Below are 117,365 nucleotides of genomic sequence, written 5' to 3'. Positions count from 1 at the left end.
GATGGGGGTGCTGTTTATTTCCTTGTAGCTACAAGAAAACTCCATAAAATCCATGTGGGCTGCCACCACTGCTGCCCGACGTGGACCCCCAGCCACAGAGAAAGTGAGCTCGCCACGAGCAGGGGTGCGTCCCCCGTGGTGTCCCTGGCCTTGCAGAGCCCCCGAGGTGGCAGCCTGGAGCCCCGCAGTCTTGGGAGGGAGACCCCGCCGGAACTTTCTCTGAGGCACGTGTCACGTCAGGAACAGCACTTGTTTCCTTAGGGAACGGCTTTTAGAATCGTACTGACACGGGAATCAAAGCCAGTTCTCAGGATGCAGGGCTGGTTTCTGAAATCTGTTTGCTGACGTTCCTGTGGTCCTTGGCGAGGATGTTGGACTCTCAGCTGAGAAACGCTCCCAGCACTGCCGTCCCGGAGGGAGCACGGCCGCAGTCCAAGGACGTGCTGCTGGGCCGCAGGAGAGGCACTGCCAGACAGGCCCACGGAGGCTTCTTGGCCATCCCTGCGAATGGACCTCGGCCCAGGCCTGTGGAACCGGCCGCTCAGGGGAAACCAGCTTGCGGACCGGAGCTCGAGAGGAATCGGGCCCACCCCGCCCTTCCCAGGAGTGTTGAGCACTCGTGTAGAAAACCCACGTTGTCCGCGTCCATCTGTCTCGCAGTGGCCTCTTGTGTGGTCGTCACCAACAATAAAAGAAACCCATGGGAAAACGGCCGTGGCTGAGTAGCCGTGCTCCTGCTCGAGGTCGTTCTGTGCAGCAGACTGCGTCGGGCCGCCACCTCCCCCTCCCTTGAGAACCTGCCTTCACTCACCTCCCCCTGGCCAAGAGCAAGCGCAGCCCCTGGGCCTCCCAGGTCCAGTGGGCTTAACCCAGACCCACCCCAGGGCCCCCACTGGCTGTGCGCCATCCCCTCCTGCCCCTCGTCCCCTCCTGCCCCCATCTGTCCCACCTCTCTCTCAAGCCCTCACCTGCCTGGTCAGCTCCCCTGCAGTCTCCCAGGTGTCCAGACTCCAGCCATGTGGTCTGACCACTGCTACTGCCCAGCCCAAGAGCCTCTTCTGGGGAGACAACGCCAGAGTCCTGAGTGGCTCCCTGCCTTTTGTCCCTAAGGATCTCTTGTCCACTCTGGCCAAAGGGGTCCTTCTAGACACCAGTCAGCTCTGGCCACAGCCCAGAGGAGAGCTCTGTGGTTTATCACTATGCTTGGACGCCACCTCTGGAAGTCTTCTCTGACCCCCGCTTCTGGGCTCTGCCCCTGCTCAGTGCTCCTTGAACCCCCAGTCTCCCCAGGCCTCCCCGGCAGGTGTCCCATGGAATGGAGAGTGCTGTCTCCCCAGTTTGCGCAGGAGCTCCCCTGGGAGCAGGGGCTGAGCTGGTCTCATTCGCTTCTGCCATTGTCTTAAATAGACCTGGTACACACTAGACAGTGGCACTCAATTTATATTTACAGATGAATGAGTTAATGGATGGGTATTTAGGTGGATGGGTAGGTGGATGGATAGATGGGTGGTTGGTGGATGGGTGGATTGATGGATGGATAGAAAGAGGAAATGGAGAAAGGAGGGAGGGAAGAGGGGTAGAAAATGGATGGATGGGTGTGTAGACAATGAATGGACAGATGATGGAGGGATGGATGAATGGATGGATGGAGGGCTGATGGACAAGTGGTTAGATTGATAGATAGATGATGAATGTATAAGTGGAGGAATGGTGGATGGATGGATGGGTGAGTGGATGGATGAGGGGATGGATGGGTAGATGGATGGGTGGGTGGATGGGTAGATGGAAGGATGGATGGGTGTATGGATGGGTAGATGGATTGATGGGTGGATGGATGGATGGGTGGATAGATGGGTGGGTGGATGGGTAGATGGAAGGATGGATGGGTGTATGGATGGGTAGATGGATTGATGGGTGGATGGATGGATGGGTGGATAGATGGGTGGGTGGGTAGGTGGATGGGTGGATGGATGGATGGATGGTTGGATGGATGGGTGGGTGGGTGGGTGGATGGATAGATGGATGGATGGATGGATAGATGGATGGATAATAGGTGGATGGATGGATGGATTAGATGGATGGTTGGAAGGATAGGTGGATGATGGATGGATGGATGGATGGATGGATGGATGGATGGATGGATGAATGGATGGATAGATGGATGGATGGGTAGATGGTGTGTACTTGGGTGGATGGACAGGTAGGTGGATGGGTGGAAACACAGATGGTAGAAGGTCCTGTATTACATCTAAAAGTCTATCATTCTGGTCCAGTCTCACACACTCCAGTGGAGCTAGCCATCTGAATGCTGTGTTTGGCGTCTGTTCTCTAAGGGGAGGTCAGGCTCTTTAATACAAGTGAAACGTGTCAATTTTGAAACACCTGAAGAAGTGTTTTCTTTCCACACTAACCTGGTGCAGAAACCAGCTCCCTGGGCAGGAAGAGGCTGCCTGTGCCCTAATTCTGTTGATGGGAGGCCTCGGTCCCTCTGTCCACACCGCACTTTGCCATCAGATTGACAGTCTTCACCCAGTGACCTTTAGACACAAAATCTGGGTGTTAAAGCCCAGAAAAGCCATGTGATTCTTCCTTTGAGAGAAGCATTTTAATAAAGGTTTGGCAACAGTGAAATAGGTGATTTAAAGGGTAAATGGATTCCTCCGCAGTTGGCTCTCTCTGGTTTTGCTCCACAACTTCTCCCTTAATCTCTGTAGATGCACCTGACCAGCATCTTTACCTGCCTCCTGGTCACTGACGGCAGGAAAAGGTCACTTTTTTTGAGACACTTACTTAGCAAGTCCTGTGTTCCATGGTCCCCTGTGGAAGATGCTGCCACGCCCTGACCTCGGGGGACCTTCCAGCTCCCCTCGTCCCCCGCAAGGACCCCCAGGGCCCCAACACCACTGACAGATCCTCCTAGCAGATCGGGGGCCTGCAAACCAACCCCCCACTGAGCACAGAAGCCCCACCCAGAGCTAGGAAAACAAAACCAAAGACGACAGTCCACCTCCCCAGCCGCTGGCCTTAGGTAATGGTGCCCCAGGTGATCCCGGCCGCCCCTGCACTGGGCCACGGCAGACAATTTTTGGTGCCATTATGCAGAATGGGAAACGTTGGACTATGCCAATTTAGTGGGTCTGGCTTGAGTTTTTTTCAATTTAACAAAATAGAAAATATCAGAGTCAGTGCACCTAAGAAGGGCAAGGTCTGCGTTGTGAAACACGTGTTTCAGGTATGCATCTTACCTGCGTGAGGGAGCGACAGAGAGAGAGACAGAGTCAGAAAGTCAGAGACAGAGAGACAACAGGGTGTGGGGAGACAGGCCCTTGCGGGTCAGGGTCAAAGGCCTGGGGGCCCCGCCCTGGGTAGGGCAGCGACCACCCCAGTCTGCCCGGTACCTCCAGAATGGCCTAGTCCCCAGCCCCCTGGGGCCCCACTGCGTCCCTCTGTGCAGGCTGGCGGGGTGGCTTCCATTTACCTAACAAAACTTAAAAATCAAGTCAGGATTGACTCGGTGCTGAAGATATTTACTTAGAATTTGAATAATTCTACTTATTCCAGGAACTAAGTTCTTCTTTGCTTCAAGTCATTTGTTGTGTAGACGAAGGATTCTGTGGGGCAGGACGTTTCTCTGGGTTAAAACCCGCCTGGTGTCTGTATTTACGCAGCAGTCGGCCAGCTCCTTCCCACCGGGATCAAAGGCTAATATTTGGAGCGGTTTTTCAATAAATGTATTCAAAGATGGTGTTACGACCCATCAGCTATTAAATGCTCTGATATCTTTAAAGCCTTGTTCACACAGAGAAACTAAATGTAAATTCTAAAATGTTCTATTACACCAGAAATGATCACCTTGAAAGCTTAGAGATCCAGCCCCGAAGGCAGTGGATGAGAAGCCGCCCGGAGGGTGACCCTGGGCTCCACCTCTGGGGATGATGCCGGGCCAGGCTCACCCTTTATCTCCCAGGTGGGGACTTCAGCTGTCTGGGGAGGAAGCGGGAGAAGGAGGCAAGGGCAGGGCTGGCCCGACTGCCCAGATGAGCAACTGGCCCTGCCGCTGCCTGGGTCCTCACTGCCCACCTGTTTGCCCACCTGTTACAGGTGCCTCCCCCTGCCCACCTGGGCGGCTATTGAAAGGATTAAAGTGTTACAATGTGGAAAGTGCCGAGAAGCCCTGGATGAGTTTGGCTGGTGGTATTTCCGTCTGCTCTTAGCGGTGTCTCAGACAGAGAGCTGACGTTTTCTAATATGCTTCCTGGCTACGCCTGGCATGTAGAAAAGTTGTTCTTAATCCAGTTAATGGTTTGTTTTTATGGCTCTATCTGACTTTGGAAATGCAAATTTATTTGAACCCCTAAGTTGTCCGTTCCTTCCCTCTCTGACCCACAGCACCATTACCTTGTGGGCGTGTTGGGACGCCTGTCACTCTGACGCGCCCCCTGTTGGCGTGGCCTGGGTACGCCTCCCTGCAGGCATCCACGGTGCCCACGTGGATACGGGGGCCAGGGCTTTGGGGATGTGGGCGCAGCCTCGGCCGGGAGACGCTCTGCCCGTGCAGTGAAGTGTCCGTAGCAGCCGACGAGGACCGGGAAGGAAGGGCAGGAAGGAGGGCGTGGATAACGCCAGTGCGGATGGGCACTCCCGGGTCCGAGGCACACCCCCCCCGCCCCCCCGCTCCCGTGGGCCCCGCTCTGAGAGCCTCGTAGATGCAGACTGAGCGCAGCGCCCACAGCCCCTCCTCCAAGCCCCCATCCCCTGGCGCCACGCCTGACTGATGGGCGTGACCCTGGGTGAGATGGGAGGGCCTGGCCGCGGCCTCCAGCCCTGCGCTGCCCTGCGGGGTCTCTGGGTCCAGGTCTGGAAGTCGGGTTTTACATACCTGCCCCCTGTGCTGAGGCTCTTCGGCTGGGAGAAAGTCTGAGACCTCCTCGTGCTCTGATGGAAAAACACATCCCTGCGTTTGGGCTCATATCAGGAAACGCTTCCCTGTTTTAGCAAAACAACAGACTTTTACCAAAAAAACAAAAAATGCTTTGAAATTAAAACGGCGCAAAATGAGATTCCACATGACAGGCAGGGCTGGGAGACTCCAGGGACACGAGGGCAGAAACCGACTCTTACGCCAGCGCCTCGGACGAGTCCCAAGGCCCCCCACACAGGCCTGTCGCCCGGGACCAGGAGCAAACGGGGCAGGTGGGGAAGGAGCAGTGGGAACGGCCCCCCCAGCCCCTGCCTGCAAATGCCCTGTGAGTCTCCGAGGGTCCCACCGACCACCGTCCGGCCCCCTGGGTCCCTGAGCGGCTTCTCCGTCCTACTCACGTCGACCAGACCCCGATGCACGTGTGCACTGGCCTGGCTGGGGCATCTTCTCTGCCATCCCCGCCCCGGGAGGGTGTGGCTCACGCACCCAGGCTGCCCCACCAAAGCCCCCACCTCCACCCCACAGAGGTGTTCGTCCTCCGGGGACACCTCCCGTCTCAGCCCCAGGTGCCCCAGGCCCCGCCGTCGACCCCGTCTCCAGTCGCCATTGGAGGAAACGAGCCGGAATGGGGACGCGTGACCCTGGCCCCGTGGCCTCTCCCCTGCCCCCTGCCGCAGGCCTCCTCTGCGCCGAGGGGTCTGGCTGCCCCGCCTCCCAGAGCTCACGCCCTCTGGTGCCCTGCCCCCGCCGCCCAGCCTGCAGCTCCCATCTAACTGACAGGACGTAGCAGAAATGAAGGGACAAACCGCGGAGGCTGCACCCGTTTCACCGGAGTCTCCTCCGTGATGAGGACGCAGATGGCCCAGGTCACAGGGGCAGCGGGAGTAGCCTCCGGCCAGCAGCCACCAAAGCCGAGTCCGGGCCCGCGGCCACGAGGGCAACCTGGGGGCTTAGACACAGTCCTTCCCCGTCGGGCCTCGGACAGGCCGCGGCCCGAGACCCTCTCCTGCCCGGCCCCCAGCCTCCCGTCACGGCAGCAGTGGACACACTGGCAGACCAGTGGCTGAGCAGGCCAGGGCGTGAGGCCCCCATAGCTCGGGGGAGGCTGGCAGGGCTCCGAGTCCCGCAGGGCTGGGGCAGGAGGGCGGAGCGTTCGAGGGGCCCCTCGATAGCCCACCGCCCTTCCTGCATTCGGGTTTGGGAGCCAGCTGGGTCCTGCGTGCGTGTGAGCCCCTGGCCAGCAGGACTCAGCACTCAGTGTGGACGCGTTGAGTTGGGGCTGAAGAACGATGGAGGCCCCGAGGGAGAGCTGGGGCCCGCAGCCTGGACGCCGGCCCCCGGGATTTCCAGGACTCTCCCCACTTCTTGTCCATTACCTGGGAGTGTGACCTTGTTAGAAATGGGGTCTTTGTGAGTAGATTTGGTTAAGATGAGGTCGCACTGCAGGAGGCCAGGCCCTGATCCAGTAGGACTGGTGTCCTTGAAGAAACAGGACATTCGGAGATAGACACATTCACGGGAGACGCCATGTGAAGATGGGGCAGAGATGGGGTGATGCTTCTACAGGTCCAGGGCGCCAAGGACGCCAGCAGAGCAGAGAAGCTGGAGGGGGCCTGGACCAGATTCTCCCTCGGCCTTAGAAGGAACCAGCCCCACTGACACCTTGACCTCAGACTTCCGGCCGCTGAACAGGGGTTATGGCAGCCCCGGGCCACTCACACCGCCCCTCCCTCATCTTTCTGTCCAGTGAACACACATGACATCCTACTGGTGCCAGGCACCCGGGAGGTGCTGCAGAGACAACGGGGCCCCAGACGGGCCTGGCCATGTCCTGGGGTCCACAGCTCACCGGGGAGACTCTCAGCCTAATAAACACAGCAAATGCACTTACGCTGTTGCGCAAAGAGGCCCCAGAGCACCAGGGTCCCAGCACAGCAGGCGGGATGCAGAAGAGATGCTTCAGTGGCAGCTGCAATGATTCGATGAGCTCACGGGGACGCGGGAGAGGAGAGCGCCGAGGCCCTGCGCGGGGGCTGCCGTGGGGCGCGTGTGGCCGGCACAGCCTCTCCCTGCCGCGCTGTGAGCCCCACCAGAAACACACAGACAGGGGCGGGAGGGCCGAGGGCCGTGCTTCCCGGCCTGCAGGTCGTAACCGTCAGCGTCTGGAGGACCCAACACAAGGGTAGCAACTCTTTCTTTGAATAAATTAGAAACGCCACGTGTGCTGTACGTTACAAGGGTAAGAATTATTTCCGGAGACTTTTTGTTCAGCTACTTATAGGCGGGTTGCCCATGCGCTGGGCTGAGGAGTAGACTGCTTCCTGTCTGACGCCGCGAGTGCCCACCAGGAGCCGGATGGACACGATTCATCCACACCTCGATGTCTCTCCTAGGACGGAGGAGGCGCCCGGCTGCCAAGACGGCCCCAGTGCCTTTCACGGCGGGCAGGGCCAGGGTTCTGGAGCCACACCGCCATCCTCTTCCTGAGCGACGGCCGCAGGACAGACCCTGGGTGCAGGATCCCAAAACCTCACGTGCCGACGGATGCCAGCTGTGCGTGCCCTGTGCTGGCGGTCCCCATCTGACACTGCACGGGACCCCAAGTCCCACCCGCTGCCCATCCTGGAAAGCGCAGGATGGCCCAGGGAAAAGAGGACTCCCACCAACGTCACTGGTGTCGTGGTCGAGAAAGCACGTCACGTGGTCAAGGGCGTGATGTAGGTGTGCTCATGCCACTGCACGCGTGAGTGTGCACATGTGTGTAGATGTGTGCTCATGTGAGCATGTGCACGCGTGTGGGGTGTGTGTGTGCACTCACCCACACACACCATCGTGGTGCCGGGCTAGGGCTGCAAGGTGCCTGGATCTCTTCCCCAAGTGACTCAACAGTCACTGGACGGTGAAATCCGGGGGAAGCAGAGGTGGCTGAAGGCGATGGAGGCGTGGCCAGCCCTCCAGGTATCACAGCAATCCGGGCCAGGCCGGGGGCGGCCGAGAAGCGGGTGCTGGGAGCACCAAAGGCACTGACCTTGCACCCAGTCCAGCCAGGGCTCACCTGAGGCCGCATCTGGACCGTGCTCTGCACCTCCCTTTCTGTCACCCTGCAAGGGGCTCCCCTCCGCGCCCCGTGCCCCCCTGGAAGCTGGAGGACCAGTCGCATGTCCACGTGCTCCACGAAGTAGCTGCGTCCCGAAATGTGAGTCTGCACAGGATGCGCTAACAAGGACGGGGGACCACGAAGCTTCTACAGACCCCACCCACGGCGGCAGCCAGGTTCAGCAGCCACAGCGGACCACGAGTGCCTCTGCAGAGCTGCCCACCAGGGCTGGCCGTCCAGATGGCCACTTCTGACTGCTGGCCAGGCTGCTGACCGCTCATCCCGCACAGGAGGGGCTGCTCTGCCGTTGGGCACTACCCCCGCCATCCTCCCTCTGGTCCTCATGGGAGTGACGCTAAGCCGTTGCCTCACTCGTGAGGTTAGTTTAATTAAAACTGAATGACCTGGGTGACCAGGTGCAGATAAAGCACAAACACATGCCAGGCCCGGCCACCGGCCTGGTGCCCAGCTCCTGCTCCCGTCCAGCCAGGCGGGGGCCAGCACTCCCCTGGCCCAGGCCTGAGTGTCCCCACGCCCCTCCCTCTCCAGCCCTGCATGCCCCTCCTCCCTCAGCCCCTCCCCACTGGGCTGGCCAACCCTCCACTGGACCTAGGGTGTGTCAGCCCAGCCTGTGTGGGTGGACAGACGGACACCTGACCCCAGCCCAGCCCGGGTCACTGGAAGACGGTGTTTTGACTGAGAAGTGTAAGACGTAGAACTGTGCCCTAGTTAGGGCGTTTGTTTTGCACAGAGATGAGTGAGCCATCCTGAAATTGCTCTGTATTTATTCTAGAATTGGGCAAGCAGGCAAACGCGTAGGTAATCAGAACGGCTGCACAATTGGCAAGTTCTGTTCAAAATGAGAACGCGGGGCCCTCGTTCAAAACTCGTTCAGAATTTCAGGACGGCAACAGCAGAGCTGTGAACCAAGCCCCTCCAAGCGCGAGGCCCTGGATAACGCGAGTCTGGGCTGGAGGAAGGAGCCGCGGGTCAGCAGGGGAAGCGGGGAGAGGGGCTGCCGCCCCACGTGGGAGTCCGCACGCGCTCAGGACTGTAACACAGACGCGGGTGTGGACACGCATGGCCAGGCAGGCGGGCGGAGACCTGGGCACAGGTGTGTGTGGAAGCATGTTCTGAGCTCTGGTCTCAGAGGCCGCAGCACCCAGGTGGGCATGGAGTCCGCTCTGAGCGCAGACCGCGGTTCTGAAGATCCTTCTCCCGCCAGAGGCATCAGGGCGCCCTGGAGAAACCGCTGATTCCAGAGCTCAGGCCCAGAAGGCACCAGCGAGCCTGGAGTGTCCTTTGGGGCCACAAAGGGGGGCCCATGGGAAGGACAGAGCCACCCCAAAGGCCAAACCTGGGACAAGCTGACCAAAGAATAACAATAATGACAGTGACGGGTTACAGACTCCTGCCTCAGCCCAGGCTGCCCCGACAAACAGCACAGACGGGTGTTTAAACAACAGGCAGATTTCTCACGGCCCCGGAGGCTGGAGGCCCCAGGCCACCGGGCTGGCAGGGTCCTCACGCAGTGGACCCAGTCACCAGTCCCACCATGGGCCCCACCTGCATGCGCTCGTCCAAACCTAAGCACCTCCAAGGCCCACCTCCCCGTACTTCCCACTGGGGGTCAGGGTTTCAACATACGGATTTGGGGCGCACAGATGTGCAGTCCATCACACCAGCTAGGAAAACAAATGCCCAGGTAAGGAGGAGAAGCCGAATTATGGTTCATAAACGCAGAAGGGCCAGTGGACTCAGAACGGCCCCCCAGCAAAAACCACAGTGATCGCTGTTTTAGGCCAGAAGCATCAAGGGATGTAAAAATTCGTGGGAAAATTATGATGAGAAGTGAGATAGTCTCCCCATGAGACAGTGAACGGAGAAGCAGCAAGCTCACGGTGGAGCAGACCACCTGCCGTGCACACGCGGACAAGAGGCCCCCAGAAGGGCCCAGTGCCGCCCCCGTGGGTTCCTGCCCAGGGGCGCGTCCTCAGCGTGGCCGCGAGGCAGCAGCAGACGAGCCCCAGCTGAGAGGCCTAGCCGGGGCCAGTGTCCCCCAAAGGTGCCAAGAATGAGGCGCTGTGCGCTTGGAGGAGACCCAGGAGACATGGCGACTAAATGCCGTGCGTGTCCTGCAGTGGGTCCTGCTCAGGAAAACACGTTCAGATGAGGCCACGCTGCACCGGTGTCAACAGTGCTCACGGAGCTGGGTCAGTGTTCCCTTCCCCGCCGTGAGCAGGGCGTGGTGGCGATGGGGTCGTTGGCTCCGGGGGTGCAGCTGCAGGACACGCCAGAACACCCTGTGCGGTTTTGGTCCCTTTTTTATGAGTCCAAAGTCATTTCCAAACAAACAGTTAGGACGTGACCCTAAAGTAAACGATGTTCCTTTGTCCTTGGCGTATACCTCACTGACATACAGTGTGAGTGCTGTGCTCGAAGGCGGTTTGGAAAAATCCTTCGATTTGCGTGGTTACGTCACCGCCGCTTTGACCTACGGCTGTGCCCGCGTGGAATGGCGCCTCCCCAAGTTCACGTCCACCCAGACCCAGAACAGGCCCTTATTTGACGTAGGGTCTCCGCAGACGTGGGTGGTCAGGACGAGGCTGTACCGGGTGACGCGGGCCCAGTCCAGCACGGGCGTCCCGTAAGAAGAGGGCGGGCACGCAGAGGGGAGCCGCGGGAACAGGAGGGTGGCCCCCGCCCAGGGACCCGGCCCCGAGCTGCCAGAGCGGGGCAGGTTCTCCCCAGGCCTCGGCGGGAACCGCCGTCTGGCACCTGCTCCCAGACAAGAGACAATAAATCCCTGTCGTTTTAGACCCTGCAGTTTGCGAGCTCGCTGGGCAGCCCCAGGCGCTTGTTCCCGTCACCTGTTTCTTTTCCTTTTTTTGGGGGGGGGGGCCACAGCGCGCGGCATGCGGGATCTTAGCTCCCTGGCCAGGGATCGAACCCGTGTCCCCTGCAGTCCTGCAGTGGAAGCGCGAGTCCTAACCACTGGACCGCCAGGGAATTCCCAGCGGTTGCCCATTTCTTTCTTTCTAACGTCATGATATTATTCCGTGTGTGGGAACTCCACGCCCTCAAGTGAGAAGACGAAGCCGATTCACCCGAGGTTGGCCATCCTCACCCCCGACGGCTACATCAGTGCTTCCATCATTATAGTGTCATACAGAGTATCCACCGGCCTAGAAGTCCTCTGTGCTCTGTCTGTTCATCCCTCCCCACAATCCCTGGTGACCACTGATTCTTTTACTGTATCTATAGTTTTATCTTTTCCAGGATATCATACATTTGGAATCACACAGTCTGTAACCTTTTCAGATTGGCTTCCTTCACTTGATAATATGTATTTAAGGTTCCCCAGCATCTCTTCACAGCTTGATAGCTCACTTCTTTTCAGTGTCTGATGTACCACAGTTTATTTATCCCATAACCTACTAAAGGACACCTTGGTGGTTTCCAAGTTTTGGCAGTTATGAATAAAGCTGCTATAAACATCCATATGCACGTTTTTGTGTGGACATAAGTTTTCACCTCCTTTGGGTAAATAGCACAAAGTATGATTGCTGGACCGTATGGTAAGAGTAGGTTTAAATTTGTAAAAAGCTGCCCAACTGTCTTCCAAAGTGTCCGTACCATGTTGCGTTCCCACCAGCAGTGAATGAGAGTTCCTATTGCTCCACATCCTTGTCAGCCTTTGGTGCTGGCAGTGTTCTGGATGTCTGCCATCCTAATAGGTACATGATGGTGTCTCATTGTTGCTTTAACTTGCACATAGGATGTGAAGCATCTTTTCATATGTGAATCTGCCATCTGTGTATCCTCCTTGGCAAGGTGTATATTCAGATCTTTTCCAATTTTTAAAATGGGGCTGCTGGTTTCGTTATTACTGAGTGTAAAGGGTTCTTTGTATATGTTGGATAATAGTCCTTTATCAGATGCGTGTTTTGCAAATATTTCCTCCCCATCTGTGACTTTTTTCATTCTCTTAGCTTTCACAGACACTTCATTAATTTTAAGGAACCCCAACTTATCAATTCTTTCTTTCATAGATCATACTTTTGGTGTTGGGTCTAAAAACTCATCTCCAAACCTGAGGTCATCTAGGTTTCTCCCATCTTACCCTCTGGGACTTTCATAGTTTTGCAGTTTCATTTTAGGTCCCTGATCCATTTTGAGTTGGTTTTTGTGAAGGGTGTGAGGTCTCGATTCATCTTCTGTGTGGAGGTCAGTTGTTCCAGCACCATTTGTCAAAGAGACTGTCTCCGCTCCGTTGCGTTGTCTTTGCTCCTTTGTCAAAGATCAGTGACCGCATTTATAGGGTCTGTTTCTGGGCTCTGTTCTGTCTGTTGATCTATGTGTCTATTCTGTCCCCGACACCGCACTGTCTCGGTTTCTGTAGCTTCACAGTAAGTCCTGGAGTCGGGTGGTGTCCGTCCTCCAACTCGGTCCTTCTCCTTCAATGTTGCCTTGGCTGTTCTGGTTCTTTTACCTCCTCTCCATGTAAATTTGAGAATCAGTTTCTTGATATTCACTTACAATAACTTGCTGGGATTTTGATTAGGTACATTTCATTTTAAATGGTTGAACTTACTGATCTTTTATTTGTTCTTCTGAATTGTAAACTGTAACTAGAAAGGCTTTTCTCCCCCATGTTTTCCTCTAGAACTTAACGTTTCATTTTTTTATATTTATATCTCTGGTCCTTTGGGGGTTACTCTGGTGTAGAGTATGAGCTAAGGATTCAGTTTTATCCATTTCTAATGGCTGCCCAGTTGTCCCAAAAATATTATTTTCAAAAGTCCATCTTCTCCCACATTTACCATAGGCCAAGTGTCTATGTGCATCTGATTCTATCCCTTCTATTCCACTGGTCTGCTGTCCAAAAACTGAAATTTCAAATATTCAGACCAATAGAAGAATTTTCAAGAATTAATGATGAAAACCCTCACCTCCATCCACCTGGGCACGAGAAGGAGCCGAGAGTTGCCTCCAGGGCATTCTCGGGCTGCTGTCACCCCTCGGGTGGCACACGTTCCGTGGTCACCCTTCCCTCGGCTGTCGTAGAGGATGTTCACTGGCTGTCCATGGGTCCCAATCTTGCCGACCTCGGTGCCTGCCTTTTATAACAAACATTTTCCCGTCCCCCCTTGCTCTGAGGAAATGAAAGTCAGGGTCACTGTTACCTACTTGTACGTATCATTTTGGAAAAAATCAATGTAACGGCCTGTCATAAAGGAGCAGAGGGTGACTAAGTTTGCACATGCAAACAGGTACTTTGGTACCTAGACGCACAGATGCCTCCCCTGGAAGGCAAGGTATTGAAACCAGCGTCCCCATCGTGGCGCTGTGGGGCTGCAGCCGCGGGAAGGGCAGTGACACGAGTGCCCTGTTGTCCAGAGTGACGGCCACTACCTGCTTGTTCTCCACAGAGCCGAGCACCATCCACCCCGACCACCTTATTGCAAATTCCTAGAAAGATCAGACTTGTTAAAATCATGCAAAAATTATGTGTTTATATGTAAATAATCAGAATCTGGGCTCAAGCTTTCCACCGGGCGTCCGGCAAGACCTTGCAAACCTCTCACACAGGGCCAGGGCATCCTAACGCCCAGGCACGGGGCGACCAGCCAAAGGCCCACAGTGTCCAGAGCAGCCCTTGGGCCTGGTCCCTCCCGGCACGGGGCACCGGGTCACAGGTGAAGACAGAGGGAGGAAAATGACAAAGGCAGTGGGGGAATCTACGTAACTGGCTGCCTGGACTCATGGCCACGCGGCACCACCGTCCAGAAGCTGCCTGTGCGCGAGGCCCAGCTGCCTCCTTCAGCCCTCGGCCCCCGTCAGAGGCCGTGGTCCTCACCAACTTGCCCCTCCAACACCGGCTTTGACGCTGGACAGAGGCGGAAAGAGCTGGCTGGGCGTGTTAATTCTTGCCCAGGGTCTGTCTTCCTCAGGCCTCTCCTCACCGAGGTGACGACCAGGACGGCTGAGCAAGTCGGACTTCCACCCTGAAGGGCGATGAACGCACCTTGCCTTCCCCTGGGTAGATAATCCCAGCCCCTACCCTGCCAGCCTCCGCCCCCCAGGTGCCTCCCGCCCCTCCCTCCCTGACTCCCCCCCAATCCCCTGTGGGGTGACTGGGGGTCCTGGCCGCGTTGCACCCCAGGGTGGTGGTCTCCTCGCGGCGCTGAGCGGGCCGGCCTTCTCCGCCGACCCCCCATGTCCTTCTCTTCCCTCTGCTCTCCTCCCTCGGCCTCAGGACCCTCCACGTCCTGACTGCTTGCTCTCGACTCCTGTCCCCGGAGCCGTCACCTTCCACCCACCTCGCCCCACGTGGCCTCCTCTCTCTGGCTGTCCTTCCAGTCCTCTGGGGTCATTCGTCCCATCACTGCCACCCCAGCCATTGGTCAGGCTGGTGTCACGCCCCCCTTCCCCCAATGCAGACCCCGCGTTCTGGGCCTGAGCCCCTCCTTCCACGCAGCCGGCCCTACCTCACCTGACAGCCCAGCCACACTGCACTCAAGGCTCCAAACGTGCCCAAGCCTGGCGGCATTTGTGCCCCCGACGTCACCCACCTCCCGAACCCGTAAGGAGCTCCCATCCGCCCGCTCCTATTACCACCTCAGACCGCGGGCCCCCGAGCCCCCATGCCTGGTGAGAATGGGGTCCTGGGGGGCGCCCTGCCCTCTCCCTCTGCTGCAGATGCGCGGTCCTGCTCTGCAGAGGCCTCAGCGCCCTGTGCTCTGCAGCCCTGCTCGGCGGATCCCCGACGCTTTGGCCTCTGCGTCTCCCTCCATGCGGGCACCCCGCCAGATCCGAAGTGGCACCTGCAGTTGCCCCGCTGACCGCCCGCCCCTCCTGCTCCGCTCCCCCAGCCCTGGGACTCGCCAGCGCTGGTCTCCTCCTCCTTCGGGTGTGCACGTCGGGGACCGCGTGGCAGTCTGGGGTGACAGCACACCCACTGTCGCCAGGGGCCCCGGGAGGATGCAGCCATGGCCAGGGCTGTGCCCCCCTCCGAGGGACGGTGAGGGCCTCCCCAGGGACCCCTGAGGCCATCCCCCTGTCCTTCGCAGCACCTCTCTCCGCAGGTGAACCCTGAGCTGCGGGGCATTCAACGTCCACGGCACCACACCTGCCACAGTCTTGGCCCCCCGCAGCCCACCCTGCCCCCAGGTCATGTGACATCATCCCTGTGGGGGGGAGGGGGAGGGGGGGAGGCAGGAGGCACCATCTTGCTGCAAGTCCCCCCCCACCGGCCCCGCCCCAGGTCTGCTCCGTGTCCAGGCACCGGCGGTTCCGGGTGATGTTCTGCAGCTGTTGGCTGTGCAGTGCGAGGATCCCAAGACCGCCCTGAGGTTCAGTGACGCACTAGGACTCAGCTCAGCAAAACCGACTCATGACTTATGACAGCCAAAGCATCCAGATTACAACCAGCCGGGGGGGAGGGGGAGGGGTGTGCAGGGGGAAGACACAGAGGCAGGGCCCAGGGGAGCCCAGGCACCCTCCCTCCGAGGAGTCCCAGACGGTGGCAACACGCCTGGGGTGCCGACGGCCAGGGAGCCCGGCCTGAGCCCTTGAGTTCGGGGTTCTACTTGGTGTGACCACATGGCAGGGCTGACCTGAGTCACGTGGCCAGGGAAGCAAGGATGCTCTCATCAGGCCAGACATCCCAGGGCCTCGGAGTCGGGGGCAAAGGGCCAGACCCCACCTGGGCAGGGCAAACCCTCCGCTGCACAGGCCGGCCGTGGACGGCGGCTGACAGCCTCAGTGCCCACACCATGTGGGTCCCGCAGAAGCTGCACCATGGAGATGGTGGTGTGTACGGTCCCAGTCAGACTTTTAGTTAATTCAAGTGGGGACAAGGGACTGGCCAATGGAGCTTCTGCTCTTCTGGAGAAAAGACAGCAAATTCTGAGACACTTAGCTTCACACGAGAAGGAGGAGCCTTGAGTCAGCTTAAAGGGAAGCAAAACTCGAGATCAAATTAACAGAGACGTGAAAACTGGAGGCCACCAGTGAAGAACTGGAAAACCTCAGATCTTAACTCAGGCTGGAAAGAGAGACGTTGAGAAAAGATGTGAAGGAAGAGAAAGCTAACCGTTTGGAACAAGACGACCTGGTGGCCAGAGGAGCATGACCTGGAGCTCCCTGGGGACGTGTCCAGCTGTGAGCAGCTGAAGAGAGTGGCCTCGGAAGCCCATCAGGAGATGTATGGCTGCAGACAGCAAGGAAGGCTCCCTGAGTCGCGGGATCCCTCCTCACCCACACGCCCCAGACAGAACGGGCGATTCTGGAGGCCCAGGGCCCACCTGAGGTCACATGGCTGTGCACCAGTTCGGGGGGAGGTGTGACGGGGGTGCCTCTCCCGGGGACAGCATCACACAGACGCACTCTGTTCGGAGAGAAATGTGGTTATTTCACGAGCAGATTGTCTCCTGTTCTCCGAGTTCTGGACGCCGTAAGGAGGGCTCGCAGTTAACGTTTCTGCCCAACCCCCCACCGCGGTGAACCGCACGGAGTTTGCCTGAGCAGCTGATGTCACTGGAGACATTTGGGACCCAAAGGCCACTGAGCGAGGGCTGCGCTCCCCCTGCAATGAGATGTGAACGCTGACCTGACCAGTCCGGCCTGGAAGAAAGCCCTGCTCACAGCTCTAACGAGCTCAGTGTAAGCAAGGCCCGGCCCAAGACGGGTCAGCGGGAGAGGCCGGGCGGGGACACCGTGCGGACGCCACCCGCCCCCGGGAGCCCAGCCCCAGCCGTCCAGGTCTTGAGCACGGGGCCCGGCCTCTCTGTGCCCACCCCGCTCCCCCTGCTGAAAGGCTCCCTCGCTCCCGCCTGGCCCTCGCCCTGCGTTGGGGCAGCCTCTCTGGACTCAGCCCTGGCTCCCCATGTGCACCTGGTGGTGGGTGTCACCTGCACCTGTGGCAGGTGTGCAGAGCCTCTGTGCCCTCTCCTGGGAGGGATCCACACCCTCGCAGTGGGGTCTCCACGTGGAATATCCAGGGCTGTCAATTTTGCTCTCGGTCCAGGGGGTAGTTATAGCAACAATCAGGGCCCAGGGCTGGAGCTCAGACAGAAGCATCAGAGCACAAGGGAAGCAGGACAGAGCTCCAGACATGGCCATGTCAAACTGGTCTCTTCCTGCCATGAAGCGCTATTTCCTGAAGGTTTTTGGCCTTTGGAAGCCATTTGGCTCCCCGCATGTTCCAGAGAAGAGAATCTATTATTTGTTCAAAAACATGTTTCCAATACTGACACGGAGTCATATTAGAGGCGCTGCAGGAAGGCTAGCCTGGCTTTTTGTGACATAGTAACAGGGCTGAGTGCTCTAAGGCTGAAACCTGTCATCACATTGATTTTCCTCCTGGAAAGCTGGTCCGTCGATGAGGGTACAGCACCTCGCTGGGGGCAGAGGGATCTACGGGTCTACCTCCCGAGCCCCTCAGGACACGACCCACACCAGCCCCCAGCTCGGGCAAGGACGGCGCATGCTGCCCCCGGGGTGGGGACTGTCCCCTGGAGCCAGGGCCAATCCAGCTGTCAGAGAAGCAGAGGGCGTCCAATTCCTGTGGGGGTGAGAGCTGCTGCACCCGCTTGTCTGCACCCCTCCCCTCCCGTGACCTCACGCGCCTCCCCGCCATCCCCTCTAAGCCTCAGAACAGCAGATTTTGGTGACATTCCGGGAGGATTCGCAATGGAATTGGAGGAGGGGCTGCATGGGATGAACTGTTTCCCTCCAAACTTACATGTTGACGCCCTAACCCCCAGGACCCCAGAATGTCACTGAATTCAGACATAAGGTCTTTAAAGAGGTAATCAAGCTGAAAGGGGTCACCAGGGAGGGCGCTAATCCAATCCGAGTGCTGTCATTGTAAGAAGAAGAGATTAGGACACAGACAGCGACAGATATGAAGGCACAGTGAGGAGATGGTCCTCAAAGAGACCGTGATCTTGGGCCCCCAACCTCCAGTACTCAGACAAGGGATGTCAGATGCTGAAGCCGCCACGGCAAACCCACACGGGTCCAGAGCCAGACCCTTCGGACCCTCCCTCCAGGCCGGCCAATGCCTCACAGGGCAGCCGTCCAACAAACGATGGTCCGGTGGCCAGGACAACCTAGTTGGACCCGGCTGCTCCTTCGTGCTGGGCTCTGGGCCGCGGGTTTCCAACATCCGCTCTCCTCAACTCTCCGCCAGTAGGCGATTATCCCGATTTCACCAAAGGTAACTCTAGGAGGAGTTACACGTCTCACCTGAAAGCTGGGTCCAGTGTCCAGGACTGACTGGTCACGGCCAACTTCACTCCACTAGCTGTGACCACACCTAGGAATACAAGCCAACCCGCCCCAGGGGAGAAGGGCCCAGAGGCCGGCGCGCACCCCATGCGGCGCCTCCGAACTGTTCCTGCTGTTTCCACGTAGCAGCACCTCCACTGCACTTCTCACAGTTTCTCTTCACAGGGTTTTATTTTTACTGATAAAGAAACCCTGCCGAGTCACCTCCAACGCGCCAAGATGAGTGGGCTCAGGAAACACCCCAAGTTCAGCACAGAAGGGGGCTCAGGACGGCCACAGCTCTGCTCCAGCACGGCCAGGCGTCTCTCGTCTTCAGAGGGATGCCCACGAAGACGCCCACCACGTAACAGCAGCTCACCTGTCGGACTGTTTGACGCTGGACCCTGAAGGCAGAGCACCAGAAAGGCAGGCACGCTCACACTGGCGGTGAGAATCTGAGCAGTGTGCCAGCCGGGGAAGGAATGTGGCTGCACCTGGTGAGAACACCTGCACTTACCATCTGAATCTACACCTCCGCCTCTTAGAACCTATCTCAGACACACCGTCAAACACTATGAGAAATTGTTTATTCAAGGGTATGCATTACAGCCCTAGTTTTAATAACTAAAGGCTGGAAACAACCCAGTTGTCTATCAACATGGAGACCATTGAATAAACTGTGGTACATCCACAAAACAGAGACATATGTGGCTGTAAAGAGATACAAGGAATACCACTATTTACTATAGGGCGTTTACTCCAGATGCAGGGAAAAAAAAGAATAAAAAACTCAGGGGAGGGGCTTCCCTGGTGGCGCAGTGGTTGAGAGTCTGCCTGCCAATGCAGGGGACATGGGTTCGATCCCTGGTCCAGGAAGATCCCACATGCCACGGAGCAACTAAGCCCGTGCACCACAACTACTGAGCCTCAGCTCTAGAGCTCGTGAGCCACAACTACTGAAGCCTGTGTGCCACAACTACTGAAGCCCGCACTCCTAGAGCCCATGCTCCACAGCAAGAGAAGCCACCGCAATGAGAAGCCCACTCACTGCAACTAGAGAAAACCCGCACACAGCAACAAAGACCCAACGCAGCCAAAAATAAATAAATAAAATAAATAAATTTTTTTTAAAACTCAGTGGAACTTCTACAGATGAAAAATATAACATCTAAAATGAAAAATTCACAGGATAAGCTTAATAGCAGTTTGGAAACTGCAAAAATATACCAGGGAGCTTGAATACATAGCTTTAGAAAGTACTCAAACCTAAGCAAGGAGAGGAGATAAAAGCTGAAAAAGTAAACAGCCTCACTGACATTGGGAGAGCAAGCTGTCTAATATACACGTCAACATACATACCCCAAAGAAGAGGCAGACAAAAAGTATTTGAAGAAATCCTGGCTGCAACATTTTAAAGTTTGATGAAACTCACAAACTGAATAAGTTCAACAGGCCTCACACAGGACAAACAAGGGAAACCACTACAGCAAACTGCCGAAAACCAGTGACTTTTTATAAAAATTCTAAAAGCACCCAGAGAAAACAGACAGCCTACATAAAGTGAAACAAAGATAATATAGCTATAACCGCTAACTTCTCATCAGAAACAATGCAAACTGGAAGATAATAAAACAATATTCTTTAACATGCTGGAAGAAAAAATGCCCATCAACCTAGAATTATACACTTAGTGAAAATCTTTCAAAAAAGTGAAGGCAAATTAAAAAGAGTCTCATACAAGCAATAGTTGAGAGAATTTACCACCAGCAGATTGGCAGAACAAGAAATGCTAACGGAAGTTACTGAGGCTAAAGGAATAAACACCAGCTAGAAGCCAGGATACGTACACAAGAGCCAAGAGCGCAGGTGTATGTACAGAAACAAAATGTATCTTTGCTCATTTTAAATTTACTTAAAATATAGTTGACTGTTTAAAGCAAAAATAACAATGGACTTGATGGCGTACCTGGAAGTGAGGGGTTACGGAGGAGGTTTCTCCCCCTGATGGCAGCCCCCTCCCTTATCCCGGGAACCTGGGTCTGTGGCCTCCATCCAGGGCTTTCCACAGTTATTCATCCTCGGGGACGTGGTGAGTAGTTCTTGGGGCCAAAAAATAAGATAAAAACTTGGGATCATACCAGGAGTCTGCTCGACTTGGGAATTACCATGAATGAAGTAAAGAAAGGCCCTTGGGCGGGGTGGGGGGGGGCTCCCAGCGGCCCTGGGCACAGCAGCAGCTTCCCCTCTTTCTCCAGGTGACCCCACCCCGTGAGGAAACAGTGCAGAGCACCGCTGTGACGGCCTGTGTGGTGTGTGTGTGAGCACTGGAGTTCTGATCTCACACAGCGCCCGGGGGCTGACATTTGAGGGGCCCTGAGAACAAGCCTCACTCTGGAGGAAAGTGATTAGCATTCGAGGGACCCCAACCAAATACCCACCCTCAACAGTAAGTTCTCCAGATATCACCTACAAACCAGCACCAGGAGTGCCGCTCAGAAACAGGAGAGCTGTTATGAGCAACTTTCCAACACTGAGTATTTTTCGTGGGTGGAAAAGAGAACCCCGTGGGAGCCACATCCTCACCAGGAGGGCTGGGCATCCGACACAGGGCGTGACCTGGAGTCTGGAAGCTGTGTGGGCCCCAAGCTCCCACACACCAAGGCCTTTTCATAGTTCCTGGACGCACAAACAGCGGGACACCCAGCTCTGCGGGACGGCTCTCCTCCCTGCAGAACAATAACTAGCTGCAACTGGAACAGAGTTCAAACTGGATCAAAACTCAGTCTGCGAGACTGGGAGAGGGATCTGAAGCTGCACCCCAGAGCCCCCCCCCGAAGCCCGGCTGTATCCTGGCCTCTGGATGCCGTGAGATGCCCTGCCCTGGGTACCCCACCCATCCCCTCGTAGGCTCACACAACTGGAGCTGGCCTTTGTTCCCTGCAGACTGACAGGTCTATAGCATGCCTTCCTCCGCTGCACAGAGTAGAGAGCCGAGGGCAAAGCTGCAGGGTGTGGAGCCGCCCAGCCCCGTAGGTGTTCCCCAAGTGTGGCAGGAGCACAGCGCATGACAGCTGAGGGCAAAGGGCTGGTAAGCCTGCTAAGGAGGATGGATTTTATACTCAGGGTAACAGGAGTCAGCAAAGGGTTTCCAACAGGAGGGCAGGTGTGCTGAACAGGGAGCAGGCTGGAGGGGAAGGTGGAGACAGGGGTCCAGCTACACGCTATTCCAATGGCTGAAGCCAACATGGCCACAAGAAGATGCTACAGGGGAGGGTGAGTACATGAGGGTGTAAGAGGCAGGGAAAAGTCTCCGATGCCCCTAAGTCTCTGACCCATATCCCAGGGGGGTGACCCAGAGCCACCGCTGCACTCTGCCCCTGATGCCTTGCTCCTGGGAGGCCTCCATCCCTCCACCGTCTCTGCAGCAGCAAATCACTCTCCCATCTACTCAGTGAGCCTCCACCCCCTTCTCTGAAGCCCTGAGCAATTTATTGTGTCTTTAACAGCATCTACTGTTTCTATAAATGCTTAGCAATGTTTTTGATTGTGAGACAGAAGGAAATGAGGAGAGAAGTGGATGCGAACGCGAATGAGGATGGCGCATTCTCCATCACAGAGAGCCGGCCACTGGGCATGGGAGGCTCCAATGAAGCAAAGGTCCTGATTCCACGGACTCTTTAATGCAAACAGAAAGAGCACGTGCCCTTCCAGGGGCCAACTGGGCAGCTTTCAACAGGAAAACATGAGCACCATCAAGCCTGGACAAGGGGAATGAGTTCCCTCACTCCCTGGAGCCCCAGCTGAGCTCTCCCTCTAGCGGGCGGGCAGCTGGCCCTAACGGGAGCTACTGAGGATCCGGTCCAGCCCTCAGCAGCCTCCGCTCCTAGGAGGCACTGGAGGGTGATTTAAAAAAAAAAAAAAACAACTGTTCACATATTGAGATATAGGGAAGTCGTTCTGGCTTATACATGAATTAACTTGAATTTGACGCTAACTAAAAGAGCCTGTTTGTGGCCTATCAAACATACATTGTACATCTGCTCTAATTATTAGAAAAAAAGGACACATTGACCAGAAGTCAAGAATGTCCACGTTAAAAAAAAAAAAGATTAAATGGCGCTCTTCCTGGGACGCCAATGCTGGTCCTCCTTTGATGATAAGAAGCCCTTCCTAGGCGCCAAGGCCATACTGATTCGCTGTGTACGTGCTGATTTGTTCTTTTTATTAAAACCTTGAAGAAATGTTATCTCTGACTTGTTTAATGTTCTTTGTTCTGACAAGATATAAAACTGTACTGAAAATCATGCTTATCCGGAGCAGTTTCTCAGGGAAACCTGGTAAGCGGGCTTCTGGGCTAGTCCTCAGTTTGGCTCAAATAAAACTCTTTTCTATTTTTATTATAGATTGTTTATCGATTACTTTCGTTGACAAGGGCCTCGGCCTTTCATTTAGAAATGCTGTTTTTTTTTTCAAAGGCGCCCCTCTGGGGGTTCATATTTAAAGATGACGGAAATCAACACGAAAGGGTCGCTGACTTTTGTGAGCCTATTTCTTTTCTCTTCCATTTTTCACGTTGACATAACGCCAGACTCAGAAAGGCTGAGAACAGCGCACACCCCCTCCGCGTCTCCAGCCCGGCTCCTCCGCGTTCACACGCCGCCTCGCCGTTTGACCCGGGGGTGAGGGTCCCTCCAGCTTCTCCGGTGGGGGCGGCGCTGGGGAGCCCTGCGCCCCCGCCCTCCCGACGCCCCCGCCCCATAGGTGCCCTCGGACCCGCCGAATTCCCTGCGCCCGGACCCCGCGGGGTACGCCGGGAGGACGGCGCAGGCGGGTGACGTCAGCGCCGCGCCACTCACGCAGGCGTGCGCGCGTGCGCGGCGGCGGGGGGCTACGCTTCCCAGGGGGCCGCGCGGCGCACCCACTTCCGGCGGGCGGCGCGGGCCCGGAAGCAGCGCACCGGCGAATCCCGGAGCGACAGGTCGGCGGCGGCGGCGGCGGCGGCGGCGGCGGCGGCGGGAGCATGCGGGGAGGCTGGCGGCCCGCGGCGCGCGGCGCGTTTTTTTCCCGGCGGTGGCGGCGGCGCGCGGCGGCTCTCGCGTGAGGGGCGGCGGCCGGAGCGTCCGGCAGGGCGCCGGACGGGCGGGCGGCGGGGCCCGCGGCTGTGAGGCGGGCCGGACCGGGCGGCGGCGGCGGCGGCGCCATGTGGAGCGGCCGCAGCTCCTTCACCAGCCTGGTCGTGGGCGTGTTCGTGGTGTACGTGGTGCACACCTGCTGGGTCATGTATGGCATCGTCTACACCCGCCCGTGCGCCGGCGACGGCAACTGCATCCAGCCGTACCTGGCGCGGAGGCCCAAGCTGCAGGTGAGCGCGGGGCTTCGCACCTGATCTCTGACCTCGGGCTGGGCGGGGCCGGGCCCTTCGCACCTGAACCTGACCGGGGCTGGGCTGAGTCTTCTCCTCCCCGCCCTCGAATCCTAAAGCTCCTGACCCCGCACGCTGGCCCCCGTGCCCCTCTTCACCCCATCACAAGGCGTCCAGAGTCCCTGTACCCCTGCCCCATTCATCAGCCAGCCACACACTTTAGCAGGTTGTTCCTTTGCAGCAGGCGCGTCCCAGAGCCTCGTGTCACCGAGCGGAGTTGTGTCCCTTGGGGAGTTAAGATGCACCTTTCCCTGTGTGGCTGGTCAGGTCTCTGTGTGCTTTCTGCCAGGGGCCTTGCCCAGCTGACTTTCTTGACGTCTTTTCCAGCTCAGCGTGTACACCACCACACGGTCCAACCTGGGTGCCGAGAACAACGTGGACCTGGTCTTGAACGTGGAGGATTTTGACGTGGAGTCCAAGTTTGAAAGGTATGGTTGTGGACAGGGTGACAGGCAAGCGTCGTTGACGTTGAGATTGTTGACAGGTCAGCGTTCTGCGCGTGAGGAGGGTACCACGGAGAAGCATCACCAGCCGTCTCGTGCACGGTAGAGCGTTTCATTGCAGGCGCGTGTGACACGCACACAAGCAAACTTTGTTTTACTTGAAAGTAGCAGATGCCGAGTTTGTCCTTTAGGTAGTAGCTTACCCAGCATCTGACAGCCGTGGGATACGGTGCGGCCCTGGGGAGCTTCCAGAGGAGTAGGGATTATGGTGGGGACTACGTGGGGAACAGAGCTTACACACGCAGTTCCCCACAGAAAACAACTTGTGTTTTCCTGGCAGAAGTGGTTCAGTTATGTCATCTAGAAGGGAAAAGGGAGGGGGACGGAGAGAAGAATTTAGCAGAAAATCATAATTAAGTGAAATGTAACTTTACAACAGAGCAAGCAGTATAAACGTTGACGTCTGTAGAGTGACTTTTTGAAGATGTATTTAAGCTATGGTTTTAGTTTCTTAAATTCTAGCAAGTTTAATTTTAAAGGTGATGTGTTTGTCACAAGTTCTTGGTTGTCTGGGAGGCGTCAGAGTGAGCACCGGGGTGCGTGGTGTCTTGCAGGATACACATCCTCTAGCCGCCCGCCCATGTCCCCTCGGAGAGCTGCTACGGGGGTGGGGCAGGGGGCGGGGCACACACGTTTGGTGTTGGCCCCCTTAGCCTGTGACCTCAGCGCCCGGAATGCAGGCCTTTCAGCATTTGGGCAGCTGCCGTGCTTTCAGGGTGTGTTCCATAAATGTGCGCACTCAGGACTTCACTAACGTCCAGGTAGCTGGGTTTCGTTTTTAGTATTTCTTAGCTAAAACTAGTTGGCTTTGGTTTGAAACAACATTTTTTATAGAAATATTTGCATAGTCTCTACTCTGTGTGCGCACACAACATAACGTGTACATGGTTGAAATCATCATTTGTTTTGTTGCAGGACAGTCAATGTTTCTGTTCCAAAGAAAACCAGGAACAACGGGACGCTGTATGCCTACATCTTTGTCCATCACGCCAGCGTCCTGCCCTGGCACGACGGGAAGCAGGTGCACCTGGTGAGCCCGCTGACCACCTACATGGTCCCCAAACCGGAAGAGGTCAACCTGCTCACTGGGGAATCTGCCACACAGGTGAGTGGTGCCGGCTGAAGGAAACCTGCTGACCCCCTTGTAGTTCACACACACACGTGTGCACGTACAGTTTGCATCTGGCGCTAGACTGACTGCTGGGAAGTGAAGCGATCAGATGTTATTGGCACATACGTTTTCAGCTCAGTAACTTCTCATGGGTTTGCAAATAAATTTATGTCAAATTAGTGACATGCAGTTTAAGTAGTTCAGTGATTTTTGTTTTTTATTTTTTCTGACTGTGCCGTGCAGCATGCAGGATCTTAGTTCCCCAACCAGGGGTCGAACCCGTGCCCCTTGTAGTGGAAGCGTGGAGTCTTAACCACTGGATTGCCAGGGAAGCCTGTTCAGTGACTTTCTTTACCCAGATTCCTTCTCAGGCCACAGGACCTCTCAGCCCCCAGGGAGCGTGTGGGCACCCCAGTGGGTCCAGGGCAGCCCCTTCCGCAGAGCTCAGCTGCAGTCAGAACTTAGAGTTGGGAGACACTGCACTGTGTGTAGGACAGGACAACGCTTGAATATTTATTCTAAGGATATAACTCAAAATTATGAAAAAGGTGTGTGTGCAAATCGTATCTTGTACACCCATAGAAAGCTGTACGTACAGCGGAAGGCTGGAGATGGCATACGCGGTCATTACCGCAGTGGAGGGTGGGACGGAGGGGTCCTGGTATTCGGGTCCGCGTTGAACGCAAGGGAAGTCATCCACGCCGGGGGCGGCAGCTTTCCGGGATGTGTCTGCAGCTGTCTCGTGTGTGTCCTTGGAAAGACCCCTCAGTTCTGTTTCCCTGGGGACCGCACGACACTGCCTCATGGGCCTTTCTGGGGTGCCAGGCGGTGGTGTGAAGGGTGGAAGGAGTCTCTGGAACTTACAGGTGCTGAATAAACGTTAGCTATCGCTACTCCTTGGAAGACTGTCTTTAGTGTAAATATTAGGGCTAAATTGTAGCTTTAGGGAGGACATAAATATTAATAGAATGACGCGGTTCACAGAGCTTCTCAGTTAGATCTGAAATCAAGATTTCCCAGCCGGGCAGAGTTTGTTTCTGAGTTCTGTAGCTTTAGGCTTGTTCCCTAGACGTGGACATGCCCCTTTCCAGACAGCTGGGTGGCGCTGGTTTAGAAGCACCTCCCTTCAGCCTCCTTGCAGAGGGCGGGGCTCTCAGCTCCAGCACCTCCTGCAGATGTGCCGGAGGCTTGTCCTTCTCGGGATCCCTGCTCCGGACGAGGGCCTGAAACAGGAGGCAGTGAGATCCAGGACCCCATGGTGCGAAACAGCACCGCTTTGGCGTCTGTTGCGAGAAGGAAGTGCGGGTGTGTGAGTCGGGGAGCTGGCAGCGTGGGTCCTCCCGTGCCCCGCTGGCCCTGCTTCCGGCTGTGCTCTCGGCTCGTGGGCTGTTCCCAGATGAAGGTGCCAGCGCCCTGCCGCCTCAGACCCCCCCGGCCCCTCCCGCCCCAGCCTTGGTCTTTTCCCGCTAAGTCAGCCCTTACGTGTAGCAGCAGATCGAGGCTGAGAAGAGGCCAACAAGTGCCCTGGACGAACCCGTGTCTCACTGGAGACCAAGGCTGACCCTGAACGTGATGGTGGATGACTTCGTCTTTGACGGGGCCTCCCTGCCCGCAGACGTGCATCGGTACATGAAGATGTAAGTGCCGCTGGTCTGGCCGCTGAGCTGAGGCCCAGACGGTGGGAAGGCCACCATAGTTCACGTTCACTTGCCCGGCTTTGCGCATCGCTCGTTCACTCCGTGAGCGGACAGCAGAGGGGTGACCTGGTGGGTGGGGGGTGGAGGGATCGTGGCCGGCCAGAATCCTAAAGCAGATGGGCCGCACCCGCGTTCCTGAGCCCTCTCTGTGACGAGGGGCCTGCGGTGCTTCCTGGAGCACCCCAGCCTGTCCCTCCTCCCTGGGGGCCTTGCTGATCACGGCTGCCGCCAGGACATGGAAGGGAAACGATGACACGGCAGGCAGTCATCTTGCCCTTTGCTCTTGGCGAAAGCTGGAAGGGAAAATGGAGAGCCTTGACGAGACCCTGTCACTCTCCACCCTGCACAGGAGGTTCTGTCCTGTCTGCGTCCTGTTAGCTCTGACTCGATTACCTTTGCTTAAAAATTGATTGTTAGGTTGTTCTGTCCCCATCACTTGCTATCGTAAGCATGACTGTTAAAATTGACTGACTTAGATGATCCCGTGTCTCTACACTTCAGGGAGCCCCCCTGTGAGATCACAGCCTGTCACTGGGTCGTCACATAGCACCTAGAAATGGCTCTGATGAGAATTGTTTCCTTCTTCAGTTTTCAGTGGGTCCTGTGGTGGTGTCATGAGGGTTTCCCTTTTGTAAAACTAAAGTCTAATTTCTGAACACGTGATACATTCACACGGTTGAGGGTGTGAAAGGCACGGAAGGGTCACGGGGTGAAGGCCAGGCGTGGAGGGTGGATGGCTATTCGCTTCTCAGCACGTCGCGGGCTGCCCCGTGTCGGCGCACACGCGGCCCCTTGCTTCCCCTCGCGTCCTGAGTGGTGTCCCACTGTGCGCCTGGTGTCCACCTCCTCCTGGTGCCAGCTGTGCAGGGGAAGAACGTAGCTCATGGCGCCCCTGCTGCCCTGGGCAGGCGTGTCCTGGGACTGTTGTGACCAGAAGCCACTGAAGATGCGGGGGGATGAGTTCTGTGAGGCAACCCCGCGAATTGGGGCTGCCTTCAGTCCTGGGGGCACGGGAGCTCGCCGTGACCTTGAAACGGCTCTGACCCCCAGGGTCCAGCTGGGGGAGGCGGTGCACTACCTGCCCATCCTGTTCATCGACCAGCTCAGCAACCGGGTCAGGGACCTCATGGTGAGTAGCCAGGGCTCCCTCGGGCCTGTGCTTGGCTCGGCCGCTCGAGCGGGCCCCCAGCTCCTGCCCAGGAGGCGCCAGCGCCCGGGGCTGTGGTCGCGAGAGATGCGTAGGGCCCGGGTGGTGGGCGGGAGGTCAGGGTGCCAGGGCTTCCTGGGGGGGGCGCCCTGCCGGTGCTGCGAGAGGACAGCTGGGACTGGGGCCCCATGGGAGGGGAGGGCAGGGCAGGGGAGACTTGGCCTTGGGTCTGAGCAGAGCAGCATGCGTGGGGCTGGGCTCTTACGGCGCCCTCCCCGCAGGTCATCAACCGCTCCACCACCGAGCTGCCCCTCACCGTGTCCTACGACAAGATCTCACTGGGGCGGCTGCGCTTCTGGATCCACATGCAGGACGCCGTGTACTCGCTGCAGCAGTTCGGTGAGGCCGCTGGGCGGGCGCCCTGGGTTCAGGGGTTCAGTCCAGCCCGGGAGCCCCGGAGCCCGGCTTCCATTCCTCCTGTGAGATCGTCCCCCTTGAAAGGCCACGTTTGGCCCGAGGCGCTCTTCCTGCTGATGAGATGTAGCCTTGCCAGGGCTCTGGTGTGGGGTTGGCGGCGTCCATCTCACGCAGGGTCTCGGTCCTTTGCAGGGTTTTCAGAGAAGGACGCTGACGAAGTGAAAGGGATTTTCGTCGACACCAACTTGTATTTCTTAGCGCTGACCTTCTTCGTGGCCGCGTTCCACGTGAGTGCTCCTGGGCCCTCAGCGGGGCCTGCCCCCCTCCCCCGCTCAGGAGAGGGTCTGCACCTCGCGCACCAACCAGCTGAAGGACCTGGGGCTTCGTCTGCTGCTTTTGGAAGCTGTTTTGAAAACAAATCCAAAACCAGTGAGATCAACGAATGACTTTGCAAAATAAGCCTGTCCTTGTAGGTGGTATGGTGTGGCAGTTCAGAGAGTGACGGATCAGCCCTGCAGGGAGAATCCCTGTTAGACACAGCGGCTGGCGGCTGCTGGGGAAAGCCAGCCTGGGGGCTCGGGGTCAGGGGGCGGGGGTGAGGCCGCGAGGCACGGGCGCCAAGCTGCAGCCGGTTCCCAGGGCCTGGGAATTGGCCGCCAGTGAAGCCAGATCTTGCCAAAGCTGTGCTGGGAGACACGGGTGTTACTGAAAGGCCAGCATCTCAGGTCGAGCCCGGGCTTGTCTACACAGCTTGAGGGGCTCATCGCTGTCCTGTTTTCTTTGCAGCTGCTTTTTGATTTCCTAGCATTTAAAAATGACATCAGTTTCTGGAAGAAAAAGAAGAGCATGATTGGAATGTCCACCAAAGCAGGTAGGTGCGCTCAGAACTTGCCCCTGTTCCCAGGACCTGTCCCACCGCGGGCTGATACAGGCGGGTGATAAAGCTCGTTTTGAAACCTGCAGTTTGTGATCACCCGTGGCCAATGTGGCTCTTGTTCAGGAGGGGCTTTTAGATCCCCTGGGCTAGCAACCCGGGAGGGTGCTGTCTCCGCAGTCGTGGCGAGCGTCACGTTAGCCTGGGACCATGGAGGGCAGGTGACACGGATGCTGGTTCTCAGTGCCCGTCTGTGTCGGTTCACAGTCTTGCTCGGCTCCCAAACTGGGTCTCCAGCAAGAGACGGTTCTTTTCCTCCTGCGGAAGTGACACCCAAGTGGGTGGTCTGGGATGCTGGGTTGGCCCCCGAGTCCAGAGTCCGTGTCTCGGGGTCTTCTGTCCTGACCTCTGGCTTCCTTGGAGGGGAGGGTCCCTCGCTGAGCCCTCCTGCCCCCTCCTCTGGCCTTTTCAGGCTGTGGCACGAGCGGGGCTTGTGGGCCCTGGGGCCTGAGCTCCTGGCGGGGAACGCCCTACAGGGAGTGTTTCCACGGCTGTGGCACCTCCTAAAGCACAACCTGAAAGGAAGAAGTGCAGCTTGTAAGGGACAGCTGCAGGCACCGCAGGGCCAGTGTGAAAGCAGGAGAGCCTGGGGTTAGGGCGCAGGATCCCTGTCAGGAGCCCGTTTTCGTAGCACGCCTCCTGTGCCTTTCGTGCCTGTGAGTGTAACTCACACGCGTTCACCTGCTGAGCTTGCCTTCCGTTGGGTCCGTAGCCTTTTGTAATCATTTTGCGTTTCCCGTCGCCGCCTGTGGTCCGCGGTTCCTCTCTGGTGGACAAAGCGGGAGAAGCGGTTGGGGAGCTGGTGCGCGCGGGGGCCGTGGGCGAGGCGCGGTGGGGCGGTTCCCCGGCCTCAGCACGGCCCGGTTTCTCCCCAGTGCTCTGGCGCTGCTTCAGCACCGTGGTCATCTTCCTGTTCCTGCTGGACGAGCAGACGAGCCTGCTGGTGCTGGTTCCCGCGGGCGTCGGAGCTGCCATCGAGGTGAGCTGCCCGCCGGGGCGCCGGTCTGCGCGCGTGCCGGGTTCCGGGGCCCGAGCGCTCGGCGCGGTCGGGACCCGCGTCACTGCCCGAGGAGCGGCCTCCGGCCCGGCAGCCGGGTGAGGGCGCGGCTGCCGCGGCTTCTCGGGCAGAGCTGCCGACGCCTCCACGTGTCTCGTGGCCCAGAAGCGTCAGCTTGTCCCGTCCGTCCGTGGGATGTGCTGACACGGTGGCTGAAGCCCGTGCAGCCCTTGCTGCGCTGGACGCCGTGCGAAGCAGAACGTGTGATGCAGGGGCAGTGGAGGGGGCGGCAGGCCTCTGGCACCACCCTGACCGGGACCCTCAGCCGTGGTCGTATTCCAGGGCCCCTGCCAGTGGGCACTGGCTCACACGGCTGTCGGGTTGGGGGCTGCGCCGGCACCGCCCATCAAGGAAGTGCTGGCGGGACCCCCCTGTGGGCACTAGTCACCATGTGGAGCCGACCTCACGGCCGTGGTGCAGGTCCCACTTTAGGGAGGGTCCTGGAGAGACCCGGCCACAGCGGGGCGTGGGGCTTGGGGTCCCCCGGGGAGTAGAGGAAGGTGCCACGGCGAATCTGGAGACAGGCGGGGTGGGGCGTCAGTGCAGGTGGGCTGGGCGGGGGGACGGCCCGACCGGCACCATCTCGGCGGTCCCGGGGAGGTGGTCGGGTCCACGTGGGCGGACAGACTGGGTGGGTGTGGGCTGGAGACCGGGGGGCCGTCCCGGGGCATACCCGCCGGCAGGCATGAGGGGCAGCGGGTACCTGAGTGGTCGGGCTGGGCTGGGGCGTGAGGGGCCTGAGCGGCCGATGCCCTGGTCAGTCGCCATCCGAGCAGCGGGTCCCGGCTTCTCCCTGGTCCTGGAACCTGAAGTGTGGGTTTTTCACCTTCTCAGCTGTGGAAAGTGAAAAAGGCCTTGAAGATGACTGTCATCTGGAGAGGCCTGAGGCCCACGTTTCAGGTAGGGACCCAGCCGCATCCTCTCGGGGATCTGTCACCTCCTCCCGCTTCTCCCAGCCCACCTTCTTCGTGTTTCGGCCAGTCTGCTCGTGCAGGTTGACTGCTGATGTGTTTCCTAGTTGCGTCCTGAGGAGATGCAGGTCTCCGTGAAGGCAGGGGATCATCACGTGGTCACGTTGCTGACCTTCCGACCCCAAGAGCAGCTCGTCACCTGCAGAGCGGCGGGGAGACGCAGGGGCGTCTCGGGGCGAGTGGGCGGCTCACCGCACCTCTCTGCAGCTCTGCCCACGAGCCTCCTCGGCTCTGATGCACCCGGGGTCCCCAGTCGTAGACCCAGCGCCGAGCACATGCAGCACCTCCACCTCCGTGACCAGACAGGACGCTGGTCGGCCAGGCTCAGGGGTGGCACTCCCCACTCCTGCGGGGGTGTGATGCCGCCACGTGACAGCACAGTTCCTAGCTTCCCGAAGAGCTGCCCTTTGGTGTGGAGTTTCCTGGGCAGGTGCGGGCGGGGGCTCGGGCGTCAGTGTGAGGTTTACGGTCGGGCAGCTCACTGCTTCCTGTGACGGGCCTTGGGGTTTATGACGCTTCAGGTTTCCAGGTCAAGGGCAGGTCACTCGCAGCCGGGGTGCAGCTTCCCTTGATCTGAGTCAGCCCAGTGAATCCACTTTGATTTAAGAGCAGTGTCTTCACTGCAGAACTCCATGGAACTGGGAACAGGAAGCAGCGCGGGGAGTGAAGCGCAGGGTGACGGCCCTGCTTCCGCCTCGTGTCCCACGCGGTGTGGCTCGCGGGTTGGGGCCATCAGGTCCTCTGCGCCCCCGGCTCTGAAGCGGGGGGGCTGCCACGCCTGGGCTGAGCGTTCCTGCCTCTCAGCCTGCAGCCTGGTCCCTCCTGCCGTGGCAGCCAAGCTGAGCCCAGATGCCTGCCAGGGCCGCGATGTAACGTGGTTGTATTAAATTTTGTTGCAGTTTGGCACTTACAGTGAATCTGAAAGGAGAACGGAGGAGTACGACACTCAGGTGAGCGGTGGTCTGGGGCACGCATGCCTGCCTGGAGGTGGTGTCCTGGCTGCAACCGTCCCTGTGGAGAAGCTGTGTCCTGGAGCCAAGGCCCCCAGGGAGCCGGCCGGCCTGCCTGGGGTTTCTGACCCGGGAGGGAGCCCAGGGGCTTCTCTGTTTCCCAGCCCCTGCAGGCGCCCGTGCTGAGTGCTGTACCACCGGGAGATGGCTTATTCCCGGTGGGCGGCTGTGGCGCTGCGAGCTGAGCCTCTGTCCCTGAGACGTGGTGACCCCACAGGCTCTGCGTCCTAGGCCATCGGACTCCCCCTGCCGAGGGGAGCTGTGGTTTTCATTTTGATTTAATACACGTTTCCCGAGCAGGGATGCTTTTATTTTCTGGTTTAATGGGCATCGACCGCATCCCGGTTTTTGATAAAGGTTAAATTAGAATTAAGGGTGATGCACTGCGTTAGTTGGAAGGCAGCCCTAAACTCGGAGTCCTGGGAGCATTTCTACAGAGTTCTTTCCAAGACGTTTAGTCATTGCTCTGCCCTGGGTTGGTCTGTCAGTTTGGCTGTTTTTCGCGGGCCGGTATTGTTACTGTTATCTCTACTGTCCGGTCTTCATGGTGGACGTTCTGTGGGGTTTGCACAAATGCTCACCGACACACGTCCTCCACACAGACTAGGTTCGCTGCCCTAAACGTCCTGGGTGTTTTCCCCTTTTTGTTAGTGAGTTCCATCGAGAAAGTTTCCGCAGGTTTAATGGTGGAGTCCCACTGGACGTGTTCTGTTCCCCGTAGGCCATGAAATACTTGTCGTATCTCCTTTACCCTCTCTGCATCGGGGGCGCCGTCTATTCTCTGCTGAACGTCAGATATAAGAGGTAGGACGTCACCCCGCTACTCTTCAGCCGGAGCCCAGGGTCACGGGCTGGGCCAGCAGTGGGGCCGGCACTGGGACGCCCCTGGGCCGCAGTCCTGGGCCTGCCCGCCGCTGCTGGCTCTGCGCGGCCCCCTCTGGTCCTTGCGGGGTCGGGAACGCTCACGGGAGCAGGCCTCGGGCTTGAACACACTGCCCGGGGCCAGAGGGGCCGAGGCGTCCACGGGCATCCGCGGTTTCCCGTCTCACTGGAAGTCGTGAAGGAAAGTCCGTAGGCGCCGAGTCTCTGCCCTCACCTTGGTGAGGGCTCCTGGGAAGCCGCTCCCCGTGCAGGTCGCCCCCGGCCAGCCCGCAGGGTCCCGGGGCTGTGGGGAGCAGACCCCAGCCCTGGCGCTGGCGCCGGAGGGCGTGCGGGCGTGTGTGGGGCTCGGCGGACAGCAGAGGCCAGTGCCGGGGCCTGCGGCCTCCGCCATCACCCGCTCCTCCCTTCCAGCTGGTACTCCTGGTTGGTCAGCAGCTTCGTCAACGGTGAGTCCTGGGTCTCCCGTCTCAGAGACAGTGTTTGCAGCGGGTCACTTTGTCCCACCGCTGCGTGGCCCGGTGTGGTGAGGGGTCCCCGTCAGGCCCCGCCCTGCCCCGTGCTCTCCTCTCCGGGCCCCGTGTTGCCTGCTGGGCCCGCGGGACTGGCCGTGGGCGGTGTGCTCTCCGTGGGATGGTTGGGTGCGGGCAGTGAACCCCGCTGTCTTAGGGCACCCCAGAGCCCCAGCCCCCAGCCCTGTGTCCTGGGAGGAGCGCCCGCCCACTGGGCTCGCCCTGACCGCGCTGCCGCTCTGCAGGCCGACAGGGCCGGGCTCGCGGGCTGCCGCGTTCACCGGTGTGGACAGGGGCCCTGTCTCAGCCCCGCGGGCGGGGGGCGGGTGGTTCACCGCAGGACGGGGCTCTCGGGCGTGGGGCGTCCAGTGGTCGTGAAGCCCAGGGGGCGGCCGCAGGCCCGAGCACGGCACGTCTCCACGCCGCGTCTGTCTCCCCAGGAGTCTATGCCTTTGGCTTCCTCTTCATGTTGCCCCAGCTCTTCGTGAACTACAAGGTAAGACGCGTCCCCGCGTCCCCGCGCCGCCCCCCCGCGTCCCCGCGCCGCCCCCCGCGTCCCCGTGCCGCCCCTGACGTACTCTGTCTCCCTGTCCCCAGATGAAGTCGGTGGCTCACCTGCCCTGGAAGGCCTTCACCTACAAGGTCAGCGCCTCGCCTGCACAGGGCCCTCGGGGACTTGTCGTCAGGCTGGGCCATGCATCAGGCGGCCTTTCTGTGGAACAGCGTCGGGGGCTCCTTTAAGACATAGGGTGCCCTGCGGCGACTCTGAAAGGCCACGCTTCTTTGTCACAGCGGCACAAGGTGTTCTCCGAGTTAGAGCCATGCTGCTTCTTGCCAACACGAATCAGAGAGCAGGCAGATGCCCTTGACCCGGTGGCCAGTGTCTGGGGTTCTGGGTCCGTGTCCACCCAGACGGCGGGTCCAGTTTCCCAGGGCTGGGCTGGCCGAGGGCTGTCTTGGTGCGTCATGGTCTGTCCCACACACACAGGCGGGGACCACACGGCCCTCCGGTGCTGTTGGCTGTGAACTACAGCGAGCGGCATTGGGGTGGGGGAACTGTTAGAACATCCTTCTGTCTTCAGAACCGACTGGCCGTTCTCGGGCAGGCCGGCACCGTGATAGCCAGGCTCCCGGGTGGTGCTCCTGGGTCCCGCGTGTGGAGAGCAGGTGGGATGCTGGGCCTTGGAGTCTGTGCAAGGGGGTACCCTGGGCGTCAGCCCCCGCCCCATTCCAGCTGGCTCCTGCTTCGTGTAGTGGCTCTGAGGTCACTGTGGGCGGCGCGAGTGCAGGGACGAGACCGCGTGCCTGGGTGGTCCGGGTGGGCGCTGGGGCCCTGTCTCACGGCCTCGCCCGCCCACAGGCCTTCAACACCTTCATTGACGACGTGTTCGCCTTCATCATCACCATGCCCACCTCCCACCGGCTGGCCTGCTTCAGGGACGACGTGGTGTTTCTCGTGTACCTTTACCAGCGATGGTGAGTGCCGGCCTGAGGCGCTGCTGCCCCAGTGGACTCGCTCAGGCCGCAGACCCACGCCTGGTCCTGCAGGGAGAGATTTGCGGGTGGCCGATGGGGCCTGGCGCTCTGGTGCTGGAGCGCTGCTTTCTGTCTGATTCGATCGCCCCTCGAGCGCACGGCTCTCCTGCGGCGGGAGGGTCGCTCGCAGCTGCTGTTCCGCGGAGCCCGCCGGAGGAGCTGCCTCAGCCCGGTGCTGCACGGCGGGGGCCCGGGCTCAGGTCCCCTGTGGACGTGTCCCAGCCCTGCCTCCCCCTGGCCATCACTGTCCTCGTCCTCTCATCGGCCTCGAGAGCAGAGCTCTGGCCTGACCATCACGAGAACGTCAGGCGGGCACGAGGCCAACCCGCACGCACCTCTCCCGTGGAGAACCGACCGTCCGGGTCTTGGCCGTCGAGCGCCCAGGACACGCGCGTGCGCCTGTCCAAACCAGCTGGCGTGACGCACGCGTGGTCTCGTTGCAGGCTTTATCCCGTGGATAAGAGCAGAGTGAACGAGTTCGGGGAGTCCTACGAGGGGAACCCCCAGCGGAAACCCCACGCAGACTGAGCCCGACCCTGGCTGCTCGCCGCCGCGCGGAGGCTTTGGTGGAACTTCTGACGTCACGGCCCTGCGTTGCCAAAACCCCGAATGTCCCTCACGTCCCCGGGTTCCGTCACGCTGTGTCCGACGGGAGCTGGCAGCCCTGCCGCCGCCGCCCGCGTGAACGTCTGTCCGGTGGCCGTGGCTGCGGGAGCGTCCGGTGCTGGCGGGGGCTGCGCCGTCACTGCCCTGCCCCCACCCGGGGGAGTCGTCTCGGGGCCTGTAAACAGTCCTTGAGGGGATATCAGACGTCTCTGAATCCATTCCGTGCAGACTCTGGGATCAAATGGCTTTTTTCCTTTTTGTTTAAAATTTGACTATTTTAAGGCTTAATGTATGTATGTTTCTATTTTAAAATAAATTTCTCTGGCTGTAACACTCTTTTTGATCTGGTATAACATGTAAGGTTTCAGATGCTGGCGTTTACCCCATTCCCGGAAATGAACGTGTGATGTGGTTTGTCCATATGTTTCTTAAAAGGAGCAAATTTAAAGAATCTCTCAGGCCAGGACTGTTCTTAAAATGCCTGCGTCTGGTATTGAAGCCTAAGTCATCACAGTCTTGAGGGGTCAGGTGGATGGGGTTTTGTTAGAGAAACGCCCTGGGTAGCGCAGAGGGAGAAATAGGGCAGGAAGGCGTCTTCCCTGACAGCACAGGGAAGGGTGAGGTCTGGAGGGTGCCAAGACCGAGTCCTGTTCAGTGAGCTTAGCTCCTGAGGGCCAGTTCTCACCGTGAGTGGGCACGTGAGCACGTGCAGGAGGCGCGTGCGTACGTCAGCATCTCAGCCCCTGTGCCTGGCTCTGAATCCAGTCTTTCTCATTGATGCGATCATTCCTCGGCGATGTCTACACTGGCAGCCTGTGGCCTCCAGAAGTTCGTCAAAGGGCCCCTTCCTGGGCAGAACATGGAGCCGAGGCGGCTGGGCACTGGCTGGCGTCTGGAGGCGGCTCTCAGGGTCAGGGCTGTGTGTCCTTCCCACGAGTCCTCACAAGGCCAGACAGAACTGCATCCAGAGGTCAGCGGCCAGCATGCACCACCCGTGTTTTAGAAGAGAAGCTGCTGATTTAGAATTCTTTACCCACTGAAGGTATGTCTCAGAATACATTTTAAAATGGGATTTACAGACATCCAAAAGCTGGAAGAATTCATCACAGCAAATTTGCTCTGTGAGAAGTTACAGGGAGTCCTTCCATCAGGGGTGAGGGCAGCAGGTACAAATCTGATCTGCACAAAGTAGGGGAAACCCCGGAAACAGCAACCACGTGGGCAAGTACAGACTTATTTTCTTATTTAAATGATCTAAAAAATAAACCACTTAAAGCTAAAATAATAACAATGTTTCGTGAGGTTCATAACATGTAGCAGTAAAATGTGTGACAGCACAAAGGCCCGCAGGGAGGTTCTTGCACTGGGTGTGAAGATGTGATGTGACTCCAGGTGGATGGAGATGGGTTAGAGACAAGTGGCCTCTGAAACAAAACAGCCAATAAGGAAGACAGAAACACTCAGCGCAGGAGAAGGCAGGGCAATGTGGAAAGGAGCGAGAACAGTTGGGACGAGTTGAAACCAGTAGCAAAACTGTATACTTAAACCCAACTTATTAATAATCACATTAAATGTAAATGGTTTAGACACCCCAACTAAAAGGCAGAGATTACCAGACCAAATAAAAAAGCAGGACCCAAGAACACAGACAGGTTAAAATCAAACACTGAGAGAAGATCCACCATGTTAACATCAGGAAAAGTATATTTTAGAGAAATAATATTACCAAGAAATAAAGTCTTTTCATAAAAATAAAGGTATCAGTTCATCAGAAGGACATAACAATCCTAAATGTTTATGTACCCAATAACAGAGCTTGAAAATATATTAAGCAAAAATGTTTAGAAATGCAAGGAGAAATAGTGGAGTACACAGTTATAAGAGATTTCAATGCCATCTCAGTAATTGATAGAACAAGTATTAGGAAATCTCTGTAAGAACAGAGGAGACTTGAACACTTTCACTCTATGTGACCTATTTACAGACACTCCACCCAACTTCAGAAGTGTACACATTCTTTTCAAGAGCATACAGAGCATTTACCAAGAAAGAATATTCTGGGCCATAAAACCAGCCTAAACAACCTTTAAAATGCGTCAAGTCATACAAATTATGTTCTTTAGCCCCAGTAGAATTAAGTTAGAAATCAATAACACAAAGATCTGGGAAAATCTCCAAATATTTGGAAATTAAATATCACCACTTTGAAATAAGCCATGAATCAAAGAAGAACCCAAAAGGGAAATAAAGTATTTTGAAGTGAATGAAAATGAAAACATGAAATATCCACATTTGTGGTACTTGATGGGGAGATGGAGGCCCAGCTGAAGCCATGCATAAGAGGGGTTTAGGGCACTAAAAACCTATAGCAGGAAAAGGTTTCCACATCCTCAGCTTCCACCTTAGGAAACTAAGAGCAGATTAAACCCAAAGGAAGTAGGAGAACATAACACGTATCAGAGCAGAAATCAGTGACACAGGAAAAAGACAATACTGGGACTTCCCTGGCGGTCCAGTGGTTAAGACTTCACCTTCCAACGCAGGGTGTGCGGGCTCAATCCCTGGTCAGGGATCTAAGATCCCACATGCCTCAGGGCCAAAAAATCAAAACATAAAACAGAAGCAATACTGTAACAAATCCAATAAAGACTTTAAAAATGGTCCACATCAAAAAAAATCTTTAGAAAAAGACAATACGGAATATTAATGAACTCGAAATCTTGTTCTTTGAGAAGATCAATAAAATGAATAAACCTCCAGCCAGACTAATTAGGAGGAAAAGAGTGAAAACGCAATCACAGCATCAGTTATGAGGGAGGTGACATCACCAGATTCTACACATGTTTAAAGAATAGTAAAGAATATCGGGGCAGCTTTGTGCCGATACAGCCAAAAAACATGGACAAATGGACAAATCCCTGGAGAGACACAAACCACCCAAGCTCTCACAGGAAGAAACCTGAATAGCCCTGTCTCTTCTGAAAATTCAATTTGAAGTTAAACCTTTCCCACAAAGAACCTTAGAACCAGATGGCTTCTCGGTGCGTCCACCTGACATTTAGGGAAGAAGTGGTACCAGTGCTATGGTCTTCCAGAAGACTGAGCAGGATGGGATGCCCCCCCGACGCCCAAGCAGCATCACCGCACGTCCAGGCCAGACAGGCCTCGCGGGAAGAACGTTCCAGGACGTTTCACTCTGACCCCACCTCAGTGCCGCTCCCGCGGGCTCCTGGCTGTTTCTCCCTGAACCTCACGAGTGAAGCCTCCTGCTCTCACACGTGCTTCTGTTCCCTGGCCCACGTTTCTTAGACCAGACCCTCCTTCCTGAAGCACATCCTCTAGAAATCCGGCTGCTGGTAAGATCCTTCCAGGTTTATTCCGCACACAGGCCTTCACTTCACCCTCATCCTTGAAAGATGCTCCTGGGGGACGGTGGTGCTTCTCCCGCTGCCAGCAGTCTTTCCAGAGCCGCCGTGGCTTCTCCCGTCTGAGTCCGCGATGCTCTCTCTACCACGTGTGGCGTCCTTGCCGTCTCCCTTTCCATGTGTGATGCACTGATTCCAACAGCGTGTTGGAGTCTCCCATCGACAATGGGAGAACCTCGGCCACTTTTCTCAGAAATGCCTCTTCCACACGTTGCTTCTCCGCTGAGATTTGTTCTGTTCTCCCTCCTTGTTGTCAACCCCCTTGCCCCTCTGTGCTGAAGGCAGTGTTGTTTTCAGAGAGATCTGTGTTTCCACGGTGCTAATTTTCTCGACTTTGGCACTTAGTTCATTTACTGAATTGTTCATTATTCAGTCATCTATATGGTTCCAGACGTTCTATTTGATTTTAATTTTATTTATTAAACCTCCTGGTCTGTCTGAAGGGTCTTCTCCTCTGCCTGCTTTCCCACCTCTGGGTTTGGATAGAGGACGGGTCGGCACAGGGGGTGAATGTCCTTCGGTGCCTGCAGAGTCTGCAGGCCTGATCCGGCTGCTTTGCTTTTGTTGGAGTCCATCTGTTCTCACTCACAGTACTTTGTCCTCCTGTGTGTCCAGAGGTTTTTGGTTGTGAGCTCATATTTGGTTAAGACTGATCTGTGGGAATCCTGAAGCCAAATGTGTGGGTGATTCCTTCCAGGAAGCATTAGAGCTCGTGTCCCGTCTGCCGGGTCCCGGGCTCTATGGGTAGAAATACCTTGAGACCCTCCGAGGCCCTGTGAGCCCGGGGTCAGCCGAGGCGGATAATGTCGGCTTCTGGTGGCCAGGGTGATGCGTCTGGGTTTTATTCCAGGAGCAGTGGAAGGCTCTGGTGGGTGTGATACGCTCTGACTCGGGCTTTTCTGAGATCATTCTGGCGCTTCCTGGAGCGTGGCTGGCGGCCTGGAAGGAGCTAGAACCCACCCACCCCCTGCCTGTGCCCCACTGCCCCCCGAGCTGCAGCTGCCCTGCATCCTGACCGGGGACTGGGTGTGTCTGTGAGGAAGACCCTGCTCACTCCTCTCAGTGAAGCTCGGACCCCGGCCTCTTTCCTCCCCCTCCCCCCTCGCTCTTGTGACAGGCTGGGCAGAGTGGCCCCATGGCTCACAGCTTCTCAGTGACCCTGGTGAGGACCCCCTCCGCTGAAGGGCTTTGTAGACGCCCCCGCCCCGGCCCTGGGCCGCGCCCACTGGGGAACTGGGACATGGCTGGGCCAGGAGCGATTAAAGGGCTTAATTCTGTAAGTAAATTCCACCATTCAGCATCCAAGTGGATAATTTTATCTTACCGCTTCCTTAAACTTCATCAAATAACTTTCAAGTGTGCAGAAAGCCAAAGGTGTGTGTATAACAGGAGCTGAACTGTGTTTGCCAAAGTGCGAGGACTAAATGCCCCATTTGGAGGGATTTTTAGTCCTAAGCACTTTTTATTGGTTTTCATAAGGTGGTTTAAGGTGTGAGAGAAAGTACACAAAGGCGTGGAAGCCGGTCAGACGGATCTGAGGCCAAGCTGCCAAGCTGCCGGGGGAGATCAAAGGCCTCGTCCACCGAGAAACTGGGGAAAGATGATTGTATCCCCAGAGTCGCCCTGTGGGCAGGCAGTGAGCCTGTGGGCGGTGTCCCTGGGTCCCCCACCCAACTTGCTGCCTTTCCTCCTGGCTACGCTGTGTCGCCCCAGCGCCAGCTGGGTGTGCAGCGGGACACCGTCCTGGCTCTGCCCCAGATTCTTGGGGGCTTTCAGGAAGCCGCCACGCGGACCTGCAGGGCGGGGTGATGACACCTGCCCACCTCCTCCAGGGCCGCTAGGAGCTGCTGTGTGGGAAGTCGCTGTGTGAATCGTAAAGCTCCACGAAAACGAAGACCGTTCTTCATGTTATTTATCTTTACCTCTAAGAATTAAACAACCGTTCCAATAAACTTGAGGCAGGACAAACCTCCACAAAATAGGGGCATAAAACACCCACTGCATGAGTCTGCTCCCGGAGACCCGCCCAGGCTCCTGACCCATGAACCCCATGAGATAATAAAACGGTTGCTCTGAGCCCGCACGTTGGAACAACGGGATCCTTGGACTCAGAGAACCTGGGAGACCGGACGGAGGCCGAGGTCCTGGAGGGCAGCCCTCCACCCAGGGTGGCTCCGGGCAGGACGGCTGCCGCCTCCTGCCTGCATGGTCCCTGCCGCCAGGACCGTCCTCCTCGTCCTCTGCTCCATCCCCTTCCCAGCGGGCCCCCTGGCTCTCCCTCTGGTGCCGAGAGGAGGTCCGGCTCCTCTGCCCCTCTGCTTCTCCAGAAAACACTTCCTAAATGCCAGTCCCTAAAGCTGCCTCGGCGATGTTCCCCCCCCCCGCCCCCTTGGTGTCCAGCATGAAGGGCAGTGCTCTGCCCATCATTTGTCTTCTCTGTTCCCTGAGCCAGACCCACCTTGGCCCACGTGCAGTCCTGCTGTCGCATCAGCGCCCCCTCCCGGGTGTCTCCAGCGCTGCTGGAGTCCAGGCCTCTCAGGACCCGTCAATCCCGTCTACTCCCCGTCAGAGCCCCTGCAGGAAAATTCAGGGACACCACCAAGTGCAGGCGAGGGACCTCTCATGTGGCGCTGGTTGGGATGCAAAACAGAAAACTAGACATATACTCATGACGTGACCCAGCGACCGGACCCCTGGGCGTTTGTCCCCGAGCGACGAAAAGTCATGTAATTGTGTACACTATGTACAACAAACACCCTGTCTGCAGTCATTCATGGCAGCTGTATTTGTTATGGTTCCAAAGTGGGAAAAACCCAAATGCCCCTCAACAGGCCGCGTGGCTACATTAGCTGCCCATCCAGGCCTGGAATGCTGTTCCAGGATCAAAGCGGCAGACGATTGACACACACAGGAATTATGCTGAGTGGAAAAGCCACCTTGAGGTGACGTGTGATATGGTTCCATTTATGTAACTGTCTTGAAAAGACACGGTTCAGCACAGAGTAGGCTAGTGGTCACCAGGGGCACTGGGAGAGGAACCCAGAGGCAGAGCCGCTGCCCTTGACAGCTGCACGCTCTGCTGCATTGAGTGTCGCGGGCAGAGGGATGGCTCAAGGACGCCCCTTCCTAGCCCTGGAACCTGGGCGTGCGACCTCCTACACCAGGGGCTTTGAGGCCGGGACACAGCCCGGACTAGCTGGACCCTGAGTCAATCGCAGGCTCCTTGTCAGGGTCACGGAGGGGGCCGCAGCCACAGAGGCAGAGGCCGGGGCCAGAGAGCGTGGCGGGTCCTCAGGCCATCCCTCTTCTTCTCCCTCTCCCTCTCTCCTCCCTCCTCTCTCCCTCTCTCCTCTCTCCCTGTCCGCCTTCTTCCTCTCTCTCTCCGTCTCTCCCTCTCTCTCTCTCCCTCTTCCCTCTCCCTCTCTCCCGCTCTCCCTTTCCCTCTCTCTCCCTCTCTCTCTTTCCTCTCCCTCTTCCCTCTCCCTCTCTCCCTCTCCCTCCCTCCCTCTCTCTCTCCCTCTTCCCTCTCCCTCTTCCCTCTCCCTCTCTCCCTCTCTCTCCCTCCCTCTCTCCCTCTCTCCCTCCCCCTCCTCTCTCTCCCTCTCCCTCTCTTTCTTTCTCTCTCTCTCTGTCTCTCTCCCTTCCCCTCCCCTCTCTCCCCCTCCCTCCCCCTCTCCCTCTCTCCCTCCCTCTCCCTCTTCTCCCTCTCTCTCTCTCCCTCTCCCTCTCTCTCTCCCTCTCTCTCTCTCCCTCGCTCCCTCCCTCTCCCTCTCTCCCCCCTCTCTCTCCTTCTCCCTCTCTCTCTCCCTCTCTCTCCCTCTCCTCTCTCTCCCTCTCTCTCCCTCTCCCTCCCTCTCTCCCTCTCTCCCTCTCCCCCTCTCTCTCTCTCCCTCCCTCTCTCCCTCTCTCTCTCTCTCTCTCTCCCCTCCCAGCATCTGGTCCTCAGGCCCCCAGCACTGGGCTCGGGGCTGCGCTGCTGGCCTGCTTTGTTTTTACCCCGTTGTGTTCAGAAGTCTGCATGTGTCCCTGCATTGCACTGCATCTGTTTCAGCCACCAACCTCCTCAGCTGAGACCCTTTTGGGTCCTGGTGGTGCCGTCCCACGTCTTGGCTGCAGATCCGAGGGTGCCTGGGTCGGGGGTGGGCACGTGCATCAGGTTTGCCAGCCCGTGGGCATGGGGTGGTGCCAGACACGTCACTGTGGCCTGTCCCCCTCCCTGGGCTGCCCTCCAGAGCCGGCCCTCCTGCACCCGCGGGGCTGCGGTGTCCCGAGGCCAGTGGCAGCGAACACAGGAAGCAACCGCTGCCCCTCGGACAGCCTTGCTCGGGAACCAATGGCTTAATCGTTTATTTAAACACTGGCCAGGGCTCCGGTCATGCCCGCTGGTTGGATTCTCTGGGACCCTCTTTCCTCCCTTTGCCGGGCTTCTCCCTCTTCACGCCTTGCGGTGGCTCCTCGCAGACGGGGGGTGATGGTCCACTGCCAGCCCTGCAGGCCCCCCACCAGCTCCCCAAGAGCGGCCCCGGTGTCCAATCACTGCACACGCTGTAGGAAACCTCAGTCGGGCTACTGTGTAATTAGCGGGCAGGGGGGGCTCTCTTTGCACCTTCAGTGACAAATGACACGTCAGTATTTGGCTCCTGGCCCAGAACCCACTGTTTAGAAATGTCCAGGTATGAAGTGTGAAACCCATCCATTGCCTTCCAGAAGTTCTAGAATCGGATTTTGTCATAAGCCAACAATATGAAATGTTTTCTGGGAACATCTTCATGTTTTACGATGCAGTGACTTAAGACCACCCCTAGCTTTCCAGAGACAGATTAACTGCACGTGTAATAGTGCACAGAGTATTCAGAAGATGAACGATTTCCACTCTCTCTAGGAAAAGTTTCCTCACTTCAACATGGTATATTATTCACACTGCTTCTGTTTCTTCTTTAACAAAAAAAAAAAAATTTGTTTTCCACGCTGGTTTCTCCAGTTTCTAGTTGTTGGAAAAGAATAAATTTCCCAAAGCCGCCCCAAATCCTCTATTGGCAGAAACAAGCGAGTCTCAGAGAGCTTGCGGCACTCACGCAGTGGACTTCCAGGAGAGCCACCCTTCGTCCCGAGGGTTACGAGCCGGGCAGACCAGAGCCAGCGGGATGAACGTGAGACGGCGTCGTCGACGGACGGGTAGCGGAGGCCTGTTTACGCCGTGAAGACAATCAATTTCTGACCACGCTTCTTAACGTTGTGAAAGGCTAACATTTGTTCAGCCGCTCACTGTTTGCCAAACTCAGGTGCATCGTCCCCGCAAGCCTTCCAAGACCCAGAAGCTTCCCATTTCTTAGGCCTCCACCTTGAAGGATCTGCGGCGTCCGGGCTTCGGTGAAACGTCATTAGGGTGACTGCCCTGAATTGTCTGGTTCGCATGACCAGCCGGTGTCAGAACTGTGCCCCAGGCCTGGGGAGGGTCTCTGCGGCTGGGCTGGAAGGCGGGGGCTCCTGCTCTTCCTGGGGCCGCGAGCCTGGGGGCAGGCCCTTGACCTGTCCAGTCTCACCTTCCTCCTGGTGCCTGTGGGGGAAATGGCAGCTCTGGGTATGGAGGGAGGCCATGGGCAGGTGCCAGGAGCCTGCAGGTGGTGCCCCAGGGAGCCTGCGGCTCCACTTCTCCCCTTCCTTTGCCCAACCCATCAGGTGAGTGATTAATAGGGAACTGATTTGAGGATCTTTGGTTTCGGTGGGGATCAAAGAAGAACTCAAAAAGAGAAACTACAGCCTGGCGTCAGGGAGACCAAGCCAGTGGGGGAAGTGGTGCTGCTGCCTGCCGACCACTGCCCGCCGACCACTGCCCGCTGACCACTGCCCGCCGCCGCAGCCGGGCAAGAGCTCCAGGAGCCCCACCGCGGGCCGGTCCAGGTCCAGGATGCGCCTGCTCCCTTGGTTTCCCTAGGCCCGCCGGGCAGGGGCGGTGGTCCATTCTCTCCCTTGCACATCATTACATATTCGCTGCCATGAGCCCCTGCTGGACCCCAAAGCATCCCTCACTGCCCGGTCACGGCCCACGTGAGAAAGTAACACACCAGAAGGACCCGCTCCGCGGGGACGCAGAATGCACCAGGTCCCCCAGGGACCCCACGTTATGGTCCCCTCCCTCGGTACCATAGAGTCTCTCCTCTGTGCGACCCTCGCAAGACCCCTGCGCCCTGGGAGGGGTCACGGCGTGTGGGTGGGGACACTGCCCGGAGCAGCTGCGCGGTCGGAGCAGGTTTTCGTAGTACCTGGGCGCAAACACCTCTGGGGCCACACCCGCGGCCCGCAGGGTGAACCAAGGGCGGGGCTGCGGGGCTCCCGCGACCCCGCCCCTTCCTCCTCCCGACCCCGCCCCTTCCTCCGCGCGGACCCCCCTTGCTCCGGTGATGCCGCGCGCGCCCAGGTGCCGGGCGGTGCGCGCCCTGCTGCGGGACCGCTACCGGCAGGTGCTGCCGCTGGCCACCTTCGTGCGGCGCCTGGGGCCCGAGGACCGGCGGCTCGTGCGGCGCGGGGACCCGGTGGCCTTCCGCGCGCTCGTGGCCCAGTGCCTGGTGTGCGTGCCCTGGGATGCGCAGCCGTCCCCTGCCGCCCCGTCCTTCCGCCAGGTGGGCTGCCTCCGGGGACTCCGGTCGGGCCCGCCGCGGTGGTGGTGGAGGGGGTGGGGAAGGACGTACCTGCGTCCCCAGCGACTCAGGAGCCCTCCCCCTCAGGTGTCCTGCCTGAAGGAGCTGGTGGCCAGGGTCGTGCAAAGGCTCTGTGAGCGCGGCGCGAGGAACGTGCTGGCCTTCGGCTTCGCGCTGCTGGACGGGGCCCGCGGCGGGCCGCCCGTGGCCTTCACGACCAGCGTGCGCAGCTACCTGCCCAACACGGTGACGGACACGCTGCGCGGCAGCGGCGCGTGGGGGCTGCTGCTGCGCCGCGTGGGTGATGACGTGCTCACCCACCTGCTGGCGCGCTGCGCACTCTACCTGCTGGTGCCCCCCAGCTGCGCCTACCAGGTGTGCGGGCCGCCGCTCTATGACCTCTGCACCGCCGCCGCGGCGCGGCCCACGCGACGCGCGGGCGGAACCCGGACTGGCCTCGGACTCACGCGCCAGGCCGGGAATGGCGGCGACGGGGAGGCCGGGGGATCACGGGAGCTGCCGGCCAAGGGCGCGAGGCGGCGTCGGGGCGGCGCGGGGGGCCGTCCGCCTCCAGCCAAGAAGCCCAGGCATGGCCTGGAGCCCGAGCGGGGTACCGAAGGGCAGGCGCCCGGGGCCCACCTGGGCAGGGCGCCTGGGCGGAGCGACAGCGACCCCCACGTGATGACACCTACCAGAGCCGCTGCGGAAGCCAAGTCTCGGGAGGGCAACGTGCCCAGGACCCGTCGCCCCTTCCCGCTGGTGGGCGGCGAGAGGGGTGTTCGCTCCCCATCCTGGCGGCCGTCACATCCCCAGGGCGAGCCCGGTCCCCGAGCGTGGGCTGAGACCAAGCAGTTCCTCTACTGCTCGGGGAGCAAAGAACGGCTGCGCCGCTCCTTCCTGCTCTGTTCCCTGCCTCCCAGCCTGGGGGGGGCCCAGAGGCTCGTGGAGACCATCTTTCTGGGCTCTGAGCCCCGGCCCCCAGGGGCTCCCCGCAGGATGCGCCGCCTGCCCCCGCGCTACTGGCGGATGAGGCCGCTGTTTCGGGAGCTGCTTAAGAACCACGTGCGGTGCCCCTACGGCGCGCTCCTCAGGGCGCACTGCCCACTGCCGGCCTCCACCAGCCCGGCGGGGCCAGGCGATCAGAAGAGCCCCGGAGTGGGCGCCTGCTCCGGGGAGAGCCCAGCCGCTGTCCCCGAGGGGGACGCGGGCTCGCGACGCCTGGTGCAGCTGCTCCGCCAGCACAGCAGCCCCTGGCAGGTGTACGGCCTCCTGCGGGCCTGCCTTCGCCGGCTGGTGCCCGCCGGCCTCTGGGGCTCCCGACACAACGAGCGCCGCTTCTTGAGGAATGTGAAGAAGCTCGTCTCCCTGGGGAAGCACGGCAAGCTCTCACCGCAGGAGCTGACCTGGAAGATGAAGGTGCAGGACTGCGCCTGGCTGCGCGGGAGCCCAGGTGAGGACCCCGACCTCAGGACCTCGAGCGCGGCAGGGCCTTCTCCGTACCTCACTCGGGGGGCAGGGGGCTTGGTGGCTGTCTCCATCTGAGTTCTCTGCCTCTGTCCCCCCCCTCCCGTCCAGTTTGCATAAATCTCCCGACGTTCATGGGCTCAGGCAGGTTCTGGGCGCTGGGGAGGGGCGGTGAGCGGGCGGGACACGTGGTCTAGGGCTGCACCAACAGACGGAGGTCAACAGGAGGTCCTGTGAGCGTGTCGGCGGGTCATCCATAACCCTTTTTGACGTCAAGGTTTATCGCCTTGGCATGGTGCCCCGCTGATAGAAATGGGGGCTGGGCCCAGAACCCCGTTTATGGGGTCGGGAGGTGAGGCTCCTGGGTCCCCCGCTGGATCTGGGCAGCCCATACGCGGATCCGGATGTGAGTTCTAATTGTGCCTCCGCTAGGCCGGGGCCAGGCAGGCGGGAGGAGTGAAAAGACCGTGTCCTTGAGCAGGGCCCCGGCGTCACCAGGGGTCGAAGGGGAGCGTCCGGACGCCGTCCGCTGTCCCAGGGCAGTGGGCAGCCACTGTGGGCGCTGGCAGGACTTTTTCTATGAAGCTGAGCCTGCGGTGTCCCTCCCACTGTGGTGTTCTGGGTTTGATGTTGGGCTTCCTCCGGCCTAGCCGCTGTCAGCCCCGCCTCGGTCAGCACCCTCCTTGTCAGGGCGGAGCCAGGAGCGAAAGGCCCAGCACCCTCCCTGCTCTCCCTGTGTTTGACCAGCCCACGCTCCTAAGATGATCACGACTTCTAGAAGGAAGTCATCTGTGAGAGCCAGGTTTGCCCCCCGCCTCCCCCGTGCGTGTGACAGTCCCCAGGTGGGGGCCCCAAAAATCGCGACTGTGGTGGCCTCAGGTGCGGCCGGGGCACGCCCTTTCTGGCTTCCCAAGAGACCCCAGGGGCAGGTGACGCGGACAGTCAGGGTGACCTTCAGCAACTCGGTTTAAAAAAATTTTTTAATTGTGGGAACGTAACATGAGACCTACCCTCTTAAACAACGCTGAAGCGGACAGCACGGTATTGCCCAGTGTACGCTCGGTGTCCTACAGCAGATCTCCAGAAACTTTGCATCTTGCGTGACTTTTACACCCCCTGGGCGGCAGCTCCCTGCACGTGGGACGCCGTGGATGAGTCTCCAGGAGGCGGGCTCAGGAGACCAGGCCCTCACCTGACCCCTTTGTGCTCGTGGGGCCCCAGCCCGCTTTGTGGAAGGAGACTCTGAGTTCTGTGCTCTGGCCCCGATTTCAGACGGGGTCCCCGTGCACCTCGAGCTGCAGGCACTGAGGAGGTGGTGTTTCCCAGGCGACTGGGCCCCGGCCCCTGGACCTCCCGGGACCTGCTCACCTGAGCTGCGCCCCTGGCCATTTGCTCCTTTCCCTGGCCTCGGCCACGCCTTCTGCCCGCTGGCTGAATAAATGCTGCTCTGAGCCTCGGCTCTCCGAGGTCACCCCTTCCACCCCCTCCTGCCGGAACGCTGCCCCCTCCTCCGCGCCGGCCAGGCACTCCGTCCACAGCGCCAGCCTCCTCTGCCTCTGCTGAGGCCATTGCCCTGCCCGCCATACTGCCCACTGATACCTGTCAGCTCCCTGGTGCCCAGCCCCGGAGGCCAGACAGCTGGGCTGTCCACACCTGGGGCCACGTGTCACTAGAGACGCCACCAGAAGGACTCCTGCTCGCTGCCTTAGCCTCTGGTTGGCCCGTCCTGTCCGCCTACATCCGACCACGGTTGCTTTTCCTGAGCTGTGGGGGGGAGCGTCCCCCCCTCCCGCCCCTGAGCCCCATGGACCTGAGGAGTGGCTGTGATGTCTCAGCGGGGTGGTGTCGGCCTCTCAATGTCCCCACCTCTCTCCTCCTCGGTCACCTGCCGCCCCTCCGACTCCCGGGCTGTGCGTTTCCCCAGCCCCGCGATAGCTGCCCTGTGTTTATGTCAGCCGCTTTTCGGTGTTTTCTGTTTCTACTGTGATTTCTCCTTTGATCTTGGAGTTATTTGGACGATTATTTTTTATTTTCCGAATGTGTGGCAGTTTTAAATTGCCTCTTACTGTTGATTTCTGACTCAGCCATGTGCAGGTCCGTAGGACCACGGTGGCCTGGAGCCTGTGGAGACTGGCTTGGTCTCGTGTGCGGCGTTTGCACTAATGGTTCCCGGGCGTTCGCAGGCCGGGGTGGGTGCTGTGGTCACCACATCAGGTGCCGCGCAAAACGTGTGTCCTTCCAGATGCCGCGACGCTGAGGGTACACGGCCCCCTGGGGTGGGTGTGTCCTTTCCTTCTTGTCCCGCTGGTCTGCACGATGGGTTGTGTTAGCTGCAGGCACATTTTAGACTTACTCTTCCTCATGAATGTCTAGTGGCTCTTTTTACCGTAAAGTGTGTTTACCTGCCTTCCCGTTGGTTAGTATTTCCCGCTTGTGTCGTTTTTCGTTAGTTTTTATCTTCAACCTGTTCGTAACCTATGAGGATACGTGGTTTAGGTGTCTTATCAACAGCACTGAGCTGACGTTTTACGTTTATTTTCAGTCCATTCTGACAGTCTTTACCACTTACCTGGAGTAATTTTTTTTCATTTTCTGTGATGGTAGGCGAGTGTGGATGCATTTTTTCACCTTGCAGTTTGTCCCCCTCTTCCGTGTTGTTATTCCTCGTTTCCTGATGTGCATTTTCTCACGTGTGTGTGCGTGCGTTGGTTTTGCTTCCAGGGTTAGCTTTGTATTCTCCACTTACCCCCTCTGGGTGGTTGGTTACCTTGGGAACCGTGTAAGGGCTTTGTGTGTTGGAACCAGATCACTCTTGAGCTGTTCCCTCCACTAACCCAGTTGTGTCCCAAGTTAGATGCTGCTGGTACTGTTTCTACAGTCGATGTTTATGTAGCTTCATCCCCTCTTCTCTTCTCCTTGCTCGCCGTTCATTCTCCTGCCCCAGACCTGCCTCTGGGGCCCCTTTCTTCTCCTCTGTGTTTCTTTCATGCCGGTTACGGGTGGTAAAGCCCCGGCTCTGTCTGCACTGAGGCCGCCCTGGCAGCCTGGTGACAGCTCTCGAGATGCACCTCTGCTGGAGATGTTATCGAGTGCACAGAATAAAATGCAGAGGACCGCAGGGGAGAGCGCTCACCTTGGCCCGTGGCTGGGTCCGGAGCCCCGCGGTGTCGGGCGTCCCTCGGCTGCTCGCCCGCGGTGTTCAGCCTGGAAAACCCCAGGCGTTTCTGGCTCTTGCCACCCGGGGGCGATGCCTAAACTGCACGCCAGCCCCCACCGCACGTCCCCCGTGTGGAGCGCGGTGTCTGCTTCCTCCAGCCTGTGCGTAAAGGGGACAGAGGATGAGGTGCCACATCATCGCTGCCCAGTGGAAACAGAACGTGAGCTACATACATTTCAGATTTTCCGTAGCCCCAGTAAGAAGGTAAAAAAGGAAAGGTGAAACTAACTTAAAGACATTTTTTATCAAAGCCCAGTGATCCAACATCATCACTTTAACATGCAACGGGGGAAGCGTCGTTGCTGAGATACCCGCGTTCTCCTCTGCCCGAGGCGCCGAGTCGCGGCACGTGGGCCGCACGTGCAGCCGTCCAGGCCCGAGGGGCCACTCAGGCAGCACGTGGGGCGAGCGCCGGCCTCTCTCCTCCCAGGGGCTCGCTGCATCCCGGCCGCCGAGCACCGTCTGCGCGAGGCCGTCCTGGCCAGGTTCCTGTGCTGGCTGATGGGCGCGTACGTGGTCGAGCTGCTCAGGGCATTCTTCTATGTCACGGAGACCACGTTCCAGAAGAACCGGCTCTTCTTCTTCCGGAAGCGCGTCTGGAGCCAGCTGCAGAGCATTGGCATCAGGTACGGCCATCGGGAACCACGGCCTCTCCCTGCCCAGGGCTCCTCACCCAGCTCCTCCAGGGACCCCGCCCTCGGCACGGACTCCTGAAACCCCCTTCTTACCTGAAAGCCGGGGGCTTGGGCTGGATGGCCTGTGGGGTCTAGGAGTCTGTCTGGACTGAAACAGTACGGGCGGGCCGCTTACTTCCCCCTGGCACGTGGGCCCGGTACTGTTTAATCTGCACAGAACAGACAGGATGACGCGAGATGACAAACCCGCCTATTTGACGCCGTGCAGTGGGGCACGTCTGGGGCAGAGGCGTTGCCGTGAAGCAGGCCTCCCAGGGGCTGAATGGCCGTGGGGTGGCCGTGAGCTTTGTCTCAGTTGCTCACTGACTGTCTTATGTCCATTTTGAAAGACTGGGCAGGTGTCAGCTGGATTGGGATCCAGCCAGGATTGATGGGGTGACAGCCCGAAAGCCACGGGCCGGGCCTGGCCGAGGCACCCGGTGTCCGAGGGCTCAGCTGTGCATCTGCGCCAGAGCCGTGCCCTGCGCCCTGCGTTAGGACGTCTGTGGAGGGAGCCGGGCCGGGGTCCCTGAGTGCACGTGCTGCGGCCCGTGTCCTCCTGTGTCTGGTGGGGGGAGGCTCTGGAGGCCTTCATCGTGGTCTTGAGTGAAGGCGCCCCATTTAAGTATTTCACGCCATGTGATCCAAAGCGGCCGTTTAGGCTCTCCTTGTGGGCCCCTGGGGCCCGACCTCTGCCTGGTAGGGGTTTGAATCCCACGATGGGCTGTGCTTGGACCCACGCTTCACCCCTGGGGCCACCGGCCCAGCCAGCATCCTCACCCCAGAGGCCAGGAGGCGGGGGCCACCCAGGCCCTCCCTGTGGGTGGTTTTGGGCTAAAGGCTGAAGGTCACAGGTAACAAGGAGCTGGCAGGCCCATGGGGGACAGTTCTGTTCCTCGCAGGGATACGCTGAGCACTCCCTGCCCATTCTGTGTGGAGGAGGGCAGGGTCTCTGGCCCACGGGTCCCGGCCTGCACCAGCCAGGGCTCTGTCCGCCGGGAACCGGGTGTCCTGGCCCTGCCGAGGAGGGGCCTCCAGCAGACCCCCGGCCACCCCGCAAGTCTGGGGTGCTGGGCATGGGTTCAGCCGACTTCTTGGGCACTGGCGGCTGCCATGCTTGCCCGCCCCGGCTTCCCACGGGCACCTCTGTTTCAGACAACACTTAGAGCGCGTGCAGCTCCGAGAACTATCTGAGGCAGATGTCAGGCGACACCAGGAGGCCAGGCCGGCTCTGCCGACGTCCAAGCTCCGCTTCGTCCCCAAGCCCAGCGGGCTGCGGCCCATCGTGAACATGGGTGACGTCGTGGGAGCCGGGAAGTCGCACAGAGACAGGAAGGTCACCGCTTGTGCCGCTTTTAGGCAAAGTGCATTTGAACCCCAGGCCTGGTGGGTGTAGTCAGAGTCTCGGGGGCCAGCAGCCCCGGTGAGGCCATGGAATGGTGGGGTGCCGTGGATGGGGGTTCCCGGGCCCAGAGAAGGAGCTCCCGGGAAGGCCAGTCCTGTGAGGTGCTGGATGGGCTCCGGGAACCCTCTGTGGCCCTGGCGCCTGGAATCCTCCGGGGGTGGGGTCGGTGTGCTCTCCGGGGCAGAGGGACCACACGATAGCTGTCACCAGCCTGCCAGGGTCCCGAGGACCCCCGTAGGACCTCACCCCCATGGTTAGCCCCCATGACTGCTCTCCCTGCCACGGCACCTCTGCCTCACCAGCAGCTCTGACCCCTTCCATGCGCCTCCCTGTAGGATTTGGGGGTGATTTGGGGGTGATTCCACCGTTAGTGAGAAAGAGAAGCTGTCGCTGCTGATGGGGGTTTGGTCCATGAGCGAAGACAAAGTGCTCACCCAGTGGGGCTGGGGTCCCCCAGGAGGTGGTGCCCCCCTCTCCGCTGGGGCTGGGGTCCCCCAGGAGGCAGCACCCCTCTTCGCTGGGTGGGGGGACCAGGTAAGTAGAGGGGACCAAGGGTGTAGCTAGTTGCATTTTTCCACACGTGGTGTCCGTGACCCCAGGACGGGTCCCTGGGGAGACCCTGGGGTCTGGGGTGGGCGTGGGTGGGGCAGCCATCTGGCCCTTCGGCGGTCCGGGGTAGGCGGGGGTGGCGGCGGGGGTGGCAGCGGGGGCGGCACAGAGCGGGGGCCTGCCTCTCGTCCCAGGGGGCTCTCTGACCCCACATCCCCTTTGTCTGGGGCCCCTCTGGTGACACCGCCCGTCCTGGGCTGGGCCTGTAGGTCCAGCATCTCACCTCCCAGGTCAAGACCCTGTTCGCTGTGCTGAACTACGAGCGGCTGAGGCGCCCCGGCCTTCTAGGGGCCTCCGTGCTGGGCATGGACGACATTTACAGGGCCTGGCAGGCCTTCGTGCTGCCCCTGCGGGCCCAGGGCCCGGTGCCCCCGCTCTACTTCGTCAAGGTGGGCACCCGATTCCCACCCCCCACCAAGGGAACCAGCCCTGCAGGTGACCCCTTGCATCAGGCCCCCGCTGGTGTGGGGAGTGGCCAGCCTTTTGCAGTCCCGTGTTTGCCAGAACGAGTCACCCCTTGGTGGAGCTGCGTCCGTGTCCCACAGATTATCCTGTGAACGGGAGGGCAGGGGACCCCATCTCCATTTGAGGGTGTCTGGCTCCCAGGGGCAGAGGCTTTGTGCCTTCCCCTCTGGAGTGGACTCCGTGACTGCTCCCCAACTCCATGGGAGCTCCTGCCCTCGGGGTCCCCTTCAGGGAGGGAAACACCTGCTCAGGCCCCAGCGCCGGGTGCCCTGGTACCCTGGTCATCCGCCAGGGGCCTCCTGGTCCCCAGCCTGCAGCTCAGAGAGAGGGGCGAAGACCCGCCCTGAGGGTGCTTAGAGTCCGGGGGAAGTGGGTATCTCAGCGAGAGCCCCTTGGGGACGGGGACGGGACAGTGTGAGGGGAGGTCCAGGGTCTCCCCAGTCCCCTGGTGTACGATTCACCTCAGGGTTTGCTGACCGCAGGTCAGAACCAGAAGGACCCGGGAACTCGGGGCCCAGGTGAGCGCGTCCTCAGGCACTTCGGTTCCCACGTAGGTGGACGTGGCGGGGGCGTACGACGCCCTCCCCCAGGACAGGCTGGCGGAGGTGATAGCCAACGTGATCCGGCCCCACGAGAACTCGTACTGCGTGCGCCAGTACGCCGTGGTCCAGAGGACTGCCCGCGGACACGTGCGGAAGTCCTTCAAGAGACACGTAAGCCCCACGGGGGGCGTGTTCGGTGCTGCGGAGCGCGCTCTGCGGGAGGCGTGCGCTGGGTGGTGGGGGGCGTGGTCTGCGGGAGGCGCATGCGCCGTGGTGGTGGCGGTGGCGGTGGCGGTGGGCGTGCTCGGCGAGCCCCCTCACCCCGCGCGCGGTCGTCATCCTCACTCTTGGTGTTCCCGTCGGGTCCTGTCCTCCCGCTGCCCCTTCACAGCCCCGGGGCCCCGACTGCACACCGGGCTGAGCAGAGAGGAGGGACCCTGGTGGCAGCAGAGCCACGCGTGTTTTCGTGGTGTCCCAGGGGCCCCGCAGCAGGGCCGCGTGTGCGCCATGGGAGGGGAGGTGCCACAGGGCGCCTCGCCCGGGACTCCTGGGCCGCGCTGCTGTCCGTGTGTGCGCAGTGGGGGGAGGGTGGAAGGGCAGCCCCTCGCCGCAGCCGCCTGGGGCCTCCGGCCCAGGCAGGGCTGGGAGGGGACAAGGGCATTCGGTTGACTCCGAGGCCATCAGGGTGGGGGGTTTCCTAGTGCTTGTCGGGAAGGCTTTTGGACCACGTCCCCACCCCACCCCGGCCGAAACAGCGTGTGTACCGAGGTGGGGGGGGGTGTGGGAGTTCCCCCAGAACTTTTTGGAAGAGGCGCGTGTGAAGACCCCAGGACAAGGCGCTGGTGAGCGTGGTTTGCGAGTCCTGAGTGTGCGACGCAGGGATCTTGGGTTTGTGGACCGGGATGAAGCCTCCTCCGCTTCACGGTCCAGAACAGCAGCGCCCGCGGGACTCCCTCCCGCCCCCGGGGGCCACCTCTCCTACCCCGAGCACAGCGACACGCTCGCCTGTCTCTAACTCTGTAATGTGAAATCAGGGAAACCCTGCCCTCCTGTCCGGTTTCCGCCGGGTCTGGGGTCCAGCCGCCCAGAGCAGCCTCTCCGTGTTCCGTCCGCGGACGCCGTGCGCGGTGAGGTCTCACCTTCCGCTGGGTGGGCGTTTGCCGGTTCCTCTTTGGACATGAATGAGGCCGCTGTCTCATCTCCATGATGTGCCGCTTGGGAAACAAAGCCCTCGTTGCCGTGAGCGGATTCCAGGCTTGTGTAGTTTTAGGAGATGTTGCCCAAGAGGTTCCAGCGCGGCTGCAGGCGCTGCAGGGGGGCCCTGGCAGCGGTATTGGCGGTTACCGAAGGACCAGGGCTGCAGCTTGCAGCCCGGCCGCCCGGTGGGGCAGCGCAGTCCTGTCTGTGGAACTCGGTCTGGGGAGATCCGGTTCTGGGCACCTTGTGTACCGGCCACGTGGCTGTCCTCTCATGGGGCGCTGCTGCCAGGCTGTCTCCTTGGTCGTCCATCTTAGGGGATCTTCCCACGTTCTGGGGACAAGTCCTTGGGCAGCTGTGGGCTCCCAGGCGCCTTCTCGGCCTGTCTCGCCTTTTCTTTTGCAAGTGGAGTCTCCACAAACAGATGCTTTTGTCTTGATAGATCCAGTTTATCCGCAGCTTGGGGCTGAAGCCGTGTTGTGCTTGAGCGGCCCACGTGCCGGGCTACCTGACCTTGATGCTCCTTTAGAATGTTTCTCGTTAGAGCTGCGGCATTCAGCCCAGGGTCCGTTTTGAGTTAACTTTGGCGCTGCTGCTTTAATGTGTTCTGTCTCTGCCGGAATTTGGGCGTTTACAGACCTGTCTTCTGGTTCACTAGCCTCCTCTTTTCTGTCTCTGATTTTAAACCCATTTAGAAAATTCTTAACTTTAGCCAGACTATTTTTCAGTTTTAGAAATCCATGTGAATTTTCTCACAGATTCCAGGGCTCTGGTTACGTCCTCCATCTTTTTCTTTGTTTTGTTAGCAGTGTTATCTTGAGTGATTTTAAAATTCCAGAAACTCGATACCAGCTCGCCTGCAGGCAGGTTTCTGTCGTGTCTGTTTCTGCTGTTTTGTGGGTGGTTTTGGCCACACAGGCCTATTCTATAGCTTTTGGAATTTTATCACGGTGTGCCAGACTTTGTAAATAGGGATTTTAACGTAAGGGGTTTGCGAGCTTTCCTCCAGAGTGGATGGTATTTTCCTGGCAGTGGTGGAGCTGTGACCTTAGTCCTGCGGGGCCCATTCTAGGCAGTGTGGTGCCTGGTCTCCCTCACTTGGCCCTCCCCCAGTGGGGTCCCCTCGGGGCTGGGCGTGGCTCCGGGGGCGTGTGCTGCTGAGGGTGCTCTCTCTGCAGCCCCTCCCCCGGGAACTGCCCCTCAGTCCCAGCTGCTTCGTGGCTCTGAACCCCAACATCTTCAGCCTCAGAGCCCCCACTTTCTGCTCGGGCTTCACCTCCCGCGGTGGATACAGGCCTTGGGGAGAAGTCGGGGTGAAGGTGGGATGCACCCCGAGGGCTGAGACCCCAGCCCGCCTGCGTCCCGCCTCCCCAGCGTCCCCAGGCGGCCCTGCTCTGCATCTCATCCCTGGTCGTAGCGGCCAGGGCGGGGCCTCCCAGGCTCTGTTCCCCGTTCTGAGGGTGCCCTTGCTATCGGGGCTTGGGGAGGGGGGCTGCACCCACCTCACTCCGTCTTCCCGGCCAGCAGGTGTCCACCTTCACGGACCTCCAGCCTTACATGAGACAGTTCGTGGAGCACCTGCAGGCGACCGGCTTGCTGAGGGACGCCGTGGTCATCGAGCAGGTCAGTGTGGGCGCTCGCTCACTGCTGGGTCCGGGGCAGCTGTGGGCACCCTCCGTGCTGGCAGAGACTTGCACCCGCTTTTGGCCACGTTTTCCCTCTTTCTGGGCCTCACGCACCCTCTGCCGCCTGCCCGCAGCTCCTGTGAGGTTTGCTGTACATCTTCGCTCTCAGTTTTGGTCTCAAGGTCACACGAAGGCGAGTCCCCTTCCTCTAGGAGGACAGAGAGGGTGTGCCCCGTAGACCCGCCTCGAGCTAGCCCATCGAGTGACCCGTTTCCTTGTGTGAGCAGGGTGTCCCCAAGCCATCGTTGCCAGCAGTGGGTCGGCCCTCGCGGTCCCCGTGCTTTGTGCACAGTAGTCTCGGAGCGACTCTGCCACCACGTGAGGCTCCCAGACACCAGGCGCCTTCCTTTGGGTCCGGGGCCCCCACCACGCGCCGGCCGGCTGGCCCGCCGGCTGGCCCAGGGCGGCGTCCACGCTGGTGAACGCCCGCCTGCCTTCGCAGAGCTGCTCCCTGAACGAGGCCGGCGGCAGCCTCTTCAAGCTCTTCCTGCGCCTGGTCCACAACCACGTGGTCAGGATCGGGGGCAGGTGAGTCCGGACCCCCCCAGCTCCCCCTCATCAGCCCCCGGACAGGCACTGCAGCCGTGCGGCCGGGTGACAGAGCAAGGCGCCCACAGTTGTGGGAGGTCCTCGCATTCAGAAGCCGGCAGATAATTGTTTTAACGTGTTTGGAACCAAACCGGCCTGGGCGAGTGCCTGTGTGAGACCCTGTGTGCGACCGAGGAGAGCAGTGGCCCTGGGGGCTTTGGGCTCACGGCCACGGTCGCTAGAGGTCAGCCTGAACTGTGGGGCCTTCTCGGAGGTCGTTAACCGTGGGCCAAGCTCAGGAAACTTTCTAGTTAAAGGGTGTATTTTCATTATCGTTATATTCTCAGTAATTACAGCACTTACTGAAAGATAATTACGTTAAAATATTAAAAAACATGTACACCCTTGGGAACACACGTGCCAACCGCACAACAGGGCGAATTTTGACAAAGGGGACACGTCTGCACGTGCGTGTAAACGGCACCAGGTGGGAAGAGAACTTTCTCCACGGGCAAGGCCACGCCTGTGGCCCCTGGCTCCTCCCCAGGGGCACCACCACCCGCTGTGACCTTCATGGAGAGGGGTCGTGCCACGTGTGACCGAGGCATGGCAGGGCCTCGCGGGGGAGCGTGATAAATCTTGATTCACGTTCCCCCAGGCGGGTGTGGCGTGGGCACGCGTGTGCATGTGTGTCTGTGCTCCACGTCTGTGCATGTGTTTACGATATGAGCATCAGGCCCACCATGGCTGGCCCACCTTCTAACCACGTCCTGCCCCCCAGGTCCTACGTCCAGTGTCAGGGGGTCCCTCAGGGCTCCATTCTGTCCACCCTGCTCTGCAGCTTCTGCTACGGAGACATGGAGAACGAGCTCTTCCCCGGAATCCAGCGGGATGGGTATGGACCCCTCTGTGTTGGCGGATGTTGCCTTGCTTGGGGCCTGTTTGTATTTTTGGTCCTGGATGTAGACGGGGCCTCACCCTTTCTTCTCGTAACGGCGCACAGGAGGTGGTCAGCAGGCCTCAAGCGGGGAGTAAACGTGGCTTTCTGCGTGGCCGGGGCTTCGGACCAGCGCCAAGCTCATGTGCTTCCGGCCCGATTGCAGGGCCCCTGCTCGGCATCCCCAGCTGGAGCCGAATCCCACAGAAACCAAAGTCTTTGGTTAGATTCTTTGGAGAAGGTCACTTTATCCGTGTCCATGTGAATTCAGACATTAAATTTTTCAACGTTTGCCCCCGTGGGAGGACGTTGCTTGTGGGCGTAAAGCAGTGCGTTCAGGGTCTCCCCTCATCTCGGGGTCAATCCGTGTCCAGGGTGCTCCTGCGCTTGGTCGACGACTTCCTGCTGGTCACCCCTCACCTGACACGAGCCAGAGCCTTTCTCAGGTAAGGTCCCCCACGCGTGTGTCTCTGCAGGCGCTTTTTGGCCCACGTACGACGGATGGGACCTGTGTGCGAACACCCGTGCTCCCCACACATCTGCGCATCTCTGGGGAGTGTCACGCGGTGCGGCCCCGCGGCTCTGAGAGCCCAGAGCGCCGTTGCTTCCTCCTGTCGCTGGCGTGGCCGTCAGGACGCAGGTGCCACCCGCAGGAGCACAGCTCAGGCAGCGGGGCCGAGTCCGCAGAGGCTCCTTGGAGGTTCCGCGCCCGTGATGCGCTGGTGGTGGACGGAGCAGAGGCTGTGCGCTGCGCACCACGGGGGACGGAAGAGAAAAGGCCTGCACGGCTCACCTGCGGCTTCCCCGCGGAGAACATCTGAGAGAGCGGGGAATTCAGACGTGTCAAGAAGGAGGGGTTACCAGGCATGGGAATCGTGCCGAAAGTAAACCCGGCACCTGGGACCCTTTGGGCTGCGGCCGCAGTGCCCCATCCGTCCCGGGAGTCTGGGGGCTTGTTTCAAAGCGTGGTTTTCCAAGGGAGAAGAAAGTTCAAAACTGAGTCCTCAAGGCGTCCCCGCCTGACACTTTGGTCACTTTGGTCGCTGGGCTGCCTTTGGAGAAACCCACCTGGACAGCACCGGCGTATCCCGTGTCTGCCTGCGGGGTACCCCAGGCTTGGAGCCTGTAGAGTCTGCCCGCTGTGGTGCTCTGGGGCTCCCTATGGCAGCCCCAGCACAGGACACTGCAAACGTAAACTCGTCAGTTAAATCCAGCGTTGCATCCGGGTCCGCAGGGGCACCGGCCACAGTTGGAGGGCTCAGTGGCCACACGTGTCCAGTGGCCACCGGAGGGGACAGCGCAGAGGTCGTCGCCTCCGTCATGGGAAGTTCTGGGGGCGGCGCTGCTCTGTGGTCATGGGGCAGGGAGGTAGCTCTGAGCGTGCCCGTCGGGTCCCACCAGGGGGCGCAGCAGACAGGCGCGCGTCCAGGAGACGTCCTGCAAGGAGTTGGCTCGCGTGATGGTGGGGCTGGCTGGGCAGGTTTGAAACCCGGGGGCGGGCGGCAGGAAGGGCAGGTGCTGGGGCTGCAGTCTGTGGGCGACCCCCGCCGTCAGGACACCCCCGTTTGGCTCTCAGGGCCCTTCCCCGATGGGTGAGCCCACCCCACTCTGGGAAGTGGCCTCCTGTAAAGCCGGCTGGTTGCAGGTGTCAGCCCCACCTACAGACCCCCTGGTCTTACCCAGACTCGAGTTTGCACACCTGGGGACCGCAGCCTCGCCAGGTGGACACATCAGCTGGCCGTCACAGAGAGGACCCATCCCTCGGACTCTGCCTGCCCTCCGAGCCCCGTGTCCCCCGGGTCCCAGCTGGCTGCCCAGCTCAGTCGCTCACCCGTCTTACCTGGAGGGTCAGCCCGGCATCCCCTCGTCCTTCAGGACTGGCCCTTGGGGCTTCCGTGCTCCCCTCCCCTGCTGCCTGCCTCTGCCCTTGCTGGCCTGGCCACCCTGGCCTCTAATCGTTGGCACTTGTTTGCCCAGAAGCCTGGAGGCCAGAGCAGGGCTGTGTCTGGCCTTCCTCGCGGGCCCGTGGTCCCAGCCCTCCATTCCCCGCCTGCCTCGCTGGGCTGTTAGGTGACGTTGACCCGTGCCTCCGAGACCCGCGGGTGGCGTCCCCTCCTCCCGGTGGCTGACGTGGCCCCCCTGCTGCAGGACCCTGGTCCGCGGTGTGCCCGAGTATGGCTGCCTGGCAAACCTGCAGAAGACGGTGGTGAACTTCCCCGTGGAGGACGGTGGCCTGGGCGGTGCGGCCCCCCTGCAGCTGCCGGCGCACTGCCTGTTCCCCTGGTGCGGCTTGCTGCTGGACACCCGCACCCTGGAGGTGCGCTGCGACCACTCCAGGTGAGCGCCACCGCCACGCAGCTCCATGCATCCTACTCCCGCACGGCAGGGCCCGAAGCCCCAGGGGGTCAGAGGCCAGCGGTGGGCACTAGGGGATGGGCTCTTTGGGGGAGCAGTTTTCTGGGCGCTTTTTGGGTTTTTGTTTTTTTTGGCTGCGTCAGGTCTTGGTTGCGGCACGCGGGATCTTTCGTTGCAGCATGCACGCTTCTCTAGTTGTGGCCTGCGAGTTTCTCTCTCTTTAGTTGTGGCGCGTGGGCTCCGTAGTTTGCGGCATGCGGGCTCTCTCGTCGAAGTGCGCGAGCTCAGCAGTTGTGGCGCACGGGCTTAGTTGCCCCGCAGCATGTGGGATCTTAGTTCCCCAACCAGGGATCGAACCCGCGTCCCCTGCATTGGAAGGCAGATTCTTTACCACTGGACCACCAGGGAAGTACCTTCTGGGTATTTTTGATAAAAGGAAATCGCGTGGCAGACTCGGGGGCACGGCATGTTCCACCGGGAAGTGTGTGGATCTGAACCGGAGCTTCCAGGACCTGCCAGACAGGGGTCCCCGTGGTCTCACTGGGCACCAGGATTCGTGGTCACCTCTGGCCCGTCGGGGAGCAGGGCTGTCGTGCGTGTGGCCTGCTCTGTTCACAGTGTCTTGGGTCCCTGCCTCGGTTGGCTCAGGCTGCTGTAAAAAACACCACGGACATTTCCGTTCTCTCGGTCCTGGAGGCTGGAAGCTGAGGTCCAGGTGTCGCAGGCTGGTTTCTCCTGGGGCCTCTCCTGTGTGTGCGTGTGGACGCATCTGCTCCCCAAGGCCTCACACGGTCACCCTCTGTGTTCAGCGCCTCAGTGTCTCGGGACACCAGTCCCATTGGATTAGGGCCCCACCTTTATGATTCCATTTTGCCTTAATCACCGTCTTAAAGGCCTTATCCCCAGACAGTTTCGGGGGCCAGGGCTTCAACCTGTGAGTTTGGGGGATGCAGTTCGGCCCCTGACAGCCCGTGCCCCCACCTCCCCCACACTGAGCCTGAGAGCACGCAGCCCAGCCTCAGGCTTTGCGCAGACGGAGGGACTCACGATGCACGTGGACGCAGGAACCTGGGCTCTTTCGTGAATAAAAAGCACAGGTGTCAAGACGGTGGTGGATGGGCGTGCCCGTCCTGCGCTGGTAACCCGCTTCTGCTGGAGCCCTTGGGGCTGCAGCTGGTCCTCCTCCTGGGGTGCTCCCGGGAAGACGCAGGTGCAGACGCGTTCCACGCGCGGTTCACGCGTCCGTCTGCTGCTCCCGCCGCCCCCTCATGTCCGGGCACCGACCACGCCGGTCAGTCGTGAACTGTCCACCAGGTTGTCTGGCTCCCCATGAAGCCGTGACCGTTTGGGGGACGGGTGCCCGTTCCGGCCCAGCGCAGCTGATGGGCTGGACGTGTGTGGCGGTCAGAGTGTGAAGTGGACACACGTGTTTCCTGGAACCCCACGCTGTCTCACAGTTACGCCGGGACCTCGATCCGAGCGAGTCTCACCTTCAACCAGGGCTTCAAGGCTGGGAGGAACATGCGTCGCAAGCTCTTGGCGGTCTTGCGGCTGAAGTGCCATGGGCTCTTCCTGGACCTGCAGGTGTGCGGGCTGCCCATGGGCGGCTGGGGCTGCAGAGCGCAGAGGGCAGCTGGCATCACCTGAGGGTCTGCGCGCTTCGTAGATCCTGGGGGGTCGTGTGTGTCTGCTCTTGTGTGCGGGCGCGTGCATGTGTGTGGAAGCACATCAGACGTCACATACGTGTGCGCTCACGTGTACGTGTGTGGGAACGAGTGTGCCTGTGCGCGCTTCGTAGATCCTGGGGGGTCGTGTGTGTGTCTGCTCTTGTGTGCGGGCGCGTGCATGTGTGTGGAAGCACATCAGACATCACATACGTGTGCGCTCACGTGTACGTGTGTGAGAACGAGTGTGCCTGTGCGCGCTTCGTAGATCCTGGGCCTTGTGTGTGTGTCTGCTCTTGTGTGCAGGCGCGTGCATGTGTGTGGAAGCACGTCAGGCATCACATACGTGTGCACTCACGTGTACGTGTGTGTGAACGAGCGTGTGCCTGTGAGTATGCGCAGGTGTGTAGTGTGTGTGGGTATGCGTGCATGTGCCTGTGTGTGCAGGTGTGCACTGTGTGGGTGAGTGTGCGTGTGTGTGTCCCGGGCCCCCGGCCCTCACCCTGCCGCGTGGCTGTCCCGCCATCTTCGCCCGGGCCCCTCCTCACAGGCTGTGGGGCCCAGGACCGCTGTGGCCTCAGCGCTGGAGCCGCGGGGCCCAGGCCGTCGTCCAGCCGGGCTGGGCTCTCCCCCCTTGTCCTTCCCGCAGGCCTGACTCCACCGCAGCCGCTGAGGGGCCCCAGTGAGGACCTGGCGGGTTTCACGGGAGAGGCTGATGGATTCTTATCGAGATGGTCCTTTTTCTTGTTCTGTTTGATGGGACAATAAAGCAAAAGACAGAAACTCAAACGCCAGAGGTATCGCCAACATTGCTTTTTCCTTATGACTCCAGGTGAACAGTCTTGAGACAGTTTTCACAAATGTTTACAAGACATTCCTGCTGCAGGCCTACAGGTGGGTGCACGGGGCGGCTGCCCTACGAGGGAGGTGGCGGCCTCGCCCTGGGGGGCACGCTGCCCCCGGGCCCGCAAGGAAGCAGCGTCTGTGTCTCAGCGGCAGACATCGCCTCTCCGCAGAGTCCTCGTCAGCTCTGGAGGCGCTGCTCCAGGCACCAGACGGTGCTGGGAGGCCAGAGCGGCCCGGGGTGGCCCGAGTGCCTGTGCCGGCCCTTCCTGCAGCGGGAGGAGGGCGGCCGCGGGCGGGAGGAGGGCGGCCGCGGGCGGGAGGAGGGCGGCCGCGGGCGGGGGCGCGTAGGAGAGCAGAGGGCCAGTCGGTGCGCAGGAGCGTGTGTGGTCCCGAACCCTCAGGTGCCCCCAGGAGGGACGGCGGGATGCAGCTCCCGGTCAGTCCAGCGACTCTTCCGGAATGTTCCCTGCCCTTGGGTGGCTCTGCGGCCCCCCTCCGAGAACCAGGGCCGGGCAGGTGACCGTGGAGGCCGGTGCTTGTCCATCTTGGGGAGGTGGACCCCGTCCTTCATTAACCGTGCTGGCTGGCCTCGGGGACCCAGAGGCAGGCTTGCTGCCCGTGGTCTCCAGGGAGCCCTGCCCCGGGCAGCCTGGGGAGGCTGGGCCCCTGACAGAGCTGACACCCCCAGGTTCCACGCGTGCGTGCTGCAGCTCCCGTTTCAGCAGCCAGTCAGGAGGAACCCCTCGTTTTTCCTCCGGGTCATCTCTGACATCTCGTCCCGCTGCTACGCCCTCCTGAGAGCCAGGAATGCAGGTGTGCACAGGCGACCAGGGTACGGCTGGCGGGCCGAGGGGTCGCCCGGGGCGCTGGGCACCGGGGTCCCCCCACGCGCTCCGTCCTGTGCCCGTGCCGGGTCCCTCGTGCCCCGCGGCCACCGCAGCTCCTGCCTCTCCAGCGGCCACGGCGGAGACGGGGCGTCGGGGCGCCTTTAGCTTGCTGGCAGCTTGCCGCCGTCCGCCGCGTGCCTGGAGAGTGACCTGGTGCTTGGGGGCAGCTGGTGGCCCCCCGGCTCGCTCCGCCCGCTCCCGGGCAGGCCCCCCTCCCCTGGGGCTCTGGGCGCTTGCGTCAGTCCAGGCCAGGGTCCGCAGGAGGCCCTGGGCCACCGCTGCCCACCTCAGGGAGGAGCCAGGGAGGGGCACCTGCGCCAGCCGCGCGCCCATCTGCTTTGGGTTCACCGCCCCTGGGCTCGGCCTCCTCCGGGGCGTCCCCACCTGAACGCTCCCGCTGGAGCCCCTGCGTCTGCACCTGCGGCCTCGTCCTGGGCGTTTCCGATCTGTCTGAGGTTCAGGCCGTGCGTGTCTCTGAGGTCCTGGGTGTAACAGGCTTTGCCCTTCGTCACGTCTGTTTGTGGAGGTTTCTTGGAGAAGTTGAAGAAAACGTCTCAGTTTTCAGAATTCCTTGGTGCTCGTGTCAGGGTGGCCCCTGAAATGAAGTGGCCAGTCTCCCCGCCGCCGCCCCCAAGACCCCACTCATGCCATCACCCCCGGCAGGAGGGCAACGTCTGGGGTCCCTGGTATCCCCGGGGAGGAGCGCTGGGGCGGGGCGGGTCCAGCGGGGCCTCAGCCTCTCCTCGTGTCCCCCAGGGATGTCACTGGGGGCCAAGGGCGCCTCCGGCCCGTTTCCTTCCGAGGCCGCGCAGTGGCTCTGCCTGCACGCCTTTCTGCTCAAGCTGGCTCGTCACCGCGTCACCTACAGCTGTCTTCTGGGGGCGCTGCGGTCAGGTAGGCGTGGGTGGAGTGCAGAGCGCCCCTTCGTGAGGTGCAGGCCCTGCCCTCCGGTGTTGGGGCCCCTCCGTGCCTGAGGGACAGGCGGGCGGGTCTCGGAGCCCCCAGGTGAGGGGTGCGGGTGCCCCGGGGGTTACAGGCCCCCTCGCTCATCCAGGGGCCTGGCATGACCACCTGGGTCTCGCCGCCTCTCTGCTGCCCCTTGGGTCCTCGTCCTCCGTCTCCCCTGCAGCCCCCCACCTGCGTGTCCTTCCTCGCACCCCCGACCCAGGTCCCCGTCGGGCCTCTGCCTGACAGCCCCCGTGCCCCCGGCAGGGGTGGGGTGCTTGCCCCCTCCTGAGGTGCCCACCCCAAGCCCGCCTGCACACGGGTGCTTGGCAGTGTAAGTGCCTGCTGGTCTCAGCGGTGCCCCGGGCCCTGGGGAAGGGCGGTCTCTGGTTCCTCCGGGGCGTGGGTGGGGGGTGTGGTGGTCTGACTTCAGTCACTGCCTTGCAGCCAGAGCCCGACTGTGCCGGCGGCTCCCCAGGGCCACTCTGGCCGCCCTGGAGGCAGCAGCCGACCCGGCCCTGACCGCGGACTTTAAGACCATCTTGGACTGACGGCCAGCCCTGCGGGAGGGGGCCAGCTCCACAGCGAGGCCTGGGCCCTCCCCCGAGACCCCGGGAGGGGTCGGCCCCCAAGTCCTCAGGGAAGCAGGGCCCACGCGCCGTGGCCTTCTCATGACGGGGTCCGTCTTCCAGCTGTTGACCACCGGGAAGAGGCAGGTGGGAGAGCCGGGCATCGGGCGTCAGGCGTCTGGACGGGGCGGGGGGGACCTTTGTCACCCCCTTCCCCTCGCTGCAGGGGCTGCCCCGGTCTGGAGCGATGGCACATGTGTCCCCGAGGGCACGGGGCGGCACGTGGGGCTGAGTGGTGGGCGTGGGCTCCTTCCTGCTGACCTGGTGCAGTCAGTGCCCAGCTCAGCCGTTCACACCCACCTCGGGAGCAGTGCCTGCCCCGGGCGCCTCCGCCGGCTGCATCCACGGTTCACGCCCCATGGTGCTTTCCGCAGAAGCGAAGGGCCCAGTCAGCTGTTTGAGGCCCGGTTCCTCCCGGCCCCGCCCTTGCTTCTGACCTCGCCTGTCCCTAAGCTCTGGACCCTTCCCGGCCGGTCCCCTCTCAGCACACGGCCCGGGTCATCCTGACTGCGCTCCTGCACCGCCTCCTGCCCCCCCCCGCCCTGCCACCCCAGTGCAAGGAGCCTTTGCTGATTGTTTTCACAGCTTACAACTGTTCTCTCAATGTTTGTATTAAAACGCGTACTAGTAAGTACTGTGTTCTGCAATTATAAACACGTGCACCTGTTGGGGTGCGAGATACACGTGGGTCCTCGGCCTGGCGGGAGTCGAAACGGGGTTCCTGGGGTGGGGATGTGGAGGGAGGGGCGGGTGGCTCAGCGAGGGCGCTCCCACGGGACCCGGCCCAGCACCCACCGCTGCCTGCAGCCAGCTCTGGCCAAGCTCCGTGGACACGTGGGAGAGGATAGACAGGAAAGTTCTGAGGACGTCAGGATTCCTCCTGAGCATGTTTCTCCTCTGCCCGTTATCTTCTCAGTGGACCATGGGATTCTCCTCTTTCCAGAGGGCTCTGTGGAGTGGGCAGCAAGGGCCATGCACACGGGGGTCCGAGTCCGGCCCCATATCTCCCCCAGGGCGCTTGTCTCCTCACCTCCTGTCCCCGTGTGCTGGACCTGGGCAGGTGGACGTGCTCAGGCAGGCAGTCCCTGGCTGTCCACCTCGTCTGCCCCCCTCTGTCATCTGGGTGACCTGTGTGCTGACCGCTGTGGGGCTCCTTTGGTCACATGCTGTCACATCCACTTAGCTGGACTCAGGCACAGCGCCTGGGGGGGAGCAGGATAGGCCTGGCAACAGGGCCTCCCAGAAACGGGGGGCTCTTCAGAGGGGAGCTGCTTGGGTCCCCGAGGGTAAGATCTCTACGGGAGTCTTCCTCATGCACGGGGGCCTCCCTGCACTGCCGGGGCATATGGGGCTCTGCTCAAGGTCAAGGATCGTGCTTCGGGGGGCCGTGTGGAGGACCCGGGGAGAACAGTGGTCAGCCCCTGACCGGGCCATGGCCAGGTGCCCCAGAGAGCTTGTCCAGGGAGCCGGGGGGCTCGGCGGCGAGGGGCAGATTGCAACCTGGGCTCCCTGGTGGGGGGTTGAACCACACAGATGCCACCCCTGGTCACCTGGGGGGGTGGACCACACAGATGCCACCCCTGGTCCCCTGGTGGGTGGACCACACACGTGCCACCCACACACACACACACACACGTTTCCGGCCCAGCAGGTCTGGGAATGTGAATCAAACTATTTCCAGGTGGTATTGGTGGTGCTGGGGGGCAGGGAAGTTGGAGGCTGTCTTCCATGCAGTGACCCCCCGGGATGGAGCCGACAGAGACTGGCTGGGTCCAGGGTCAGGGTCAGGGCTCAGGAGGTGGGTAAGGGCGAGGTTGCAGGGACACGGCTCAGCCGACACCAAGAGGGACTGAGGTGCCGGGGGGCTTGTGTGAGAGCAGGCCCTCCTCTCAGCAGCCCGTCAGAGTCCCGCCTCCGCGTCCAGCCCGGCTCAGGTCCCTGCGGGGCGCCTCCACCCGGAGAAGCCATCGCCCGGGCCTGCCCTGCTTTGTCTGCACTGAGGCTGTGCCCTTCAGAGCCCTGCGGGGCACACAGAACAGGAGGGGCAGCTCAGGGGGTGACCTGGGGGTCGGCTATCTGCCCTGTGCCCAGGGGCGGCACAGAGGCTGGAAAGCAGCATTTCGATGACCTTGAGCAGTTCCCAAGGCTTCCTTCCGGGATGTCCCTGCTGGGGCCGCATGATGTGGCAGGTGCCGTCAGGTGTACCTTGGACGGGGTCGGTGCTAACGCAGCCCAGATCAGCTGAGCGTGAGTGCAGGGCGCCTGCCGGGGTTTATGGCTGTTGCCTGTTTACTGCCACTGCTGCAGCGTCCGAGTGACCGAGCGTTTATGATGGACCCAAGTCCACAAGTGCATCATAAATAATCAGTGCGGGACTGACCCCACCCACCTGCTGCCTGCCTGGCGGTGCCCCTGCTGGGAAGGACTGACCTGCTGCCCAAGGCGGAGGGCGCTCCATGCAGGGGGAGGTGACCTGGCCCCCACAGCTGCACCCCGCTGACCCGCCACCGGCCACCGCAGGCTCCCAACACCCCTGGGCCTGTTTCTGGCATTTCCAGAAACAGGCCAGTCATTGCTCAGTTTTCTGACTTCTACATGCCTCTAGAACCTTGTTTGTCTACTAAATGCATTTTGTCCCAATTTTACTCAAAGTCACTTGTATTTTTACTAAAGTGTAAAACCCTTGGAAAGGGCATATGCTCTGGTCAGGCTCAACTGAGTAAGACCTCACTCTGATTTATCTATTTTTTAAAATCACCATGCAGACTGCCAAGTCTCCTCAGGGTGAAACATGAAAATAATAGAATTCTGAGAAGCAAAGAAAAAACATCTAGTTTCTTGGGCTTCCCTAGGTCTGAACTGCAGGTGAAGGAGCCTCTGACTCACGCGCCCCCAGATGTGTGCGCAGCCAGAGGAGCCAAGGTGAGAAAGGCATGAGGAGCAGGAGTGAAAGCAGGGCACAGACGATGCCCGGGGGCCCTCAGCCCCACGGCTCTGCTCCCCTCACCGCCATGACCCTGGTGTGTGCTGGCGCCCAGCCATGGGACGCTCACCTGTGAAGGTCGCTGGAGAGCAAAGGGCTTCCCAGACCTGGCAGCTCAGCATCCGCCAGGCGCTGGTGGGAGGATAATGACCCCCAAAGACACCACATCCTAACCCCAGAATCCACATCACCTGACGTGGCAAAGGGGCATTACCGGTGCAGGTGGAGTTTGTAACTAATCAGCTAACCTGAAGGTGGGACGTGATCCCGGATCCCCTGGGCGGACCCACTGGAAGCCCAGGGTCCCTGAACGTGGAGGAGGGAGGCTGAAGAAGACTCACGGCTGTGTTGGCTTTTTGATGGAGGAAGGTGCCACGAGTCACGGAGTGTGACACGGAGTGGGCAAGGTGCGGGCCCCAGCCTCCCCATGCGGCTCAGGACTCACTTTGGGGGCACTCTTGGGTTAACCCCGCTTTAATACTCAGCTCCTCTTAGGTGGGCAGCAGTGCACGTGCTTCTGTTTACTGGGGTCTGGGCTGCCGAGGGCCAGGAGGGCCCCTCACGCACGCCTGGCCTCACCGTGGTACTCGTCAGCTGGGGATGGTTCAGCACCACGGACAGCGCTTGCCCGGCCTGGGACTGGAGCTTAGCGGGAAGTGTTCCCAGCACGACACCAAGGACACACATGGTCTCCTTGAGTGAGGCCGTGGGGCTGGGGTTGGAAGCAAGCCCGCGTATCCAGTGCCCAGCGCCTTAGAGCTGACCTCTGGCTGTCGGAGGAGGGCCAGAGCAGAGGAGGGCAGGTGGAGGTGAGTGGGCTCAAGAATGGGCAGGTCTTGACTGAAGGAAGGACCGGGCGTGAGTGAGGATGGCCTTCCCCTGGAGACAGTCAAAACCTGCGTGATGATCGGCCTTTTTGTTCTTTCCTGACACGTTTGACTGAGAAAGTCTCAAAGGAGTAAAAGGCAGTGCTTCTGAGCCACGCCTGGAAGAGCCGGCCTCCCCACTGGCTTTCTCGCCGCAGCTCCCTGGCCTTTGAGAGCGGGATGGGCCATGCTTCTGGGACGATTCTCTGCACTGGGGGGCCCGAGCATCGGTCGAGACGGACCCACACCCCCGAGATTCCCCATCACGTGCAGTCACACCAGACCCTCCCCATGACCCCAGGGCTCTAGGTAAAGAAAGGGGCTTCTATGGGGCGGGGCCTCATGGCAGAGAACACAGTCTGCTCTTCCTTGGAGACCGGCCCTGCCTGCAGGTTCCCAAACTCGCGTGGCACGAGACCCCTCGGCTGTGGGGTGTGGCTGGGCCTTCCCGGATGCCCCCCTACCGCTGGCCTGGCTGTCGGGACCCCGTTGTCTTGCCCATGGAATCGCCGGGCACAGTGCATGGCCACCCAGACTGCCCCGTGCATGACCACCCGCCGCAGGGCCCAGGAGGCGGACAGTGGGCTGTCCCCCATTTGGGGCAGGAGACAGGTCCCCCCCACCTCCACTCCTGGACGGAGCAAGGAGGCTGCTCGGCCACAGGGGCCGTGAGTTGTGTGGGGCAGCTTCGCCCCATCTCTTCCCGAGACGAAGCACCCAGGGTGGGTGGATGGAAAAGGCACACGGCCAGGGACCGCTCCCCGGGGCAGTGGGGACTCAGGCAGCTGAAGCTCCGGGACTTGGCTGAGCCTCTCGTAGGGTTTTGGCTCTGAGAGACGGGCCTGGGATCTGGGGCGTCAGGTTCTGCGAGAGCCACTCCGGACACCCCTAGGGGCTGCAGGGTCTCGGGGCTGCCTTGGCCTGATCCGCTGGGCGTCGTCAGACCCTATGCTCCCTCCATAAGGGGGGCAGCGCCACCCACCCGAGCTGACGCACTGTGGCGAATCTAACAGGACAACAGTCACGGAAAGCTCTTTGAGAAAGATGGCGCCATTCCTCCTGTGCCTGTCTGGTCCTCTGGGGCAGCTCCTTTCTGGGGAGGATTTGGAAGCGGCTGCTTCAACGCTCCAGGCAAGGGGCAGCTCTGAGCCACCAGACAGCCGGCAGGTTGGCGGGGCCCACGCGGCTCAGAGCACAGCCTGGGGCCAAGAGCTGGCTCGAGTCGGGGCCACGCGCCCACGCTCTGACCAGCTCGGTGGCGGTTTCTAGTCTGGGACCCGGCTGGGCGCTTGCAGAGCCCATCCCCACGGCACTTGGGAAGTGTGGCTTGAAGCCACGTCCCTGTGGGAGGGGCTTCAGGGACCTGTGAAGTCACCGGAGTCTGGAAACTGCTCCTGTCCTCCCGCCACTGACTGAGGCCCTTGCCCAAGGTCACCGGTCTGCTGGAATCGGCACCGTTGCCCCAGGGGACATCGGGGATCTGGGGATCTGGGGTCTCAGAGCAAAAGCAGCCCACGTGGCCCTTCGGGCACGAATGTCCACTGTGAGGGTCTTCCGGGCCCTGGAAGTCACCAGGGAAGGGCCAGGCCGGGTCTGAGGTGGCCCCAGTGCTCCCAGCCCCCACCCAAAGACCTACGTACTGGGGGTTCCAGGCCTTGTAGCCCGGGGTGAGCTGGCCAGGAGGGCAATGTAGGCCACAAAGATGGTCAGCAGCAGCAGGGGGCTGACAACCTTCCAGGTCACCTGCCAGTAGAGGCCGGGCCGCCTCCCGGTCATCCACGCTATGTTGTCACAGAACCTGCCACGGAGACACTCAGATCTGCCACGGGCTCAGATCCCCCAGCCGCTCGACCAGTAGCCTTTGTCCTGCCACAAAGATGTAGCCCATGGGGCTGCCCCACCTCCACTCTGACCTTTGCCCCACATCTTCCTGAGTGGCCCCCGGACCAGGCAAACTTCTGGGGTCCTGATGAGGACTCAACCCCCAGGTCAATGTGTGGGGAAGGCCAGAGGGGCAGGGCAGCCTGGCCCAGGGCGCAGCAGGACCTGTGGATTTGGCCCTGGGGGCGGGGAACTCCGGCTCTGAGGGGTAGAGAACCCTCCCCTGGCCCGCTGTGGGAGGCGAGGCGGCGCCTGACCCGGGCGCCCAGGATGGGGACAGAGGCCCAGGATGTGCAGCAGCCACTGCAGACCCGGGGGAAGGTATCAGCTGCCCGGGAGCCGACCCTCCTGGGGCCCCTCCCCTTCCTGTCCCCCCCGCCCCAGGCCGCTCCTCACGGCTCCTGAGGGTCCGCTTCTGAGACCCACAGCCCGTTGAGCCCTGGGGCTCACTGTTCCCCCCTCGTCACCACGGACCACTGCCCCTTACTCCCGTCTCCCGAGGGGGCAGCATGCCTCCGGGGACAAGCCCGCTGTCCCAGTGCCCACAGAGCAGCATGGAGGCCATGCATTTGGCGCCTCTCAGGATCTCTTAGAATACAAGGTCAGGGGGCACAACCTCCAGGGTCATCTGGGCAGGGCTACGGTCAGGGTGACAGGTGTGAGTCCAGGCGTGAGTGGCCCTGAGAGTGACAGATGTGAGTGCAGGTGTGAGTGACAGGTGGGCCGCAGGCCCGGGCCAGGTGTGGGTGGGCAGGACCAGAGGCCTCCAGGAGGGCGGGGCTTGGAACCCTGGCGGGGCCTCCCGGTGCCCTAGTGTCCACCTGTCCTTGGACTTTAGGAGTCCCCCCGCGTGGCTGGGGACTGGTCGTTTTGTCACTGGCGTCCCCACAGCCCGGCGGGTGGGTCCCAGGGGTGCATCTGTGGACGGGTTTGTTTGGGGCGGAGCTCAGATGGTCCGTGTCATCCTGCATCTGTCCAGGAGACCGGCTGCCCGATGCCCACACGTGTGTACTTGGGGACGCTTGGAGCAGAGGGGCGGGGCCCCTGGAAGCTGACTCACCGTTTCATCCCATAAACATAAATGACACCAACCACCTCGGAGAACGCGAAGAGGGTCAGGTCCAGGGAAGCGACGTAGCGGTCAAAAGTCTCGAGCCAGTCGTTTCCCGACCGCAGCGTGAAGCAGGTGGCCGAGAGGAAGCAGAGCAGGCAGGCCAGCCCTGGACACAACCCCCATGTTCAGTCGTCTCCCCTTGTCCACCCCCCCATCGTGTCCCCCTGCACCTATGGAGCTGGAGGACGCGCTCGGCTGGGGTGGCCTCCATGGGCAGTGTGGGACGGAGTCCCCTGCCCCCGCCCCCCCTGACCCTCGGCTCCCCTGTGCTGACCCTTGAGGCACTGAGCCAGAGCCGCGGGGTCAGGGCCCTCGAGCCTCGTGGAGGAGGGGCGTCTGGACACCGGGCAGAGTGGACGGAGGGTAGAGGCAACAGGGCAGTGAGGACGGGCCCTGCAGGGAGGCCTGGCTGTCCACTCACCGGTCAGGGCCTCCTTGGGGACCCACCGAGTCCGGGCGTGGTGCGATGACGCTTTCCACGTTCCCGAACACGGATGTCGGGCCCGGGCTGAACAGCACCCTGAAGAAGAGCACGGCCCCGACGGGGCCCCCGGCATGTGGAGGACGGCCTCCGTGAAGACGATGAAGGCCAGGCCTGTGCCCGAGGCGCTCTGCAACGCAGCGCACGGTGGGCCCTCACATCCACGCCGGGGCACGCGTGTGCGCCCACACCCTCCTGAGCCAGGCTGCGGCAGCCCTGTCCGGGCTGTGTTATAACAAACTGCAGGCGCACCTCTGAAGGGGGGGCCTGTGCCCCTAAACCCCCTGCAGCAGGTGCCGTGGGGGCTGGGGGCCTCGGGCTCAGGGGCCCATCCGACCGCTGCCCCGGGGACCTGTCCCCTGACTGCCCCCGGCCTGCTGTCCCTGTCCCCGCATCAGCTGGCCCCGTGCGTGGCTCCTCCAGCCACAGCCTGGCTCTGTGGCCACGCTCAGGCCCCGCTCCCCGGGCTCTGGGCACCCGCAACGCCCGCCCTCGGGTCAGCCCGGATCCCCGCCTGCTGGGCAGGGCCCGTCGGACCGGCTGCGTTTAGGCCGTGGGGTTTTTCTAGGAGCTCAGAGAAGCGGGGCACAGGGTCAGCCCCGAGCCCTTCACTGCTGACCCCGGCTCAACGCCTGCAGCCACCTGCAGCCCGGCCACAGCCCCCGGGGCACCTTATCCAGGAAGTCCTCCAGGCAGCAGGCCTCCAGGGGGAGCCCGCCACCCGCTCGCGCTGCGTGGCGTCCAGGTGCGCGAGGGCAGCGCGTAGTCCTCCCTGGAGGTGCTCCGGTCGGGGAGATGGAAGGCGTTGGTGAGGTGGGGTGGCAGGTGGGGTGAACAGGTGCCCTAGCGGCGGGCACGGGGAGGCCCGGCCTCGTGCACACACGGGGGACAGAGGCTGCAGCCTCGGGGCCCGGGTACAAATGGGCCTGCGGCTCCCTGCCTCCCCGACTCGAGGGCCCGATGGCCCTGGGAGTGGCGCTCCTAGAGCTGCCGCGGCGGGGCTCGGGGGGCAGCTCTCCTTATGCCTCCACGTCTGTCTCAGGCCTCGAGGCTCAGACTCCGCGGGGCTTCCACGTTTGCGAATTCTCCTGCTCGCTAGAAGGAACTTGTCACCTTGCATCCAGTCCCCACACCATCCCAAGGGCATTTGCGGACGTGTCCAGAGTGGCCGACGTGCCCGTTCCCGCCAGGCCCCCGGGACGCTGTGCCCTCTCATCCCCGGAGCTGTAGACAAGCCTCTCCCAGGCTGGTTGCGGCCGCGGTTTTCGCATTTTTGTGGTTTTTTTTTTTTTCACACACACACACTGTATTTTATTTTTACAAGAGATAAATAGACTGACACCAAGCATTGTAAATGGATGACCACAACAAAAGCAACAATGATTGCAATTACCAAGCACGAAACACACTCATACTATGTCATAATATTGACATTCAGTCCAGTAATCCTCTACTGTAACAGCTCCTTTACTTTGCAGTGAAAATTGATTTGTATATTTTTTGCCTCTGAGTCCTTGTGGGATTTTTTTTTAATTCAAACAGAAAGTCACAAAAATTATAATCAATCTCATCAGTTCACTCAGTTCCATGTAATTAATTTTTTTTTCATCTTGATCTTTTGTTAGCACTTTTATGAGTTCATCAGTTTTTCATTAGAGTTCTGAAAATGCTTATTCATTCAGTTCAGCAGTATAGTCAGTTACCAGAAACCTGTACCTGTCAGAGTCTTTTCCATGAATTCCTTGAAGATGAAACCCTTTTATAGGAACATTTTTGCAAAAGCATCAGAGTACACCCAGAACTGTCTGTAAATGACAAAAGACTTAAAAATGACCACGGTTAAAGATTTGATGAAAGTTCAAGGAAATCTAGTTATTTCTGAGATATACATTTTAAAGTGATAACTAGAATTATGACTTATAACATTATACCAGAACATATAAGATTTTTAGAAATTTCATGTAATGTCTGAAACATTTCTATTAACATTTTTGTGCTTTTTGTCGGTGATTTTGCTGTTTAAGTGCTGTCCAGTGTCCCAGATGCAGCAAGAAGACGGGGATGCCGCCTGAGGTACGGCCGTGGGCAGGAGCCCAGTGGTGATGGGTCAACAATTTTGTTCGCCGGGGGGCTCGGTGGAGCGGCTGGAAGCGCTGCTGTCCCGCGGGGGTGACGCTGCTCACCGCTCGGGCGTGGCCACTGCAGCCTCTCCGGAACATTCCAAGAGGCGCACTTGCTCAGCAGTGCCCGGAGCGCCTGGCGGCTGCCCTTCTTCCCCCAACACAGCCGAGCAGGGTCAGGACAGGCGTCCCCCCACGCTCTGCTGACACGGCCATCGTTCCGCTGGCCGTCCGGGGCCGTGGGGACGTTTAGCAGCACCCAGAGGGCAGGCTTGTGCAGCTCTGATGGGCTCTAACCGGGAAACCATGTCTGGAGGCCACCAGGCCGTCCGTCTAACATGGTAACTTCAAGGGTGGGGGCATCCTAACGGCATCAGCTCCCGGGGCTGTTGTGACAAACGACTTCAGCCTGGGGGGTCTTAAAATAACGGGGATTCATCCTTTCCCAGCTCTGCAGCCAGCCGTCCAAGATCAAGGTGTGGGCAGGACCGCGCTCCCTCCGGAGGCTACAGGAGAGGGTCCTTCCTGCCTCTTCTAGCCCCTGGGGCCCAGGTGTCCCCGGGCTTGTGGCCACATCCCTCCAGCCTCTGCCTCTGTGGTCACCCGGCCTTCTCCTCCGTGTCTGTGTGTCCCCCTTCTGTCTCTTATCAGGACACCAGCCATGGGATCGGGGACCCACCCCGTCCGGGACAGCCTCACCGTAACCAGTCATCTCTGCAAGGACCCTGCTTCCGGGTCAGGTCCCATCCCAGGCTCTGGGTGGACCCTCCTCCCCACTGCTCTGGGGAAACAGAAGGTCATCCGGGGGACCCCCACGAGGGGGCCGAGCTCGGGGCCGCCTCGCCCCAGAGCCCGAGGGCACCGCGCTCCCTCGTCCCGGCAGCGCCCGTGGTCGCTGGCCGCCTGGAACCCCAGGACAGAGAAGACAGTGATGGACGCACGGAGGGAGGTCATGCCGTTGACCAGGGCGATGGTCACCGCGTCCCTCCTACAGTTGTTCCTGGGCAGACGCGCCTGTCGTCAGGGCCCCCGGGGGCCTGCCTGTGCTCGACCTGGAACACGGTGAGCTCCTGTGCTCTGAGGACATCTCAGACCCCTCCCCGCCGACACCCTCCCGGGGGCCCGGCTCACACTCACCCAGTGGTCCCCACCCCCTCTCCTGCCCCCCACCGCCTGTCCCCACGGACAACCACCCGGAGGTAGGTTTAAGCGCATCACCCCTGGCACCGTGTGGCTTATGGCCCGCGGTCGTGCCTGGAGCCACGGCCAGTCCGTCTCATAAAGAGGCGCAGGCCTGGTGTCTATTTTAAGTGACAAGGAGGTGGACACAGGCGGTATTTCTGCTTTTATGGCCCCATGCGTCACACACAGGCAGCCCCCGGTTATGGCCTTTTTCCGGGGTTTGATGACCCAGGTTCTCTTCCTGCAGCCGCTCCGGAACTTGCTGGAAGCTGCCCCAGAGGGCCCCAACCTCCCGGCCCTTGGGGGATGACTCAGTAATTGCCAGATCTTGACAGTCTGTTCTTATCAGAAGCTCACACCATTATCACCCTCCATCCCCGGCAGGAGGTCACGGCAAAGAAGTGCTTGGTGTGTCTCTCTGAAGCCTGGCTCCCTGCCCCCGGCCCGGCCCTCCCTGGGCGGGTTGTAACTTGCAAAAGCGATGTGTCCTCCGAAGGCCAGGGACAGAGAAAAGAATACTTGGGTGGTTGCATCCAGCCACACGGGGGGCTCTGCAGGAGCTGCATCTGCGAGGAGATAGGGGCCCGAGATCAGCAGACAAGCTGCCGTGGCCCAGTGCCTCCCGTTCTGGAATGTTCCCAGCGTCCCTGGGACTACTCCCACGGGCAGTGCCACCTGCTCAGGCCCCAAGAAAAGTTTGGGACCGCACGCGCGGAGCAGTTGACGTGGCCAGCTCAGGCTGCCTGCTCGTGACGTGTAACGGCCCCCCGGGTCCCATCCACACGAGACGTGCGGCCCTGAGCGCTTGGGGCACAGCCCCCTCGGGGCTGGGAGTCAGGGCTGAGCAGCTCGGACTCAGGGTGCTTTGTTCTGCTTCCCCTCAGGCCCGGGGTTCTGAGGACTTGAGGGCCGGGTGGGGCCCCCGTGCACACGGTGCCTGATGTTTCTGCTGCCAGACCGGGCAAACCTCCGCCTGCCTGCATACCAGGGGCCCGTCCCTCCCCCGGGCAGGGCTCTGCCTGGGAGGCTGCGGGATGAGCTGTGCAGCCCCTGGGGTCCCGGTGGTGCTGGGGTCCCGGAGACTGTGGAATGGCCCAGGGGCTCCTCGCCTGGAGGGGTTGCACTGCTGGACGAGGGCCTCAGAGGTGTGGGGCCTGGGACCCCAGCCGGCCCCCCCCCGAACCCCCATTTCATAGCGGCCCCCACATTCCAGACCGAGTCTTCGTCCTGCTCTCTCCCCTCCGAGCCTGACCCCTGAGACCCCAGGCTGCCCCTCCTTGTGGCCACGTCTCTGCTCCCACAGCCGGGGGTTGGGACGAGCTGGGCTGGGCAGGGGCCCCAGCTCGTGTGCTTCCTGAGCCTGGACCCCAGGGGGCTTGGATTCGGGACCCGCTCACGTCGGGCGTGAATAGGTGGGTCAGTCCTTCGGTCGCCCCGGGCAGGGTGAGTCCTCTGGTGAGGAGAACCGCGAGGAGGAGGTGAGGGAACGAGGCCATGAAATGAGTTGCCTGAAAAAGGCCGGTTGTTAGTCTTCCCAGCGTGTCTGTTCCGCGTGAACCCTGGAGAGGGGTGGGCGTACCGAGACGCTTGGGTGCACTGCCACGTCCCCCGTGGGATCCGGGTGGGGGTGGGGGAGCGTGAGCTCCGGTCAAGCTTGCGGCGTTTGGGGCTCCCCCTGAAGCCCATACGTGGACGCCGCTGAGGAGGGCGATGGCCTCCCCGGGGCGGGCGGACTCCCCCTCGTCCACAGGCCCCTCTTCCTTCCACCCTGAGGCCCCCAACCGGCCGCTTCTCAGGGTCCATGGGGCCACACACCTGCCCACACCTTCTCCCGCAGAAGGACCAGCCCCCAATTCTTTCAGGGCTGGGGAGAGGTCTGCACACACGGCGTCTGCGAAAAATAAACCTGCAAGTGGACGCCCTTCCCTCCTGACCCCCAGACCCCAATGCAGACACTGGGGAACTACCCAGTGCATCTTCAGGGACTTTCACGGCAGGATTATTCGGGGTTTCTGGCTGGCTTGTTGCGACTGATGGCTGCTTCCAAAATTCCAGTCCCCTCAAGCTGGGAGCCCCTCACGTGAGAGTAATCATCACCCTCACATGGTAACCGAGAAAAAGCACAGGCACACATGCACACTCGGACCTGCAAACCTCCATCACCACGGATCGGGAGGCCTGGTAGGAATGCATGGGATTTCGTCACAGTCATTTAAAGGACAGACATATGAAATACTGGACTTATCCAAGCCCAGAAGGAAGAGAGGGTGGGAAGCCCTGTGCTAGGTGCAATTTGAAAGGCAGGCTTGGGGGCTTAGGCTCAGGCTTCCCTGATCCTTACTGCATGGAGACCAGGTAACTATCAATATGTTTTTTCTCATTGTCTAAGTCTCTTTAAAAGATAATCCACTGTTTGAAACAAAAATGCTGAGAATGCAGGGGTTTCCTGGCAGTCTAATGGTTAGACTTGGCACTTTGGTCAGGGAACTAAGATCCCACAAGCCGTGTCGTGCAGCCAAAAAAAAAAAAAAAAAAAAAATGCTGAGAATGCACTTGCTGTTTATAACACATTGCAAGTCCAATGTATGACAACAGTGTGGACACTGTGGGGAGGGAGGGTGGTGCTGAGAGCGTCCTCTGTACAGTGGTACAGCATTGCTTGGAGACAGACCATGATGCTACAACCCCTAATTCAACCACCAAGCTGCTACTAATAAGCAAAGCACATAGAGTGGGATCAAAAAATATTCAGCAAAAGAGTGAAACAGGAACAAAGAATAGAGGGGACAAGCAGAAAAGAAGTACAAGATGACAAACTAAACCAAACCAGATCAATAAGCACATTATATGTAAATGGTCTAAGCACCCCAGATAAAAAGGCAGGGATTGTCAGACTGGATAAAAAAGCAAGACCCAACTATATGCTGTCTACAAGAATCACACCTCAAACAAAAAGGCCCGAAGAGGTGAAAAGAAAAAAATGGGAAAAGTGCACTGTGTTAATTTAGTCACAGAAGGCTGGAACAGCCCCTCCAATATCACAGTGGACTTGGAGCTGACTCTCGCCAGGCGGAGGAGCTTGACCTCGTGGTGACAAAGGCATCAGTTCTCTGGGGACACGTGACAGTGCTGGTGTTGCGCCCCTCCTCGCCGAGCCTCTGAACCCCAGAAGCCAGCAATGACGGAAGCGGGGAGGGGTCCTCTGGGGCTGGCGGGAGCTGGGGAGCGGGGTCTGGCCTGTGGGCTCTCACCGTCCCAGTGGGCTCAATGTCTCTGATGACACACAGGTACACGGTGGCCCAGGAGGCCATCAAGCAGACCAGCAGCCGCCACTGGACAGAGCCACTGTCGTTGATGTCGGCCGTGGTGTTCAGTGTCTGCCGGTACCAGAAGTAGCTCACAGCGCCGCTGTCCCGGCATTCCTGCACAAAGCCCGGAACCAGCCCGTGCAGTCATGGGCTGGCCATAGACTGCAGACGACCTGGGCACACCGGGCAGGACCACTGCCACCCTGAGCGAGGGGCAGGGAGGCTGACTGCCAGTGGCCTCTGTGGCCGACATGGGGAGCCTCCCCACCCAGACCCTTGGTCTGAGCACCCAGGGCCAGCCTTGTCCAGCGTGTGCCAAGCACAGGTTTCTCTCAGCCAGAGGCAGGAAGGGAAAGAGGTCAACCCAGCTTTACGAGCAAACTTGAAAACCATGACCGTTTCCCACATCGGGGAGGTCTCCCCAGATGGCGCCCTTGGCTGGGGTCTCCAGCAAAGACTTAGTTCAGGGAGCGCAGCAGCCTGTCCCTCACCCGCCCGTCACCGGCACACGAGCAGCTGCGAGGGCCTTGGTGCTCCTCAGTGAAGGAACAGGGCATCCGGGGCCCTGGGTCCCGCAGTGAACAGGCAACGGCAGGGGTGACAGGACCCAGTCTCAAGGTGCCGGCCGAGGCTGGGCTTCTTGCCCGAGCGCGGTGCCCGCGGGGTTGAGGGCCGGCGGGCAGGCGCTCCGGGGCAGCGGGTTGGGAGGAGTTGGGGAGGCGCCACAGCACCCGTGCCAGGACCGTGTCGCAGTGCGTGCTGACCAGGACAGATGGGATGAAGCCACAGAGCCCTGCGGGCACCAGCCACGGTCAGCGTCCCCCTCCGGCCCCCGTTGCAGACCGTCCTCAAGCACATCCCACCTTTCTGCCCCCTGCATCGCCCCAAAGGGCTCCCGCTGTCTGCCCGCTGGCCTGCCTCTGGCTGCGTACGCCCGCAGGCAGCCCGTCATCTTCCCAGCCACGCGGTGCTCTCCGCGCTGGGCCACGTTTGGCTCTCCACCAGCCTCAGGCTGCTTCCAGGTGGGGCTTTCAGATGGCCTGCAGCCACCAGGTGTGTCACAGGCCTGGACGGTGACGTTCGGATCCCTTACTGCAGCACCCACCTCAAGGGTACACGGGGAGCTGGGCCTGCCCTCTGCCCGGTCTCCCCTGGTGCGTGAGCTCCTGGCACAGGCAGCTCTGCACGCATGAGCTGGGCGATACGGGACAGCCTGCTGCTGCGCCGGGGCTGGCCCGCCGCCTCTGCCACCGCACCCGGCATCCAAGTCCTCCACAGGGATGCCGCTGCCCAGGCCCCTGCATCTTTGCATCAGGGCACCTCCTGTGTCTGCAGGTTCAAAGCCACTGGATATGCACCGGAGTGATGAGCAAACACCCATGAAACACGCATGGCACACGTAAATGCAGCCCCGCCCCTCCGCCCCGCTGCCCCCAGCAGCTGCGGGCAGGGGTCAGAGGGAGGTGCGTACCTACTGCACCCAGGTAGGGCGAGATGGCCGTCCACACCCCGATGCTGGCCCTGTGCAGGCGCTGGCCACTGGCGCTCGATGGGGAAGAGCGGGCTGCCCTCGAAGGCCAGGCGATGGGGTAGGGGATGAGGAAGGAGCCTGAAAAGACGCGGCGGTCAGCCAGCGGCGCCGTCTGCCCGGCCAGGCCTCGGGCCGGAGGACGGCACGGGGGTGAGGAGAAGCGCTCGTGGCCGCCCGAGGGGAGGATAGGAGACCGCCGTGTCAGGGGGTTGCCGTTGTTCTAAATGACTTGGTGTCACCCCACCATGTGGTGCTTTATTGGCGGTTTTCATCCACGGACAGGCTGCGTTGTTCTCCCTGAGGCCCTGTGACCCCTGGTTCCGGGGCTCCTGAGTCGGGGAGCTGGCCTGCTCACGGGGAGCCTCGGACTAGGAGATCCCCAGACGCTCTCCCAAGCTTCGCCCTGAGCTGGGGCAGGCACCTGTCTCTCCAACCCTTCACCCCAGTCCAGACGCTGGGAGGTGGACCCAGCGGCGGCGGGAGAGGGTGCCGAGGCCCCCAGGACGCAGCACGTACCGGCCGATGCAGGAGCCCGAGGGAAGGGCAGGCAGAGATGGCGGCGGCCCTTCTGCGCCGCGAGCCCCCGTGGACAAAGTGGGTGCCGCGAGGTGGCAGGGCCTGGCCCCCCCGAACCCTCAGACCTGCCAGGCCTGCTGGGGAGACCCCAGTTCCCCGCTGGATGCTCCCACGCTGTCGGGAGGACCACTAACTCCCCAGCGCGGAGTCGGCGATGCTGGCGTCTCACCTGAGGGCCCTTCCCTCTGGGTCCCCGCCAGCCGCGCGCTTTGGACCAGCATGTGGGCACGTCGATGCTCCAGGACCGACGGCAGCTGCCCCACCCCCACCCCCGCCGCACGCACAGGTCCAGGTGACCCCAGGGAGCAGCTCAGCCTGTTAGGCCCCCTGACCAACGAGGTCGGCCGGCTGCGTCCTCCCCACACCGTCCGCAGGAAGCTTGCATTCAGCTTCCAAGAGCCACTTGCACGCACCACAGGCCCCTGCACAGCCTCCGTCTGGCTTTTCGTGTCACAGTCCGGTGTTTGGAGGCTGAGTTGGGGCCCTGGGGGAGCAGGCGGCCACGGAGCCCTCCGCCCACGTTGGGCTCTGGCAGGACTCCAGGGCCAGCGCTTGGGGCAAACGGTGCTTACGGGTGTCTTCCATGTAGCAGCAAAAAGGCAAAGCCGAGTTAAAGCAGAAAGTTAAATTCCAGAGGGACTCAGCCTCGGGGGAGGCGCCGGATGCCCCAGGGACGGGAGGGCATCTGTGGGCTGGGACTTGGAGCTAGAGGGTGTGGACAAAACCCAGGTCACCCAGGGAGCCCCTGGGGGGAGGGGCCGGTCACAGGGCCGGGGCCCAGGGCACAGGTGGAGGGGCCCTCTTCCCTTGTCGCCCCGTCTCCATCCTGCCCTGCGGGGTCTCCTGCAGGCGGGCCTCCCAGCCACCCTTAGGCCTCGGCACGCACAGCTGCAGCGCGGCAAGGACCGACATGGAATGGCCACACGGGCAGGGACTGAGCCCTAGGTATGCGATCCACTGTCTAGGAAGGGCCGTAGCCTCCAGGCTAACCAGACCTTGGCCCCCTTCCCCCACCCCCTGCTCTGAGGGGAAACCCCCGGCCGGACGGGGCCCGGGTGGGGGCCTCAGGGGCGGCTGAGGTCAGCATGACCGGGTCCACCCAAAGGAAATATGCAGGGAGGGCAGGGGGTCTCCTGTGGCTGAGCCGCCACGCTGGGGGAGGAGAGAACAAGAGGCGTTTCTGCGACCACGTGGCGGGCAGCGTCCACCCTCTGCGTCAGATGCATTTCATCCCCAGCGGGACTGCCGTGCAGACAGGAGCTCCTACCGCAAACCAGGCTGGGGCACTGGGGGCGGGGCTCAGCGCGCTCCAGGTCCGCCGTGGGCACCTGGCTCCCTCGAGTCCCACAGTAAGCTCATTTCTGCTGGGTCTGAAGGAGGGAGGAGACTGGGTCCACCGTCGGGCGGACCTCAGCGCAGGGTTCGCAAGATCCGTGATGCTGGGATGAGGTAAGACAAGCGTATTTGGTCCTCATCCCGAAAAGAAATGCACTTCGGAGCTAGCTCAGAGCTCCGAAGACCCTCAGCGTTTCGCGGGTGACGGGAGAGAGAAGCAGCTTCTGCCGTCCGTGATAAGCCCTTTAACCTTACCTGGGCTCACGCCAATGAGGTAACTCCTGGAGGATGGAGCTGGTGGCCAGAGGCCCCGACCACGCCCACCAGGGAGACCGAGTTAATCACCAGTCAGTGGCCAGTGGTTCCATCAAAAACCCCGCCTGGCGGGACTTCTGGGTGGGTGACACTCAAGGCACAGGAGGGTGGCCCCTGGGGAGGGCGGGGTCTCCGTGCCCCTCCCTGCGCCTCGCCCTTCACGTCTCTTCCATATGGCGGTTCTGAGTTGTATGCTTTATAATAAACCTGTAAACCTAAGTGGTTTCCTGAGTCCTGGGAGCCATTCTAGCAAATTATTGAGCCTTAGGAGGGGTCGTGGGACTCCTTGAATTTGTAGTCAAGTTGGACAGAAGCTGTGGGTGACCTGGGGACCCGCTACTCCAGATTGGCATCTGAGGGGGGCATCTTGTGGGTGAGCCCTTGGCCTGTGGGGTCAGGTGGTGTCAGGGTGGGGTTAGGGCGTGAGAACACTGAGAACCGGAGACCCGGTCGGTGTGGGGAAAACCTCACGCATTTGGTGCCACGGCCCTGAGAGCAGAAGGGGCACCGAAGCGCCGGTGACGCGGGGCACACAGCCCCGTCGGGGGGCCCGCTGTACACGGCTGCCCGCTGGCGGATCTCGGAGAGCCCCACCCTCACCCTGCGCTCCACCAGCCCGGGGGTGCTGGGTGCGGGGCACACACCAGGCCAATCCACTAAGAAACTGTGGAGAAAAAGAAGGTTCCGGTCGGAACAGCAGCAAGAGCCCGGGTTGCCCAAGATCTTTACGGAGAGAATCACACTAGGACAGAAAGAAGAGTGACACGCTGTGTGTGTTTGCGTGTGTGGAGGGGTGACTCACGTCGCTGGGGGGACTGCTTCCCAAACCCACCTAGACAGTCGACACCACGCCAGACACCCGGGCTGGTGCCTCCGTGTCTCTGGTTTGCACAGAAGAGTGACGGCAAAGGAGTTTGAAGGACGAGCAAGCCGAGAGGATACTGCTGGACACCAGGGCTCCTTAAAAACCCACGCCACTTAACTCTGGGCCGCTTTCGGTGCCCGGGTCCACAGACCACCAGGGACTCGGGAGTCTGGGCGGGACAGGGCAGCGCAGAAATCGCAGCCTCTTGGTGAGGGACCCCATCTGTGTGGCTCCCTGGGGTGAATCCCGAGCCGCAGCACATGTCAGAGCCCCGCGGTCAGTGACCTGAGTCACCGCCGGGCCTCTGTGCTTCTACCGTCCTCTGACTTAAAGAAATCTCGCTGCAGAGTGGCGTCTATGTGACAGAATCCCGGGCCATCTCTGTCCAGATGTTGTGCTCAATTCTGCCACAGCGTCGCCTTCCGTTTCCAGGCGGGGCAGGACGTTGAGGTGGGGACTCTGTGCAAATCAGCGTGAGGCAGCGTGTGCTTGTTGCCCCCCTGTCACCTTCGAAGGCACCAGAGGCGGCCAGGGCAGGCAAAAAAGGGCCTCTCGCACTGTGAGAAACTTAACTATTTCATGACGTTGGATCGGGAGCTTCCACGGCTGAAAACAGAGGCAACGGAAGTGTTTCAAAGCCCCGGGCACGGCTGGGGACCGGGTTGCCCTGGCCGCGGGCACGGCCGCCCCAAGGGCCTCACCGTCTGGACCGCGGGGAGACGGACCTCGCAGGAAAGGGGTTCCCAGGCCCCCGGCCCCGGCAGCCCTGACAGCGGGTAAGGTTGTGGGTGAAACGTTTGCCGACGTCAGACGTACGGAGCGTCGCCGAGACCCTGACCTGACGCAGAGGGCGCCAGGAGGCCCCCGGGAGCCCCGGCTCGGGTCTGCCGCCTGTGCTTCTGCACTTCCCGAGGGGCCCTCGTCAGGGAGGCGCCGGCCAGGAGACCCGGGGCCCGGGCGCCCGCCCGAGCCCACACCGCGGGGGCTCTGGCATCTCTGGGGCAGCTGTTACAGGCGTACCTGCATTTTCAAACTTTCCTGCATGCCCTGTATCTTCTCACAATCAGGAGACAAAGACTTTATAAAGACGCAGCATCCTTATGACCAGGAAGCTCGGCGGGCGGTGCTCACGTGGGGTCTGCTTGCCCACCGTCCGCTGCCCACCTGTCTCGCGAGGAGGGCCGGCTGTCCGCCCTTGAAAGGGCAAGGATGCCTGCCCGACCAGAAGACGTGGCGTGAGTTGTCACCAGCTCAGCCTTTCCCGTCTCCTGGGCCCTGAAAGAGACGCTCCCCAAATTTCCCACCAGAGACCAACTCAGGCGGGAAGGTCTGCAGGCGCTGGGGAACCGCCGGTCTCGCAGGGGCAGAGCGAGCCTCAGCTCAGAGCCCACAAGAGGACGAGCCTGCCTGAAAAACCCCCGCCCTGAACCTGGGGACAGAACGGGCCACGTCCGCCCCCGACGGCAGTGGTCCGGCCAGCCTGCGGCCTCCTGTCCCCAAGAGCGAGCGTGACACCAAGAGAAGGCCGAGCGAGAGGCACCCCAGGCCGAGCCGCTGCGGCTCCAGCCCAGGGGCTTCGGTGCTGGGAGCCTGAGCAAACCCCTGGGCTCGCGGTCTGCGGTGTTGTCAGCAAGGCTGCAGCGCCTGCAAAGGGGGCCTGGGCGCCCTGACCGCCGCACAGCCCAGACGGGCAGGCTAACGTGCAGCACCGCAAAGCTGAGGCCACTGGGCCTCAGAGGGACAAACCCCCCGGGGGCGGCAGGTCCCCACCACCCTGGAGGCCGCGGTGGGGACAGATGAGGGTGCGCGGCTCACCTCCCCCGTAGGTCTGGCACAGGTACGGGACCTCCGGAGGTTGCCCAGGCCCACGGCAAACCCGACGCAGCTCAGGAGGTTCTGGAGCTTGTTGCCCCACGTGGGCCGCTCATCCCCACCAGGATCCACAGGTGGGTCCGGCTCCGGGGTGCCCGCCACGCCCACCACCTGCTCCTGGCCGCAGCCCGGGACCTCCGCTGGGGATGGGAAGCCGCAAGCCGTCTCCCCTGCAGGTGTGATTTTTCATGATTTAAAGGAAAACCAGTGGAGCCGGTTAATTGGTAACAACTCCCCGCCCGCCACAACTGCGTGCCCCTGCCCCCCGCTGGCTCCTGCCCGATGCCAACAGCCCGCAGCTGCTGCCACCACCAACACGAGAACCTCAAGGATTCCAAGGCTGGGGCACATTTAGTTGTTTTTATAAAATTTTACTTTTAATTAACTTCGTGAGATAATTGCAGACTTACACGTTGCCGTGAGGAATAGTACCACGTGCCCACGCACCCAGCCCCCCAGTGGAGACATCCTGCAAACATCTTGCCAGCGTCACAGCTGACACAGCGGACATGTCCATCCCCGAGGGTCCCTCTGTCCCCTGTGTGGCCGCACCCCTGGCGGCCTACATCTGCTCTGCGTCGCTATAGATTTGTCATCTCAAGCACACTGTATAAACCGTGTGACCCTGGGGTTGGCCTCAGTCTCTGGAGACCCACCAGGCGGGGTGTAGTACGGCCATGGGGCTCCGTGTCCGCTGCGCACTGACCGGGTGGGGCTGTGAGGAATAGCTGAGATGAACATCTGCACACGGCTTTGTGTGGATGTGGGGCAAATGCCCGGGCAGGACTGCCGGGCCTGGGGCCGTGTTTATTTTTAAGCCACATTTATTTTCCAAAGAGATTTCCAAACTTCTCAAATTGTCTGAACGTGAACTTTCCCTCTGGTTCCCAATGTTCCTCTTCTGAGGATGCCCAGGTAAGTTCCAGAAGATCAGCCCTCCCCTCTGCATCCACTGGCACCCCGGTGCCCAGGAATCCATGCTGGGTGTGAGCCCACCATTAGCCACAGGGGTCGAGGAGGGAGTGGGGGCCTGGATCCCCAGGGTGCTCCCTGGGGTGGGAGGGTGGCACCAGGGCACAGGGGAGGGGGCTTGGCCAGGCTGGGGGGGACACGTGAGCCCTCTCCTTAGCTCAGAGCACCTCCTGCCTGCGGGCTGGAGAGGTAGTGAGCTGACACGGTGGATTCAGCCTAAGCCTCCCGCTGGGGGCTCCCTGGACACGTTCCCGCCCGACCCAGCAGACGCTTCCACTAGGACAGGCCAGGGCCCTACAGCCATAATCTCACGTTTCCTGGAAGCTAGTCTCGCAGCCGGGCAGCAGGATGCCAAACATGGGGGTCCCGGAAACTCAGGCTCCAGGGGACACATTTTTTAGAGATCCCTTTTTGGGTGAGAGGAAAAAGTGAGAAAAGGGAGAATCAGAGAAGATGGAAAGCAGTGGGGGGAGGGGGAGGGGAGGGGAGGCTGGAGATGAGAAGCGGGAGGGCAGGCCCAGCCCCGAGTTACCCCACAGGCCTTCCCCTCCATGCCTCCTGCTCCGTTTTTTCCCTGTCCCCCCCACAGCGACCTGGCCAGCAGCTCCCATATCCTGAGGTCAAGGCGCACCCACCCCTGAACTCCACCGGGTGCCTCAGGTAATGGGGGCTCCGTGAGCGCAGCAGAACCGCAGTCCGGCCCCGTCCCTTCGAGGCTGGGGCTCCGCTGCTTGTGCGTCCTCTGCATTTAGACAGCATTTAGGCCAAGAGCGTGAAAGGGAGTGATTTATTCAGACAGGTACACGCGATGCCCACAAAGCCCAAATTTCTAACAATTTGCGAAATGTGAAGTCTGAAAGGAACCCTCACCAAGCCACAGAGAGACGGACGGACCAGCCCCGTCCAGGTCACGCGTGGGAGCGTGTCCCCCTCCATGCCCCGGGGCGGAGGCAGCAGAGCTGCCCCAGAGGAGGGTCGGAACGCTCTGGGGAGCAGGGAGGGGGGGTCCTGCGGAAGCTGGCGGGGCGTCTCCAGGTGGGAGGGACACGGCGCCGGGACCCACTCCCACTCGGGTCTCCCATCCTGCGCCGAGAATCCTCAGAAGGTCCTGTTTAACTTAAACTTCCAGATCTTTCCATGGAAAGTGGAGGCGACTAGTTCTTGGAAACAAACACCCAAGTGCCGCGTGGCCTGGGCTGAGACTGGGTGTGGCACCCCGTCCCTGGCTGGGAGAGAGGGGCCGACGTCCGCTGGCGACACCCGGTGCACGGCCCTCCGGGCCTTCGAGGCCCCTGACGCTGCTCGGGACGCATGCACGGTCCTCCACCGCGGTGGCCAAGGCTGAGGTGGTGACCCGTGAACTCGTCTTTCCCGACACCTGGCTAAGTACTCACGCAGTTGCTATCCGCTCAAGAAAGCGCGAAGTGGGATTTTCTGCCCTAAATCGCCCAAGCTGAGTTTTATTAACTATTCGTCTGTTCATGGCGGCCAGATGCAGTGATTAAGTGGGTCAGCCTTCACGACGCCGGAATGTGGCCAAGACTCGGGGGCTCTTCACGGCCGGCAGGTGGGCGGGGCCCCACAGGGCTCTGCCAGGTTCTCGCAAGCTCACCGGCCTCTTCTGGACAGGCCTTGGGAAGAGCACTCCTAGCCACGAGGTCAAAGCCCCGACCTCACGGCGGGAGTCCCGAGCTTAGGAGGTGACACGAGGGGAATGGGGGGCGGGCAACGAGATTATGTTCCTAGGGGCCAAGATGAGCAGGACACGCCCAGCAGGCACACCCCCGCTGCAGCTCTGACTCTCCCTGGGAATGTGGGCAGGGCGGGGGGACCACCAGTCTGCTCCTGGGCCGCTGGGCCTCACCTGGCAGGCATGTGTGCCGCAGGGCAACATGCATGTGTACACACATAGCCATAGGCATGCATGCATACACACAGACACACACATAGCTGTGCATACACATACATACGCACGGATACACATGTGCACGGTGCATAGACACACGCACATGCATGCACACTCACACGTGCGAGTACATTCATGCGCCAACTCATGTATACACCTGCTCACACATACATGTACAAGCACACATACACATGCATGTGCACACACACTCACACGTGTGTGTCCCCACACCGGGAGGGTCCCTCCTGTCCCCTTTTGTGCACACATGCTTACATACACCCACACACCCACACATACACTTGCACATGTATATACACTCACCCATACACACATACCTATGTAGGCACACACCCACACACTGTGTACACACTTTTATACTTGTACACTCGCAATGTACACATACACACTCACACACGTGCACACTCACACAGCATCCACTCATATGCAAACACTCTTGTGCACGTACGTATATACACTCACACACGTGCACACATGTGTACATAGGCACACGCTCACGCCCATGTATACATGCCCCCACGCAGGCACACTCACACAACACACACACACGTGCACACACACGCTCACACACGCACACACATGCAGCCCACCCTCTCCTCTGACGCCACACCCCATGCCGTGGGCTGGGCCACTCAATACTTCAGGTCCCCGTTCACCGAGACCGTGGACGGCGCGCCAACCAGCCCCTGCCGGTCCCCTGCCCTCTGGAAGCGGTTCCTGATGAGCCTGTAGATGGCGAAGCCAGGGATGACAAGGCAGGGCACCCCGGCCACAATGACCACCACGCCGTACACCCAGTTCGGGTACTTGAGTTTCTGGGATTTGGGAAATTCCTCCTGGAGAGAGAGAGCGACGTTGGGGTGAGCAGACAAGGCAGCCGGGGGGTCCCTCAGGGCGAAGTGCCCTCTCCCCCCCTGTGACTCTCTCCTGGCCTCCAGGGTGAAGGGAGGGAGAGCCCGGCCCCCACCCCCACCCTGGGGGCCCAGGGCTCACATAGGCTGGGTTCCAGACGCTGTATATCAGCTCCTCGTTGACCTTGATCACGAAGAAGAACAGGAAGATGGTCAGCATGAGCAGGGGACTCACCACTCTCCACGTGACCTGCCAGAAGATGTTGGGCTTGTGGCCGATCATGAACTCGATGTCCCTGTTGAACCTGGAAGCAGAGGCCAAGGGGGCTGTCACCAGCACACACGGAGAGGCCTTTAACCCCAAGAAGGCAGAGCCTCTCCACTCCCAGACAGACGGCCCCAGTCCTGCGATGCCGCACTCCGACCCGTCACATCCTTCTGGGCAAAGACGCGCCTCCCCTAGGAAGACCACCACGGGCACAGCAGAAGCCGATCTGGAGCCTCTGAGAAGCCCCGCCGTCCCACGGTGCCGCTGCCCAGATGGACCTGGGGACTCTTGTCGGAGGTGTCCTCCTCCTCAGGCCCCGGGCAGGCACTGATGTGAAGGAGGGGTCAGAGCCTCTGGGGATGGAGGAGGGAAGCCGTCGAAGCTCCTGCCCCAGCCTCCTTGGCATGGCAGCAGCCCTGACCTTGGGGAGCCTCACCATCTCCCCCCATCCTGTGCCCAATGCCCTTCTGCACAGATGCGTTTGTCGTCTGCAGAAATCAGAACAAAGTGGGCAGAATGTAAACGTGAGCTGTCCAGGGCCCGGCGAACCCAGAGGATGCTGCTGGAGAAGCACAGGCGCCCAGGCCTTGTCCCCTGCGGGGCTCAGGAGCCCCGTGACCGGACTCTTCCGCTCGGCCCGTCCTCCCCGAGGCAAGCGATACAGGGTAGCTGCCCGGAGCCAGTGTCTGGCTTCAACGGTCCTCCGGCCGTTCACAGAGGGATGTGCTCTTTCAGACGGTTTCACACCCGCTGCAAGGCCAGCATCACACGTGCGGCGGCATCCGCACCTTTCCATCCCCACGTTCCTCCCTGACGTCTGCTGATGCTACACACAGCAGGTGTCCCAAGTGCGCCTCGGTGTCCCCATGGCGCCACCAGGCTGGTTCAGGTTGTGTTGCTGAGTGAGCCCCTGCACGTGTGTCCTTACACACGTGTGCTCTTGGTGGCGCAGGGAAGGGGTCCCGAGGCGGCCCCCTCTATGGGCTCGTGCAGTTCAATGTTAATTGATTCCAGCAGATTATTTCTGGATCCGTGGTGAGTCCAGCTCCTGCTAAGAGCCCAGGGACCGCCTTCTGGGTCCCCACCGATCCCCGATGCCCTGAGCGACTGGCCAAGGGATGGCTGACCGGGCCACACTTGTCTGCCTTTCTTTGCCTGAGAAGCCCTCCCCAGACCCCTGGGAGCGGCCCTGGCTGTGCAGCCCGAGCTGGAATAAAACACCCAGCTCCCTCCCCACAGGTGGGGTCCTGGGGAAGCCCCTCTACCCGCAGCAGACGGCCTGCCTGTGCACCTGCCCTGGCTTCTCTCACCCGCCCCGAGACTGTGCTGTCTCCTCCCGCTGCTGCCGGCGCTTGTCCTGAGGCCTGGGAGCACCTGGAAGCTGGAGGGGGTACGGTTTGCATCCCTGCGGGACCCCTCTTCTCTCCCTGTCGCCCTCCCAGGGCCAGGCCCCGCCCACATGGCGCCGGGCCGGAAGGGAGGGGCAGGCCTGGCCCTGTGTCTTCGCGGACGTGCCGCCCCCGTCCTGCCCCGAGCGCACCCCTCGTCCCGTGACGGGAATTTCCCCTGGCCGCTGGAGACGGTCCTCCGCCTTCCCTCCTACCTGTCTATGCCGTACACGTAGACGACGGAGAACATCTCGAAGAAGGCGATGATGAGCAGGGGGATGGAGCCCGCGTAACTGTCCAGCAGAGACAGCCAGTACTGGCCCGAGTTCAGGGTGAAGACGAAGGCGATGAGATACATCCCCAAGCAGATGAGGCCTGCGGGGCACAGAGCAGGGCCATGGTCGCCGGGGCAGAGCGGGCCGCCGGGGACACAGGCCCCACGTCGCCGCACCCTTCCTCTGGCGGCTGCACCACGGCCACGACCCCCGGAGCCGGTCCTCCCAGCTCGGCCCGCACGGCCCCGGCCCCAGTCCGGCCTACCTGTGAGCAGCTCCTTGGGCCAGTTTTTGGGGATGACCTTGAGGTCCTGCAGGGGCACCACCACACCCTCCATGTTCCCGAACATGGACGACAGGCCCAGACAGAAAAGCATGATGAAGAAGAGCACGGACCAGAGCGGGGCCACCGGCATCTTGGTGATGGCCTCGGTGAAGACGATGAAGGCCAGCCCGGTGCCCTCCACGCCCTGCAGGGTGGGGCAGGCGTGTCACCCAGGGCCTGCCTCTGAGGCACCCACAGGCCAGTCTGGCCCTGTCACCGGACGGCTCTCCACCCGCCAAGCCAGCACCACGCAAGCATGGCTGATGTGAGCCATTTTGTGAAATGACCAGACCTTGTCTTTTAGCCCTGAGCGTATTTTAAAAAGCTGAACTAGTTTCACGACCGGAAGTGGATCACATTGTCCAGCAGTGGTCAGGGCCCCGTGCGGCCGGACAGACACACGCAGCAGATGCACACGGACTGCCAACTGCTCGCTGATGGGCACCCCCCCACGTCTGGGGCCAGAGCACTAAGCGACTTCAATGGGCCTGAGCGCGAGTCCCCAAAGCAGACACCCTGGACGTGCGCCCGCCAGCGGTCAGAGCAGCCCGCGGGGCAGGCAGCGCCAAGGACGGGCCCGCGGGTGCGTAATGACCACGCTCTGCCCGGGGTGGGTGGTCCTGTGCGGCCACATGTAGCCCACACAGGTCAGCGAGGCCTCAGGCACCAGCTCCCCCTCTTGGGGGCCAGGGTTCCCGGGGGTAGAACCTCCGCAGAGAAACCTGAGCTCGGAGGGACTGAACGGGGAGCCGGCAGCCCCCGCAGGACTCACGCGGGGCCGGGATCCCATCAGAAGCCAGGGCCCAAGTCAGCGTAGCAGCATTTACACGAGGGCCCGGGACATGAGGACTCGGCGCCACGCAGAAGAGTGGGAGGCTGAGGGGCGTTGTCACCAGCGGCCTGGTGCCCACACCACGGAGGAACGTGTCCGGGGTCTCACAGCCCAGACCCCGTGGAAAGACAGAAGCACGTCTGCACTGCCCGGGGCATGGGGGAGGCGGCAGGAGCACAGCTGACGGAAGACCTCCAGGATGCGGGACTGCGTAAACTTACGGCGTAAACTTACTAAAACCCTGCAAACTGCGCTGGACACGGGAGAGCTTCCAGGTGAGAACTGACACCTCGATTAGGTTGCTTTTTAAAAAGAAGGGAAATTCAGGCTCTTGGCGGGGTCGGGGGGCGGTCACTGTGACTCCTTCCCTCTCACCCGGGGCTCCCAGGGGAGAGCCAGGCAGGGAGGACCCTCTGCTCTGTGACCGCTTCTGGCCAGATTGTGCTGTCGCCGGAGAAACAGGCCCTCAAAATGCTCCACACGCCCCGAAATGTCGGGTGGCTCCAAATAAGAAAATTGCAAAAACAAAATTAGTAAATGTTGGCCCATGAGCATCACAGAAGGAACCGTCACTCATCACTGGGGTTGGTGTTCAAAGCATTTGTGCATCAGGCGAGGGTTTCCCAGCACCGTGACGGCCACCAGCTGTCGAGTGATTTCAAAAGTACAGTTATAATGACTCTGACCTTTTCGTAGAAGAAATTAAAGTAAAAATGGACCACGGGTGTTTGACCTGAGGCCACGGAGAGGTCAGGCCCATGGAGGCCCTTGGGTCCCTGCCTCTGCATCACGGGGCCTCACACGTGGGATTCGTGGCCCAGCAGACGCTGGTGCCCTAGACCCGGCGCCCAAGGGGCAAGAGGGGCAGGGCGGGCCGGCACGTGACAGGGGGGCGGGCCTGTCAGAACTGAGCTCCCGGGGGAAGCTCGGCGTCCACCCGAGGTGCCCGCTGCCCCGCCTCGCGGCCCCAGGCGCCTACCTCCGAGAGGAAGGTATTCATGTCGCATGTCTGGAACTTGAGCTCTGCGTAGGCCGCGGGGTTGGAGGCATTGCACCACCGCTGCATCTCAGCGAAGTTCTCCTGTGTCACGTTGCCTTCGGGCAGGTCGAACCCATTGATAAGCGTCAGGATGTTCCTGGAAAGAGAATGAGGCTGACTCCAGCCCTGGCGGGCTCCTTGGAGGCGGAGGCGAGGGGCAGGGACGCAGCGGCCGCCAGGGCGCCAACCAGCCACTCACGCGCTGAAGCAGTCATCAAAGCGCTCGGTGGCGCGGAAGCCGATGATGGAGTAGACCACAGTGGCCGCGTACACGGACGTGAAGCCGTTGATCACAGACACAATGACCGAGTCCATCTCGCAGTTGTTGCTGCGGACGAAAGCGGCTTCGGTGACCACAGTCTCGGGGACGTCGTGTACGCCCGACCAGCCCGCGCCGGCACAAGTGGGACCGTCAGAGCCATCGGGCCAGCCTGAGAGGCTGAGCCGCCCCTGGGCATGGATGGGGGAGGGGGCTCTCCCACCACCCGCCCGAACGCCAGGTGACGGTCCCCAAGCCCTGCTGCGACCTCGTGGCCCCTTGGTGCCCCCCCCAAGCCCTGGGGACCCCCAGAGCTGGAGCTGGAGATCCCTGTGTTCAAGTCTCTGCTGGGCCAGCGTCTGCTCTGGGCTCAGGAGGTGACTCGTCAGCCCCACGTGGGCAGGACAGCCTGGACCTTACAGCCCACCAGCCACAGAGGCTTCAAAGAGGCGGCCTGGGCCAGGTGTCCCCCACCCCCTGGCCTGGACCCCTTCCCTCCCCCCTCCCTCCCCCCTGCCCCTGCCAAGGACCCCTCCTGCCGGCTCCAGGCCCTCACGGCTGAGGATCCCCCACCTCCACCTGGACACCCAAAGCCTCCCCCAGCTCAGCACATGGCCACTGACCTTCCCACCCTCCCCCCCTGCTGACGACACCATCCTTCCAGACGCTTCCATCAGGAGTCCCCAGGGAAATGCAAATCAAACCCCAGTGAGATGCCATGGCACACCCACCAAGGCGGCGGAACCAAAACATTTGAGAGTGACAGGTGTGGGCGAGGGTGTGGAGGAACCAGGGCTTCCCACATGGCCCTGGGGGGTGCTGCGAGGTGGGGCGGCCGCGGTGGAGAGCTGCATCTCAGATGGTCAGACCTCGAGCCGCCCTGCGGCCCAGCAGCCCTGCCCCTTGGGGTACACCCGCAGGGAGCCAAAACGGGTGCACACGGAGCTTGAACGCAAACGTTCACAGCAGCCAGAAAGTGGACACAGCCAGATGCCCAGCGGCCGAGGGGTGGTAAACGGAGCCCAGCGCGGCCCATCCACAGGCCTCGGGACGACTCAGCCACGGTGGAAGGAGCGTGACACATGTGACAACGTGGGCGAACCCCGAGGGCCTCAAGCTCAGTGGGAGGAGCCAGACACAGAGGACGAAGGCTGGAGGAGGCCTGTCTGTGAGATGCCCAGAAGGGGCTGGCCCGCCGGGGAGAAAGCAGCCGAGTGTTCCCGGGGAGGGCATGGGGCTGACTGCTGAGGGGCGCGGGCTCTCTCGGGGGTTGGAAATATTCTGGGATTAGTGGTCATTGTTGCATGACTCTGTGAACACACTAAAAGCCACAGGACTGTGCACTTTAAAGGGGGTGGGTGTGTGCGGCTGGAAGCAGCTGAATCTTCACCCTCAACTACCCCCCCCTCGCCAATCTGCTGGACCTCACGGCACCCTCGGCCTGGGCGACCACACTCAGCTCCCACCCACCGTCGGAGTCTTTGTTCACGTGGCCTCTGGAGCCCCAGCCCGCTCTGACGCCAAGCCGGCCCAGCCCCAGGCTCCAGACCCCTTGCCCTGCTCGGTTCTTCCTTTTCTCCGAGTCTCGCATTGCCTGCGACCTGACAGAGGCTCACTGGGCTGGTTTGCCCCTGCCGACGCAGGGACGCAGGACCCAGGAGGATGGGTCCTGGCGCACGGGAGGCGGGGACGGGCACACAGCAGGTGCTCCGTAAGTGCTTATGAGATGAGCGGACACCACGGCGTTTCTCTGGAGGCCCTGGGGGGTTCTGTCGCTTCCTGTGTGGGTGTCGGTCTGGGGTGGACTGTGGGGGACCCACACCCGGGGTGCTGGATGCCGAGGGGTGGGGGACGGAGGGGGGAGCACCAGCGCCCGCTGCCGCAAGGGCCAGGGCACAAAGGAGAGGCCAAAGGGTAAGCAGGTCCCGCCCGCCTGCTCACGGCCCTGCCGACCACGATCCAGGAGACTCGGACCAGCGCCTCTGGAGAGCGCACGTCCCCTCCCTTCATTCCCACGGCGGGTCCGACGGGGAGACCGAGGCTCCGAGCGCCGGAGCGCCTGGTGCACTGACAGCCCTGCCGCCCACGGGACCCTCTGTCCCTCGCACTCACTGGACAGAGTTGTAGCTGGAGAAGGAGATGAGGCCCCCGAAGGCCAGCGAGAAGGAGTAGAAGACCTGGGCCCCCGCGTCAAGCCAGGTCACTGGGTTGGCCAGCTCCGTGACCTGCGGCCAAACAGACCCTCAGCTGTGCGCCACAGGATGGGGGGTGCGGGAGACACAGGAGGGGCGCCCAAGGGGGGACAGGAGCCTGGAGGCAAGGTGACAGCCGAGGCCACCAGTTGGCAGTCAGAGGGGCGACAGCTGATGACCCTCCACCCAGAGCCGCAGCTGAGCCGGCTCGTGACCCTCACAGGCCCGGCCCACACCCAGGGACCCTGGGACCGGGCAGGCGCTGCAGTGCCCAGCCCAGCGGGTGGACGGCGGGGACTCACGTTGGGCGTGAAGAGGAAGACGATGCCACTGGAAGCTCCCTTCAGCGTCAGGCCCCGGATCAGGAAAATGGTCAGGACGACATAGGGCAGCGTGGACGTGATGTACACGGCCTGGGGAGGTGGCAGGTGTGGGATGAAGGAGGCCGGACCGGGGGTGGGGGCCCCGGCCTCGAAGAGGAGGGCTGGCCCCGTGGGACCTGCACGGCTCTCCACCGTGCACCCCGGTCCCCAGCCTCCCTCTCTGGTTTCTATGTTCTGCTGTGAACGCGGTTACTGTTTAGCTCCTGCCAATCAGACGGACGTCACTGTCACTCCCACACTCGGCTTCTTAAACACGTGCTTGAGAGCCGTCTGGTCCAGCACCGAGTCTGCGGCGCCGGCCTGGGCGACCAGCAGAGCCCTCCCAGACAGAGGGCACGCAGGGGCTGGACCCTCGGAGCTGGCTGAAGGGGCGGCGGCCTGGGCGTGCCCCCCCCCGACGCCCCCAGGAGTGCCCGCAGTGCCCCACCTTCCCGGTGGTCTCGATGCCGCGGATGGTGCACACGTAGAGCACGCTCCAGGCGCACGTCAGGGACAGCAGGATCCACCACTGCACGGAGCCCGAGTCGTCGATGGAGGTGGAGATGTTGAGGGTCTCCCGGTACCAGTAGTAATCCACGGAGGAGCTGCGGGCACACTCCTCCACGTAGCCTGGCACAGGCACCCACGTCAGTGTGGGTCACAGAGCGCGCGGACCCCCAGGGAAGAAACTCGGGCCCAGATGCCAGGGCACGGACGCCAGGGGTGCAGTGCGCCTGTGCCCAGGCATGCACATGTGTGTGCACACCCACACAGACACACGCAGCAGACAATATGCACACAACATACTTACAGGCGTGTGCACACACGAGCACACTTGCATGCAATCGTGTGCACGTGTGCTACTTGTGTACATGCATAAGCATGCACACACCAAACAGACTTGCATGCAAACTCACATGCAAACCCAGGTACATGCACACACACATGCACACACTCTTGCACACGTGTGGCGTGCACACAGGGCCTCGACTGCCTGCCTTCTCCCCCCACCACCGCCCCATGGCACTCAGCCATTCAAGGGGTCCCCAGTCTTTGGGGGTCCCAGGCAGGAGCCCACACCGGGCAGCTCTGTTCAACCTCACACACTCTCACCACTCTGAGCCCCGGGGTCCCAGGGTCCTGATTGCCCCCCGGGCTCACGGAACCACAGAGAGACCCTGCCAAGGGGGGCATGGTCTAATCCTGGCAGACCTCCCCTCGCTCTCACCCCACCCCCATCCCCAGAGACAGGGAAGTTGCCCTGAATGGTCCCAGTGCGGCCAGGGAGGCCACGGGGGCAGGGCCCGCCCCTTTCTGTGCACTGGTTTTTGCCAAACTTGGGCGACAACCACGCGAATTTTGGAGAATCAGAGGGCAGCTGCTTGTGGGCCGGCGCCCCCCTCCCAGGCCCGCCAGGGCTCACCTGTCTGGTTGGCATTGAGTGGGCACTGGCTCCACGGCAGGGGGTCCTGGAAGGAGTTGAAGAAGTACCACATAACCCAGGCGATGATGGTGTTGTAGTAGAGACCCACCATGAAGGACACGAACATGGATGCGATGCCTGAGGGGGGTGGGGAGGTCACCTCTCGGGGGAGCCTCCTGACCCACTGCGAGTGAGTGGACCGAGGCCCCAGCCCCAGCGGTCAGCGTCCCTCCCGGTCCCTGCTCTGGGCAGGCAGTGGGGCGCGCCGCTCTCCCCACGTGTCTGCCCCTCCCAGGCCCTGCACGCCTGGGGACTCGGGACGTCCTCTGCTGCCCGGCTAGCCCCTGGTGGCCTGGACCCTGCAGCCACACCCCAGGAGATTCTAAGGAAGGGTTTGCAAAGGCCTCAGGGCGGGGGCCATGGAGCCCTGGGACCTTCCTCTCCCTGAAACGTAGAGGGAAGGAAGGAGGACGGGGTGGCGCTTGCTGCCAACACGGGACCCCAGGCAGGCCCCCGAGTCCGGGTGCAGACACGCACCTACGCCCTTGAGGGCCGGGTGGATGGAGCTCCAGACGCCCACGCTCCCCTTCCGCAGCCGCTGCCCGATGGCGAACTCCAGATGCAGCAGCGGGATCCCCTCCAGGACCAGCAGGATGAGGAACGGGATCATAAACGCCCCTGGGGTGGGAGGGGCGGCGCGTCATCAGCGGGCGGCTCGCTGGACCGCAGAGGCCACCTGCGCAGGCGTTTGCCACAGCACAAAGGACGTCGCCGTCGACAGTGCCCGTGCTGATGGCCGTCGGCGTTGCTGTGGGCGGGGCTCACGCCACCTCCTAAGGGGGGCCGGCTCGTCCTCGTCTGCCATCTCTGCAGGACGCTGTCTGCCCCGCCGCCCCTGGAGAACTAGGGATGGTGTCCGCGTGTAGGTGGAGCGTGTAGGTGGGGAGGGGCACGTGCCAGGGTGAGCCCCTCGGGGGGTGTGGACACCCATGGCACCCTCACGCAAAGGTAGGGAAGGGCAGAGGGGAGAGGCCAAGGGTTCAGAGGCTGACCCGGACATCTGGCAGGAGCGTGTCTCAATCTGAGGCTTAGGGACCCTGCTCTGGGGACGTGGAGGAGCCAGACGCAACGCCTGACGGCTCTGCTCCCTGATGGGCACCAGGGCCCAGCCTGGCACTGACCAGGAGCCCCATGAACATCTGCCAAACGTAAATGAAGGATGGGGATGTGGTGACACCTGCTTTCATGGTGCACGTGGCCCCACTGGGCTCTGCTACCCGGCCCACAGTGACGCCCCTTCCTTTCTGTGCCCCTTCCCACTGCTCCGTCCTCAGCACCACCACCCCCAGCCCCCAAAAGCCATGGTTGTACCAGCCGCCCTGGCCTGAGCCAGGTCGGGACCCCCAGCTGCTCCCAGCCCCCTGACCCAGGCTCTGGGGAAAACAGGGGAGGCCGTCCAGGTGCACACGGCCTGGCACCGTGCCGAGCGCAATGCAGCCGAGATTAGCACAATCGTGGTTACCAAAGGTCGTTAGCATTAGTCAGGACGGAGCTCAGAAGCCGAAACTGGGCGATAAGAATTGGAAACACACGACTGCTTCAGGACTTGAGAGTGGATCCAGGTCCAGCCTGATGGGGTCTCGCGGTTGGGTTCCCAGGACACCGGGGCCGCCAGCACTGCCCTGGCATGCTCGCTCTGCGGCACTACCTCTCCGCCCCAAGTGGCCGGGTGTCCAGCTGTGAACCTACCAAGTGAGGCGGTGCCCGCATCTGCCCCGCACCCTGGGTGTGACACCCCATCTGGAGTGCTTGTGCAGCCCCCGTCTCCCTGCCTTCCCTCCGCTCACCTCGCCCCCTCGTTCTCCCCGGCCCCGCCTCCTTTTTCCGACACGCTCATTCTCTGTTCTCCCCCAGATATCTCAAATCCTTCACTTCTGCCCTGTTCTCTCCCCGACCCCAGCCAGGCCACCACCTCCCCACACTGGCCTCCCGGTCAGCGTGGGTGTCAGACCCTGAGCTGGAGGTCCTCATTGGCGTGGCACTGTGTGTGCGTGTGTGCCCGTGTGTACGTGCATGTGTGCATCCACACGTGCCTGAGTGTGTGTGTGTCCACGGGTATGTGAATGAGTGTGTATGTGTGAGCGTGTGGGCGTGTCCGTATGTATGTGGACGCTCGGTGTAAGCGTGCACATGGATGTGTGTCCTTGTGCATGTACGGGTGCACGTCAGTGTGTGTGTGTGTAGGCGTGTTTGAGAGTGTGTGTCTGTGTGCACACGCGTGCTGAGAGTGCGTGTGTGCGTGTGTGTGTCGAGAGGGACTTGGGGGGTGGGCAGGGGGAGGGGCGGGGGGCCCACAGCCTCTGCCAGCCCGGCTCTCCCTTTAGCTCCTGGGTTAGTCCCTCGGCCTTTTCTCTTTTTTCCCTCCTCCGTCTGCCTCCACAGAGCCCTCACGTTGGCGGGGACAGGCCCCAGAGCCCAGCGGCACCTCCTCCCTCCCCGTGGGCCTTCCTTGGTCTCCACGTCAGGACACTGAGGGGCCATCGGCCGCAGGCCTCTCTCCCAACCTGGGGCTCCAGGGACAGGCTTCTTCCGGTTCCAGGGCTGCCAGGGGGCTGAGGGCCAGGAAGCAAGGGGTGCGGGCTGTGACCATGAGGAAAGACCCCAGGAAAGGAAGGCCTGCCAGACGGATCCCCTGCTGGAGGGGAGGGGAGCTGCCCCGGGTCTGGGGACACGGCCGGAGACGTAGGTTCAGGGCAGGGACTCCTGTGATCCCTCTGTCAGTGAAGGTAAAGTTGAAATAAGATTTGTCTATCTGACGTTTTCTCGGGAGCTTGATTTGAAAAACTTTTGGACAGAACTACCAAGAAGAAAACAACCCCATGGTTCCAAATCCCGTCCCCTCCCCTCACTATGCCACCTTTACTCACCACCCCCCCCAGTCTCCCTGCACCTTCACCTCCATCAGGAAACTCCTATTCATCCTTGAAAACCTCACTTGGATAGCACCTCCTCCAGGAAGCCCCCCGCCCCCGCCTGTGGTCCTGGCACCTCTCCCTCCCACAGGCTCCTTGGGGACCAGAGGCTCAGCTTCAAGAGGATGGGAGGGTGGGACCAGCACATGTCCACTGCACCCCAGAGGTGGGCTGGGCCAGTGAGCCCTCCCGTGTGCCCATGTTGTGCAGTCCGCCTGCCCGGCTCCCCCAGCCCTGGCAGCACCAGCAGGAGGCAGGCACTCAGGCTCCAGGGAATATGCATCTTCCCTTGTAAACGGGCTCCTCTTCTGGGGGCAGGTATGGAGGAGGCGGAGGGACAGAGGAGGGAGGGCTGCGGGTCTCAGTGAGCGAGGAAAGCCACTTAAGTGCCCGGTGCCCGGCATGGTTCCAAAGGCCCCCGGAGACGGGGACGGCCCCCACGGAGGGACACACATGCACAGAGAGACGCGGGGGCAGGAGAGGTAAACACCCCCGGGAGAATGACACGGAGTTTCTCTCCGAAAATCAGGAAGCGAGACGGGGGAGGAGGGAGCCGCCGGAAGAGGGCCTGGCGGTGGCCCACGTGGCGCAGGTTCAGGTGCAGGGTACCTCTCAGCTTTGGAGTCTCCCAGGGGTGCCTCACTTTTGTTTAATCATGAAGGATAATCGCAAACCCTCAGTCGGCTTCCAGGAGGAAAGCGAAGTGGAAACTGAGGCTGCTGCCCCCCCGCGTCGAGGATTTACCGGGGGATTTGCGGTGGCTCCGCGGCTGGGCTTGTGTAGGGGGTGGGCAGCAGGTGCCTCAGCGGAGGGCCAGCCTCCCCTGGGCACTGCCCACTTCCCTAGACACCCATGGAGGGGCCATGGGTCCCCCTGCCATTTCCCCAAGTGACACCACCGCCCGCCCTCACCCAGGGCCTTCCCTGCGTCCCTGCCAGCTCCGTGATCTGGACTTAGTGCCCGGGAGAAATTGCTAGGCCGCCGCGGAGCCGGCCCGCGGGAGGGGCTGAAGTCGCATGGGCAGGTCCTGCCCTCCCTGGGCCTGGTCCACCCTGCTGGTCTGTGGGGTCCCAGTCAGCGTCTGGCAGAGCGGCCCCCTGAAAGGCATCCAGGTCCCCCAGGCCAGGGGACACCAGAGCCCCGTGGCACCGCCCCGCGGGCACAGCAGCTGCCCGGAGGGCCTGGGGGCGGAGAGGAAGCCTGGGTTTGTCCAGGGCCCAGAGGTCACGACCCCAGAAGTGGGACCACCCGGGACCCCGCACTCCCGTGGGCCCTGCTCTGCCCTCCTCGCCTGGGCCCTGTCCCCCATGGGAGCACCCAGCCCGTGTGTGCCCCGGATCTGCTGGATGGGCAGAGCTGGCCCTCGCAGAGGGAGTGGACAGAGCCGGGGTGTGGAGACTGGCGATCCAGGCACCCTGGGGGGGGGCCCACCTCCTGGAAACTCAGCTGGCACGGGGGAGGGCGGGGTGCGGCGTGGGGCCAGGGAGCTGAATGCAAGCGTGGCCCCTGGATGCCGGACTCCTGGTCAGAGCAGAGGGCAGGCAGCAGGTACACTGCCCGTCTGCCGGCTGGATTTATAACCATGCGTGCGGACCCGACGACAGAACGCTGGCCCGGGGACTCGGGAAGGAGGGGCACAAAGGACGAAGGAGGAGATTCCTGAAGTGAGACCACCCTGCGACGTGGAGGGAGGAGCGGTGCGGACGGGTAGGGGAGGGAGGCGGGGAGAGATGCCAGCGTCCCCCACCTCCCGAGCCCAGAAAAGCAGCAGGTCCTTCCCAAACCCCAGGGAGCTGACACAGCCGGGGCTCCCACACCCGCCGGCCCAGGGGGCTGCTCTGGGCCAGCAAGCTCCTCCTCTGTGGCTGGGGCCACGAGCCTGCCCGCAAGGGGACAGCTCCTTCAGCGTCACAGACCCCTGCTACCTGCTGACAGCAAACACTCACCCCAGAGCAGAGGCAAGCGGAGGCCGGACCAGCCCGCGGGAGGGTGGAGCGAGGGCTGCACCCCCGCACCCCCTGCTCGCCGAGATGCCGGGACCCATCGGAGACCCAGACCCAGAGGCCCGGACAGCTTGGTCCCCCAGGGTCGGGCCACAGCCGGCTCGGCGTGCACACGGCTGCACACGGCCACACACGCAACAAATACCGGGAAAACGTTGCTGGTGCTCGAGCCTCCATCGGGGGCCTGGGGGTCTTTATTGTGGCTTTCTCTACTTCTCTGTATTTACTTTTCTTCATAATATAAAATGTAAAGTAAAGTAAAAGATCCTTTACTTCTTGAATTACCCAAAAGTCCTGGAAATAACGGGAGACAAAGTAAGTTTTCACCAGACCAGAACTGATGGTCAGGGTGGGAGGAGCTCAGATACCTTCAAAGGTGGCATTTTCTCCTCAAGCTGCACAACTGCTCCCCTCCCTCACAGCTGGCTCTGCGGGGGCGGGAACGTCACCCTGATGGGTCGCCGGCCACCCGCGGCCTCGTCCTCAGGGACTGTCCCCCGGGCGTGGAGGACAGGACACCCAGCTCCTGACCCGTGAGCCGGCCCTCCGGGTGGGGCGGGTGGACCTGTCCGGGGCGGGGCGGCAGCCTCGCCCGGGTGTCCGGGGCTGGACCTCCACCCTCGCCCAAGCTGCGGGGCGGGGCCGCGTGAGGGACCCCAGCTGCCTCCGTCAGCGGGGTCTGCAGGCTGCTCTCGCGCTGCCCCTCGGGCTCCCGGCCAGTGTGCAGCTGCGCCCGGAAACCCCACTTCCCACGGGGAGTTCTTCCTAGTCAAGGGCCTAGGCTCTCTGGGAGTCTGAGGTCTTGGTTTCTGCTCTGTCACTCTCACTGAAGACCTTGAAGCTGCTTCCAGCGTGTTCCTCCCGGGCGTCCCTCCCCGGCTCTGGGGTCCCAACCACCTCTTCTCAGGGACAAGCACGTGGCCTCCACCCACAAAGCAGGTCCATCCCGAGCCGCCCCGGGCGCCATGTGCGGAGGGAGCGGCGAGCCCCTCCTCCCTCTCCACCTCCTGTGCCTGTGCTGAGCTCGATGCTGGGACCCTCCCCCAGGATGGCCCCTCAGGGGCCGTGACCAGCACCTTCCAGAGGGGGGGCACCAGCCTCACTGAAGCAGCTGAGAGCCTGGCAAGAATAGGCCGGGCTCAGGCTGGGGGTCCCTGACCTCACAGGCTCCCTGGGGCCCCAGGCACAGAGGGAAGCGCAGGCTGGACCAGAGGCTCAGAGGACACACCCTCACGGACACTCAGGAGCTCGAGTCCTTGGGGGAATCACTGAGGGGACCCCGGGAGGCCACTTCCACGTCTGCTCTTCTTGAGGACACTCGTGTCACAAAGCCTGGGAGAGCCTGCAGGTTCTTCAGAGTTAGAACTGACTCACGTCCCTGGAGAGCGTTCAAGAGCCCACAGAACCAGGAGCATACCCAGAGCATCCGACCGGCCAGCTCTCGGGGCCGTCTGTCCCGCGAGCACTGCGCCTGCCCCAGACCTCTTCCCTGGGTCCAGTTCCCCTGCCCGAGGCCGGCATGGGGGCCGGAGGGGACCACAGTGTGACCTGTATCCCTGCAGCCTGTGGACACCAGGAGGGGGGGGGGAACGTGGCCACGGGGACCCAGATCCAGAACCTGGGGGGGAGGGGGTGCCTCAGCCCCCGGGGAAGGAGACCCCTGGGCTCCAGGCAAGGCCCCCAGAAGCCTCTGGCGGCAGTGGGATGGGGGGAGAGGGCCCCTGCCTCGGCCTGTGTGCACATGGGTTTCCCCGTGGTTTCCTGCTCCCGGCCCGGCCCCTCCTCGGTCCATCAGGAAGTGAGGTGCCCAGTGAGGTTGGGATGCAGGTGACACACAGGGAAGGCTCAGCCCGGTGCCTACTTGGTGGCCTCACCAAAGGCCGGCGTTACTGCCCGTCGGGCCAGCACCTTCCACACTCAGAGGAGGGGGCTCCCCCTGACCCCCACCTCCAGGTCAGACCAGGTCTGGGAACAGGGCTCCAGGGCGCTGGAGCGTGGGGGCCTCCCCGACGCGCAGGCCCTGGACGTGCGGGGCTAGGGCAGTGCTGCCAGCCTGGCGCGCCCGGCGCGAGGGGGACGCCGGCCCCCAGGCCACAGCCTCCCGCCTCCGCGCAGTGGGGCCCGGCGCGGAGGCGTGGGTGCCGCCCGCCCGCCGCCTACCTCCGCCGTGGCTCTGGCACAGGTAGGGGAAGCGCCACACGTTGCCCAGGCCCACGCAGAAGCCCACGCAGGTGAGCATGTACTGCGCCTTGTTGTCCCACTGGGGCCGGGAGCCGCTCTCCTGCTTCTCGAGGCTCTCCAGCTCACCCAGCGTCGGGATCCGGGCCTCCAGGCCAGGGTTGGGCAGCACCAGCCTGACCATGGTGGGTCCGGGTGGGTCCCTCAGGCGCGGCCGGAGCGGAGGGTGAGTGGCCGCAGGCCGGAGCCCCGGCACTTTATAGGGAACCTTTGGCACCTCACCCCGAGCACCTGGGCCGAAAGGAAGCGTCAGCAGATCTGGAGGGCGAGTCCGCCAGACTGTTAATGCCTTATCTGCAGAGGCGCCGCAGACCCTCCGGGCTGCTCCCTGGGCGCTGCCGGCCCCTCCCCCTGTGCAAACGCCAAGGCAGCGGCTCAGGTGAGCCTCGCCCACCCACCCCCACACCACAACCGCGCGCGCACACGGGACTCTCCGGGAAGACCCGATGGTAGGACAGCCGCCTGGCTCTGCAGGACTCTCCCCACCCTCGGAGCCCTGCCCACCGGCCACAGCCCCACCTGCGGAGGAGGGGAGGGGGCCCTCTTTCCCCGGCTCTCACTGCCAGCGGGGGGGGGGGGAATGCGGGGCATCCTGACCCCCTTCCAGCTGGAGCCCTGGGTCCTGGGAGCAGCCCGCAGCCCTGTCCGCACTGAGCTCGGTGCCGCCTGGCCCCTCCGGCCCGAGCTCTGGGCTCTAAATAGGTCCTCAGAGAGCGGGGCCACCAGCGCCCGGTGCCCAGAGCTGCTTCAGGTGGGGCCTCCAGGCTGGGCCCTCATCCCCACGGGCTCTCCTGGGGGCTCAGAGCCATTGCCCTGCCGCCTCCCGCCCCTCCCCCGCCCCCCAGCTGGAACCCTCCACCAGCTCCTGTGTCTCTAAGGGCAAAGGCCTCCGGATCCGGATCCTGCAGGTCCTGCCTGCCCTGCCGTGACCTCTCACCTCGCCCCCCACTCCGGCCAAGGCCCCTACTGCTCCTCCGGCCCTGCCGCCCTCCCGGTGTCCAGGGGGCCATCCTCCCCCTTCGAGCGGGACACAGACTGCGGGTGGCCCTGCTCTCCCGTCCACAGCTCTCTCCTCCACAACATCCTCTCCTGTGACGGGACGTGCGGCTTATTTAGCCCTCTGGCTGTTTGCTTGGTCCCCCGTTCCCGGCTGCACTCTCCTCTCCCCGCCTCTTCACTCACATTTGCCCCATAGCAACTTTTTATTACGAAACAAATACATGCTTAGTCAGGAAAACTGGAGAGTTTACACCAGGAGTTTTCTCATTGTTCTGTACAGTTTTATAAACGTGTATGACACCCACTTACCCACTACTTGAAATGTCAGTGTCTGTGCATGATTTTTACTTAACATCATACCTTGAGAATGTTCCGTTCGTTAAATTAGAACTTTTAAACTAAATTCAGGTTTTTCTTTATTTTATTTTATTAATTCTTCGTTAAATTTTTCTTTCAAACATCATTTTTGATGTGGAACCTCAAACGTGCTCCGGGTGTTGGGCCTACTGCAATTTATTACATAAACTTTCCCTGACGTGGCACATCTCTGCTGCTTTCGATTTTTCCCTGTTATAAATATTGCTGTGATAAATGTATGTGAACACACGTCTTTTTGTTACTGGTTGACAGGTTGGTGAATTTTGGTAAAGTGGGCACACCCATGTAACAGTCACCCAGATCAAGAGACAGAACATCCCAGAACCCAGAGGCCCTGCCCCCTCCCAGGCACCATCTGTCCGTCCACCTGCAGTTCTGAAAGCACAGCTGGGTTTGCTGCTCCTGAGGGCACCTCCTGCTCCCGGCTTCCCGGGCTAAGCAAGGTCCCTGGGTTCTTCGTGCCTGCGCCCCGCTGTCTTCTCGCAGGAAGTGCCCCGTCCGTCCAATCTGTCCTCAACCTGCGGGACAGCGTCTGGTTTGTGCCGTTTCCACGAGTGCCGCTCTGAAGCCCGTCCTCGCCTCCTGGTGCACTCGGGACGGTACCCGGGGCAGATGACGCCCCCGGGGCGTGCACTGGCCCAGCCTGAGAAGACGCTGCGAAACCGCTTCCCAGAGGACTGAGCCAGCTACCCACAGGCCGGCCGCCAGGGATGGTCCACACTGTCACCAGTCACCGGCCTCTGAACCTTGTGGCCACAGTGACCCTGCTAAAGGCAGTGCATGGTGGCCTTAATCGGCATTCCCCCCAGGCCTGTGACACCGCTGTCCTCCTGTGAAACCCATTCAATTGTCCCCTGCTGGTGAGATGCTGGCCCCGTCCCGCTAACCTCGAGGACTTGGTCATGCCCTCTGGGACCCAGAGCTTCACAAGCCCCTTCCCGCTTAGCCTTGGCCTCCTGTCCTCTCAGGGTGCCTTTGACGAGAAGAAGCTCCCATTACAATGTTGTTGGATCAGCTCACCTTTAAAAGACTTTGCCCACCTCAAGGTCATGAAGACACCCTCTCACGTTTAATCCAGAAGCTTTAATGTTTTCCTTATGTGTTTAAGTCAATGATCCTCTTGTCACGTGTTGCGTGAGGGCAGCTGTTGTCCAAGAGTCCTTCTTGGGGGCGGGGGGGGACATGTCCAAACAACCTGGCACCTTTTACCCAAACTGTCACCCTTTCTCACTTCCTGCAGAGCTGCCCTTGCCATAAATGCTCATATCTGTGGTCTGTTTCTTCACTTTCCATCGTGTTCCTTTGATCTTTTTGTCCACTCTCTTCTCCAGGGCACACAGCCTTCATTCCTGAAGATGTATGATAGGTCTTACGTCTTCCAACTGTGTTCTTCAAGGATGCATACTTTGTGGGATAAACTTGCCAATTTCCACAGAAAACCTGCTGGGATTTTGATTCAAGTGCATTCAATCTATAGATCAATTTAAACGGGATCTTAACAATATTGAGTTTTTCAAACCATAAGTGTAGTACATCCCTCCATTAATGTAGGTCTTCTTTTTCTCAATAATGTTTCACAGTTTTTGTGGTTTTTTTGGCCACTCCACATTGCTTGTGGGATCTTAGTTCCCTGACCAGGGCTTGAGCCTGCACCCTCAGCAGTGAAAGTGCAGAGTCCTAACCACTGCACCGCCAGGGAATTCATTTTGTCGTTTTTTTGTGTGGCGGTCTTGGAGATCTTTCGTTACATTTATTCTTGCATTTGACATTTTTGAACACTCTTGTGAATGATATTTGTTCTTAATGTTTATCTTTTCATTGTGTATTGCTGGTACACATAACAACACAATTTTCATATCAAACTCTTTCTCTGACATGTTTAACCATTGCTTTTAAAAGATATTCTCAATAAAAAAAAATTTTTTTTTAAATTTATTTATTTGGCTGTGCCAGGTCTTAGTTGCAACACGCGAACTCTTAGTTGCGGCGTGTGGGATCTAGTTCCCTGACCAGGGATGGAACCCAGGTCCCCTGCATTGGGAGAGCGGAATCTCAGCCACTGAAACACCAGGGAAGTCCCATCGATACAAAATTATGCCAACTGAAAATGACAGTTTTAATTCATCTTTTCCCATCCTTTCACCTTTTCCTCTTTTACTTTTCTCACCTCAGTACGTCGTGTCCAGCACTGCACACAGATGGTAACAGGAGCAGCGGGCCTCGTTTCCCATCTTGGGAGAAGCTTTCAGTATTTCCCCACTCGGACCATTGAGTACGGTGGAGGCTTTTGTACAGACTCTTGTCCGGTTAAGGAATCTGCCTTCTATTCCGCGTGTGCTCAGAGGCCCTTGCATTTTGCTGTAACAGCTTTACTGAGGCGGAATTCTCACAAAGGACAATTCACTCCCTTTAGCATATTCACAGCGCTGTGCAACCGTCACAACAGCTGAGGTCAGAGCATTCTGTCACCCCCCAGAAGAAACCCGGCCTTCAGCTACTCCCCTCGTCACCCTTGAGGGGCCTTTTTTGTTTTAACGGTTGCCTATAAACTCCTTTTCCTTTGTTCTCTTAATGTGGTGAATATACAGCTTGATTTTTAACTTTGAAACAACCTCGCGCCTTCCTGGGATGATCCCAGGTTTTCCAGGAATCATTTGTATCCCTGGGTGCAGTTTGCCGCAGGTTAGCCCAGAGGTTTTACAGCTATGTTCCTTTCCAGAGGAGTCAGTCCAGAATCCCAGTTGCTCACGGGGCTCCTCCACCTCCAGAGCAGTCGTGGGTCACAAACAGCCCCACGCTCCTGCCAAGAGGAAGAAGAACAGCCTCTCTCTGCACTTTCACAACGATGGGGATCAGTGTCCTTAATCTTTGCCAATTTCATAAGTTTTTTAAAATGTAGCTGAAACGGACCAGATGGTTTGTTGATGCCTTTATAAAGTGGGTCCCACCCTGATCAATTTCGCGTCTTTTCTATCAGGTTCCATCTCAACGGGGCTGGCGGCCAGCTTCCTATTTCTCTTCCAGTTGTGTTTAGAGGACGCCCACCCTTCAAATCCTCGGGAAAATGAGCCGAGCTGTGCCGTCTCCCTGGGCCGGGCAGGACGGCGCCCGTAAGCCCCGGACAGCAGGGCCTCGGACAGAACTGACTATGCTTGAGTCCTGCCCTCCCGGCCGCCCCCGGGCTTTGGGCGACAGGCGGGGGGCCGTGTGGTCCCCTGATCCCCGCAGCAGTCACCTTTGCCTCTCAGGTGCTGTGTCCTCACGGAGGAGCTGATTACAAGGCCCGAGTTCCTGAGTCGAGGCCCCGGGACTCTCGGGACCTTGGATGCTTCTCCATCCCGTCCCCACCTCCCCCCACCCCGGGCTGGATTCACTGCCTTCTGGGCCCAGAGTTGAGCCCACAGCTTGGCGCCAGCCACCCCCGCCCGAGAGCCTCCTGGTCTTTATCTGTGTTTGCTCTGCGTTTGTCTTCTTAAGGGGAAGAGGGAGCAGAGCACTGTCTCTGCAGGAGAGAGACAGAGGCAGAGACAGAGACAGGGGGAGGGAGCCGGTGCCGGCTGTGCAGCCTCTGCACCTGCCGCACTCGCCCATCGCTCTCCGGAAGGGCCGCCCCACGGCCCGCTCTCCAGCAGCAGGACTCCCCCGGGCGCCCGCCTGAGTGCAGCTGGTACCCGGGATGCTGGCTTTGGACCCTTGCTCACCATGGTCGGCAGAGGCCAGAGTCCCCTGGAGTCCCATTCCCACCTGTTTGCTGACTGCTGGGTTATCTAGAGAACGGATTGTTACCAACCTGGGTCTCTGAGGAAATAACCCCAGATAAGCAGGGATGAGATGCAATGTGATTCTGCCTTTGTTATGATAACAGCTGCCCTCAGAGCTCAGCAGAGAGAAGTGGGAGGGGCAGGGAGGGTGCCGTGGTTGTCCAGGAGGCCTGGGGAGGGGGTGGTCCGCCTGGGAGCCCTGGGTCCACTGCACAGAGCCCTCTGACTTATTTTGTGTGGTTGGAAAAAGCAGACAAGGCATTAGCTACAGGGTCTAAAGAAGTTTTGTCAGGTCAGTAGTAATATGTGCACATTTATATTTTTATAACTTGTGATTATAAAAGTAATACATTTTTGTAATGGAAATGTGCAATGTAATTTGGAAAACGCAGGACAAATACAAGACATGGGTAAAAGCATTCATGATTTCACCAGCCATAGATGGTTGTAAAAAGCTAATTTAGCATTTTTCTTCTGATATGTATGTGTGTATATATATACGTGCATACACACGTATGACATGTATATCCTAACATATATTCATAATCGGTATCATTTTGCATTTTCCAGTTAACATATTGTGTTTTCCCACACTATAAAACTCACACTGCCCACTAGCCCCCGTGTAGGGACATATTAGAATTTTTATTACCCATTTTTACCAGTAAAACAGGTTTACTCAGGGACAGCAAAGAATTGCAGTCCTGGCCACGCAAGCGTGGGGAGCCGGGGCGTGTCCGGAGGACACAGGAGAGGACCTTCTTTTACAGGAAGCAGGGGAGTTGTGAGGGGCTTTTACACCCAGGGAGCCCATCGGAGGAAACAGGCTGTTCATTGGCTGAGCCGTTGCCGGGCGGGGTGAGGCTCTTTCCTCCTCCTGCTGGTGACCGTGAAGTGGCACCATTTCCTGCGGGAATGCAAGGCAGTCACCTCCTGCTGGCCTCCGCACCCACTGGCTTCCCGCCTCCCTGCTGGCTCGGGCTCCCTCTGCCGGGTCCCCATCTGCGTGTCCCCCCAGCTGGGACAAGGACTTCGCCGGCCCCTCCTAGGGGCTGCGTCACCTTCCACCTGCAGTGGAGGACGTCCGAGCCCTACCCTCTGCAGCCCAGAGAAATGGGCAGACGGTGGGCACAGGGGTGTCGGGGTCCCTGGCGAGAATGTGTATGGGGGTCCTCACGTCCAGCCACTTGACCCCCGGGCTTTGGGAGCAGAGGGGCGGCCTGGCCTGCCCTTCCCAGCGAGGCGTGAGCCCCCGCAGTCACGGCCCCCCTCCCCTGCTATCGCTAGCTCCGGCTGCTCAGGTCAAGTTGTTTTCACGCCTGGGCTCGTGATTAACCATCAACCTGAGGCAGTGACTTCTCAGCGGCCTCCCAGGCCAGTACTTTTCCAAGAGGCCCTGCACACCCCCGCGCCCCGCCGCACCCAGTGTCCCTGGGGGAAAATCCTGGGGGGTGGGGCAGTCCAGGGACCCCGCCTCTGCACCTGTGGCCCCTGCGGGGGTCCCCACAGGACCCCCACATGGCACCCCAACTCCCCCAGTCCAGGTCCCTTCTCCCCAAACCTTCTGGCCCCTCAGCTCTCTTCCAGCGCCCTCCCCAGCTCACCTCAGACCAGCCCAGAGCCCTCAGGCCCCTGCATGTGCCCCTCCCCCCAAAAGTCAGCCCCCTGTCCTGCATCCCAGCTCCCCCGGATGCTCAGAGCCTTTCCTCGGGCCCCACCGGATGCGCTCAGCAGACCCAGCCCTGGGGCTGCCCACGCCACTCGCCCCTCCTTACAGGGGCCCTGAGTCCCCTGGGAGTGGGGGGCAGGGCTCCTCACTTAGCACCTGGGGAGACCTGAGGCGCACAGAGATCGCACGGAGCAGGTCGGGGGGTCTGCTGTGGAGGGGCACCCAGGGCCGCCACGGAGGCCCCCGCAGCGCCCTCTGGGCCGGAGCGCGGGTATTGGCGGCCTGGGCAGCCGCACGTGAGCAAGAACCGTCATTCAGGGGGCATTTGGCTTGAGGAGCATTGCTGAGCTTCGACAGACAGGTGAGGCCCTGGTGCAGCTGCACCTCCAAACAGAGGTGCTCGGGAGGGAATGTAGTTTAGGGGGAACATTTTTATCACGAGAACACAGTTCGAGGTTCACCCAAAAGAACAGTTTTGGAACCGTTTCTGTGTGATCCCACAGCTCCCTGGGCGCCAGGGGGGCCCCTGCCGGGGGGTGGCCTGGATGCGTACGCCTGGGGGACACTGGGAGGGACACAGGAGGGGGGCTGCGAAGATGCCACCCCCGAGTGCCAGCGCCTCCTGAGGTGGGGGAGGTGACCCACCGCCCCTCCACTGCCGCCCCTGGAGGACAGACCTGGGGGCTCCTGGGTGCGGACGGGCCGACCTCAGGGATGCCCATGGTTGGAAGCCAAGAGCGGCTCTGACGAGGTAACTGAAAAGAGTTAGACGGAGAAGGAGGCTCTGAGCAGATCACGTTCCCAGCTCACACGGCGCGCAGTTTGCAAGAATTCGTGTACAGGAAAGTTAGTGCCTTCAGGAGAGCTGCCCGGGAAGGGAAGGAGGCGTGGAGATAAGCCCAGGCGTAGTCAGCTCGCCGGGGGCAGGGCTGGCGGGGGAGCGGCACACGGAGGTGGGCTCAGGGGCAGGCGGTCAGGCTGGACGCCAGGGTTGCGGACACCACTGAAAGCCTGAGGTGGGGGAAGGGAAGCAAACCAAGCTCTGGGGACCCTCCTGAGCGTCAGAGGGCCCCCCGGGCATGGGCCCCCCCAGAGCAGACTTGGGAAATTTGGAGGGGGTGCCGGGGAGAAGGTTCTAGAGCAGGAGGACCAGTGAGGGCTGGGCGAGGTTGAGGGTCGTGGTGAGCACAGCGGGCTGGTGGGCGCTGCGGCCGGAGAGCCCGGGGTGTCAGGAGCTGCCCTGCGCTCCCAGGGCTGCAGTGTTGGCCGGCCCGGGCTGGGGTCGGATGTGACACAGGCCTGGGTGTGGTCTTGGCTGGCAGCCGGGGTTCGGAGGGCAAGGTCACGGGGCGGGCAGTGCCTGAGTCAGCTCTGAACACGTGAGCGTCTGGCAAAAGTGTCAAGGAGCGAGGGAGCCTGACCAGAGTCTTCAGAGGAGGGACAGGTCGGAGGTCAGAGGTCGGAGGAGGGAGGAGGGACCGCACGGGCTGGGGTTTGGGAAAGGCAGGGTCAGCGGTGGCTAGGGAGCAGGGTCGACCCTCCGCCCTGAAGTCCACAGGGCCGGGAGAGGGACAGCCTCCCAGGAAAGCCCTTCCCCACCTGAGCGCTCACCTGAGCCAGGAGGGGCCCAGCTCACTCTGGGGTGGGGACGCCAGCCTCACGCTTCAGGTGGGGAAGCCAGACCCCTCCCCCCTGCCCCTCCCCGCCCTTCCCTCTGTGACTCAGTGGCAGGTGTGGCCTGCCCCCACCCCCCGGCCCTGGGACTCTGCCTGGGCGACAGCCACGGCCCGTCCCTTTGCTTCACCTTGACCCAGGGCGAGGCCCGGGCCCACCATGGACCCTCGGTCACCGTGGCTCAGACCCCATCTCGCCGGCCGCGCCCTGCTCAGAGCGCTGGGCCTCTGCCGGCCCAAAGGGCCAGACTGGGCCGTCCAGGAGGGCCGTCCCGGGATCCGCCTGACCCCCGCCCGGCGCTCCTGTCTGAAGTGCTGACAGGACAAGCTGGTCCCCTCTGCAGGGATGGTCCCCCCGCCCCAGCCCTCAGCGGGCAGGGGAAGGTGTGCAGGGTCTTGCTACCCCTCTCTTGCTGTCCAAGAACCCAGAGGGCCCGGAAGCATGGGTCAGCGGACGCCTCTACTCTGTGGGGGTCTCCTCCCTGACGGAGGGCCCTCGGGCCCCCACCTGCCACGGTGGTCCTGCCAGGGGTGCCGAGGCTCCTCCAGACCTCCCCTCGCCCCCTCAAACTCCGGACTCTGTCTGGAGTCAGATCCCAGGACACGCTGACCCGTCGGAGACGCTGAGCCCTGAGCCGTGCTTTCCCAGGATGCGAGCGCGGCAGGTGCGAGGGTCCAGCTCCGACATGGCTGACGGTCTGCCCGCGGCCGGCCGGGCCCTGCGCTGAGACCCCTCGCCGGAGGGTGGAGACAATCCCCCTGGAGATGACGCCTGGCGGCCTTCTCGGTGTTTTGGACGTGGTGAGACGGCTCCGACAGAACTGCAGAAACGCAGCAACGCGGCTGCTCCTGGTACCTCTTGCCTAAGGTTAGGAAGCAGCCCCCGCCTCGGTGCTTGCCCCGCACCTTGGACCCAGCAGGTGCCTCGTCTGTAGCTGCAAGTCATCCTGCTTACCGCGGGGCTGCAGGGCTGCCTGCTCTCTGCACGGCCAGCCCACCCCGCCGGGGTGCTGACCACGGGGGTCCCGCAGGGAGGGGAGAGCCTTCGGGACGCAGAGCACAGCCTTCCCCCTTGCTGGCCGTTCACTTGCGTGGAAGGAGCAGTGGCCAGAGGGACCGTCTACCCCAGTCCCTGGGCAACCGCTGCTGGTTTGGCTGCCGGCCGACCTGGAAGGAAGGTGACCAGGAAATTGGCAGCCAGATGGCCTGGGAGGTGCTTTGCTGACAGACCCATCCAGACGCACAGGGGCCAGAGGATGTTTGCGCCCGTGCGTGCTCCCCAGGGGGACCCAGGGCCCAGCAGGAAGGTGGACGACACGCCGCTCTCCGTGGGTGGACAGCCTCTTCCCGGCCCCTCTCCTTCCCGGAGGAGCTCAGGTCTGCGAAGCGGAGGCAGTGAGGAGGCCCGGCGCGTTGGAGGCTTGGCCTCCCCTCACCGAGGCCCCGCTGACTGCAGGGCGCCGTCCAGCACCGAGTACCCAGCAGGCCCCCTCTGCGGTCTGGAAGACGGTGGTAACGCGTCCTTGCGGGACAGGTGCGTCCACCAGCCTCCCCTGACCCGGAGGCTTTCTCACTCGCCCTCCCGTCTGCCTGAACGTTTATTCAGAGGATTCTCCTCACAGTGTTTCTGACCCCGAATCTTACTTCACAGCAAAGACTGAGGGATGGGCTCGTGCTCAGGGGGTCCCTGGGACACGTCCCGTCCCCCGGAAGCAGCTGACCCGAGGGAAAGCAGGACTGCACGCTGAAAGCCCAACGCTGGCGTGGGGCACAGCCTGGGGCTGGCGGGCTGCCCATCAGGGCTGACCTAGGGGACCCCCGTCTCCTGGGGCCATGGGGGGGTTGGGGGGTGAGGGTCACGCCCTTGCTGCTGTCCTAGTGCTCCACTTGCAAAATGCTGGTCCCCGCCCTGCAGTGGGAGGGAGCTCCCTCCAGGGACACCAGTGGGGCCGCTGCTCTGCCCGGGGCCTCTCTGGCCTCTGGGGCCTCCGAGCCACACGGCAGCTGGCTGGGGCGTGGCTCCTGGTCACCAAGGACCCCAGGGGTGGGGGAACCGTCTGCCTGCCCGGCCACTGTGGCAAACACTGCAGGCTGGCGGCTGAAAGAGCAGACATCTAAAGCAGCAGACATCTATTCTCTCGGTCCCAGAGGCTAGAAGTCCGATCGCAAGGTGCCAGCCCCGCCGGCTCCTAGTGAGGCCTCTCCCTGGCTGCAGACGCCCTTGTCCCCTGTGTCCTCGCAGGGCAGAGACAGAGCTCCCGGACCTCCTCTTACAAGGACACTAGTACTGTGGGATCGGGGCCCCTCCCCATGACCGCATGGGGAGGCCCCATCTCCAAATACGGCCACACTGGAGGTCAGCCCCCAGTATACGAACTTAGGGAGGGACACAATTCAGTCCACGGCAAGGAGAGTGTCTGGAGGCGTTCTCCGAGGTGCCTCCTTGCTTCCCTGGGGAAGGTAGGGGAAAGTTTCAGCACCCGTGCAGGCGGGACCCCAAAGGGCTGAGCTACTCAGGAATGAGAGACGTCACCGTCTGGGTCAGGACGGCACAGCTGAGCTGGGGTAGGCAGGGCCGGAAGGACCAGCGTGGAGAAAGGACGGAGCAAACCCCCACGGGCAGCCGGAGATCAGCTCCTCTGGCTCTGGCTCTCTTATTGTCCTGACCGCAGGGCTGTTTCTAATCCTTAAGCCAAGGCGGGTGCTGAGGCCGGGGGTTGGGGGGGGAGGGGGCACGCGGAGGCGGGACTTTGGAGGTCCTCTCAGGAGGGGAGGGCGCCCCGTATGCACAGTGAGGGGAGGCGGGGAATGGTGGTGGTGAAAGCATCAGCTTGGGGGGCTAAATTTGGGGAAAGAGAGTTTACAGAGGCCCAAGCGATGAGCAGGCAGGGTGGCCTGGCGGGGGGTGTCTGCGTGTTTCCCTCTT

General features: G+C 61.1%; 3 protein-coding genes and 1 pseudogene across 4 annotated transcripts; 2 read left to right on the top strand and 2 right to left on the bottom strand.

The window, feature by feature from the left end:
• Positions 1–23,256: 23,256 nt before the first annotated feature.
• Positions 23,257–36,426, top strand: CLPTM1L (CLPTM1 like). Of its 2 annotated transcripts, none has more exons than XM_036848084.1 (17): positions 23,257–23,655; positions 24,043–24,143; positions 25,134–25,323; positions 26,821–26,966; positions 28,077–28,155; positions 28,455–28,572; positions 28,783–28,877; positions 29,377–29,461; positions 30,400–30,503; positions 31,416–31,481; positions 32,452–32,502; positions 33,284–33,366; positions 33,856–33,890; positions 34,394–34,449; positions 34,551–34,595; positions 35,314–35,429; positions 35,933–36,426. In XM_036848084.1, the coding sequence occupies exons 1-17, from the start codon at positions 23,494–23,496 to the stop codon at positions 36,015–36,017; spliced, it is 1,617 nt and encodes a 538-aa protein (XP_036703979.1). In that variant the 5' UTR covers positions 23,257–23,493; the 3' UTR covers positions 36,018–36,426. The 2 variants fall into 2 exon arrangements, with proteins under 2 accessions (XP_036703979.1, XP_036703978.1); XM_036848083.1 differs by having other exon boundaries at positions 23,372–23,655; positions 26,818–26,966.
• A 9,495-nt stretch (positions 36,427–45,921) lies between these two features.
• TERT (telomerase reverse transcriptase) lies at positions 45,922–66,753 on the top strand. The gene is made up of 16 exons (XM_036845388.1): positions 45,922–46,140; positions 46,246–47,608; positions 51,270–51,465; positions 52,669–52,849; positions 53,737–53,916; positions 54,547–54,705; positions 57,259–57,354; positions 57,859–57,944; positions 58,726–58,839; positions 59,256–59,327; positions 61,030–61,218; positions 62,694–62,820; positions 63,733–63,794; positions 64,435–64,559; positions 65,390–65,527; positions 66,026–66,753. Exons 1-16 carry the CDS (start codon positions 45,922–45,924, stop codon positions 66,127–66,129), a joined length of 3,411 nt encoding a protein of 1,136 aa, XP_036701283.1. The 3' UTR covers positions 66,130–66,753.
• A 1,343-nt stretch (positions 66,754–68,096) lies between these two features.
• Positions 68,097–87,153, bottom strand: LOC118891972 (annotated as a pseudogene).
• Positions 87,154–88,381: 1,228 nt separating this feature from the next.
• SLC6A19 (solute carrier family 6 member 19) lies at positions 88,382–106,083 on the bottom strand. The gene is made up of 12 exons (XM_036845445.1): positions 105,882–106,083; positions 99,284–99,424; positions 98,747–98,884; positions 97,772–97,953; positions 97,264–97,374; positions 96,882–96,994; positions 94,710–94,838; positions 94,451–94,607; positions 92,580–92,784; positions 92,255–92,414; positions 90,526–90,688; positions 88,382–90,368 (listed from the first exon to the last, which is right to left on the bottom strand). The coding sequence occupies exons 1-12, from the start codon at positions 106,081–106,083 to the stop codon at positions 90,165–90,167; spliced, it is 1,905 nt and encodes a 634-aa protein (XP_036701340.1). The 3' UTR covers positions 88,382–90,164.
• Positions 106,084–117,365: the final 11,282 nt, after the last annotated feature.

Source organism: Balaenoptera musculus, chromosome 3 (assembly GCF_009873245.2).
Source record: "Balaenoptera musculus isolate JJ_BM4_2016_0621 chromosome 3, mBalMus1.pri.v3, whole genome shotgun sequence".
Taxonomy (NCBI): domain Eukaryota; kingdom Metazoa; phylum Chordata; class Mammalia; order Artiodactyla; family Balaenopteridae; genus Balaenoptera; species Balaenoptera musculus.
This window is presented reverse-complemented; position numbering and strand designations above follow the sequence as displayed.

Coding starts and splice junctions, on each gene's coding strand:
- CLPTM1L (XM_036848083.1), top strand. CDS start 23,494: ATGTGGAGCGGCCGCAGCTCCTTCACCAGCCTGGTCGTGGGCGTGTTC. Junction 24,144..25,133: donor GTGGAGTCCAAGTTTGAAAG/GTATGGTTGTGG, acceptor GTTTTGTTGCAG/GACAGTCAATGTTTCTGTTC. Junction 28,878..29,376: donor TCTTCGTGGCCGCGTTCCAC/GTGAGTGCTCCT, acceptor TTTTCTTTGCAG/CTGCTTTTTGATTTCCTAGC.
- TERT (XM_036845388.1), top strand. CDS start 45,922: ATGCCGCGCGCGCCCAGGTGCCGGGCGGTGCGCGCCCTGCTGCGGGAC. Junction 58,840..59,255: donor CCCGGAATCCAGCGGGATGG/GTATGGACCCCT, acceptor ATCCGTGTCCAG/GGTGCTCCTGCGCTTGGTCG. Junction 65,528..66,025: donor TCTGGGGGCGCTGCGGTCAG/GTAGGCGTGGGT, acceptor ACTGCCTTGCAG/CCAGAGCCCGACTGTGCCGG.
- SLC6A19 (XM_036845445.1), bottom strand. CDS start 106,083: ATGGTCAGGCTGGTGCTGCCCAACCCTGGCCTGGAGGCCCGGATCCCG. Junction 94,608..94,709: donor TTTGATGACTGCTTCAGCGC/GTGAGTGGCTGG, acceptor TTCTCTTTCCAG/GAACATCCTGACGCTTATCA. Junction 92,415..92,579: donor GCCCAAGGAGCTGCTCACAG/GTAGGCCGGACT, acceptor TGTGCCCCGCAG/GCCTCATCTGCTTGGGGATG.